A 144,179-nucleotide genomic window follows, 5' to 3' on the forward strand; every position below is an offset into this window, starting at 1 on the left:
TGCAGACCATCTGTAAATGGGGAATAAAAGATTCAATGTCTTCTGAATTTCAGTATCTCCTTTAAGAGATGTTGTAAACCTTTAGGAATTGTACTGAGAAGATCATCAGCTTGATGTACAGTATAAGAGTATAATTAAGAATTGCTTCACTAAATTTAATATACACAAATATTTCTTACCTTTCATGTTGCATATCCAGTTCACTTTACACATTATAGTACAATTATTTATAGTGCAGAATAAAGTACATGCTTCTATTTACTTATGTTATTGTTTGCAAATGCAGCTGAGTAATGGACAGAGTATTTAATAGTGTCCACGTCAAATATCCAAATGTATAACTATAAGCTTGAGGTAGGGTTATGGGAAAACAGTACTCAGACACGAAGCTCCCTAGCTTGAGGATTTACAGTACGAGCAAGCAGGATGAAGATACCCTGTGGAGTTCTCTAGGCAACTTCTGAAGAATGATAACTAGAGTGGGCTTTTTTATATAGGTCTACATGCTTATATGGATTAAAGAATGACATTTCCCTTCAGGGTAATTTCCACTGTGACCATGTAATCTGCCTGGTTACATACTGTAGGTACTGTATGTGTCTGCATTTGCCTGGTCAATCTGATCTAGTTGTTCCCAATTCTTCTAATTAAGCAGGAATTTAAATAACATCCAACTTAAATGTTTAACATCCATTTAATATACAATAGCATATCACCATATGACTACTAATTCCACCATTTTCTCATTTATTTCCAAGTCAGACTGGTGAGAAGCTACAGTATGAGTTCACATGTCCGTACTAAGTCCTTCACTGCATGGGTCTGCAAAATCCTCTTTCATGAGGTCCTCATGCTTAAATTCAAACTTATTAAATTGCTATGAGGGGCAAATACTCTTGGAGACTAATCCAGATACAATATCTACCATCAGATAGATATCTTTGCAGTTTTTGCTGCCATTTAACTTCTTTCACAAGCAATATTTCATGTGCTAAAAGATTTGAGCATCCGTTGGTATGATAACAAATATTCACTTTAAAATAAAATGTGCATATCTAATTTGTAATGCAACTAAATGGGACTACGACAGACCCTGCCCTGGCAGTTCCCAGAATCTGCCAACACAATACTCACAATAACAATAGAAAGTAAACTCCAAGTGTCTTTTTTACGGCTATGCAGACCATAAAATAGCAAATATCAAGTATTTTTTTTTAAATCAGGCATCCCCTTTAAATACCAAACCAAAAGCTTAATTGCACATAATGTGAAATTATAACCACATTACCAATTAACCAGTAATTACCAAATTCCCCTCCACTGTGTCTTTCTACAGGCATTACAGGCCATGAAGCTTTATAGCTGGCATGTCACAGGGATGTCATCGGATGAGGTTGAATAGTGTTACAAAGTACTCTGCATTGCTTATGTTAAGGTCATGATCACAAATACAAGTTGCTTGTTTAATGTTAAAAATAACATTAACAAAATCAAAAATAAAATAGTTTTGATTTTATAGTCCCAATACTGTTGGAATGGACTGTTGAGTGGTTTTCTCATACTGAGATAATGTTTAAATGTTGCTGAAATGCTCAATAATTTGCTCAATGCTCAATAATGTTTATATTATAGGCTCATCCACAAATAACATAAATAGTTCATCTCTTCAGTCATAATATGACTTCTTTGTAACATAATTATTAAAATTGTAGGATTCCTGTGAGGGAGGGAACTTGCGTATTATACAAATATTAATATTGTTACTGTATTTTGAGATCGCAGCTAAGAATTTCATATTTTTTTAAAGCCACCTAAGTTAGATGTATTTTCACACAATTTCTGATATCACAAGCAGAAAATATAGGAGCTACAAACTGTGCAGGTTGCAAAGATCAGTGTTTTGCACTTTTTATTTGTTTAACATGAGCAGTCAAATGGAACAAAAGCTAAATAGGAGCTTAAAGTATGTCAGAAGATACAGCTTATCTAGTTAATGTTAATTGCCCAAAAGCAAGGATAATGTTAATTGCTCATGTCTCTACTCCAGTGTAAATGGTATTTTACACATTCTATAAAATACATAATCCTGGTCTTGAATCTGCCTCAGTCTGTGCACAGTGTTTTGCATGTTGTCTCTGAATTTGCTTGGGCTTTCTCCCAGTCAAGATACTGTACATGCTTTCCATGTTAGCTGACATCCCTAAATGACCCCATGAATGTATGTGTACCATGATAAAATGTTTAATGTTTCTGTGCTTTCTTGGTTAACTGAAAATGCATAGATCAATTGCCCAGTGTTTTAGACATATCAACAAGACATATTAATTAATACACATTAAAAGTTTAAGTAAAATTGTGTTATTAATTTATTGTCTATTTTAATTATTTAAACACTAATCAATCATTTGTTTTGGTTGTGTTTTTCTTGACACTTTAACCTTTTACTTTCTTTGCATTTCTATTTCAAAATGTGTTTTTGCCCTGTTTGAATCTTGCTACAAAGTGTATTTAATTTTGTAATGATTGCTTTACATCTTGAGAGCTGTCACTAAGTAGCACATTGAGTCACAGTTTGATTATAATTACTTTGATGTTGCTCACCTGCTTACATGATAAATTCATGAAAAAGTCTATTTTCCTAGTTCTGTAACCTAATGAAGACAATTTTCAGTTGAAAAACAGTGTTATTCTTACCTCTGAATTTAGTGATATTGTGAAATTAACTTTGCAAATTTAAAAAATCAAAAGTAATCAAATCTCAATCCTGCCTACATATAAATAGCACTTTTTTTCCCAGATGGTGTTACCCAAATAAATTCTGAGCATGTTTTTGAATCACTTCTCTTCTCCATTTAAATAAGGTTTGACCAAACTACTGTTTTGTAAATATTAGTAAATAATAGTCTCTGTGCTTTGTCCATTAGTTTTTTAAATAGGTATCTGTGTCCTCTTTATGCTTTCTGCTCTCTTTCTCTGAGCCAGGAACAAAGAAGTCATGTGATCACACTGAGCATTTCTTTGAAGTGAGGAAACTATTATCTTTTATAGAATTGCTTGCTGGGCGAGCTGCTCTCAAGTCCTGATTTCTCATTCAATTTTAGTCAAATTTATTTTCGATGCAACACACATCTCTTTCTTATTAATTGCAATATGTAAATAACTGATTATGCAGTTGATCATTATTGTGAACCCGATGAAGAGTTATTACACAGAAATGTGTAATCATACTATTTTGTGTTTTATTTAAATAACGTGTGAGAAGTGAGACAAAAATGTATTTGGACTTCAATTTACAAATGAGAAGAAATTCACTCAATCATGTAAATATTTTATAATCTAGTAAAATTGCATGTGTATTGCTGATGCTTGTGTTATGATACTGTAAGACATTGTTATGAGTAATACATAACAGTGAATGTTTTTTTCTAATATTTAAAATATAAAAGTTTACATTTTATATAAATTATATCAAACTAACTCTGGAAATAGAACTAGGTTTATTTTAGTGTACTTTATTTATATACTGCACATTTATTGCAAATACAGTTAGAAAATACTTTTTTCTTTGGCGTTACTAGGAAGTTGATAGCTGCTGCATATGCATATGAATTAAATGCTACCATACTTTCAGAATTCATTTGTTATAACGTGTGATAAAATGGGGTGGATTACACATATAATAGATACATTTTAAAGTGCTTCATTATCTTTTAAATATTTTTTCAGGTGATTATTGGGGAGTGTGTATTTTCATCAAATGTTTAATTCAATATACATGTATAAAGTAATTATAACCCCTTGAAAATAAATAATTTTATCAATTATACATTCAAATTGCAATAATAACATTATATTTCCAATATTGGTAGAGTTGAATCTGAAACTACCTTATAATAAATATTTGGTTAAAATACTGCAAAGCTAAACATTTCTCTTATCCACAAGTAATAACCTCCTTTCATGTACAGTACGTCCCCACTGATTAGAGTTATTTCTTAAATAATTATCTGTAGTGTTGAGTCCAGAGAAATGAGAAATCAAAAATACATTATCAATGTAGCTGTTGAACTCAATGTTTAAAGTGATAAATCCAGTAAATAACATGAAAAATCCAAGCAAATGCCTCATATAGACAATTGTCATTAAAATCAAACTGAATAACGAATTACATCCATTTTTTCTGGGTAACTTTATGATTTTTCTTACTCCATTTGACAATTTAATTTTGTCTGAAGGAATAAAAAGGCATTAAAAAAAATTCTGAGTAGTAACATCAGATTAGAGAGTAATGACAATACATAAATCATCAATCTGGCAAAGCGTGCAATGATGAATACATAAATCCAGTTGGAATAACAGCCTTTAAAATGAGAAAAAAAGTCAAAAGGTCAACTTCAGAATTAGAATCTAAAATCAAAATCATTTCCTGCACCCTGAAATGATAAACTGTATATATATATTATTTTTATGGAATCAAAACAAAAACAGCATACTGGTACAAATTTGGCTGTGAGCAAATGAATTGAACACCACTCTGGTGTTCTGAACCGAGTCAGAGAGATCAACATGGCAAGTAAACAATTGAAATAAATGACGGCAAAATCTCAGAGAAAATCAGGTCCTGACTAGGGCTGCCAGATATCTTTTAAATCTATGTAAACATAAAAGTTTTGCATAATAAAGAGTGACAGAAGACAATAAAGAGCTCACTTTCCTGTTTCGGTCCTTCCCACATGCAAAACAATTTATGGGGAGGTATCCAGGGACATAACCTATTGAGTAGATCACTACAACATAAGTTACCATAAAGCGCACTTAACATAAAAGAAAATTGTTGGAGAACTTGAAGCGAACTAAAGTACTTGGAAGTATAAAGAAGGGGAGGCAAGTAAACAAAGGTGATTTCACAAGGGGCAACCACATCCAAGAATTCAATCCTTTGTGAATGTTTGGAATACTTTGTGAGAAAAGTTTGGATGAACCTGCTTGGTTAATGGGGTAGCCTCCTGGCCACAGGACAAGACTCGAACCCGGACCACGTTCAGACTGAGTAAACCAAGAGGCCAGCTATAAGATGTAGATACTGTAGGGCAGAGGAAGAATGCTTGAGACGAATGTGAAGGGAGACATTTGGGTTCCGTATACAGTATGTAGCTAGTATTGTAACGATGGTGGTTAGGTAGAGCCGTGTAAGATTGACTTGTTGCTGTTATCCTTCCCAATTATCAGGTAACAACTTCAAAGTAATCAATCCATGTCAATGAACAATTCATAGTATACAGGTATCCTTTGCATTTGTAAAGGGAAAAGAGATATCCCAAAAGAGGGGTCCTCAATAAGAACGTAACACATACTGTATATAAATTAATATGGATTTAGTATGCAGCATAATTACATAAAATATTCTTTCAATTATTCACCAAAAGATATGGATAAGGACTAAATTAAACCAAACAAACATCTTCCCATTACTTGAATGGGAGGGGGAGAGCAGATATACAGGTACTCTTTTCAGAATCTTTCAGTAATTTGTTAGAACTTTTTCCACTTTCCCACAAACCTTCAGTGGTTTTAGTGGAGGAAAAAATAGGATGGGAGTATTAGAAAGCCTCCAATCACAAGTGTTTTTTTATCTTGCTTATAATGGATAATAATAAGTGGTATTGTGTCTGTTTGTGTCAAATATGTAATAAACAATATTTTACAACAGACTTATATTGAGCAATTGTAGCCCTGCAGTTGGTCAACTAGGAAATTTTAACAATTATAAATTGTGAGAATTATTTCTGACCAGGTATTTGATGTCTGGTCAGTAACTCACCAATTGTTCCAAATGCCACACAAAGCCCCTAAAACTGAATGGTCCAGCAGAAAATTGGACATCTCATCCTCAACTTAGTCAGCCAGAGCAGGAGGGGTCCTGAGAAATCCAATGACAGTCTATCCTGCCACTGTATATGATAAAAAATATTTGTCCTTCCCTGTATCACAATAAAATATATTTAAAACAAAGGCACTGGTGTCAGACTCATAGACTGAGACCCAAGAAAACACTGCAGTGATTGTTGGACCTGATGCTATATTATTTCAGTTAATATTTGAATAAAAGTTGCAGAAGGCTGCACAGGCTCTCCACCCCCTGACTGAAAAGTCACCCCTGTGATTAAATTCTCCACCCTACTGATTAAAATCCACAACACTGAGGAGAATATTTTGTATGAGCTACAAACCCCATGCAAGGAAGAATTTCTGACTGATGCAGACAATCCAGGAACATTTTCCATAAGATGTTTTAGATAAACTGAAAATAGCCAGTTTTGCTCCAGTGCAGATTCTTTTAACCGAAGAAAATTGGAAATGTTGTTCTTTACAAAGTGCTGTCAAGTGTTAAGTAACATTTATACATGTTGGTAAATATAAAATCTCTTTTGTATAAACCTTTTTAACATAACACACACAATTTGGAGTGTCCTGGTCATCTAAGGCTCAACAGCCTATTAACCTGGAAAGACTTATGGGATTGGCCAGGTTGTGAGTGATCCAGATTGATGCAAACTGTAATGTTAGGCCTTGGAAAGTCCATGGTCTTTTCTGTGCTATTGGTCAGTATCTAGTAAATATTTTATTACGTTTCCAGAATGACACAGTAGTGCATCATATACAAGAGATTAATACTGCTCCCCAATGCCAAGATAGTTTGGAGTTCTTCAATAGGCTGTTCAAATGCAACTGCTCAAAAATAGTTTAAAGCAAATGAGAAAAAGGTTATGAAATGGTTGTCCAAACAATAGACCCAGTGCCTGCACAAACTAGTTACAATTGATTTTAAAAGAATTTCCATCTATGTGTCAAATATAGACTAACAGTGGCAAGCTGACTTAGTGGAAATGTTGAGATGATCAATTATTGACTTACCTGAAGGTGAATAGAAAAAGTTTTGTCTCAGTGATTAGACAAAAACTCTCCGAAGAGGAAAAGCACAAGACACCTGTTAGTAAAAACATAAGCTGAAAAGAAAAGAAAAAAAACAGAATATACAGTACTATGAAACAGCTTTAATATAAAACATGCACAAATAAGACTTCATATTATAAATAAGACCTCATTTATAATATCATGTTCAGTTTTAGTCACCATTATCAAGAAAGCTATTATTATGCATAGATTACAAAGAAGAGCAACAAGAATGATTAGAGTCTCAGTGGATTGCTATATGCAGACAAGCTAAGAGAGCTAAATCTCTATAGTCAAACAAAAGAGTTTGAGAAAAGATTTAATTAGATTAATTAACGTACTGTACAGTAAAAGCTTTGTTATCTGGGATCCACTGGGAATAGAATGTGCAGGTTAACCTCATATGGTGCTTAATGAAATATTATTCCACAATGGTCAGAAATGAATTATAGATGTGAAATAAGTATTTAACCTTATAAAACCTTAGAGTCAGAACTATCAGAAACTTTAGAAATAACCTTAAAATATTGTTCTGTACTCAATCACATTTTGTTTTGAAGCTGCTTGTGGAAATTCAGGAGCGCAGTATTGTAAAGTTATCATATTATAAAAAAAAGTCTTTACGCATTTGTACACTGTTCACTTTTCTGGACTTTACTGTTTACCTGAGAAACATACTTCATAATTTAATTTAAAATCATGTTTATAAATGAACACCACCAGAGTTTTGTAGTTAACTTAAAACTTTGGTTATATGCAAAAGTACAGTGTTTCTTTGTTACATTATCTGTTTGAAAACTCAAATTTCAGATCATATCATTTGTTACCATAGCAATTTCTTAATTAACACATGGAGATTTTCCTCATCTTTCAAGGTACTTTATAATGTTCAGTTATTAAACATACCACAGAGTTCTTTTTAATCCTCAGATTAATGCTTTGCTTGTAAAACCTGTATTTTGATCCATGTTTGCTTGATTGGATAAATGTTATTACTACTGGTCACCGTCTCATACACATTTCAACATCCTTTGTGCTTTTGATGCTGGTTAACATTGTCAACACAAATGCCTATATCTTTTACTAAAGTAGCTTTTTAAAGCTTGGTGCTCATTTTATTGGTATAATTGATATTTGTGCTACCTGCATGTAATAGTCTGCACTTCTCCACATTGAATGTTAACAGCCTGGTATATGTTCTGAACAAAATTCTGCAGTGTAACATGCAAAGCATCATTACCTTTGATCTGAATACGCTTTGAAATTTGCAAGAGAACTATATCAGAATGTTGATGTTTAACTTATTTAGAAAATGGAAAGATATGAGCTCATAGAGATAAATATACTAGTGGTTTTCATAGCTTGTTTCTGAAAGGAAACCTCAAACAGGACAAGCCTGCACATACTGAGATTAGTAACCTGCCATTTTATTTTGTCACATTCTTTCTAAATGTGGTGCACAAGGATGGGATTTAATTATTAGATTTCTCCCATTTACAATATTTTTACACTTTCAGGAGACTTGAAAGTGCTTCAATAAAACTCAGACCTTGACTATTTTCATTACCAATACCAATGAAATCAAAAGGGGCACGGGTGTAATGCACATTTATACAGTATGTGTGTGGTGCTTTTAAGCAGAACAGTGAACTGGACAGTTTTGACAAGCCTATCAGATAGAGGAAGCTTATTTCCTCATCTTTTGATGTGCTTGGTAAAATAGAAAACAAAGATGCAATATGATGTGTGATTATAAAGGCTAACCATGTAGCTTTGCTAAAAAAAAAAAAAAAAAAAAGAACAGCATTTTTTCCATCAGCTATGGCATCCAGCTATACTGCATGGTACCTCCAAATGAAACTAAAGGACCGCCAGGGACAATTACAGAAGGATCCCAGTGGTAAGTACAATTTTGGATAAGTACAGTATAGTTAAAACAGTAATGTAACATACTCTAAATGGCTCTATAGCAACCACTCAATGAGCTACGTAAAGTTTGACTCTAAAGTCTGCTTTTCAAATTGTAGGGAATTTGTATGGTTTCTGAAAATATTTCTGTAAATATAAAAACTAACTTATTTCAGTGCCTTTCCTGGTGCATTACCTCCAAGTGTTGAAAATCTGTTAAAATCAGGACAATATGCATACTAAAACAAGAAAAAAAATGCAAATTTAATTGTGAGTCTGTCATTTATTTATTTGTAGCAGAACAGAATTAGGTAGACTTTTTTTAGTGGGTGTCGGATTGATACTTTTGTTGTGTTTGGCAAACATCTTGTGCAAAAAACTATGAAGTCTTCAATGTTTAATAAATAATTGATTTATATCAGGTTGACATCTTGATGCCTCTAAGGAATTCTGTTAGTGAAATAAAAGTGTTCTTCAGGAGAGAAATTCATAAAACAATGGCAATATGTACAACTGGTTTAACATTTAAATTTAGCTCCCAGTTAATATGTTGCACTGGTTTTAACAAATCGCCTATTTTGTTCACTAAATATCTCTTTATCTGCATGCATTTAAATAGACACCCCAAACTGTAGACCTTTTGCTCAGGTTGTTAAAATGTGTGTTAAAGTATACAACATGAAAACAGATGCAAATTCGTTTTTTATTAGATGCAAAACACTCAATGCCTGAAATAATCCATAAAAGCTATTTTGCTATTAATGTTCTTCTTTTTAATTAAAAAGGTCTTAAATAGAATTAACTATTCTATTCACCATAGAATAGTCCATCCACCTAAGTATTGCTGCGACATGTCAAACACAAACTTATTCAGATTGTAAATACTGCTGAGGCCTTTTCTATTCTTAGGATTGACAAAATGTGTCCCTCAGACGCTCCACTTTCTGGTGTGTGGTCGGAGATACAGGAAGCAGCCTGGGGTGTAAATTTGAGCAATAGAGGCGGTTTCAAACCGTATTACTTCTCCCAGACTGAAACTTCAACTGTGGAGGAAACCACAGACTAGAAGACCTGTCATGCAAGGCAGAAACAATATGCATCACATTTGTTTTTACTTCCATTTGCAATCATTCTTTCAAATCCAGTTCATACTGAAAAATACGTCATGCAGTCAGCCTAAATAAAAGTGAATATAAAAATCAAACTCTAAAGCAGCAGCACCTCTTTAGGCAGTGGAAATGTCAGGTGAATGTCAGAGAGTAAGGGTGAGTAAAAATTCAGACTTTAGGAGAATTCTGATAAAAAAAGCATGAGTGATAATATACTGTACATGTCACACAGATTAGCAGGCCTCTTTATCATAAAAGCGCAGAGAATATTAACTAGCTTTTGCCAAAGGATATATTGCATTTCTAGAGATTAATGCGGACACCCACTTGTGTGTACTGGTGTTTGTTTTCTTTTCTCTGATCATACAGTATGTTCTTCATTGCCCCATATGCACTTGCAACAGTGTTTTTTGCTTTGGAGTGTACATACTGAATATTGAAATAACTGATATGTCAAAGGTGGTCATTTACAACCTTTTTATAAAACACTTATTTATACAGATGGATATTTTTAAATTAATGTATAAATGTAATATGCATGTTACTTTCTGCCTAAGATATTGCGATTGTAAAAAATGTCCTCTTTTGTGAATGTTACACAGTAAAGACATTAGCTCCACATTTTGTACATTACAAAAGCTAAAGATGAAGACGTGGGAAATAAATAATTCTCATTAATGGACATGCGTGTATGCAAATCCTAACAAACTTGTTTGTCAGCACACGGTTGATTTTCCTGACTTGGCTAAAAGATTTCTTGGTAAAAATAAAAATCTTAAGTTGGTAACATGAATCTCACAAACGTCTAATTGTCTGAAAAATTGACACTTCTTCATTTAAGTCACATTGCTGAGTGAAAGAACAGACCTCAGAAAATTTTTGCAGTTCAAGATATGAAAACTCAAGCTAGCTTCACTTCTTCTTTCCAAAAACTTCATTTATGTTACTAAATATCATAGCAAACCTGTGAAAATATCGGAGTGATTTATAGGGCTTGTGGGTTGATCTGGTGACTCTAGACTGTAAAGGCTGTGGAGTGAGGCACAGCCACAGCAGTCCCGGCCCTTGGGCTTCATAAGTGAGTCTCCGAGTCATTGGCTCTCGGCAACCCCAACATGGAGGAAACCAGAGTGAAAGGCAATGAAGCAGAAGGACTGTGGATCAAGGACAGGCCAGAATAAAAAGGCACCGGTACTGAATGCAAGACAAATAAAGGGGAATCTTCACATGAAAGATGACTATTTTGTCTTAAATTTTAAATACTTTATTGCTTCAAGACTGTATGCTGAAACATTTCCTTGCGAAGGTTTCCTTTTTTATATTTAGGTCCTTTTTTACCATAAGACCTTTACCACTTGCATCACTTTTCATAGTTTCTCATTTTATAGGATATAAACTCCTTTAAAATACAGTATGTGGTCAAACAATTGGGAAGTACTATAACTACAGGTAGCTGAACAGAATCATCCAGAGCAGTGGCTCTGTGGCTAAGGATTTGTGCCTGTGGCTGGAAGGTTCCCCGTTCAAATGTGGCTGGCAGAGGAGAATCGATGACTTGTTTGCCACCCTATATTCAAGTGGGATGTCTTGCCTACCAGACACTGTTCTTTTTCTTTACCATCGAAAATGAACAAGCCAACACTTGGTTTGGCAACACTTTCATAATGTAACAATGCTGCACAAGGAGAAAAAAAAAAGAAAACAAAGTTGAACCATTCACATATTTCACGCACAAGATTCATGTTAGAGGACAGTAGCATAAAGTAATGGAATACAAAGTGTGTGAAGCAGGAATGAGGAGTCAGAACTTGCCACCATTGTGTTAGTGCAGATATTTAACAAATTCAAAATGGGAAGGTGTGAAATTGTACAAATGTTAGAAATAATGCAGAACTTTCCATAGGGTTGTTGATGAACACCATACGGTAAATTGGAAAAATCTTCCTTCCATGCCTCTAGCATAATTGTTGTATTAGCATATATTCTGTGTCAAGCATTGTGTTGGATAAAGCTTGTATTTCAATTCACCATTTACTGCCATCTGCAGGAAACTAATTTCTAGCAGAGCCTGAATGGTGACCCTGACTGCATCCATAACATCTGTCAATGGAAAAAAAAAAAAATGACTTGCTCAAGATACAGTTTAGGAAGAAACTGTTTTAATTCCGTTTTTTCTGAGCAGGGCTGTAGGATAGAATGGCCAATGTTTCCCCACACTTATCTTTTGAATATAGTATGTATAGATGATAAATACTGACTATTTTAGGATGTTAGCTCTTTCTGGGCTGCAACTTTCATTTTTAAGGCAATTGCTCCACCTATTGTTTGTTTGATGTTCTGTCACTATCAAATGGAAAAAGTGTGAAAATATAAAATATTAAATAAAATGTATTAATAATGTTAATAATAGTCTGTATGATAGAATATTTTGAAATTTCCCACCATGGTTTTCTTAAGGTACATCAATTGCTATAATTAACATTGATCATATCTTGGTATTTTTGGTAAATAGAAGTTGTTTTGTTTTATATCTCTGGTAAATTGGCTCCCATCAAGACAATCTATTTGACAGAATAATAGGAGCTGTACCTTGTATTTTCTAGTTTGACTCAGTTTAAAACTTTCTAGTTTCATATTACCGCATTCTTTTTCAGTTTTACTAGTATGACCAAAAATAAAAGGACAGAAATTGGAGCTTAAATTATCCAAAAGGCAACATTCTTGGCAAGACAAAAATGAATTAAGCTACAGATTCATCTAATTGGAAAAATACATTTTATAAAAGATTTTAAAGACATTAAAGGGGTAATGGACAATTTAGAAAAAAAACATACATAGTGAGCACTTGTGACTGTTCGTCATTATATTACCACGCACCTAAGAAAATAAACAACTTAAGACAATTATGTAAACTTGATCTAAGCCTAATATTAACCACATTTACATTGTAATGTGGAATTTGATGAATGCTTAACATTAGAATAGTGAACACTTTAATATTAGATGTTGTAGCAAAAGTTGTATTACTTTCATTACCAAGGAAAATGACAAAATAATTATGCTACAAGAGAAAAGGAGAGCCAGTACATATTTTTCTGTCTAGTGGCAATTATTGTCCTTATATTGGGATCCAGAGGAAAACACTGAACTATATTATGATATCTGTGCATTACTCTGAACATCTTATTGTGTTCAGTGTATGAAATTAATAATGAGATGTCCTTGCTAAAAGGTTGGATAAAATAAGTAAAATATTAAGACAGTGCAATACATTGCTGTGTTTTTTTAAAACAGCCAAAGTGTTGTTTAAGATGAGATCTGAGGACAAACCACAAAACAGGCAGAACAGTACATGGCAAAATGTTTCAAAACAAAAGTTCAATATTGTGATCGGAGTAAGAATAGGAGGAGAAAGAACTTGTTGCTATGGAACCTGGACATTTGCCCAGTGTTTACTAGCTTGGGTTTCCCAGGCTTATACCCTTTTTCTTTTGCCTTCACCATAAATTAAGGAGTAAAGATTGTGTTCATCTCCAGGAAAGTGAATAAGAATCACACCATTTCCTGCACCCACTTTACTGAAGGCATTTGTTTCTTTCATGGTATTGAGCTTGATTGGCTCCATTACAGAGCTTTGAGCAACCAACTTGCATTGAGAGTAAAAACCCTATGGGGAATGTCAGATTCTTTTGGGTAATTTAAAGAAAGGAGACTTTTTTTGTGGGGGAACCATTCTTGAGTCACTCTATGACTCAGTTGTAAGATTGAGGGATTGTGAGAGAGATTATCAGTATCAGTGTGTTTAATCTCATAAACATATTCTGATTGCCCGACTGACAGAAGTAAGGAGTCCTCTGCCGCTACTTGTCCATTCTCCTGCAAAAATATCTTGTTGCTTTGCCAGGCAATACTTGAGAAAAGAATGTGTATGTGAAGTTGAAATCTATTAAATTTGATCAGTACATTTATAAAACAGACTTTGGTAATCTAACATCTATTTAAAAAAAAGCAATCAATAAATTTACAGAAATAAATGCACACAATTGTAATGTACACATATTGGGCTTGATGACACATGTACCGAACATTAAAATGACAGATTACATTTAGTAGTTAGCTTCATGGGTGTCATTTAATTACTTGCATTTTTAAAACGGCAGTAGTTCTCAAAGCGAATGAAACATGCTTTTTAATTAAAAGCATTTAAACTAAATGCTGTATCTACCAAGTACGCAGTATGTGCATCTCAGACTCAGAGCAAAGAAATCCCACAATCAATTGAAGTCCTAGAGTAGCTTTCTCTTACAAAACATGCTTTATTGCAGTATCGAGCTCATGTTGGGGTGCGTTTGTGCTAATGAAAATGGTTTCAATGTATCCATTATTTATGGTTCAGCAGCAGCTTTGAGCTTGTCCTTTTAGCCTCCACTGTTATGGTCACAGGGCCATACATCATGCTGCACACAATGTTTGCCATTTCCTCATCTCTAGCTCGTCTTGCTGGGCCAATCAGGCTAGGAGTCATGGGCCGGATGGAAGGATGTTTTCGTTTCTCATTCATTAAGGAATGAAGTAGAAATTAATGAAAGAACGTTGCTGTACATTCACAGAAAGTTTTATTTTTAAATAAAACAGCCATGTGGTCAAAGCCAGTGCCTTTGCTTTTTCCCCAAAAAACCAGTTGGATGAGATCCTTGGATCAATTAGTTACTAAATTCCATAAGAACTAGAAGAGCCAAATGTCCTCCTCTCATTTGCAAGCCTTTGTTTATTCTTACATTCACGTGTCATGAAATACATGAGTTTTAGCGCATTTAAGAACCAAAAACTATATTTCATTAGCTGTACATCTCATCTAGAGAGAAAATGGAAACTAATATTTTGCAGGTTTAGATATTCTAGTGTATAGGCTTACTTACTTCTAATGTAAATGAATTTGAATAAAAGAGGACCTGCAGTCCCAATTTCTCAGACCCATTATTAAATATCGGTAACAAAATAGATTGACGTTATAGAATATTTTTACAAATTTAGAATTAAGCACAAATTGGTGAACTTTGTGAAAGTACTGTAAGTCGCCCTGGTCTTGCCACAGGCAAGAGTGAGAGCTCCCACAAATTGTGACATGATGCACTCCCTTCCTGCTCACTAGTCACTGTAATGAGCAATGTAACTTTGAATCACAGAATATGGCAGTGCCCATACCTAGAAATTTAATTATTTTTTATGATGGAAAGTGGAGGTTTTACAAGTGTACAGTACATTTTACATTTGATGTGGTATGAAATGCATTTATCAATGCTAATTCTTTCTAATCCTGAAATATCATTGCAGTTCCCATTTAACTTGAAGGTCATGATTTTCATGGATTTCCAAGTCTGCAAGAATGTTTGAAATCTTTTTTACAGCAGTTATGAAACAGAGTCCTTATGTGTTAAACAGACTATTTGAATTGCAGGACTTACTGCAATATAGCTATTTTTTTAAGATATCAGGATTCATACTGTACATTCAATATTTGTTTAATTTTATGCAATACTGTATAAGGGGGTAGAGTCTCCACTTCCATTCAAAGAATTGTTGCCACAAAAGTGTTTTTTACCATTTTTATCACAGGGGTAAGCTGCGAGTCTAGCACTTTTACACCAACTACGAGGAGCGCTGCCACCTTCAGCCCTCTGGCTCACTCTTCCTCCAGAGAGACTCTGCTTTCTGGAGGAGGCCTCTCCACCCACAGCTCTACATCTTCAGAAGCCTCAAAAGAGCCGGAAAGCTACGCAGCTGCATTGAAAGAGTTAGCTACACTGACCAATGAGCCCCAAGGTACAACTTACATGTCTAAACAGTTTATATTTTTCCTACAAAGTTGTTTGCATCAACTAAAGCACCCAAATGCTCGGTCTTCATAAATTCAACAGATAGGATAAGAGATTTAAAACTGATCTATGCATCTAATCCCGCCTTTATAAGATTTAAAGGCTTGTACATCAGTGAAAATACTATACATTGTGAGTTAGATAGTTAGTGTAGGTCTACTTCTAAAAGGTAGGATATACATGAGAATGTGAGGGCTTCAATGCACTTAGATGTACAGTATTTGGGTATAACAATCCCTAAAGCAACAATACTCATGGTATTCTGGTACATCATACTTAAAGTATGTTACAGTATCTACTGCATTGGTTAGGACTTAGTATCCAAGGCAAACACTACTGCCGTATCCATGAGCAAGATATTCAGTTCTCCCAAAAACATTAAATGGTAATAACATTGTTGTAGAGAAACTACAAAAACAGAAAAACCCAATGTGTTTTATTTTTGTTTTTGTTTCAGAGATTACTTATGCTGGTGGCAAGACTGCTCCAGACACACTTAATCTCAACCCTCCCAGCAGAACTCTTCAGAGAACCCTTGGGAAACCCATGCATGCTGCCAGATTTACTCAGACATGTCCTGAAAATGATATCTGGAGGAAGGACAGATCTCAGGTATGGCCAGTTTGGCAGCAGTCTTTTTTATATTTAAATCTGGCAATGCACAAGTTGAGGTTCGCAAGATGCAACAGAAACCCAATTCCTTACCATTTAACTGTGCTGGACTTCATTGGCATTAGACTGCACAAAAAGCACTTATGAATAACAGAATTAAAAACAATGCTATCTTCATCTAAGGGAAACTTAGATTTTAAATTGCTTTGATTTAGCCAAGCTGGATAGTATATAAATATATAATTTAGTCAACATCTCCTAAAGATGTTCAGAAGAAGCCACCACTGCGTTTTTCTCATAGGTTAATAACTTATCTCTTCTGATCTTTGAGCAAGAGAGCTACAATACATGATATTCTTGCAGCAAGCAAACCACAACATAGTATGCAATCACAAATAGCAAAGAAACTGACCTGTGAAACAAGTTGACACATTGTAGGCGAAGACTTCCGTTTCTCAGATAGTAGTAGTACCATCACGAACGGTTCTTTCCGGGCCCTATGCAGACGACACGATCTGGAATGGTGAAGGAACATTGGGAGGAAAAAAAAAAAGTCATGCAGAAGGGAGTATGGAGAGAGGGGGCGTGTCCAAGGGGTGCAGATGTCCAGGGAGAGTGAATCCGGGGCGAACAATCCATGAGAAAATCCAAACGGGTAATCCAATACAGAAGGTAAAGTCCAAGGCCAGGGCTCCATCCAGGAAATAAAACCATGAACCGGGTCGGGGAATCAGGAACAGAAGGTTAAACTCATAACGGAGGCAGACCTCCCCCCCAGACTCTCACTAAGCAGAATTCAATGAGGAACGAGGAGTGACTGGCTTTTAAGGTGGAACGGAAATAAGAAACAGGTGCAGGTAATGTGGCAGAACAAGGAAGGGCTGGAGCACCCTTAAGAGGAGGAGTAGCGATCGTGACAAGTACCCTGCTGTGTTATTCTAACATTAGGCAAATTAACTCCACATATTGTAGCATCGTTTTTTTCTGTGCCAAAACCCAAACAAGATTCTGTGGTCTATGACACACTTTCACGACACACTTTATTGGTGTGTATCAATGTGTATGGTTCAAAAACAAAAACATACAGTATCTAGTGCAACCTATAGCAGATAGCTTTTTCCCTCCATGTCCTTTCAGGGATTTTGTATACTACAGTAAAGAACCATCATAATTAAAGCAGTTGCGATATCTATCAATCAGGTCATGTCCTTTATTGGTTTTCCACAGCCATACCTGACTAGGCATGTTAGAAATAATCTCCCTAATTCAAGTTCCTGCTGGGTGAAACATGGAACGTCCACCTCTTCTTCTCTTCCTGCTCACCTTTTTCCACGAAGCACAGAACAGGATGCAGGATTCTCTTCACTCGGGTGAGTGCTCTTGAGGATCAAGGATTTATCTAAACCATACATAATGAAACGTTCACTGTTTTTGAAACATATAAGCTGGGTGGTAATGTATGATTATATGATTGTTGAAATTGAGGGCAATATTGAAAATATTCCTCCTGTGAAAAGTGAAATGTTTTCCTTTTTTCTCATTAGAGTGTTTACAGTAGAGGTAACATGAAATGATGCATTCATGCTGCTTTCACTCATAATTCTTAAGGCTCACAAATACATAGCACAGTGGAAGAGTCACTTTGTGTAACACGAGTTAAGACACAGTGACCAACTCACCAAACTCGCCTAACTCAGGCAGGGCGTTTGTTGCAGTGTTTGAACTGTGCATCATACAATAGGTAATCATGGGCAAAACTGAAATGACTGCTTAGATCTGGAACGTTTTAAATGGTAAATTAATGTAGTTCAATGTAACTGCAATGAATTAGAAATTGGGGAAAATCATAATCATTTTAAATATCTCACTCTTTTGGGCTAAATTGAATTTTGGGCAACCTGAAGATAAGACTCTTTGTTAATATGTCGATAAAATACTTTTTTGATTACAGGATTTCATGAAAGAAGTGATATATTTTTCTTATTTTTGTTCATTTACCCTAAATTAAAAATAGAACTAAAGATCAATTAAACTGAAGATAGTCAAAACATGTGACAGGAAAATGCTTACTGTCTTCACTGTCTCTGATTATTTTAGGTGTTTCTGCATGTACTGTACTGTACAGTGTATCTGCTCTGTGCTGTGTGGTTAAATCAAAGCTCTCTGCTCCGATACCTAAAGTATCAGTATAATAGCTTTTGAAAAGATGTCTCAAAACTGTTTGCCAGGAAAATGTAAACATTTATATGTTCTGTACCTCAGGTTTCATTTTCATTTATTGTTAACTGTTTTCCATTGAATGTCAAAATCTCTAATTGCTGATTGACTTTATAGACTGATGTGAATAGGAGCTCAATACGATAATAGCTTTAAATTTATTTTTCATTTTAATTTTCTCTTAACCTTATGTTTTAAAGATATGTTGCATCTTTGTGTAACACTACTTAAGCTGGAAAAACATTTCTCTATGTTTTTCATTCTTTGCAGTTTTCACCTCTAGTTTATAATTGCTTTCAGGAAATAATTGTCTCTCAAGTGAAAATCTTTCAATCCCATTTTAAAAAATGACTAATGTATGGTCTTACAATCAGTTGTATTTACATCTTAGTAAAATACTGTATCGTACAATGACTCTGCAGGATACTGTATGTCATATTACAAATGGCAAATTCTGAGCATTTTAATTATTTTAAAATACATTCCTGCCAATCTCAATGACTCCAAACTTGTATGAAACAAAAATATTTTTAAAAAGTCATTGTGATGCATAATACATTCACCCCAAATCACAAAAGTAATTTGCAGATGAGACTAATGACTGAAGCTAAAATAAATGAGTAGAAGATGCACATACAGTACAAAGGAGTACAGTACATACAACAAAGACAAATACAAACTATTGAGCAGAGAGTTTTGTCAGCAATCACACAGGGATTAATTTCAAGGAGAAGGAAAGAAGAAAAAAACATACCATCTCATTGTGGTTGGTTCTTCATTTGGAGCTTTCTTTGAGTGTACAGAGAAAAACATAGTGTGTGTTTGTTCTAGTTTTCAGAGAACATTGTCTCAGAGTATACCAACAGGAAATGGTGCTAAGGGTTACTTCACTGGGTTTCATCCATATATCAGCAGAGACATGATCTGTCCCCTTCCATCTTATCCTTGTCTGTACCTGGACTCAACCCCTTCAACATCAGACTACTTCCCTGGTTTCACTCCACGGCTCTCTCTGCATCCTTATTTTTACAGGTTAGTGAAAGTGACATTTATGTTCTTTAAATAAAAGAAAAAAGAAAAACTTTTGTTATCAATAAGGTGGCAAGAGGGTAAGTTTCTCTGTTTCATGCTGTTGTTTAAGGGGAAACTGGTTAAATTAGGGTATCCATACATAATATAAATTCATACATCACACTTTATAGTTTAATATCTAATATTACCAGAAAGCTGATTGTCACGTTGACACCCGGGTGACTATGCTGGAAGTATAGAGTACATTGTGAGAATAAGAGCTGGTACAGTAGGTGATCAATCAGAGAGCCATGGAGACATTTAAGAGACCCAGAAGAAACAAATTCTCAGGAAGTCAAATACACACAGAAGGCATTCTGACTGGAATCTAGCAGCCTTAACACCCATTGTGCCACCCCTAGTTTATAACATGACTATTTATTCTTATTGATCAGCTTCACTGACATATAAAGGTGAAGAATGGGAAGAACATTCTTCTTGAATGTTGTAGAATTGTGATGTTCTTTGACTAGGACAGGCCAGACAATCATCTTCTCTCATCTGGAATCTGTTCAAACTTTAGAACTGTAACTGTAACCTGACGTTTGACTTGTTGGATAAAGTGTGTTCATTTTCTACCTAATAATATAAACATGTACAATCTATCTATTCCTCCAACATTATCTTATTGTATAACAGTCCTTAGAAATACAATTAACTAGGTGAAGAAGAGGGGACTGGCAACAGTGACAGAATATTTTTTCTCAATGTAAGTAGACTTAAAAAGTACCTTTAAAATACAGAACATTCTACAATAGCATGCTGTTGTAGATCACAATCTGCTGACTACAGGACATTTTCCTCAGGGTTAGTTTACAAGTGGAGGCAAAGGGAAATGAGACTTACCACATACTGTAAGTGACTGCTTAACACTGTATTTTTTTCACCTTTTGCCTGACTCTTTGTTATCCTTTTCCAAACTGTGTGTGGATGGCACATTGCTTTGAAGCAATGGATACTCATTTGTTGCATTTTTAATGGCTATCAGTATACAGTATATAGTCTGCAGTTGTTAAAGTAGACAAAAGAAGATCTTTTTCATGTAGACTAAATTAGATGTATTAAGACTTTTTCACACAGACTAACGTGGAGACATAATTTCTAAGCATCTCATATGTACCTTAGAGAACATGAGAATGAAAAGTATAAAGTATATACAGTGTATATGGAAGTACTACAGACAATTACAGGGTGATGCCAAACTAAAATGTAGTGTGCATGGGTGTATAGTATAAGTTAAAAACAAACCTCAAAAGATAAGACACTCCATGCCTTTTGTAAGACAAATCTTATAAACCGTTTTGAGATCGGAATCACATGCCAAGGTATCTGCGAGGTATTTGAGAAACCATAGCCTCGGTATTCATACTTTAAGATGTCTCTTTCATAGGAGCAGCAGAGAGAAAAAATCAAGCCACAGGTCCAGAGAAGATAAACATGAGAATCATTCTTGCTGTACAACCCTGACAAATGCAGGAGACAGTGAGCTGTCACTAAACAGAGAACAAAAAAGACTCAACGGACAGAAAGAACTAAAAGAGGAAAAGGACCTAGATGTTGCAAAGAATCAACTGCTGAGTCACAAGCTTTCTTTCAACAAAAGCAACAAATCTCCTAGAGTTAGCTATGGAGGACATAATTTTCAGAGACTATACCATGCAGAAGATCAACATCAAAGAGAATGCAAGTTTCATTCATCAATGGTGATAGGTAAGGTATTGTTCCCTATTCTATGTTTAAAAAAAGTGTTTTGGGGCTGTGCCAAAAACCTCTGAAGGTCACAAACTAGGCTGTACTCTTACTTTTGCCATAAACCGTTTAACCAATTATAGATACTTATATCCACTTACAGTGCATCTCTCTTAAAAGGGTTTAATTTTTTTTCAGACCCTATGAAATCTGTTTTGCCTGAGAGAACAACTCTCACAACAGAGGCTGAGAACACCATTGGTTTTGAATCTTCATCAACATCCTCCTCTTCATTACCATACAGAATTCATCCTCTATCTTCTCCTTGGCCCAGTGAACAAGATCTGAATTTGAATATCTTAAGACATCAACATAGCAATAAGGAAGTCATCCCAGACCACAATTTACTGGAAGCAAATGAAAACCCAGCCGTAACAATGTATATGAAAACTGGTGAAATCAGGTATGTTAAAAGGTATGAATACTAAAGTAAATTACACAGTTTATATTTAGAAATCACTTCTTAATGATGTTCTCTTTTCTTGAAATATCAGAGACATTAAATTTTGAGAACACTTGTGTGCTGACACTTTTTTGTTTATAGAAAGTATAGAAATAGGATTCTGATTTAAGAAATAAAATATTTCTCACAAATAATAAATGGGTATTAATTGTTCAATTCTATTTGATCTATTCTATCCAAAGAAATTTACAAAGACTAGAAGGTCAACGGTTTAACATAACTTGCTGCTGAATTCACGTAACACTGTAGCTTTCCTTCCCTTAGCACAATGGAATTTTTAAAGGCAAATGGTATCATGGAATAGAAGTAAATAAGAAAGCCTTGATTACGAAATGTTAGGAGAAAATGGTTCTGGCTTTGGAACAACAAGCTCAATTAAAACAAAACTTAATAGATGCCTTTTTCAATATGCATCAAAACAAGTTCCAGAATTATCTTCACCATTGTGAATATCAAGCAAGTGCTGGCCATTAATTATCAAACATCATAACATAATACAAACATTTTATTGAAGAATTGAGCTATAATGGAATTAAATTGTGTACATGCAAAAATAAGACAATATATTAATGCTTATTTACCATGAAGATTCAGAGATCAACTGGGTAATATTTATTTAAGTCTTACCCACCTTTTGTGGTGGCAGCACACTTATTCTCACCTCTCAGAAGACTTGGGTAACAACAGCTGTATCTACTACTAAACCAATGTGTATCTATTTCCTGCACAAACTAAATTCACTAACTATAGCTAGATCTCAGCAATCTTTGTTGATTTAATTTTTTCTGTTTCTTAATAGCCCACTTCACAAGGCAAAAGGAAACAATTCATTCAGTATCGGCACATCTTTCCTGGCGCCCTCAGAAAATTGCCCAAAAGAAACATTTACAGAGCCAATAGACTCCACATGGGTGTTTGATTTAGGCAGATCTAATGTGAAACGGGACAGGAATGAATTTGTGAGGCACCATCTGAAAGGCAGTGCTAATATCGCCAACTGTCCAACGACACACATCCCAGAATTTAACACATCAAAAAATAGATTAACTGCCTTGCAAAAGAATTATCATAACACCTATCTGGCACAAGACCATTGTGGATTTGTCTCCATGCCTGACTTGTTAAGTCATATCCCTTATTTTCTGGGACCAGGAAATAAAAGCACTAAGCAGAATGCAAGTGGAAACCACAGCAATCCAAGTGTCCACTGTTCTGAGATACATAGCCTGGATTCATCAGAAAAGACTGCAAAAACCAAAGTTAACATTGCACAGGGCCGAAAAGCCCCAGCGTCCAACAACACTGGTAGCAGAGGAAGCTCTACTAGCCACTGTGAGAAACACAGGAGCCCTCTGGAACAGAAAGCTCTTGACAGGGAAACGGACCACCTGAGAAAAAACACAGATGAGCCCAGGAAAAGAGGTATGCTTGGCTGTGGACACGAACCGTCACATGTCTTGGTAGTGGATTGCTGCATCACAGTGTTCAATCTGAACTATATAATTTAACATTTTGTAGGATCACGTAATCATATACTGTAGTTCAACTGCACTGTTCTTAAGTTTAATTGGTAGTCAGAAGTGATGCATAAATATACTTTATTGAAATAACTGTAGTAACAGTAAAATATAAAGGAATATAAATGAACTTATTTAGTATTTTACAGTATGAGTACTCTGAGCATACTGAAATCACAGCTTTCTACCCTCATTAAGATACCTTGAATCAGTGCAGGTTTACTCGATGATGCTTCATTTTACATTGGTTGTTTTATTAACATTTTATTTCAATCACCAGTTATTTTTTATGTCTCTTCCTATTCCGACTTGAAAATTCTAGCTGCGATGAAAACAATTATTAAAGAGGTTAAATCTCTCATTTTTTCTTCAATAGCAATGTGTTAACTGAGAGACAAAGAAACCATTTCCAAGCCATGTCTTAAGTAACAGAAGTTGACTTCAGTGAAGGCAAAATACAGTTTTGTTCCTTTTCAGGTATACCATCACACAGTGAGGTTTCTGCGGATGCGAAACAGGCAAATAAAGAATTATTGCTGAGAGATTTTAAACATCCTACTCTAAAAGCAGGCAGTCCACACTGGGTAAGAGGACCTGCCTTCTTTAATATCAGCCCCACTGGCCACATCACCGTCTGCAAAAATCTAAAAATAATAGTATACTGTAAATCATTTTTGAATGATGTATGTCCTTGCCCCCTTACAAAAACACCTAAGATAATGCACAAAGCTAGCCTGTACACAAGGACATAGTATTCCTACTTTTGAATAGTCCGCTGATAAAAAGCAAAAAATAGAAATTCTAAACACACACAATTCATTGTTCCTGTAAATGAGCATTCTCGTAGCCTTTCCCCAGTACATGACTTCTACTATCGTGTCGCAACAGGATAAATTCCTCAGTGGCACCAGACAGGGATAAAACCCCAGACCCTGGCAGTATCAGCACTTTTCACATTATAGCCATTTGGCCCCATAACCTGAGAACCCATACATGATTTTTTTCTAATGGCTTGAAATAACATGCACATTTAAAAAAAGGTTCTTAATTCAAAATCCTTAATGAAAACCTATACATAACCATCATTTTAGTTCCTCACGGAAACTACATGAATCATGACTATACAAAGTTTTAAAGGGTAAAAGACCAGAAACAGTTATCCATTCAGTGATTTGGCATACCAGTGAATGGAATGATATGGTCATACAAAGACTTCTTATTTCATAATCAATATCCTCACAGAATCAAGGGGGAAATGTTAGCTTGGGTGGTCCAGGATATAAGGGCAAAGGTTGATTCAACTGCATTAACAGAAACTAAACACCCAATGAGAAAATTCTTCAGCTGAGTTCAGCAGGTTTTAGTATCTTTTATAATTTCTAAAGACTGTAGATACTGAAAATGCCAAGGACAAGACATGGGTGGAGAGAGAAAGGTTTGTGTGTGCCTCAGGGTTTCACACTGCCAGGCCCCACAACCAGTGTTTTGGAGAACTGAATGGTGGCCAAACCTCAAAGAAAGAACAATTCCGAACAGTATTGGATATGAAGCACCATGTGTCTTCTGAAGCAGAAGGTAAATGCAAATTTGTGAAGTACAACATTACCAAAAAGTACTTAAGCAGTTTGCCAGCTTGTTTTATACAATGAGCATGAAATATATCTAGAAAAGTGTAACTCTAAATATTTAGGCATGTGTATAGAGAACATAAAGACAATGAAGCTCGATACAATTCTACACTGAAGAACCACAAGTGTATATTGCCCAATGCTGGGGTATTCCCAACTCAGAAAAGGGGAATTAATTTTTTTCCAAAGAACTGCTTATTAAGTAGGTTAAAATTCGACCAAAATGAAGAATGGCAAGATCAGCACAACTACTTATGAACTACAGTATGTGGGTTTTATGGACTGTGTAATACAGTATGCCAATTGCTTTGAAAGAAAAAAAAACAGTACAATATACGTATGAGTCTAAGCAAATACTACAAATGTAGAACCTTAACCTAAGTGCTCTTTTATATGTTTGAACCAAGAAGTGTGAATCTTATTAGAAACATAAACTTTTATTTTTTCGGATAATTCTCCCCAATGCATCGTAGTAAAAAAATGTTTTCTTAATAAATCTGAAGTTCAATTATTTTAAATCTCCTGAAAGCTTTACTTTAAATCATGGCCCTACTAATCTAGAGCTCACTTTTTTGTGAAAAGATTTTTTTGCCTCTTACAACTGGATGTATTTCAGACAGTGATGAGTCCAGATCTCTGTCACCGACTGAAATGGCAATTAAGAAAACAGATTTAGGTTCTTCCAGCTGCTCCAGAGAAAATCAGAGTAGCCACACGTTTTCTGAAGGTGAAATGGATTGGATACCCAAATGGCAAGGAATTGACCACGTATTTGAGACCTATCAAGAGTATACTGAAGGTGAATTAAGGACCACTGCATCATTTTGGATATTATTTTACTGAATAGCATTTAATTGCAATTACAATGTATGTAAAGAAGAATCAACTCAAGTAAAGGTCAGCAGTACTTGTGAAGTTTCTGTGTTCTGAATGTTCCATTATAATTAAGCACTCAATCTGGGACTACAGTGTTACTTTTCTTGCTTTATCTTATTTTACAATTAGCTTCTATCAAATAGGCTAGATGTCTTTTCTAACCTTTCTATTAATCTATCTTTAAAAAGTGTAGAAAGTTTATTTTCCTGACAGATAATTTCAAAAATCAATTTTACGGTTCTAAAGCATGTTCTGTATAAACTCGTGTTTAAATAGAAAAAGGTTTTGCCGCCACCAAACATGTTGTTGACACTTAACAGTTCATTGAATCATAAGACCCATGTTTTATACAGAAAGAAAGCTAGAGGAAAGTATTCTTCAAGAACAGCTGACAATGCTAAAAGCGAAAAACAAAGAGTTGAAATTTACAGCAGACAGTCTAAGAGGACATCTGCAGGTAAAAAGAACAATAATAATTTTGCATATTTCCTTCTATAAAATGGGTTACATATTGTTAAAGCTAAGATGGACATTCAGAATTCTGTTCCAAGTAAGTAATTACCAGGCTACATGCATCTGTATTATTAATCTATTTTCTAGGATTACAAATGAATTTTTTTTGCTGACATTTCTCATTCAAAACGTTATTTAAATATTTTTGATTAAATATTTTCACATTAGCCTAGCATTCACAATGTCCTACAGTGAAAATCTATAACTAAATACATCATTTAAGTGGTTAGTAAAATTATAAGGAGACTTGTTTGTCCTTAAACCAAATAATTAGTAATGTTACTGTATACAAGGTACTGTATAATACAACTTTTCGTGATAACTGCTCATAGTTGTTCTTTGTATTTTAGGAACTGGAGTCAAATAGACTGGAATTGGAAAAAGAACGGAAATGTCATCAAGCAGCCCTGCACTACCTTAACAAGTGCCTCACATTTAAAACTTAATTCACTTAATTGAAATTCACTATTAATCACTTAATTCACTTCAAATTAACAGATCACTTCCAATTTGGAGACCAATTTAGTGAATATTTTACAGAGAACAAATACAATTAATTGCTCTATCATTTTGACAAGAGTATACTAAAGGGCTCCTCACAAAATGCATACAAGAATATTTGATTTCCAAGAAAACATTAATTTAGAAATCATAATACTTGTAATCCAAGGGAATTCAACCCTCTAAAGTTTATTTTAAATGGGGTACCATCAGCAATTAGATGTGCACAAAATCACATCACAATTGCTGCTGCTTTTTGGGGGTGGAAGAAACAAAGTAATGGTATTGGATGGGACCATGAAAATTCTCAGGCTAGAGCTTTAGGTGACCAATGTTGGAAGCAATTTAAACTATACATCTGAAATATACACTTAGCACCAGGTTGCAGAAGCTGTTTCTGGGATTCAGTCTCTTTTCCTCCATAGAGGTTTGACTAGCAAACATATATGGCCTTTTGAACTTTGAGGAACCAAAACCATAGGTTTGCAGAATGACATCTCTGGAACAATCACAAGTTACTATATACATAAGTCCAAGACATAAATCCCCTGAATTTAATGCAATTTAGTCCATGAATGTGATCCTACTGTGCAGACCACGAAGACCAGAAGATGTCCTGAAATACATTTGATAAAATATAAAACTGTACTATTTTGTACCAACTTTTGTCATGGAATTAATATTGTGTTGTAATTAAGGCTTTATTACCACTGTCGTACAGTAATCCAGAATGTTTCCTTGCACTGAAGAATCTGTAGATTGTGCTGGTCACAGTTAACTTGTTATTCCCTTTGGCTAAGTAATAGAATTAAACTTTTGGGAATTCTTATGAAAATTCAGTTTTTATTTCTGTTTTACACTATATAACGCAGGGGCATGCTCAGTATGGAGGCAGAGCCCTGTATTAAGGGCGACAAGTTGCCTTAGCAACCACTGCTGACCTGGACAACAAAGGATGAGCACAGCTGTGGGGACCCTTTAAGACACACTGAGCACCTCCCCAGCTGGACGAGCAGACCCCCGCAAGGGGAGGACCATTCAACTGATAGTCCTGGAGTCCCGGAGGGGATTGTGTCATTTTATTATTTTTCTTTTCCCCGTCCCACCATGCATCTCCACCGGGGAAGGCTGACCTATTCCTCCAATGTCCCGCTGTGCATCCTACACAGGGACAGGCTGAGTTTCTCTTTTTGTTTTATCCTTGTGCTCCCTGCTCCCGTTAAATAGCGCAAGTCCAGTCTGGATACCGCTGTGCCAGGCGGCTTTTTTACCCCAGACTGGACCCTGTTAGGAAGGCTAAGTCCAGCCTGGATGCTGTGGTGCTCAGTGACACATTTTTCTTTTTTGTTTTTTTCCCTTTTTGTGTTTTTGTTTTGGTTTTTGCTAACCTCACACCAGTGCCTTAGCCCCCTCAGATGGGGTTTCGACTTTTACCGGTGCATGCCATGGCTCCTCCCACTCCTACATTGTTACAACTGTTATGTGCTATGGAAGGCCATCTGAGCACGTTTATTCAGAAACAGAGCCCCAGGGAATCAACAATAGTACTGCTGTGCACTACTGCATATATGCAGCTCCCATTCACAGGATTCATTATTATCTGCACAATCAAAAGAGTTTGAACAACTCCCGTTTAAAGGATTTGTCACTTACTCACCTAACTGTTGTTTTAAAAAGGACGATACACACAAGACCAAATGATGACGTCAACTATATTTCCTCTGGAATGTAAAGCATACAAATAGGAACACCCAAAGCTGCCATATACACTGTTGGTCACATTTTTAAATCATAAAAAGTAAACAAAACATATACTGATAAACTGCTTGACTTCATTGCAGGGCTACAGCACAATTTGTACACCTGATACATTAAAAAAAACCAATTACAACGCCATGCTTACTGTTCAGTACACGGTGCAGAAAGAATTGACATGATCACCTCACAAATTATTTCTGACCATTTTTGATTATCGCTGAGTTTCATGGCTCAGCTGGAACACCCTTAAAAATCAGCAAGCAAGTCAAACATTGGCTACTGTGATGATTCTTGAGAGATGTAAACATTTTTCTTTGAACTTAAAATGATAGCTCTTGACCTATATAATGGCACAAAGAACACACTACAAAGACCATTCAATGAAATACTTAAATAGCCCTTACATTACATACTGAGTTCAATTACAAATTCTTGGTCTTTATTTCCAAAACCTATCTGAGTGCAGGCCCAGAATATTTCTTGCAGTCCCAATACATACATTCTCTTCAAATGCCACAGTGTAAGCATGTTTTAGCAGTCATATCATGACTTTTCTGCTTGTCCTCTTTCATTCCCTTTTTCTCCATTTATTTTATTCTGCAGTACAGTACCTAGATTTGAAACATTTTAATCCTGTGCATCAAATAACACAACTCAACAAAGCAACAGGCAACAGGCAACACTGTAACAGACAATTTTTGCAACGTTAATATATGTTCTACAAAAAGGATGCTACCATTACAGAAGCAAACAACAATAAAGACAAAACAAAACTTTGAGCTGAATGTCACCTATGGACATTATCACATCTATCAGTGGGCTACCGTACTGTAACTCTAACTGCAACATATACTTTCTTTTTGTTAAAGTTCAATGTCCACCAATATTTTGTTTTCAAATATGGCAATAAGTAACATGATGCTGAATCCCAGAAGAATCCCAGCATTCTGTAAAAGGAAATAACCACAATGACTAAATCCATGATCCCCAGCATCATTGTGCAACATTTCAGGCACCTGCAAGAAAAAAAAAATTGGTTTGTTACAAATCTGGGACGCTCCGTTGTCAGCAGTTCAAGACACAATCTATGGAGAACACAGTCTCAGGGTTTGTATTGTAATGTGCCAGTACTGTGGACTCTCTCCTCAAAACCAATCTGTATATAATGTTTTGTGTAATCACGAATTAAAAGTTCTTTAGAAAATAACATCTGAGCTTTCAAATTGTTGACTATGGTTTTACTGGATTTTTTATATTGTTTATTTTTTTAATTTTAATTGTTGATTTTAAGATTTTAAAGGGGATTTAGACATATATTAACATTTCCTGCACACAATTACACTTGATCATAGAAAGTTGTGATCAGTTGATCAAAACTCGCTTGTCTTATAAAAGCAAAACTCTATAATTCCATACATGAGCAAATTTCTGAAGAAGTCAATTTAAAGTCTTGACCACAAGAGGTCAGAGTAAACTAGTACTTCAGATTTGAATCAGAATCTATTCTGTTACTCAGAACTCTGAAATAACTGGCACATGCAATTTCTTATCCTTCTGCGGTATGATGTCTTTTAAACCTTTAGGCTATGAAAACTTACTTTTTTGAAAAGGAAAAGAAATTCTGCATGAAGTTATAAAAAGGCATTGTAATTTTTAAAACTGCAAACAGATATTTTAAGTGTTCACAGCATAGCAAGACTATGTAAGTGTGATACTATTGCTCTTAAGGTACACTGAACCTTAACACTACATTCGGTACATTCGGAACAAGAGTTCCGAATAGAAGCTGTCGTGGACACTGTGAAGCTTTGAGCATCAACAATGGTGACACTTTTAAATTGCCAAAGGAATCTTAAATGGATTTTAAGATTACCAATACCTCCAATACCTTGGAGATGTAAGTAATTATTAGTTTTTGCTTAAAATCCCACTTTGTGTCTACAAGGATGCACATAAAGGAAGGGAAAATTCAGCAGCTGAAGTCTACCAAAATGTCATGTTTGAACTCATTTTTTAGCGAAGAAAGGAATATGGTCGCATACATTAGCCCTTTTAAAAATTAACATGAAAACACAATCTCTTTTCAGAGTGACCCACACCTGTTTCAGTATTTGTGCACACGTGTTTAAGAATTTCTTACCTTTCAAAAAGCAAAATCTAAATAACAAATAACTAAGTCAAAAAGTACCTTTCCTCAAGATCTACTTGGCAAAAACATACTTACCATATCCACAAGAGCCACATACATAAACAGCCCTGCAGTTAAGGCAAATATCCACATACAGATGTTTTCTGCATAATGTCCGATGAGAATCCCTGTGATCATGCCAAGGTAGGCCATCATGGCTGAAAGAACATTATACAGAATGGCCTGCTTCACTGTCATGCCTGCCTTCAGCAGCACTGCAAAGTCTCCTGCAAGTCACAAAGAGATGTGATGATCATTAAAACACAATCTATTCATTCCTTAAAGTTTGATCAAACATGGTGTAACAATATAAGGTTGTTACTTCAGAGAGAGTGATACAGACAAGTTTCAGCTTCTTTTGCTGAAGTAGATACAACCAATAAACTACCTAAGAGTAAAATAAACACCTGAACTCATGCCTTTTCTTAGGGTACTCAAAAGCATTTTCTAATTGAAACAGAAAAGCTATATAAAGCTTGCAAATGGTTTGGCCCCATGTGATCTCAATTGTACTACAGTACGTCTGTGCATTTGGTGTAAAATAAGGAGACTGTCCTCATAAAAAAACTGACCAAATCACTGCATTTTCAGAGTATAATTTAGTCCCCCCCAATCTTCATCAATATGTCTACATATAATGGACGTTTTTATTAGTCTAATGTGATGACAGTACTTCATGAGTAGCAAGGTTATTCAGAGCTATTACACATGAAGGATTCATAAAAGAAAAACTGAAAATTACATCTCATTTTTCATTTTCTTTTCACTGCCACAATCAATTTATCACGCAAGCCAGCTATGAAAACCCTATGTAAGCGTGCATCACCCATGCTGTCGAGTCAATTTCTTGAAAGTGGGTTTTGAAATGGAAGTTATCTGACGATGCCCTTACCTAACTCATGAGGCAATTCGTGACAGAAAACTGCTACTGATGTGCTAAGCCCACTGGAAAGCCCTTCAGTAAAAGCAGCCCCTGTGGGAAGAAGATGAACAGAAGATTTAGGGTCAGGGGTCAGTCATTTCAATCCCCATCCATTAGGCGTCGAAAAAGCTAATTTTCTTCGTTTGCAATCTCTCAAGTGAATTGTAATGAAATTCCAAAAGTAGATGGGGAACCTGGGATTGGAGTCATAATTCATTTTGCGTCATTAGGAAAACAAACATTTGCAATTTTACTCTAAAGTCAAATAATGTCACTGAATCTGTGGGGTATAATAAGTAGCTACTGAAAAATAGCATTTCAACATTTATGTTCTTATGTTTATTAAGGTACAAACAGGATACATTCAGCATTCTTCTGGGACAGAACTCAATCAAGGCTTTTTAGAAATTTTGCTCTTTCTCAGTTCCCAATACATACTGTACATTTACTGTACAAAGGATATACTTTCATCTTTCATGAAACAAAACAAGCCCAAAAACAGGTGGAAAAGAGAGATGGCTTTAATCATCTGCTTTTAAAAGTCTAGGATTAAAAGAAAGCCCCTGATAACACTGCACTGTTTTTCCAAGGCTAAGATAAGTTACAATTTGCATAGAAAACTACCTCAGGTAGACGCAACTGTTTTGGGTCAAGAAAGTTATTTTCTATGCAAATTTATATGCATTTGAATAGCTCTTCTCCATGTTGAATTAAGAGAATTTGGATTTATAAAGAGATTTCATAGCCCGCACATGATTTTTACTTTGTCACAAAGTAAAACAGATTAACTATGATCAGACCATCACTGAAGGCGCACAGACCACACCTTTTAGTAGTAAATAAACTAGGTGGGTCTTTGGCCAATAGCAAAAAACGGGGCAGTTCTTTATGGAAATGGTACTGAAAGAGAAGGGGAGAGCAAGCCAGAGAAAAAGTATTACCTATAGCTAGTCCATCGCTGAAATTGTGCAGGCCGTCCCCCATAATGACCATCCAGGCCAGCGTGGCGACGCTGGCCTCTTTGAAGTGCTGCCGGGAGTAGCTGTGGCTGTGGCTGTGGGGGTGGTGGTTCTGAGAGTGGTGGTGATGCAGGATGTGGTGGTAGTCATGGTGATGGTGGTGCATATTGTCGGCCTGCCCCACCGTGTCGTGGAAGTGCGAGTGGCACTTGTTCTCGCAGCCTTCGGCCATGTACTCGCTGTAGCCGTCCTGGGGCAGAGCCGGAGCCAGCATGACCTCCTCCTCTTCTGGGGTGCCCTGCCCGTCTGACTTGGCAGCGAACTGCGACTGCTCCGTGAACCCCTCTGCCCTGCTGGCCTCCATGTCTGGGCAAACAAAAAACAGGTTTCAGGAGAGCTCACCACTCATAGTAGGAGAAAAGGGAGGTGGGAGATTTGTCACAAGGTGTATTTTAAGTACATTTACAAGAATAAAGAGATCTTTATTTTTCTCAAAAAGAGAAATTTAATGGATGAGAATGCATTCAGCTCTAATCTGTGTGCTTTAAATATTTTTTTTTATCTACCAAATAACTAGAAGAAAAAATCTGTTGTAAACTTTAAAACTCAAATTTTCTACATATTGAAATAATATCCAATATTTTTAAGGTTATTTAGTTGTATATGAATGATTATTTCTTTAATTTATGGGACCTAAATTTAACCAGAAAAAGCGGCCTGCACCTCCGCCCACACACACTAGAGGGCACTTATGTCCTCTCAGCTCCGAATTTGCAATCTCTCTTATTTTCTACATACCAGAGAGTGAGAAAGGAGGCAGCAGGGGTGCTATCTCTGTATGTTCTCCCTGTATTCACGTGTATTTCCTCCAAGTGCTCCGTTTCAGCCCATAGTGGAAAAACATACTGGTGAGTTAATAGGCTCCTGGGAAAATTGGCACCAGTAGGTGCAACTGTGAATATGTATCTGTGTGACTGCCCTGCAATGGACTGGCCAGTATAGGCTCCAGCTGCCCTGCAATAATGTATGAATGGATATTAGAGAAAAGGAGACTCCCATGGATATTCAAATCCATTCAAGCACATCTGTTCTTTGAGTGTTTAAAAGAACAGCCTTAGAGAAGGATGCATGTTAGTTTTAAGACTCCAACAGACAGAAAAGTGTTGCTTAAAAAATTAAGCTTGGTAAACAGAAAGATTCCTTTTGCTCTTTGATCAGATGTTTGACCTAATAACAGAACAGGATAAAGAGACATTTCCCTTTATTCTGTAAAACAGTGTTGTGAAAAAAGTCTGATCTTTAAGCCACCTGATAGAAAATGACAAAATTCACAAGTCAGGATACTAGACCCAAAGACTAGCTTGTCACACCCTAAACTGGATAGCAGAAGCCTCCCACAATTCCAAGATTTTAACAACCAGAAAGCTGTCTAACAATTACAGCACCCTTGTTAGCATCACATTAGAAACAGATAGTAACAAAATCTAACTTAATTTAGCAAACCACAGCTTAGTCAGAAACAATCTAATTCTAGCACTGTATATGACCGGGCCTTTCTATCCTAGTGCTGGAAAACTAATGTGTCTGCAGTTCCCACACTGCTTTTAATGACCAAACTGGCATGTTAGCATCTTCACTGGATTAACTTAAATACTGCTTCCAGCTCTTCAGGTGCTGATGTTTTAAAAACACCAAGACAACCTACACACTGTCTCTCCAGAACCAGGATTGGACAACCCTAGTACAGTGCAAGTCTAATTATGACCTTTATATACAGTAATTCACACCTTACTTATCTGCTGTCTCACGTTGTATTTTATACGCTATCATTATGTTTTTGTACCCTACAACCAGCATGAGATAACGGTTCTTGGCAGTTTTAGGATGAAGTTACTGCACTACTGCAAAATAATCCTGACCTCCTACAAAGTCATCTCTTTCTTCACACTTATGAGGTTCTATTTTGTATAAGACTCTAATTACAATTTTAAATTTACATGAACAAAATACATTTAAATAACTATGCATCTGTAATGGCAATTTTAAGTATTACAGTAACTGGGGCAATATCTGGCCAACACAACAAAATAGTAGTTCTTATTTGAATTAGTGAGGTATATAGGTATAAAATCATAATGAATCATAATTCAGTGTTTTAAGAAATTCAAATTTGAAGAATAAGAACATTTTCAACACTTCATATTTGAATGTAATACACTTTCATTTCGTGAAAAAAACATTCTTTCAGGCTGAAGTTCTTTGTTTAATTTTTTAAATTTAATTCTTTCTGGGTACTTTTTAAATTACTAAAGCACGAAATAAGAGCTGAAACATTCAGAGTGTGTTCCAACACCTTCACATGACTTAATGTCCGGATTCTCTTCTTCTGTCGGAAGCTTGTCAGAATTTCCATTTTCTTCGTTCTGATCCAGTATCTTCTGATTCTGCTCAGACAATGCGAAATAAAACAAAATACATTATTAACTATTGACATTTCTACTGCCAAAAAACCAAGAAGACACAGCTTCTGTTTATTGCACTGCTATCACTACTGTCTCTTTATAGTAATTGTACAGTAATATACTGTAAATACACCATAGGGTCTCGACATTCGTGAGGATGCGCTGCAGAGAACTATTGCGAATAGCGAAATTCACATGACTAAGTCCTCTCCTATACAATCACATAATATACTACAATATACATTATGTATGGCTAAAAGACATAAGTAACACTCCCTTACAGTATATGATAATTAAAGCACTAATGCATCGGCTTTAAGTTAATTAAAATGACATAGCTCAACTAAAATAAACAGTAATCACAAACATATAGTAATCAGCTATAATAACATATATCCCCCCACCAGCAGACACCTCTACTTTTTGCCTTTACACGTCAGACCATGTTCCATGATTTGGATGCCCCACTGTAATGAAAAGGGCAATAAAATTACAGTGAGCCTATCACGTCATCTCCAGCCCCATTCCCCACGCTGCCCACATAGAACCAGGCTCCCCTTCACCACCACCAATGTGCAGCATCCACCTGGATGACGCGACGGCAGCCATAGTGCGCCAGAACGCCAGAACGCTCACCACACATCAGCTATCAGTGCAGAGTAATGTAGCCAATTCATAGAGGGGGAATATTAGGAGGCCATGATTGGTAAGGGCCAGTTGGAAATTTTGGCCAGGACACCGGGGTTACACCCCTACTCTTTTCGAGAAGCGCCCTGGGATTTTTAACGACCACAGAGAGTCAGGACCTCGGTTTTACGTCTCATCCGAAGGACGGCGCCTGTTTTTGCCATCAAAGACCCCATTGTCCAGACCCAATCGCAAATAAGAAAACTTACAAATGTCAAGACCCTATTGCATATTATAGCACATATATACAGTACATATATTATAGCATGTTCCAAACAAAATACTCTGAACTAATTAAATTAAACATTACAATTAAAGAGGTTTAGCACAAACATGTTTTTTAGATATTTTTTTCCTGGTCAGGACAGTTACCATAGAAGACCAGTGAGTCTTAACTATTGTAACCAACTTGTCTTTTGTCTTTTAGACAATGCTGAGCTGAGGGTGAAGTTCAGCCTACTGTAAATCATGTCAGCCTGTCAGAAACTTGTCTGAACTGTAACAGGTCACTAAAATATTATTAATATTAAAATATTTATTAAATTATTTATTAGCATTAGCCAGATTTAAATAATAACTATAAAGAGACTTTTTTTGTATTTTGATGTTATTTCTATACCCTCAAAGCTAAAACACCAAAAAATAACATTTTCTGAGCCATGAGGCGGCAGCATCCATTTGATAAATACCATCAAAAACACAAGAAAACTGCCTTACAATCTCTGACATGAGACACAATAACATTTTCATAAAGATTACATTCCTGCTTCCATTTCTGAATTCATTCATTCATTTTATATGAATCACCTGTTAGTCTGTGTGTTTCTTTTATAGCAACGACTGAAATGAAGAGACTAGAACTGAAAAAAACAAATCCAAGAATCAAAGATCAATGGGAGAGCTGTGTCTGAAGGAGTCAGAAACATTTAGAGACCTGAGGTTTACAGAAGATGGCCTGCTTGAACTTCTCACCTTCTGTTTCTTTTCCTTATACATCTTCCCCAGCGTGATGAAGTGCTCTATGAGGAACATGAAGTAGACTCCACCCAGGGCAGTCAACCCCTTCCACACCGAGTCCAGACCACCCTCTTTGTGGCCGTGGTCATGGTGATCATGGCTTTCATTGGGTAAGTGTTCTCCATGGTTGTGTGGATGAGACCCTTGAGACTGCAAGAGAGTACAGCTGGGATTCAGTGGTGATACTGCTACAAAACTCACTGCGTTGTGAGTTTGTCATTAGAGTTGTGGGATACACAACTAAACTGGATAAGCAATATATTGAAATAATACAATTTTAATTGTCATATGTTTAAGAATATTAACAAAATATACTGTGGAAAATCCCCAACAGCCAATACATTGCTTATCAGCGTAATTATCAACACACTTAAGATACAGAAACCGATTAGTCACGATCCTAAAACCATTTATTTGGTAAATTTTACTAAAGATTTTTGATAGTCTACCGTGCTATAGACTTCACAGTACATTTTACTTCTAATCTGCATGATAATATTTTTTACTTAAAAGCCATCTCTGCCAGCTGTAAATAAAGGGACTAACCCTGCTGTTTTTTCTAATCAGTTCTTCTTTGATCAAGTTTCCCTTGCAGGCAGAACTGAAAACATACCAACTCTACATAATTAAGAGATGTCTCCTCCTCAGGAACGTTGTTGAGAAAACAGCATAATCAAAATTGTCTTTTTACTTTAGTAAAGAAGAAAGTTGAAAGCTGTGGTTCTACTAAGGTCTTCAGATCTAAAGGATTATTCTAAACCTTTTGTGCTAGTGTTGTTAAGTCCAAAAGTATTACAAACAAGGAGTAAAAACCGGGCTGACAATAGAAAAATACACGAAAATGTGCTACATTTTTATACATGCCATATACAGTATGTGACATACTGCAGCCAGAGCACAATACCATGATATCACTTTCATGCTTTGCATCAGTTGAGTGTAGTTATGCAAAAATATGCAGAGTGCCTTACAAAATATTTGCTCCCTGTCAACACATTTTAATGAATTACATCTGTATATGCCAGCGACACACTTCAATATAGCACTTTTTATTCAAAACTGGAATTATCTGACTGAAAGCTGTTTTATATGAGGTAGGTTATATAGCACCATAATAGCAAGAAAAAAAACATACAAAGTGAAAATTAGTGTGTAAAAGTATACATCTCTCTAAGTCAGTGTTTGGAGAAAACATGTTTGGTAGCAATCAGAAGAAGTTCCATTTTTGTCTGTTCTGACCATAGAACCTTTTGCCACAGGTCACATCTCATACAATTAAAATTAGCCTTTTTTATCAAAAGCTCCTTTCATATTTGTGGTATTCCCCCACACGTGCCAGCTTTGAGTACAGACTAGGATATAAACATAAACTGAACTTTGCAAATCTTTCAACATCACTGTTGTCTTCACAGCAACAGTCCCCATAATAATTGCACTTGCAATGATAGTGAAAGTAATGTACACTATCCGATCCAGGCTGTGCCATACATTAAGGCACATGCAGATTCTTGTTTGCAAGCTAAAGTGAAAATTCAGATATGTATTCATGGCTGAGCAAAAGAAAGATGTGCATTCACTGAAAAGGACTGATAAACAAAAGCTAGTCGATTTTCAAGGACGATTGGCTTTCTAAAACTGCCAAGATTGACACAACTGATGTCCCAAGAAGAGAAGCTCCAAACCAGGATGACGTTTTTAAGCACTCCAGTAGAATTTAAGTTGGGTACAAATTTTGAACAGTGGCAAAGGGAAGTTTTCAACTGATAAACCGTGGGCAGAATTGAAATTTGACTACTTGTACACAGTTAAGACTTTAAGTAAACTTAGAATTATAGAATTAGCTTTAATTCTATGTTAAGAATACAAAAGCATAGAATTAGCTTTAACTGGTTACTCTCTGAAACCAAGTTAGACACACATAGAGAACACCGCAGTTAATGAAGGTGATCAGATTATGTCAATATGATGCTAAAAAACCTGTGCTCTAAAGAGCTTTGGGAAGATGTTCACTGGAGCTGTGTGAAATGGCATTTAGAAACAGGTGACAAAATTAAGAATAAGAATACAACATGTATTAGTCAGTTTGTCCTAAAGTTTTCAAGCATCTAGTTTAGGGGTTTCAAACTCATTTTACCAGTATCAGTCTTTAAAATCTCTAGGTTGACCGATAATGTCAATGAGGATGTTTACGAAAGAAAAAAAGTTCAAGATGTTCAATAAAAAAGTTTAAATCTGATGCACACTTCTTAGGGAAAAACACAGAACTTACTACAATCCCTTGTCTGCCAGAGTGTTATTTGTGCTTGCCAGACATTCAGAAAAGCCTCTTTTCTGTCATGTTGGAGTTGAGACCTTAAGAATTGCAGCAAGATGTAAACCAGACAGAAATGCTCTGTATTCTTTGTGTGTGGAAAAACTTGTTCACAGATGTAAGAACTGCCAAACATGGACAGGGTTTTTATGAATGTCTAGCTAAGGTTTCGAAAAAATGGTGGAAGTTGTCTGAAATATTCAGCGACATTCCTGGTTTTGCTGAATTGTGTCTTCAATGATGTGCAGCAAACGTACTGAAGCTCTCTTTGTGCTTTCTAAAACCTACAAACCACACATCAAACTCCCGCAACAGCTTGTCAAACTTGGCAGTATTCAGCACTGCTGAGCTGACTTTCAGAGTCAAGCTATTCCCAGGTGACATGCACACATAGAAATGAGTCAGATTACATGACAAATCAGACTTTTCCAGTTTTAGTTTGGTTCCAAAGGCTCTTACACTGTCATACACCTGGGGTCACCACCTGATTTGGACCTTTAGGTTTCAAGTTAAGCATGTTGAGCTTGTATGTTATAATAACCATCAAAATCAGCTCGGTGAAGCATTTCAGAACTTCACATTCTGGTAATTCTTCTAATTCTCCTCCATTACACACTATGTGTTTACACACAGGTGAGAGCTGGAGCATCACCGTATTACACCCTGTGCATTCACACACACAGCTGTGTGACTTTTACACACTGTGCGTTCACACAGACAGGTGTGTGGCTTTTACACGCTGTGCGTTCACACAGACAGGTGTGTGACTATTACACGCTGTGCGTTCATACAGACAGGTGTGTGACTATTACAAGCCGTGTGTTCATACAGTCAGTAGACAGTTCTCAGATCAAATAATCTCTTTGAAGCAGCAGGCCAGTTTATCCAATGAAGAATAGTAAGTCATAATAATCAGAGTAGATTGCCTCTAAAAAAAAGCATAAAGTTGTCTGTTTTTTCTGCCCCTCATGCAAATCTGATTTACAGGACATTCTAAATTGTTTGAAGATTTACTGCACAATACATGTTGGTGTACAATGCATTACAATGCAACTGATTGGTCAGCATTTGGTCAATTTTTCTTTTGTTGTACAAGTTTCACCATGTCTTTTGACCAATGATTACCAGAGTCCTGTTGGTGTTTAAACATGCTAACAATTTCTATGGCAAAACCTTTTGCTCCAGAAAGGTAGTAAGAATTTGCAAGCAAGTTAAGAAGTTCTTTAGAAGAATCTATAGTAGCAAGCTATACATTGTCTATGAATTCAGCACTCTCATCAAGTAGTCTGGCCCTTTAGGCTTCTTATGGATTGTGTGACTGTGAGATTGAAGATGCTCTCATCATCTGAGGGGTCTGAGTCTGCAAATGTACTGTAGTTGGAGTCAGAAAGATATTGCTGAAAAAGCCTCTTTTATATTGAAGAACCTAGATGAGTTGAAAGCCAAAAGGCTACGTCAATATTTAACAGCCTGTGCCTGCTGAACTTACATGTGGTATGAGGTGGAGAAAGGCATCTCCACTAAGAGTCCCCACTGCCAGAGCTACCAAGAAGCTCAGCAGGAACTTGAAAAACACCCGGTTCATCAATGGGATCAGAACAACTCCAAGCAGGGACAGCAGGCTGATAATGGTGATGGACACGAACCCTCCGATCCAGGCTGAAAGCACAACACCCAAATTACATTCGATTTAACACCACTCAAGGGTACAAGGTTTTTAATTATGTCACCTAATTAGTAATACTATTAACTCAATTATATTTTTTCAGTAACCTGCATATACCCAACAGAAAATCAATACCTATTCGTAAAAATGGACGTTTTCTACACTACAAAAGCATTTCGCGTTTCTTAGACCATAAAAATACTGCAATTTCACTGTTTTTTCAGTGTTATACTTACTGTATGTGAACAGTAGGTTTCTATTTAACAGAACACTTTGCATTTTCATTACATTCTTGATAATTATAAGTGTTTCAATAAATAAGGTAACAACTCTCACTGTGATGCAATTATTCATAAATGACTACTGCCATGACTCATAATAGGGCCATGGTCATTGCAAGGTTTTTTAGGCATGGGTCCCACCATCACATTTAACATATCAAATACAAAATAGCAGAAATCTATGCAAAACTCCTAGAACTACACTTAACCACTATTGAGAAATTGCCTGCTGGACAGGTGCTTCATTAAGTACCTAAATTATTTCCAATGTTACAGTGTGTCCAGTATTCAATATCATTCCGGGGGAGGGAATCAACGACAAATACACTCTAATGGGCCTAAGATACATCTTTTTCACCGGAAAAGCTATTTAACCTTCTTCACAACAGGAGTTTGCTGGGGTTTCTATCTTATGAATGCTGATTTAACCTCTCATGTACCCAAGTAATTTTTGTTACCTTGTTTACTAAAACCTGCTTACTCAAACATAAGCTAGCCTAAAAACAGTTCTTCATACACAGATGTTAGTATTACTGTAGGGAAACAACAAAAACAATGAAAATGTTTACAGTAAAGTAAATGATCCAAGAGAGATGAGTTGCATGAAAATGTGTTATAACAGAAATACCAGTGGTAACAAAAGCAAACAGCAAAGGGTAAGTGATTACGAGAATAATATTTAAAATGTTTTAAGAGGTTGATACACAAGTGCTTCATGCAGTGCTTGCCTGCTGCACAATGAACACTTAAGACAAAAAAACTGAAATCATACAAATAGCATAATGCAATTGTCAGACACAGAATTCAAAATACAAGTTCTACATTTTGGCTAGCAATAAAGATTTTATCATTATAAAGTTAAAATAATTTTAATTTGACCATTTTCTTTGGCGTCACTTTTGTGTCTCTTGGTGTAGTCCATTTCCATCAATGAATAACACCGAAACTTATAAAACCTAACCAGTGGAACACCACCTTTGTGAGAAAGTGCTTTTTGATTTATCTAAGGAAACTCTCAATGGATACATCAGGACACATTCTTACCTGCCTGAATGGAACTTCCTCTCTGGTGGCTTTCACTGCTTTCCTTATTATTATCATGCTCTGGAAAGGAAGAAAAATGCTTGTGACTGAAGAATTTATAAATGTTATAAAACCTGGCATACTTAATCTAGTTACTTTTCAGTATAACTGTTAAAGTTAAATACTTATGTGCATGAAAAAATATGTTTTATCTACTTTTAGTCACTCTACTGTTCAAACACATTCTGTACTGGTTCAATAGACCACACACAGTATCTGTTATCGACTGTATGGCTTGGAATTAATAGCCTAAAGCAACTGGACAATAAAATCAATGCAGCTATTCACAGCCCTACTTCATTATCTTTGATCTATTATTTTAAATGTTTGCAGGTTAAGCTCTGCTTCTGAACAACATGCAAAAGAAACCAATGGTTCACAATCACAAAAATAAACAGCAGACATACGCGTTTCCATGTGGTGATCTCCATGAGAAGCCTTTCTGTGAACAATGCAGGACTTGGTGTCAATCTGATTAAGGAGAGCAGGGCAGAGGTAACTGAAGTCTGTGACCGAGATGTTCATCTCCATGTTCATCCCATGAGAAGTCAGGATTCTGGTGGCATTTAAACACTGAAAGAGAAGGACCAAAATAACAAAACTAGACCTTGACCGGACAAGGACAAGTAAAGGTTTTGCTCACTGCACCCATCTTTGGAATGATAAAATTATCATCAAGATACATTTCTTGCTTGTCATGATGATTATGAAAAATAGAGCCAAGTGTCAAAATTACTTTTAAATAGTTTTTACATGAAAACATGCAGTAAACACAGCAAAGCCCACGTATTCATTAACTTGTTAATATTCTGCCGGTATGACAAATGTTGTCATTTCAGTATTTACATGAACACGTGCATGAACACTTATAGTACATAAATCAAAAAAGCTTTGTATTTGTAAGACTATGGTAAAGACAGTTTCTATGACCCTAAACATTGGAGATGCACTCCTACATAATGAATTGCATGCCATTTAGGACAGAGACTTAAATCCATCCTACCTCTTTTCCATGGTGATTGTGATCATGATCGTGATCGTGATCATGATCGTGATCGTGATCATCTTTCTGCTTGTCTTCTTCTGTAACAAGCAGATTGCTGATCTTCTTAGTGGTCCCAGAGGGGTCAGGCATGGTGGAGCTAGACCCTGTTGTCTTAGAAGAGTCCTCTTGTGGCAGTTGGTCATTTGTGCTTCTCCGGCTACGTACCTCTTGGGATTTCCTCAAAATGTTACTGGTGTACACTGGGGTCGTACTGATTTCATGAAGCACTTTCTTGGCATAAAGATTGTGGTGGCTGTCACCGTCTTCCTTCTTCTTGCTCATCGCCAGGTTGACCTTGGGAATCTCAGTGACCTTCTTGCTGGTGGGGATTTCCTGTTGGTGCGTGTGGTCATGGTGGTGTGGGTGATGATGGTGATGAGGGTGGTGGGAGTGTCCTTGATCCTGGCCCTTGCTGGATTTGTGTACAGTTTCCCTGTGCAGAACATCCACCCTCCTGATCCTGTCTAAGCCAATGCTCTCCAGGAGCTTCTTCAGTCCCTCCATAGAGATGGTTCCATTCTCCCCATAGCGCCTGAACAGGACCTCTAGGTGATGCTTCTGCATGTGTTCAGCCACTTGCATGTCAACATTGGGGAGAATCTGTTCCCTGGTCCTAAAATCCCCCGGACTGTTGCACTCAGGACTGCTTTTACCATGGCCATGCCCTTGGCATTGACCAGCAAACACTAGTAACAAAGCAACAGGTATCCAATAGTCTTGTTCCATCTCCTGAAAGACAGCACAGCTTACTATGTTTAGAGATATGGTTTCCAATGTTCTCTGAGCACTTTAGAACAATATAATGGTAGATTACACAGCAGATATCGTGACGTGCACAAAACCAGTTAATTCAGCACAAACACTAGTGGTTTCCAAGTATTTAGTCTTATGAAGAAAAAATAATGAAAAGAGTACATTATATGTACAATGATGTCAAAAAGAAAGTACACCCTCTTAGGCTTCTATAGTTTTACTTATTAAGACATATCTGACCCTCACCATGTCCCAACAGTAGATATTTCTATCCTTATGTGACAAATAACACATCAATTTTACTTTACTGTCATTATTTATAAAACAAAACAAAAAACAATCAGCCAACATTCAGAAAACTTGAAAAAGTAAGTGCACCCATACTTCTCCTATATACGTTAAGAAGGATTAGAATCAGGTGCTGCTAAACAAGTGCACATGATTATTTGATCATTGGGAAGTGCTTTCCTTCTGTATATAAAATGTAAAACTGTCAGTCTGGTCTAAGGCTAGACTAAGACAGGAGACTCCACAGCTGAAATGTGTTTTTTTTATTTATTTTCTTCTCTTTTCAGCATGGAATACACTTTTTGTTCCTTTGCAGCCTCTGCATACTGATGCACCTACAGTATGTACTTGAGACTATTCAGGGTAGTGGCAAAACATCATCATTGTCTAGGTGAAAAGATATCTGTGGTGGTCTCAGAGAGAGAATTGTTGCTTCTCATCAATCTGAGAAGGCTTATAAAGCCATTTCCAAACAATATGAAGTCTATCATTCTGCAGTAAGTATCTTCAATTGCCACAATACATTCTAATAAACACTTTCTTTGCAATATTTCCTGTTGGCATTCACTACTGAAATATACTTTTTAATACTGCTGTATAATAATGTGCTAACAATGGCCATCAATGCTTTGAGTTTTTAAGAAGTGCTAATATTTTTTTTTTAATTTTAAATCATGAGAACCATATTATGATTATTTTATTATTATGAGCAGTATGAAAATAATTACTCAAATCTGTTTGTATTATTGAGCAATATGGTATGCTATTTTGCAATAAAAGACCCTTATGGTGTGGTTTAAAACCAGATAGCCTGAGGTGTATATTTACATTAATTACAACTTTTTGGTTGTTCAAATAATTTTGATTACCTAGAAAACAGTATTTCAGTAGGTGTTTCAGGGTCTTTTGGAGTACCACCATTTATATTTATTTATTTATATCAGCTATTCATTTAGCTAATCTGCCCAAAATTTTATTAAACAGGGAGTTAGAAAATTACTATGATTTCTTTGTCATATTTTTTACTGCAAGAAGACTTACTGTCACTATTACCAAACTTGCCAGTGAATTAGTTTAAAGATGCCTACTGTAAGGCAAGGGCACAGACATCAGAGCTCATCTGTTGAACAGACATGCAGTGCACATTAAAGATAGAGTCCATAGTTATACTGAAATAATTGTTAATTCTACAACCACAAACATCCCGATAACGTGTAAACCTGTGTCTATGAAATCTATAGACATGGTGTCAAAGTTTCTGACCACATCTGGTCAGAAATAATATGAATAATATGTAAGCGCGTTCCCTAAAATACTGCATGTTTGCTTAGACAGTTTAATTGATGGTACAGTATAGTCGGCAACATGATTGTACAGGACAGTCTGTAACAAAATAATAATAACTAAATGTATACGTACATGTATTGCGTATATGAATCCACAAATCAAGAATGACGTGCATCTGAGAAAAATCTGTTTTGCGTTTACATAGTATACTCTAAAACGTGATTAGGTATTGTAACAAGCATTTATAATAATCGACACGTTGGTGCGAATCTTGTGTGAAGTCCAGAGCCAGCTTGTTTTTTTTTTTTTTTTTTGGTTTTTGCCTGCCGATTTCACAAAGGCTAAATGCGGTTATAAAAAAAGGGAAGAAGCGTTATGATCATCCCTATCGGTCACTTTTTTTCCTCCACATGGAATTCACATTTTTATCCCTGAACTCTGAACGTACATCACTTCATTATGTTCTCGCTAATATCTACTAGGATAATGCATTTGTGGTGTTTTCAATAAATTAAAAAATATCGCGCTTCAACATTAGGTCAAACTATTATTACCCAAGCTATAACAGAAACCGTAAAAGATCGAGAATGAGGCAGGCCATATTGAGAACAAAGGCCTGCGGTACACAGTGACATTAAAACAGCTGGAAAGACCCGTACAGTAAAACAAAACTGCTCCCATTCAGAGCTACCAACTACTACAACCAACCACACACAATGCGAATGAAGGCGCTCGTACAAACAGATTTTATGCACCCTGCCCTGGAAAGTTACCAGTGCCGTGTGCAGAGGACACCGAACAACGTCAACCTCCGGAAACAAAAGGCAGCAGACCGGACAGACAACAGCGCGGAGGTGATGTGCAACCTCATCTCGGAGGGGAGAAAAAAAAACCCCCGAAAGATACGTCTTTGAGCCCACATACGTACCTTTGTACTGTTGTATTACTTTCCTTAGAAGATAAAATGATTGATTCTTTTTAATTTCCAAAACACAGAAAGCACGTTTATTTTCCTGCCCAGGCACGCAATCTTGCCTAGCAATGCCTCACTCAGGAAGCCATGCTTCTCTACTGCAACTTTGGGTGGAGTCATGTGACGGCGCTTCATTCTCCACGTTTGCAAGGGGATTTAGTGACAAGTCCCTAGTTGGACTGTTATTAAAAACTCGGGGACAGGCGTGAAAACAAAAGCAATAGTAATAAAATGTCAGGAAATATAAACGTTTTAAGATTACTTTAGAAAAGGGCTTGCGTTGCAGAAAAAGCAGCTTCCAGTATTATTTGGTTCAAAACAGAATATCACATTACAAAATGGTACTATTAACATTTTGTTTTAACTTCTTGATGTGCATCCTCAAATTCTATATTTTAATTGTAGTTCCAACTTTAATGAAAAAGATAACTTATTGTTTAATATATAATATGGGGATCACAAATTAACTTAAGCTTGTATTGTATCCTAGTAAGGACTGGTGAAACTGTTCAAACACACGATTTGTGTTTGTTCCCACCGTGTCATGTGGACGTGGGAGTCAATTAGTTGCTATTCTGCATAATGTCTTTAATTTTTTATCCTGCCATGGAACTCTGCTCCAGACCTCACACAGCCTTGAATGGTAGTTTTGAAGACATTGTTTCCTTTTTTATAATTTTTATATGTATATTCCCATTTTTTTTTGCCCTTGGGTATACATTATCTTCCCAAACCACTATTTGAACTGTATTGGCAAAACTCATTCTCGTGTCTTCTTCCTGACAGAGTAGCAAAATATTAGCCTTGAATTATCTTTGGTGATTGATACCACACTTTAAACTGGGATGCCTTATGATTTTTATAGGTGTAACGAGATACTGACAATGATCTTCTGACAATTTTTCCTTATTGTCCTTTTTCCCTTACTGAGTGATTTGTTTCTGTGTTGTACTGTCTTTAATACACTGTGGCAATCAATGATGACTTGCAGGAGCTTCTGTAACCTGTAAGCTTCTGGAATTTTTTAACACTTCGAAATGTGAAGTCACAGAATGCACAATTGTATTTTTCAAGTCCAAACTATGGGAAAAAAGTGTGTGATTTTGCATGTATTTGATGTCAAACATTTGCTTCAGTTTTCTATATCAGAGTGTGGATTCAATTTGAAATGTGTTTTCATAGGAGCTTTTGCCCGTCAGTTATATCAACCCAGTGTGAAACCATCAAGCAATGCGTTTAGATCTTGCTTTGAGGGACATTTGACATTATGGTAAAATCTCTAGGTATTGGTTAGTAGAAATAATTCTAATTAGAGAAGACCTGCTGTCTTCTTTGCATTCAGGCTTCAGGTGGTTAAAGGGAACAATCATGATACAGTATCATGACGCCATGATTGTTTTTGATTTTTAAAGTAATGTGTCATTGTCTCTTTACAGAAGTTAAGAAGATCTTTGAGGACAAACTAATATAAAATTGTATTCTTTTAGAAAACACTAATTATCGAATTTCAAATCTATTTAGTATCTAAACTGAAGAGGGAGATATTTTAGAAGTAAAAATGAAACCCATTTTGATCTTGAGAAATATGATAATACAGTGTATTCTTTTCCATTTAATTGATCCTTATTCATATTTTAGGTGATTTTTGATTTAAAACAGTTTGACTTAAAACAGTTCACAAACTAATTGAGTAAATACCTTTATTAATAGTCTTGAAACATACATTCTAGTAGGTCAGATGTGAAATAATTAATACAAAGGCTAATTCTTGGGAAAAGGACTGTCAGTCAAGTTGGATTTGCTGCTTGATTAACTTCAAATCCACAGCTAAGAAACATCATTTATCATGGTCTTTCAGGCTAAACATAATTCAATTGTTTTGGGGCTTTGGAAAAGAAGCTTTAAGATAGAAAATACATTATGCAGTGATTTAAGCAACTATGGGACTATGTGTACATCAATTGTATTGCTAACAGGACTGATATTTTTATTTAACAATGATTCATTGCCCCTCCATGAAATGAGTGACCTTATCCATCAGTTTTACAACAGTCAACTAATGAAGGCCTTTTGAGATTGTTGTTTTGTTTTTCTTGTTTTTGTTGGACAAAGGCTCAAAAGACAGCTTATAACATTGGTTGAACTACAGGAAACAAAGTGGAAAAAATGCAGATTGTTCAATGTACACCCAACAGACAAGCACAGACATTCTTGGAGCAAAGGGATTTCAAAACTGTTTTGTTTTGTTGTTCTAATTGTAAAACAGAAGTTCAGCTCTTGTTCTTAAAATTCTTTGGAAGTGTTCAATGTCTGGAAACTTAGCCGTAGGACTATCTTTTATTGATTTACTGGCTAGATCAGAAAACAGAGCAGATGCTACACAGCTTTTATTTATTAATGATCACTCCTCTTTCTAATTATCCAGGCTTAATAATTGGACAGGTGTTCAGTCTCAAACATCATTTACACATTATGCCACTACAGATACCACAGACTGGGAGCTTAAACACAATCTTTTTTCTGGCACTTGACAATATTAACAATTTAATCATTGAATTGTTAATTCTCAAATTACCTTGTTAAATCAAAACTAAGGTGAATTCTAAAATTCCATACAAGAAACAGAAAGAAATTATACTACCCTTTAGGTAGTAAAAATTCATTTCTGACACCTCCTTAAAGTACCTGTCTGGCTAAAGAAACCAATCTTATATAGAAAAGATAGTTATTCAAAATAACTTATATTTAAAGTGACCAGGGTACATGAAAAATCAGGACAGTCCATTCAATTTAGCAAAAACTCAGGCACGTGTACTGTTTGACATCTTTTTGAGATTTCCAAGGAATGGCACAACAATCTAGTTTCTTATTTCTGTGATATACTGTGTCATTTCAAATATCATGTTATGCAAAGAGTATATACAGTAATTACATATCTTGCAGTATATTTGTTAGTGTTAATTTGTGTTTGAGCAGTCAATATATTATATCTAAGTATACTGTACATCTCTTACTGCTGTGAGATTTACCTGTAGATATAGCTTTTGCCATTAAATGTGTACAGCGTGAGATGGTGACAGATTTATCAAAAGTTCTCTGTTCGCAAATCACCGTTGGCCTGGCTTGATGAAAGCATCATACTGTACCAAGAGTAATCATAGACAAGGCAGAAAGTACAGAGCGTAGGGTGTAATTATACCACATATGTAATACTTTGTGCTATATATACTTCTGTGAACAAATAATGGTTACTTACAATGATTTGAAAAGGTATTCCCACCCATGCACAGGTTTCTCATTTTCCTGCTTTAAAGCTTGCAGTCGTTACTCTTTGAAGTAGCAATTAGTATGTTATATAGACAAACTACTCCACACATTCAAAGTAAAAGAAAAAAAGAAATAAGTAAATAGATGATTAATGTGGAAAAAAATGGAAAGTCATGACTACTGCACAGATGTATTCAAAACCTTTGCTGTAGCAAATCTAAATGAATTCCGGTGCATACAATTAGCTTAATGAGCCACACAGTTGAGTGGCATCTGACTGTGTGCTTTAATAGTTCTGCACATGAATACTAATATTCAGGAGCTTTCAAAACAACAGGTAAAAATTGACAGATCAGGAGAATTAAAAACCCCTTAATAGCTCCTTAAACATGGGGAAACATGTTAATTAAGTAGTGAAAAGCACCCAGACACTGTCTAGATCAGGCTGTCCCTCCAAACTGAGTAGATGGGCAAGGAAGAAACTAGTTAGGCCAATGGCAATTTTACAGAACTCAGTGGCTGAGATGGGAGAAAATGTTCCCATCATTCCACAAAGGTAGTTTGTACGGAACTGAAAAAAAAACATCTCAAATCCCACATAGGGTTTGCAACAAAGCTCCTAAGTGATACTCCAAATATGGGAAAATGATATGTGGTCAGACAAGAGAGAATGATAACTTTTTGGTTTAAATGCAAACTGTTACAAAAGTGTGACTTCTGTTACAAAATTTAACATAGCGCATCACTTAGTTTACATCCAATCACAAGGCTATACTGGAGTGGCTTAAGGAATTTCCTTACTGGAAGTGACATGAATCCTATTGAGAACCACTGGAAATACTGTACATGAAAAGTGCTGCTCATACTGTAAGTGATCTTCAAGCAACCCGAGAGAGCTTTAGTACATTTGCCAGAAGAACAGGCACTAAATCTGTGGTCAGAGCTTGTAGAAACTTACCCAAAAATACTTTTACAATAACTGTAATTGTTACCAAAGGTGCTTCCACCAAATAATGAGTTCAAGGGACACCACAGGAAGGGTGTGAATACTTTCCAAGGCACAGTATATGATTCAGGTAAGATTCATCCCCTTTTATGCCAAACTTTGCACACACTTTAAGGTTTTTCTTATTTTCATTTTCAATTATGTCTTTTCCAACAAAGCATGGATATTAAAATGTTAAACGATATAATGCTCAAGCTTACCTTTACTGTTCTTCATGGTTAAATATATATGAGGATTCTGTTCACAGCTTGGTTTTGATCTCTCTCTTTTAATTAATTATAACCTGAATTAATATTGCACCATGATCATTAAATTTACATTAAGATAGAAATCATCTCCTTTTGCATAACTGCACTAGCAGAGGAATGACCAATAAATTGCTACTGGCTCTGTCTCATTTTCTTTGTCTGACTTTTTAAACAAGTACAAGGACACCATAAATCAAAATATTATAATTCAATCAACATGGCTCTGAATACATAGCTTAATGTATTTACAAGTGGTAGAAATAAAAAAGAAATGCTAGTAAATTGCAAAACAGGAAAAAGAAACTCTTACTGTTCATGCCAATTTATTTTACAGGTTAGTTCTAGAATATTTATTTTAATTAAAATATGTTAGTTTTAAATGAGAATTACACAATTTCCCTTGATTATAGTAGTGGTGTAGTTCTCACAAACAGCACTACAAGTTCAGATTCCAGTGAAATAACATGTCTATGTTATGTGGTAAGACTCAAACCCTGATATCTCCTGGCCCTCAGTGAACTGAGCACTGCTGATGAGAAAAAACTTAGTAACAGTTTGCTGGTGACAAATTCTAGATCTGATGAGGCAATGGCTGGATTGTAGGGCCCAACCATGCACTTTAACCAAGCTGGTTAAGACATTCACCTGCCCTGAAAGTTAGAATCTTTCACAATACCTACAATAACCGGGCCTGTAGAGAGCAGAAAAACATCAATATTCAATTCATCAATTGAGACATTCAATGTGTAACACCCATGTACTGTACCTTTATAGAATATGTTGTGTATATATAAAATATTTAAAACTGAATAGAAACTACTGTAAAATTAATGCAGAGATTTTTTTCACATGGTTTCAAAACTAATGGTTGATTGATTCACACCAACAATGTTTCTGAAATATTTTGTAATAAAGTTCAAAATTATAAGTAAAATGTAGATGACAAAATAAACATAGAACTTTATCATAGTAATTCTTAAATCCTTTTTTAATATTTAACTTCTTTATTATTATCAGGTATTCCCACTGATACTACAGTCTCTTTTTACCAGTTATGCAAATACAGAGCTGTGCACAGCACTAGACATTGAAACATTTTAGCCAGTGACTTCAACAGTGTCTCTTCATCTATGTACAGAAACAAATTTTCATTTCTCACATGCCTTTTGTGTCTTACATTGATGCCCTTGGAAAGAACATTTTGTCTTATAACTTGGCTCTGCAAGATTCACCATTAAATATTCAATTTAGTTTACATTACAGTAAGCTACATTAATTCCTTTAAGACCTTTTATATAAAACCAATTTACTGTAAATATCTTGTCTATATATTGTGTGACTCTTAACCATGTTTTGTGCTTGATCCTGATGGTTTGAAGGTTTTAGCATGTTTTTTGTTTTTAATGTTTAGTGCTATATTTTTTTTAAGGTTCCACTTGGTGTCTTTAATCTTTTTAAATAATCTGAAGAACAGTGCATAATGCTAAAACTAAAACACCATTTATGTTTTCCCTCTTTTATAATGGCCCAACTCCGAACCTATTTAATTTAAACTGAGTAGTCTTTTAGAAAAACAAAAATGAAAAATACTTCATTTATTGAACAGAGTACAACATGAAAATAAGCATTTTGTCTGTTTATTTAGGGGACAAAATATTAAAACAGCAGTAGTAATTAAAATGATTGCTGTTTTTTTTCCCAACAGATTTATGTAGAGAAATGTGATATTACATATGATGAAAATAATGTGAAGGGAAAGCTCATTCTGAAATCTAATAACTAGTGTTATAATTACAGTTTGAGAGTCACAATATTATAAAATACATTGAACTAACTTAAGTCAAACTACTTTTTAATTATGTCTCTGAAATTACTCATATTATTGAATTTAACCCAGTAATAAAAATAAAATTGTGGGGAGATACATATGATAGAGTACATCAACAGGAGAATATGGAAATCAATCTAGGCTATGCCAAAGGCTGACTGTTGCCAGTAGTCTTTAGTGGATTTAACTTGGCAGAGTCAGCAGTGATTTGGATACAGCTCCCTACAAAATGCTATTAGCTTCCAAGCAGCAGCTCCTGAGATTTACTGGTTGGTACTAATATGATGTGGGATAACATTTTTTTAAATTTTCATGCAGCAAAATTTTATTTTTTTTAGGTAATCTCAAACCTATTAGGGAAAACAAATCTGCAGCTACAGTACCATTAATGTGTTTTAAAATTTCAAAAAGAAATCTTATCCAAAAATTCTTTTCAGTCATTTTTTCCAAGCAGATGCCCAAAGGAAAAAGGTGCGAACTTGTATCCAGATCCTTTGTAGAACTTGTTCTGAAACTCAACCCTAAAAAAAACACAGGAAAATGCTTTAAAATACCCATTTCTTATCAGCACAAAACAATTATAAAACAAATAATAGCATGCAAACAAAAGTCCTTTCTTTAAAAGTTTTAAATGAGTGGCAAAGTTACTTACTGTATTTTAATTACATCTGTCACTATAGTTGACTGTAAATTAACTGTAAAATATTATATTTTCTATATGATTCTGTGCATGAAGAAAAATATTTACATTTATTTGTCATTTATATATTATATATATTGTCAACATATATTGTTTTATTCTTTGTGTATTTTTACGTGAATATAAAGTAACTTATTTTAATTTAAATCTGGACATTTTTAGAATGTCAGAAGCTCATTTTATACTGTCATATTAAGTACAAAGTTTTAAAAAATAAAACAGCTTCCCATTCCCAAACCTTTGTTGATTGAAATGACTAGCTGGTTTCAAAGACAAGGTCTCTTGACTATGTTTTACACTTAAAAATAATTTAAAATGCATTCTCACCCTTTTAAAATGTCAATAATGATCATCTATTGAAGTAAGACTTATTTTTCCAATGTACTGTGGCTTATACTGCAGGAATGAAGCAGCTGACTGCATCATCTTACATGTAAAGTACATAATATACAGTAACTGCATCTATAGTAATGTAAGAAGATGAATCTATAAATCTCCGGGTTTCCCGTGAACTGCAACAAAAGGGATTGGATTTCCTAATGTCTTAATAGATATCAGTTGCATAGATGTGTACATCATACCATCAGCACACCAACACAGAATAGGACCTGTACATGTATATTAATCGTGAGGGGACCCATTCTTTAGGCAACTTAACAGTGTGTGATACAAGTGATTACTGTAAATAATAAATGTGCAAAATGTCCCAACTCCTGTAATGACTCACTCTTTTATTTTTCTTTTCAGTTTTAAAATTCCTTGCTTTTAAAGGAAATGTTAAATCATTTTTAGTTGTGAACTTACTCCCCCTAATAGGCTGCTGGTGAAAAGCATACCTACAGATACCTACAGTCTTGACGCATCCCTCAAACCTTTCAGTATTATCATTGATGCTTAAATTCCATTACAAACATCTCTACGGTAACTTTGGCCAGACAATCCAAAGTATTATAAAATTGTTTTGTTACAGAAGAAAGAATCTATCAATTTTATGGCAAGATTTAAACTCTAGACATGTGTCACGTTTATTTGAACCAATTACATCTTTATAAAGGCAGAGTATGTACTGTACTTAGTAACTCATAGATGACAATCCTAATAGTACTGTACCTGCAATTTAAAATGATAACTCCCGATGATGAAACTAATTTTAATTGTAAAATTAAAAACAACATGGTATTATACAGTACATGGTATTATAAGACATGCACAAAAAGTGAATATATTCTTCTTCTATATGTTCGGAATGTGTATATTGCTTGGAATTCCCAAATCAATTTCTTATAAAACACACACAAAATACAATGTTCACTGGAAAATTTTCTAAATATCAGAGTTTGGAACATCTGGACCACTGATATTATTGTTAAGAGGCCTGGGGTGAAACAAAACAAACCTATCTACCAGTCATAAGTGACAAGGACAGACCTCTTTCTTCTAATCCATAGAAAATGCAGGATAAAAATGTTATTTTTTCAGTGGCTCAATGCATTGATTTAATATGGGCCTGAATTTCAAGGTCTAGTATAGTGTAGCACCACAGGGGGTTTTCCTTGTTGTTATTAGATGCCTACCAGTGCAAACGAAGGGCATGCAGGAAAGCAGAAAGACCCTCCATGACCAGTAGGACAGCCACTGTGAGGACAGCAAAGACGGCAAAGATTGCAGCCACCACAAGGCAACCCAGTCGTGAACCTATTGTCAAGCCCACTTGCAGGACCATCTTCCACAGCACTTCAGAGAGCTCTGTGGATCATTGGAAGAACAATGCAGGTGATGCATAATTACCATTGACAAACTCTGACATTTGTTATATCTCACGAAGATATTAGCAAGAATAGTACAAAATCATATAATCTATAATAAAAATAATATACTGTATACTGTATAACACACCTGAATGTTGTAATGTCATAATCTGAACACTAAAGATGTAAATCTGCTGATTTTGTTCAGTAAATTCCAGGTTTGGAAATATAAAGTAAAAATGTTCTGCTTTAATCTTTGATGTTTTGTCAAATCTAAAATAAAAGGCTCATTACTTTTAAACTCACTTGAAGAATGAGTCATACAAACATACAGTACGTATATTCTTTTTTCATTATGCAAATACAATTTGACACATTTAGAAATCTGTGCATTTGTTTTTTTTTTCTTCTTTAATATTCCTGATACAGTACATACTGTTACTTAAAATGAAATTATCAAAAAAGAAAGGCTTTTAATCTTTAACATAATTTATACACCACTTTGGGAAATTACCATGCTCTTCATCCCAGATAAATAGAGTCAATTACAATCTTGAGAAAATCAAAAATGCCACTTTGCTACGAATTCATGAAGGCATATTTTTTCTGCAAAGAATAACAGAAGTACCCCAATGAAATAGAACATCAAAAACAAACCGTCACTAATGGCATTCAAAAGTTTTGTGATTATCTTTTGAAGAATATATTGTTTCTTTTTCCGATTTGCCATACACTCAGATCTTGAATCTAACTAGTATTAATGTGATACTTACCAGCATGAGCTAAACTCAGTGCCCACAGTCTCAAGTAGGAGGCAGTGTTAGAAATGCATCCAAGACAGTATTCAATTGTGTGTGTAGCCTGGTAAACAATTACATCTCCCATGCTTACCTGTAGAAGTAAGAATCCTTATTTATGCATCAAAAGACGCCCATACCAAAGAAATATTTGCAAGACAGCCCTTTTACAAATTTAACAGGAAGAAACAGGACTCCGTATGAGAATAAACTGGACTTTACATTAAAAATTTTAAAATATACTTGAAAAGTTCTAAGTGTTCTTCCCCAGCTCTTCATGGTCACTATGTGGAAGAACCTTTAAACAGAAAAAAAGAGGCACTTCTGTATGCTAAGGGTTGTGGAAGTACTCTATCAAACAAACCACTCAGCCATGTTGTTGAAGCCAACTTCTTTCTTTCTTTCTTTCAACTTCTTTCTTCCTTCAAGAAATGGCTGGATGAAATCCTCAGATATATTATTGACTAACTACTAATGATAGTTTGGCATTCAATATGTGTAAGACATCCAGAATTTTTGTACATTATCAGATGATCTTGTGTGCTCAATATCAACACAGTAAGATATACAGTACAGAATAGAATAAAGAACTCAGAATAACAATCTGAAATTAATACAAAGAGATCTATGTTATTAATCAATGGTGTGTTCTACACTGTATATACATTATGAAGCATTTTACATGAGATGAATGGTATGCTATTCTGTACATACATGTAAATGGTGAAGTCTTGGTTGGTCATGTAAATCTTCCTATACAAAGAGAAAGTTTATTGACTGAGGCTTATTTCACCTGTACAGTATTGTAATAAGGTCAGTCTCTAACACTGTTGTGTAATTAACAAAACCAAAAAATGCATCCCACGCTAAATATGGCCCAAATAAGAAGGTAATATAAAGCTGCACATTAAAAAGAATACTTCCAGAGTTTCTACCTTTTCCTCTTCATGGTTGTTGGTCTTGCAGAATGCATTCATCTCATCATCCTCCTGCTCAGGCTGAGAATTTGAGTACACAGAGTTGCTGCACAGGGACATCTTGTTTAGAGAGACCTTCTGTTAAAAAAATATTATATACAGTTTGTTTTGTATTACAGTATATACAAGTGTGTCGGAGCTAGCTTTTATATTCCATTTCTGCCTTGACATCTTGGTGGGATGGCATCTTCATCATCCTCCCATGCCAAGCAAGACCACTGACAGGGAGGCCTTGAGAGCAGATGGCTAGCTGTGGACTGCCACTGGTCCTATTACATCAACACCTGATAGTGTTGATAGGACCACAAGTTAAAATAAGCTTTTTGACAGATCTCATATATTAGCAATTGGTGAAGGGATCAGAGACAGCTAAAGGAGCAAGTTTCAGCATTTTGTTTTTAAGAAAATTTCACATTTATTTTTAAAATTTCTTACTCTCATAAAGGTATGTTTCATGACTGCTACCTTACATATGTAATACCGAATGGCAAATAGTGGAGAGACTGTTATTGTAGCATGTTGAGCCTTCTGGTCAAATGACAAATGTGTTTACTAATGTATATGTTAATATTCTGTATATTGGCATCTATTAAGTCGTATGATTTTATAACTATGTGTGAGTTGATATTTTTTTCTACTTTTGCCAACATGATGCATTTAATTTGATGGACTTACTGTAGAATACAGAGTATTTAACTTTCACTTAAAGTAGTTTCAAAAGATTAATGTTAGGTTTTTGTACTGGGCATTCTTTTTCTCTTCATAAGTGTCCTTATTGACTTACTCTATAACAGTGGAAATCAAAGTTAAAAAATAAAGTATGACTTAATTAATTTAGAAAGTAAATTTGGAATACTGCAGTTTACTCTAAACTAGTTTTGCTCACTTGTAAAACTTTTAACGGCTTTGGAAAAGAAGGACCTACAGTATGACTCATTCTTTCATTCAGCTGTAAGTCTTAACTTTTTACTGCATTTAAATTTCTTTCAATATTGCAAGTGTTCTCAGCCTCAGAAGATCTGAAACAAGGTCACATATACACTACACCAATAGCACCATGAGTCAGCAGGCACAGAGAGAATGAGAGAATTAAACTCAGAGAGAATGTATCATTACAATTCTTTAGAGTAGAGTTTAATATCTACAAATTAATCCTTTTTCAATATAACTCTACTTTTATAAAAATATGTGAAGCCCTAGGTTCTGTAAAATAATTCTGTTCTTGACAGTTAGTCAATGTTTGTTTTGTCAGACAATCCACCTTTTGGCTTGTATGAATACAACATTTTTTTCCCCAGATTGTGATATCCTGGTAAAAACTGTTCTGTGTTTCTCATTAACTGTTCCTTCTATACTGTATGTCTTGCAATACCAAGGTTTTCTGTGTAATATACTGTACATTATTCCTTGTTTGCATATCTTCATAACATACATTTCATTCTCATCCATTGCAAATTATCTTTATGCTCAAATTGCCTTTATGTCTTAAAAAATAAATTGTAATCCTTGTAACTAGAAGTTAATGAAAGGTTATGATTATTGATCTCAATGATTACCTACTAGTAAACCCTAGTAATTGAATGAGCTAGTGCTTGACATATTTATGCTATGTACAGTTATCCTATTATTTAAAAAAAATATGTAAAATTAATTAGGAATATTAGGATGCTCCCTATTTTAAAATTAAAATTAGATTGTGAAACTGCATATGTCTTGATTTTCCTAGTATATAAAGCATGGCTTCTGTCTTATACTGCAATTATTTAATCTACCTCAGTGACATTTTACAAGTAAAGGAAATGCTCTGTTGTGGGAGCTGTTCACCCACCTGCTGTTTTATGATTTTCTGTTCTCTGTAGAGGAGAAGAGGTTTGATGAGCAACATCCATGGGACCATCAGAAGAGCAGTGATGACCAAAAATGTCTGCACTCCTCTCTATATAAAGACATTCTGTTAGACAACACTTAGAGGAGAAACGACACAAACTCGCATGGTGAAACCAATGAATGACCGAGAGTGCAAGCTTAAATGCGGTCCTTTTCTAGACCCAACAATTAGTTTAATATTAATTCTAACTCATTGCCATATCACTGACTCTAAATATTAAACTCAATATCTTTCATAATCCCAATCCTAGCTAAAGATATGACATGTGCAAACATCAGCAGAAATAGTCAAATTGGAAAATAAAACAATATAAAAAAATTACTCATGCATGCAACAATAAAATCTCTCATTATAGTCCAGTGCACCAGATGGGGACCTTTGGGCTCCATATATAATCTTTTTTCTTAATGTATTTTATGTGTGGTTAATATAGTATTTTTCACTTTCATTTACATTTGAGAGCTAAGAAGGAAGAGGTACAATGACTGCTTTAAAAGACATCTTTAAACCAAACTAAAATGTTCATTCTTTTAAAATAATTTTAAAAAACTTTTGAAACTATATAAACTGTATATTGCAAGAGTGTAGTGGGGTGAAGACAAGATGGCAAATCTCTTCTTAACTACATTCCTCAGAAAGGTAAACCCTTACAGGGGGATGTCCTGCTGTCCAGTCACTTGACCAATTGAAGGAAGACAATTAGTTGGGTAAGACTAAAACTAAGAAGATGCATGCTACAGTAAGTATTCACAAAAGTATTCACACCCTGCCAATAATATGTTTTGCTGAATTGAAACTTCTCAGTATATGTGTCACGATCGTTACTCCTCCTCTTAAGGGCGCTCCAGCCCTTCCTTGTTCTGTCTCATTCCCCACACCTGTTCCTTATTCCAGCCCCTCTTTAATTCCACCTTTATAGCCAGAGGCAGGCGATTGCTCGGGGCTTCTCATTGATTTTCGTGTCGTGTGAGCCCGGGGTCTTGCCGCGTCTGGCTCCGTTATGGTTTAGTTTCCTGTACCTGTTTCCCTACCCCACTGGTCCCGACCCGGTTCTGCTTTTAACTACAGATGGATCCCCTGGTCTTGGACTAAACCTCCCGTCTTGGATTCCCCCTCTGGATTTACCATCCCTCTGGATTGTTCGCCCTGGATTCACTCCCCCGGACACTAGCACTGCATGGACACGCCCCCCTGTCTCCTGACCGACTCCTGCATGATATTTTTCCCTATTGTTTCTTCACCTTTTGGATCGTGTCGCCCGCATAGGGCCCGGAAAGAACTGTTCGTTACAATATGCTAATGAAAAGTGTTTGCATAACATGATGGGATGGTGATTGGGTGATTTGCCATGTATCCATATTCAGGAATATGGTTGATATGTATATAAAAAGTGAATCCTGATTCAGATTAAAAACTTGGTAAATATTTCAAAGTTATGGTTGGCTTCATAGTGGTATCCCTAGCTAGGTTCCTGCTGTAACGAACAGTTCTTTCTGGACCCTATGCGGATGACACAATCCGAAGAAGTGGGGAAACAATAGGGAAAAGTCATGCAGGAATACAGGACTGAAAACAGGGGGGGGCGTGTCCAAAGTGCGCAGGTGCACGGGGAACAGGAACAGGAACAGGAACAGAGGTTAAAACCTTAACGGGACCAGGCACTTTCAAGTACCCAGACTCGCACGGTGCGAAAACCAGATGCAGAGCCAGGATGAACGTCAGCGCCTGGCTTTTAAGGTGGGCTGGGAAAAGGGGTCAGGTGCACAGAATTAAGTCTGAAGTGAAAGGGCTGGATCACCCTTAAGGAGGAGGGACTATAATCGTGACACCTGCATGTTCACTTTTTCAGTTCTAAAGACAACCCAATCTAGGTTGTAGGTTGTAGTGTCTGGATGATATGATGCAGTTTAAGCTTCTCAATAATGGAGTTCATTACATTCAGTGATAAATAATCTTCTTTTGATCTTTGCCTCTACCACTTCATCCCTGATTTGTTTCAGCTGCTTCTTGCTCTTCATGGCCAATTTGTTGTATTGCTATGTGAATTGTAGCTTGAAATTCAATATCTATCTGACTGAACGTACAGTGACAGATTAATTTAGTTTGAAATCAAGTTAAGCCACTTTGATTTCACACAAGACAGAGGCCATTACTCTAATTGTGTAACCTTTCAATTTAGGATTTTGCACCAAAAACAGGATTGCTGTAACAAAGTGGTTTAATAATTACAGTAGGCTATTTCCTAGAATGTTCTAAATGTATTTTAAAAATAATTCTATTTACAAACCAGTATTTCTTATCTTAAATATAAATTCCTTAATTATAAAATTCTCATAATTACATAATCAGAGACAAAATTCATACATTTTATAAATAAGTACTTCTAGTAAGCGTTTTGTAATTTAAGTAATTTATGTAATTTAAGGCATCTACTGTATGGCCTAAAACCCTCCATTGGATAAGGTTATTCTAATTATTACAGGTGTTTATAGTGCAAAACTGTGAATTAAAAAAGGCACATATTATCTTTGGAAAAGTAGACAGAATTTGTTGTGGTTTACTGTATATTCACATGGTACCTGGCCATTGTAGAGCATATTGTCACTGGAATCACTGTAGGTGAAGAGCACCATGTTAATAAAGAGCAGGAGGATGCTGGGAGCTGTTTCTGGCTCCAGCACACTACACCACTTGAAGATGATCAAAAAGATTAGATATCCAAACAGAGAGAGCATAAAGACAACTTCAGGAATGAACTGCAGAAGAATGTTGCGGGTGTTTTTGAAATATCTGCAAAACAAAATACCAAATTCCATGAGTGCAAGAAAAAGTTGCATTCGACGGAGAGTTGTATTTTAATTATTTGAGTTTTGGTCTCTTTGAAAACAAATATAGTACTTGACTGATCCATCATGTTATATCTCCCTAGTCTTAAAATCATTATTTGATTGGAAATCCAATCAAATAAATTCAGCTGGTAATCCAGTGCTAAAAGTCAATAGGATTCCTTCTGTATTTTCACTTATAATTCAATATGTCAAGATCCCTTTGGTCACAAAAGGACATTTCAGAAAACATCATTTATACATATAACAGAACATATTTCATTTTAATATATTATAAGTGATCAAAGTCATGATGGATGCTAGCAGAATTTATTAAGTAAAACAAAACACTCAATGATTAGTATTCCTGGTTAATTTAGCTTTTGTACCTTTGTTGCTACAAATGTTTTTGATTTATTTATGGATGTGTTTTTACATTCATGGATGCAAGGCGCAGGATTCTAATTTAAACTGTTTTTTGTCTAAATATTTCTGAATTTCCTGTTTCTACATTATTTTGGTGACCTGCCTATTTTGGCATCATCTGCTTACTTGACAAGTTTGCTAGCTAAACTAGAATATAAATTATTGATATTTCTACAAAAGGTTTCTTTATATGTAAATGTGGTCAGAAGTAAAAAAAAAAAGATATTACTGTTCTTCAATGAGTGTGAAAAGAATGACTGGAAACATTACCACTTAAAAGAATCTCCTGTGCTGACAGGTTAATAGATCTCAAAACTATGTGTTCAAAATCCTCAAAGGCATTGACAAAGGCATTGACAAAGTCATCCCAATCGACTCCCACGGAATAGATAGTGAAATATGAATCAGACATAAATGGAGTGTATGGGGAAGTGCATTTAACACTGATAATAAGAGGTACTTTTTTGCACAAACAGTTGTGGATAGAGCTATCCACATTGTTAAAGTTGACACCCTGGTTGCTTTTATAGACAGACTGAGTGAAATCCTTGGATCAATGAGCTACTTGCAACAGAACAAGCTAGGCAGGAAGAATGGTCTCTTATTATTTGCAAACTTCCTAAATATTCTAAACAAAAAACAGTCGAAGGATGACATTTTGTACTTACACTATACCCACAAAAGAACAAGAGAAAAAATTCACTGGAAAGCTAATAACCTAGTGGAAGAAATCTCTTCACCAGCAGAGGAATAAAAGGACACTGAAACTGCAAAGTACAATCTGTCCTTTACCTAAGAGATCTCATTCTGTTTTAACAGTAAAGAACAAAAAGTATTACTTGCTCATCTGAAGGTTAATACCACTGACATCAGAAGATCTTTAAAGGGATTATGGACCATTAAAGTTAATGGGTTGAAGTTCTGTGAAATATTAAGGGCACACTTTGAATAAATTTCCATATTTGCAGCTTGCTAAGGGCTCCCTATTACATGAGTTACATACTAGAATAGGACTGATGATTGTTAACAACTCATCCACTGGGAGGATAATATCATAATTCATTAGAGATCCCAAGTAATACAAAAATCTAAGTTTTAACATTGATATGTCAAAAAGTTTAGTGAACTGATACATGTGTATTTTATCTTGCTGTATGCATTATTCAGTTTTGTAGAGAGATGCATTTACTTATTCTAAGAATGTTGTCCTTCTCCACCTTAAGCAAGGAATCATGGAATACTGCTGATACAGTCAGAAATTATTTTGCCTGAACGAACATTCTATTCCCACTCCAGTGATTCATGTGGGAAATGTTCAACAATCATGATGATAATCCTCCTAACAGAATCTACACTTTGTGCTTATAATAACTTTCAACACAGATCAAATGAGCTTTTTTCATTAGACTGAATCCATGTGTTAAGCATACAACTGAGTTCTCCTGACACCTGGAATGTATAACACTCATGACTAGAAGGTAAATCGTCTGGAAAGCCACAGAAGGAGGTTGTGTGTTCTTTTTTATGTAATAGTGAAATTCAATAGTACCTTAGCTGATGATGCATTACACTGTGTGTATTTCACCACTGAGATGATTGTTAAAGAGAGTTGAGTGAAAATGATGTACTTATTCATGTTGTAACTCACAAAACAAACAAATATTTAAATCTTGACTGATTAGATTAAGTTTATCCTTTCATTTCAGAGCTAGTACAATAGTGACCAATAATGTCATGAGTGACAGTTGCAGCTCTACCTCTGCCAGGTTTCGATATTGGTCAGTCATGGGCACAGAGCATTATCATCTCCCATCCTTAGACAATGGCAAGCACTGGTATACGATAAGACTGGGTTTCCTGTTGTGAGAGAATTCCCTATTGTCTAGGTTTCATTGGGGTCACATCGCATTCTGCAAAAGACTGAGTTTTTTTACACATTCATGACAAGTCCTTTCAGATTGAATGAACACACCCGTGAATAAATCAAAAACATGATTAGATGTTACCAAATAATTAATAATAATGAAATATCACACAAGGAATGTATGAACTAACTTTTAGACGTTTAACAAATTAATCACAATTAAGATCGTACTAGACTGGATAAAAAGAATACACACGTGTAATTCATCAGGCTGAGGGACACCCCAAAGAGCATGTGAATAACTCCCAAAATGACAGACATCTTCATTTTATATGAATTCAAGAAGGTCAATTTATTTGAAGCTATATTCCAAATCTGAAACAAATGAAAATGGGAACAGCAAGTACTTACATGATTCATGAATTTCTCAAGACCAATGACTGATGCTGTGCGGTAGCAGCCATCAATGCAGTTTCACTGGAAATCATTTTCCCAGACTCCTTCAAGTTTGCAGTGGTGAACGTAAGACTTCAAGTGTCTCAGATGCCCAATGACCATAGATCAAATCCGAACAAATGGTATCTTCCCTACCTATCTGTAATTCTGGTAATTCATTGTTAAAAAAGTTATAGTGTATCAAGATATTGTATTAGGAGCAAGGTCATGTTTGTGCAGCACATACTGGAATTATATTTTGTAGGAAAAGACCTGTGCCTAAGTAATAAACACACATGTCCTTTGCAACAAATATGATTTGCATTTTCCTTGAAAGATATTCCAATTATTTTTCTGTGAGAAATGACATTTATCATGAGCATGAGTCAAAAATTCGAGTATAGCAATTGCTTGTTAAAACAAATATTTTTGTCAAGCGATACAAAGTACACAAGCATTTGTACTGCTACCAGCCACTAAACTCAACATTACACTTACATTAGCTTATAATACAATAATGCACGCCTACATTATAGGCATATAGACAAATGGTTGTAGAACAAAACCTTCCAAAGGGTCAAGTTTTTGTTTTTATTGATTTGCAGTGTATACTACATGGAAGAAGTGAAAGCTGGTTGGGATGGTACTTGGCCTTTTTGCATTTAAAGAGAAAAAAATTACACAGTTCACCCAGTAAGGCTATTTACAGGTCAAGAGAAGAACTTCACTCCTGCAGCTTTAGCTGAAATTCAATCTTCAAAATGTTTTTTTTTTTCAGTTGACTGAGTGAGTCTAAACACTGAAATAGACCTTCAGGGATGTTATCTACTAGTATGAAAATACACATTACCATGAGATATTTTACCCAGAGGCATGTGTTAGTCTTTGGGATTAGAATATATTGACTTTGAAATGCTAGAAATATTCCGAAATATGATGAACTGTATGCTTATTTTCTTTCTTACATGTTTAACAAACCTACATATCTTGAAACCAAATGTCACAATCTCTTTTTTGTAAAGTCAGTATTAGAAATATTGAATCTGTATTGTAATCATAACAAGTATGATTGAAAACAGAAATACTGCTAGACAGAATGACAATGAATATCAATTTTGGCAATAGACAATTCCATATCATTTATAATGTGGTTTTACTGTGAATGAAGTTTATGGTGAATTTAGTTTTGTCCTTGACATTTTAAGGGATTAAAGATAGAGCTCATATACTGTGTTTTTACCAAACAGCATTATACAGGTGAAGTTGTTGACTAGATTTTTAATGTTACAGGGAATGTTAATTTGTTTGTAAGAGTCAGTAAATGGGGTGGCATGGTGGCACAGTGGTTAGTTTCCCTGCCAAGCAGGGCTGGGCCCTCAGTTCCATTCCAGATCTGTTGTCTGGGTGGATTTGTGTATGTTCTCCCTGTGTGGGTTTCCTTTGAGAGCTCTACCCACAGTCCCACAGTCCAAAGACATACTTCGATTTGCTTCAGGGGAAAATTGGCACAGTTTGAGTTGTGTTTGAGTCTGTGCATGCCTTATGATGGACTGGGGTCCAATCCATGGTGTACCTTGCCTTTCGCCCATTGCTTGCTGGGATAGGCTCCAGCTCATTCGTGACTCTGTATTGATTAATGTGGTTGGAAAACGGATGGATGGATTCAGTAAAAGAAAGCTGTTCTCTCTCATGATCAGGTAAAATATTTAAATATAATTTTTCACTCACAGGGTCAATTCCAAAGGGATAGGGACTTCCTGAAAAGACGCCAGGAGTAACTGGATCAAGCTGTAGTATCCCTGACCCATGTAATGTCTGGTTGCTGGAAAAAAAAAAAAACATGTATTCTATTGTACCCAAGAAATCTATGCATGGAAATATGAGTTGTCAACATGTCTATAATAAAACTACAGAGGACGCATGGGAGTAAAAAAAACCTTATAAATATTTTTACAGCAAACATGATTAAGTTCTGGTACAGTATATAACAAAATGGTTAATTTTATTAGTGTTTAAATCCTGACTTACTTTTCAGTAAGCTTTTAGTAAATTATACATTTCATTGATTAAAAAAAATATTAAAAATATGGAACATGCATATTATAAGTAAGCTGCAGAACTTATAAACATGCCCACAAGGTATCAATTACATTTAATACATATCCAATCAAGCCCATTATTGAAATTAACTTATGATTAATTTGTTCTTACCAATCAGTGCTTCATACAGTATGTTTTCTTTGCTATCATTAACAGAGTTTTGGGTTTACAATGGAGGTTCTACAAAAAGAATTACTCATTGACAATTTGGCTTCTTAGAAGCATAGATAAATATATTATTATATAAGGACATTAATATTTTGACTTAGAATGAACATCCTTATAACTTTGGGAGGATAAGACCAACAATTGTGATGAAGTATGGGTATCAACATTAATAAGCCCTTTGTCCAGTCATAATCATACAGGAGGTGGGTTGTCTTAAAATTTACAATGTGTCAGAACCATCGTTTCCTATAAGCCATCTGACTTTTAAAGATTTTCTGTAACATATACCTCCATGGTCCATTTGGATGAAACATTGGTTTAACTCTCCAGGAGGAGCCAAATATGTTGAAGGCTTTGGAGAAGCAGTCATTATAAATGAAGCCGGTGTATATTGAGAAAATGCCCATCAGTAGAATGATGTATCTCCCATTGAAAAGAATATCACTTATCTAGAGGAAAAATGTAAATTAGATTATCAAGATTATTTATTATTTGATAAAAGAGTAATTTAAAAAAGATGCTCAAAGAGTGCAGTATAATTAAATCAATTCCATGTATTGATCTCATATTCAGCTTATTTACCTTTATTTCTTAAGATGCTCAGATAACAACAATATTGTGGCAGGATGTTCATATTTTGCCACTTCACCCACTAACTAATGCTCCATTTTAAAGCTCACACAGGGTGAACAGAAGCACAATCTCTGGTACAGATGGTACTGTACTTGATTCAAGTCCATCTAATTTCTGAAGCATAAAACTTTCTAATTTTTAGTCAGAACTCTGTTGATCTGAGATGCATGCTGTTCAGCATCTGTGCAGTGGAGGATGAAAATACACATTACCTTTGTTGGCCAGATAGACACAGGGCACATCTAGCTAACCATACATAAGGGCATAACGAAGCCAACAACAAATCTGCTAATAACACAGAATTTCCATTTTAGTAGAACTGTAGAATGTCATCCTATACTGATGGTTTTCAATTTTTGGTCATAATTTGTCAAGTGACAATCTAAATAACAACCTCATTTTTAAACTTTTTGAATTGTTCTTCTTGTATCACCATCCAGGTCGCAAAGAGTGTCATGATTAGTCCATGACCGCAGTCTCCAAACATCACAGCAAACAGAAAAGGGAATGTGATTATTGTATATGGCGCTGAAAGACAAAAAATTAACAAAACAATTATCCAACTGATTTCAACGCCTCTTGCTGTACACACTGTCATATAAAAGGATGAAATAATTGTGGAGGGGTATTATGTGTTATGAGTATGGTTTGTTAGCATAGAAATACTTTCTATAAAAATGAAAAACAATTAAAAGTGAAAGTGAGAAAAGAACTAATAGAGTGCATATAATATAATAAATACATTGCATTTTCAGAAATGGGATTTCTGAAATGATTCATGCCATTAATGTACAGTAGGTGCTTGTCTGGCTGCTTCAAATTACTTTTGGGATCCTGGTCACATTCAGCTAATGAAATAGATGAGACACAAACAAGCAATAGCTTACTAAGGGTCTTAACCTGAAATCCTAATGAGAGTTTTTACTTCTTGAGCCATTAAAGAGGCTCAAATGATAATATATGTCATCATTTAATCGCAATATATATACACAACAATTACTGTATGTCCATAAAAAATAAGCTTCCCCTCTAACAGACAGAATTCCCTTTACAGCAGCACAGAAGTACATCATCATGTAGAAGTACTACAGTTTGGAACACATATTATTACTTTTATCAAGACAAACTATCAAGTAGATTTAAACTGATATGAATCACATGGTTTGTCATAACCATTTATGTTATGGCTCAAGGATGAGAATTGGTCATTTTAAAGCAGTTGGGCATTTGAATTAGCTAAAGTACATTTTAGTATTCTGAACATATCCAGGTTTACAGCTCTAGTACGTGTGCCAATTAAGACCCTAATAAAACCCCTTAAAACCAAAAGAAAGCATACAAGGTGGTAAAAACAGACAAGTCATTCCCATTAATTGTGAAACTGTGAGTAAAATAACATAACTGTTGCCAAGTGGTATAGCTTTCATTTCAAAGTCTTCTAGCTCAGTATGGTGAAAATGTTATGAATTGTATGTTGCCTGGATTACATTTTCATTTGATTTTACAGTTTGATCTCAGACATGCTAAGGTGAATATAGCAAACCCCTAGTTGCCTTGTCACCTGGGTTCATCTCTTGGTAATTGCCCACTCCATACGCATCAATGATGTTCTGGAAGCCTGAAGTGAAGGAGTTGGTCCTGTTAAAGGTGGGTGGGATTTGTTGAGTCTCTAGTCTGTTCAATACAGGACACAAACTGGAACCACTCTGCTCCTGGAAGGGTAAGCGTAGCGTTTTAGCAAGTCCACTTCCCATTGTTTAGGGCGAGATTTTAAAGTTCGATTCTGTCAGCTCAAAATGATGTCTCTAAAATTAATAAATTTAGAGTTGTCATAAATGGAGTAAATTGAACTTTGTTCGTCCACAGTACGCCATTATCAAGTCAGAAGAACGTAAACTAATGAAGGTCCTACGATAAACCTCTCTCAAAGTATTAGTACAGTTACATGTAAGTAAAATGTAACAACCAACTCCCAAGTCCACTCAACTGAACACTTAGTTCCATTTGGCTGTGTCTGTAGAATTGACACTGGCAGGTGAGCCAGCCTAGAAACTTGAGCTCCTTCAACCCAAACTTGACCTATTTATACAGACTTGATTGAAGAATGATGACATTCTGAGCATACACTCATCATGAATAGTCACGTTATATTTACTTTGGAAGTCACATGATTAAGCTTTGTCTTTGCACTATTTTTCTGTATCCTTGGAAGTTTCTTCAACTTCCTGTGTTTAACCGGTTTATTTATCTTATCTATTGTGCCTATTACACATATTGCAAACGACAGGGCATTCTGTGGTTCAGAATGTTAAACTGGGGATATTCTTTCTAAAAATATCTCATCCTGAGATAAATCCTACTTTCTTGAGGTCCTGACACAAACATTCGCTTGTTACTCTACTATCTTGATATTTAGAAAATCCTTTGAATACTCTTTTGGGAGACTGATGTGACTACATGACATTTTCAAGGATTAATCATACATTTTGATATACAAATCCATATTCCACTGAGATAACATTATGAAAGAAAATGAAAGGTTAAGCTTGTTTTTTTAAAACAATTTTTTGTTGTGAGGTATTGACAGCACTTTGAAGGATAATTAGAATCTCTACTCTCATAGATGAACAGAAATATTGTTCTCTTAAGGAGTTAAAAGACTACCTAGGAGTATTGTCATAATTTACAATGTGTCAAGTCTTAGGAAATGTTGAAGTTACAACAATATTTTTGTACATTCTTTCTCTACCAATGTTTAGAAACTTTTACAATAGGATATTTGCATTAATTCTTAACTGAACCCAGGTATCAGTGTTCCCTAGCACAGCCTTAAGGTATTATGAAACTTTCAGCATGTTGTGGCTCTAGGATCAGTCACAGCAATGGTCATTAGCCAGCTGAATTACAGGGAAATGATTTTGCTACCCTAACTGCTGCAAATCTCCATGCAGTGTTCAGGGAGCAAAAAGACATATGTAAGTGTGCCCAGTTGGGCTTTGCTGAGACCAATTAAAACAACCCTAAGGAAGGTTTCTTTCAGGTTAGCTCTATTATGCAGTCATGTGTGTACATTTGCAGTATAATCATCTGCTTTTAAAAGTACTCTGTTGAAATGCCCTGGACAAAAACAGCATTTCTCCAATTCTGCCATTTTGCTAAGAACGAAACATCACCAGCTAGGTTAGTTTTTTAATTAAGGGCATAGATTATTCTAGATTTAAATTTAGCCAATGTGACCTGACTGCACATTAGGGAGCCTGGAGGCTAAATGATGTAGAGATCATAATAATGAATCACTTCAGCTGCAGGTTCATGCTATCTGGTAAGAGAAGCTGCATTGATTTAATTTTTCAGACATCTTCCCAGGAAATAATTTTTCATTACCTGAAACCTTTGAAGCATTCTTCCAAACCACAGAGGCAATCCCAATAAAACATTGTTTTTTTTTCCTTTATGAGCACTATGAACAACTTAAGGGAGGGACTCTTGATTTGCCAATACAAAGAATCACCAAGACAGATGCAGACACATTTGTGAGGCAGGTATACATTCAGGGAACCAGAGAATATCCACACTTTCATATTTGAAAGTATAAAGTGACAAGTGTCTTTATATGGTATGTTCCACATGAAAAAAAGCCCCACCTCACTGAGGTTATACATTTCTTAACATATTATACCTATATTCAATCAATACATCTGGGCATCACTTACAAATCACCAGAGTAGACTGTACTTGCAGATCCTCAGTCATTCACCTACTCACTACTATACTGCTGTACACAGCTTTTGTATGGAAAACACAATGAACTGGCATTTTGGTCATTGTAATTCTTCTCAGCTCAATTTAACTTACAGTATATGAATAAAGTTTTTAATCTTTTAACACTTTTTTGGAACTTTCTCACAGAAGGCGAAGTGTGATATAGATACTGTATATACAGTATACTGAATTGTTTTTTTATAGTGTGACCAATGTAAATATATACAGTAACAGTATCATACTACCAAGACACTGGTACTGGGTAGTACGATATAATCAGGCTAGACGTGCTTGAAACTGAGCAGTGGTCAAGAAGAAACCTGGTTAGGGGTGCCTGTGTGAGGACAAGGGCAAGTTTGAAAGTGTAACAGAGTTTAGTGGGTGAGATGGGAGAAAATGTCCATGAGTCAACTACATCCTGGGCCTGGACCTGGACCTTTAAATGTTTTCAAACAATCAAAGTTCTCATAAAGCTAATTATTCTCCAGTACAAAATAATTCTAAAAGTAAGCCTGTGAACCACCTGATTCAAGATAGGTGATAGGTGATAGTGAGGTAAACTCTGACTACCTTTTTACAGGGAAGTGTATCTCTTTGTCTTTATTACACCCAAACATTACATTTGAAACTTATAACTAATGACTTAAAGTCTTTATAACTTTTACTGGCTAATATTATACTCTGAAGTAAGAAATGAAGTAAACTTTTCAATTAAGTCATTCCTTCAATAGAAAACAAACAATGTATAACTTTGCAAAGGGGACGATTTCAGTGAAGGAAAGAGAAACAGCAAAAAACAAAACAGTATCTGTTTTTTTAATTATTGTGCCAAAACATGAAAAAAAAGAAAGTTTTCAGTTTGAAAATGTTAAATTAAAAACAGGTCTGGTACAGGTCTGGGTACTGTATCCCAACATGATACATGCCCCTCTTTCCTTGTGAACAACAATTACATTTAAATCACTTACACATCCTTTGATTAATGCTGCGTTGACTTTGCTGAGGTCAGACGCTGGACACCAGATCTCAGCAATAATTAACTTCTGGGTGATGTCTAGGTTGCAGAGGTTCAGTGTGTAATAAATGGCCTTCATCTTTTTCACTTTGGTGTTCCATTCATGAAGGCTGGCTGCTGTGGAGGTTAAGATACTTTCCCGGTATTCATCAGTCTGCCTTAAGACCTTTGGGTAGAAGAGAAATCCCACTGTTTATTTGGAATCATCAATTCTGTGAAGAGCTGCAGCAGAGAATTACACACTCAGTGATTAGGGTGATCCAAGTTATGACCTGTGATTCCCAAAAAAGGTGTTAGCTGTCCTTTCTTTTATTAAATAAAAAAATTATAGCATTCTTACAGATCGTATCATTTTAGCGACTGTTTGTCTGGACAACCCCTTGTCAGCTTTGTAAACTGAGTTCATAGTGTTTCATTCTGTACAGTTTTTGAACATTTCTGGTCTCTCTAGAAGATTTTTTTAACTCTTTAGCAACATTTTCAATATACTTGTACTACTTTTTTACACACATCATTGCACTTGTTTCCATGAACTCTCTTGGCACTACTTACTTTTTAGCATTTCCCATTCTCATTTAAACATGAAATAAAGTCTGAAGCTATCTTATAGTATTACAATTGATATTTTTGGTTTTATTTTTTTATTTCCCATATTAATTTGATCCGATTGCTTTAATTTCTCTTAAGTGAGTTCAACTAAATTACAACGGCATGTGTAATTAATGCTTTGCAAAAGGACTGTGATCCCAGGAAAACAATAAAAGGACAAAAAACATGCTAAATATTCTGTAGGATATACTGTATATGATTATATACAGTATATATAAATGTAAGTTCGTGCTGAAGTTGATATTATTTAAAAATAAACACTGAGATTCTGACTCCAGATTTATTCTACATCTATCAGGTTAAAATTGCCAGTTGTCAGATTCTTCTTTTTTTAGTTTTTTGGAAGACTTTCGTGTATCCTTCACACTTCATTATTGACTGCCTTCTTCCTCAATCAATCTGCAGTATTTCCACCAAGCACACACAAGCCAGATCCCTGGACAGCTCTCACTGGCAAACAGCTGTCATATCAAGAATGTGGTCAGAACTGTTTCCCAGAGAAAAACACACATACAAATAATGAACACTACAACAAGCATTAAATGAACAATATCACCTTTACCGGTTTGCTGTTTTTTTTTTCAGTCAGTCTTGATAATCATAAAAAATCTCAAATATCCCAGACATCACTTTGCCCATGTTTCCGGGCGTGATTTCCAATAACTCCTTCCTCTCTAAAAAATGTTTGACTGGTGTTCCTTACAACCTTTCTTACTCACTGGCAGTTTGTCTCGCATTTCTCTATTACTGTACTTTCCCCAAGTCTTTCTGATGCTAATGCTTTTTGTTTCGCACGTGAACTCGCAAAATCCATTTTCCATTGTCTATTGCCCTCACCTCAAAAATAAGATATGTCTTCTAGTTAATTAATTAATGTATTGTTGTATCATCATTTCTTGGATATGCTAAACATGTAGTGCTGATATAACAGCCTGTCCTTTTCCTGTTCCTCATGTTGGTTTAGCTAGCATTTTCATTGTGATGTTATGGCACCTCCTTCTTTTCTTGCTGCTTAAACTCACCTGTCCGTTTCACTATTTTTTATTTCTCTTTTTACATTATGCAGCTCTTTCCCTTTTCTTCCTCTGTCTATCTCTTTATCTCCCCCTCACTCTTGCCTTGTTCTCTCTATCTATGAACCTCAGGGATAGAGACAACCAAATCAGCTTGAGCTGATTCAATAGTGAATTATTTTCTATAGTTCTTTTCACAATTAAATGAACTAAAAAATAAAAATGATGTTTAAGTGATTTATACATTTTATATCACTATACATACTGTAACACAAATCTACCAGGCCAAGAAAAAACATCTCTGTACATGAGGATCATTTGTTCATGTTAGAACTTGCTATATTCAGGTAATGTATGACATGGCTAGGAACCTCTTCATTTCACAAAAACATGGAAATCTTACTCCACCCCCAACCACAGGCCATATCCACGTGATAACTATAAGGTTCAAGCCATATCTTTGTCAAGTTCCAGTCTACACTTAATTGTGACAGACTAATTCACCATCAAGGGCAACCTGGTCAACCCATAAATCACAGCAAGGGAAGACCTGTCCTCCAGTAGGTTTCTCTCACTTACCATTGTGACTAATGATACAACCAAAGAAATTCATCAGGATGTTCAGCACAATAATCACATACAGTTCCCCTAAGACTTCTTAACTTTGACGTATAATTTATCTACTTTTCTTTCCCCTCTCCATGTGTTATTTTATTATCACTATTTTACATGACTTTGAGGATCTAAAACACCAAGCAGCCTCATAGTGCAATGGGCTGAAAAGCCTCTGATTGTCTGTGCTCTTTTTTATTGTATTTTGTCCTTGTACTGTGACTGAAAAAGTGGAAGAGAATCTGGCCCAAAATAATGAACGTTTTTCTCCATACTATACAAATAGCACGATACTCATTCCGGCTTTGGTTACCTGCCCCACAGTTTTACTGAGATCAAGTACACTGTTCCTTCTACACCACAAATTCTAGGACAGAAGCATTGAAACTGACAATAAGATGAGCTGTAGACCCTAGTAAATAAATTACTCTGAATTTAGCACATGAACACACTTTAAATTTTAACATATTCAATTAAACAGATCTGGAAGTGCAAGACATGCATGCTTTCTTTTATTTTAATAAATGATATCCTGTATACTTTTTTCTTTAGTCCAGAATGCATGATATGCCTGACTGCCAAAAGACAATACTGACCTACAGTACCTAAGAAAATGTTGGCTTTGGTAACAGCACTCATCTAGCTAAACAATCAAAAATACTGGGACTTTAGAATTAAGAACTAAGAAGAACCTCTGAAATTTTCCATCAAGAGTAATGCAAAGAGGCAGATCAGCTGGCAATTTTCCTTTTTGGAGCTTCTAGGAGCTATGATGCCAGTTTTAAACGTATTTTAGATGATTCATTAGATTTGTGATTACTGATACAGTCTTGATACAGTGAGGGAAACTGAAACACTCATGTGAGGAACAGCAACACAATTTGCAGACAAGCGCAATCCCAACTGTACTTCACAATTTTTAGCGATACTATAAAGAACTCAGCCAAATTCTGCCTGCCAATCCACTAAAGAGCTGAGATTCTTTAATGTCCCAGAGAAGTTTACATGCAAACATAAGAAGTTTACAAATGAAGAGAAGACATTTACATTTGTCTGATTTATCTTACGTGACTGGTTCCTAATAACTACTGTGATTTATTTTCATAAAGGATCCTACTGAGCCAAAGTCAATAACTTAAGCACTTTGCTCCAGATCACATGACTATTCGTATATTAAGCCCTAATTTAGTTGGCTCATTAGCTATCTGTTCTGAAAAAAGTTTAAGTCTAAGAATATGTCTTATGTCAGCTGTCACAGGTTTGCATTGGTTTGTATTCAGTCTTAGCTTATCCTTGTAATCTATCCCTGGATTTCCTGAGAGCATAGTCTTACCTGATGTGAAATGTTTGAGGAAGTACTGTATGTTATTAATGTATCAACTTACACAAGACAGAAGAAAGGTTATGCAGCGCTACAAATACTGCATTTATTATACTTCTTTGCAAATGACTTAAGCTTGGCTGGACCCCAGGTCAGATGGTGAATAAAACAAAATGTCTCTGCCATGCAGTTGCTTAAGTTGTGCTTTTGGGATATGGGTTAGCTGCAATTTTAGCCGTTATAATTATGGTTGACCTCCAACATATTTTAACTCTGTTTATATCAGCTTTAATTTATTTTTCTATTTTGCTGATTTTGCTGAAAAATAAAAAAATGTTGTCACTATGTTGTCATATTGTCATTATGTAATTTTGCCCTGCAGTGTTCCCAAATTTGTTTGAGCTTAACTTGCCACTCACCGTTTGTAAATCCTCAATGCGCAAGTCCACACTAGTCCTCATTTCCATTCTTGCATGTACAGTGTCCGGACATGGGTACAAACTGGCTTGGAAACTGCAGAGAACATGAGTATGCCCGAAACAGTTTCAATTAAATGGATGCAATCTTTTCAGATCTTTCCATAATAAAACAATGTGACATACCATGGTAAAATCAGAGCAAAACGAAGGAAAAAAGACTGAAAGCATAATAAAAGCCTTACTAGTAATTAAAGAACATACCGTACGGTACACATCATTATAATGCAAAGCAAAAGTATGGCATAAGCATGATAATATAAATAGCATTGCATGCAAAAATATTCATTTTCTATGGTTTTCTTTTATTGAGGAATGTACTAACAAATGTAATGTTTGAAATGGCAATTTAATTGATTTAGGAGATGTGATTCTTTCCAGCCCGCTGTGAATGGAAAAGAGTCTACAAGGAACTGAATATTCCTTCAGGGCAAGGTTTAGCCCAGTGATAGGGCTGTGTTACAGCAGTATTATAGTGTGGCTGTAAATTAGCTGTAATGTGCTATAAATGCTCTATCCAGTGATACAGGTTTCCCATTTCCAGTGCTGTTTGTCCAGCAGCTTTGGTGGATAAAAAATAAACCAAAAAAAGAAAAGAAAATTGTATAGGTAGCCTCTGAATATTAAGCTGCAAGTACTGTTTTCTAAACCTCACTTTAGTTTCAATCATAAATGTCATAGATTGAAAATATAAATGTGTGCTTATTTTTATTGCAGTTGAGCTTTCAAGGCGTGCAAAATGATAAATAAACAAGCGTGCAAAATGACCTTTAAAAAAACCCATAATTATTATTAGTACTCCTTATCTGTAAAGCAATTGCTGCTGGTACTATAAATCCTCTATATCTTTTTTGTAAAGGTGTGTCAAATTGGCAATCTTCAACTTTCTTTTTTTATTATTCCTTCTGCTCAATTAATACGTGCTTCTTACTTGTTTTGAAGTAAATTAAGTGTCCACATCATAAGAAATAGTATTTTGGACAGCTTTGTCAAAGTTAGCTCAGTTCCTGTAATAGCTGCTTTAAAAACTGATTTTGTGAAACAGTCACTCACCCCTCACATATTTTTCTCGTCTTGCCTTTGAACTGCTCTCCCTGTAAGAAAACTATGAAGATATCTTTCTTGACAAGCTCCTCCTGTTCAGAAGATTTAAGGAAAGAAGTTAGTTGTGTTTCTTGTACAAGCATTGCTCAGACTCTGTTGTGCATTGTAACCAAAGCATTTTAAAGGAGAAGTAACCTTTTTTATAGTGATTTATCCTGTGTATTGTGAGTTGTATTAGAAACACCCTCCTCCTGTTTAGAATATACTGTACAGTACATGCCTCCCTACTAACCCTAACATTCATTATACCAGATATACAGTATATTGGTTGATATAGCCTTCTACACCTTCTGGTATACAACACAGTATCTGTGATTTCCTGAAAAGCACTCATAATTACCAGTACATTATGATGATGATAATGATGACAATGATGATGACTATGATAATGATGATGTGACTCAATATAGAGCTGTTTCTCAAGTCTTCACATTCGTTTTTATACTGCCCTGCAAGTCTAGGTTCCAAAATCAATCAGAACATTCCCATTTTCTGCCTGCCACTGTAGCGTTTCTGTATCAGCTCTATTTCAATCGATAAAGTGTCTACCTTAAATTTGACACAGTGTTGTTTTCACACTATTGTGCTTTGTAGGATCAGGCAAGAGACTGTCATTTGATGTGAATCTGGCAGTGGCACACAGCATATAACATTTACTCTACCAAGAGAAGGTCATGATGCTTATATTACACACAGAGACCTTTTCAGCACTGTGCCATAAAACTGTACCAGTCTGCACACTCTACGCTAAAATGGAATAATTTAGCTTAAACACTCAACATTGTACATTTGTTGATTAAAAAATGTAATGTAATACAATCATTTAAACTCTGACACAACAAAATTGAATAGACCTTAATAAAGTTCCTATTTGTCATACAAAGTCTTACTATAAAAAATCAACAGCATCATGATCATTCCCTAGTATGGGCTGCAAACAATCGACCTAGCAGGCTGAATTTACTTTGTGTATGCTGTCAGCAGATGCTACAGCAGTAGCTTTTGGTACTCTGTGTTAGGCTTTGAACTTAGAGAATTACCCTCACATACAGTATATGACTATATTGTTCAAGAACAATACTGAGCAATGACTTGTAGGGAGTTAGACTGTATCTGAGCCACGTTGACTCATCCGTCCAGAGCTTGTCCTGGTTTCCATGGCATTAAGCAGAGAGCACATGACTCCACCCTCGTCCTGATAGGATTATCTGTTTGGTGTCCCTATTCATACAGGTAGGTGGAGTGGAGAAATCAGAGTACAGTACCTCATTCACTGTCTGCAACAAGGACTTGAACCCACAAGCCACCCGCTATCAATCCAGGACATATCCACTATGTTAGGCTGCCTCCCAGTGATACAGTATATACAGTAGATAAACAAAACATTTTTGCATGCTCAGCTGATAAATTCACACTTTCTGAAGGGCTCAAAAGGTTGACCATTTAGGGAGTGTCAAGCAATATGAAGAAAAAAACCTCAGACTGGATGTGCCCATTAAGTAACGTGACAAAATGTGTCTTTTTTAATGGAATACGTTATACAATAGACCTCACTTTCATTTCAGACAGGGAGCAGTTTGACCCTTTAACAATCATGGTCCTGAAGTACCATTAAAGCCGTCTGTAATGATTGTATTCTCATGTCTGACTCAGACAGCTCTAATCCCAAGGTGCATCTGAAGTACTCAAAACCCATGCCTCCATTAAGTGCCCATTGGATGATTTACGAGTCTTCCAGGAAGAGATAATTAAAGCAGAAGTCTGAATGCCTATTGACATGAAACGACTCTAAAAAGGCCAAATGTCTAAGTGGTATCGCCGCTGCAAACCAGGAGAAAGAAAGGCCTATGCACATACGTGGGTTAATCGCAGTCATGCATCAGTGTACTAAAAGCAGCATAATATGTACTGCTTTGTCCTCACTTTAGAATGCAATGCCATGATTCATTTCTATGAATTCATACTGCTTAACCTAAACATAGAAAGAAATAAAAAGCTAACATTTACATACAGATGAATGCATATGTATCCTGAAGTGTCTGCCAATGAATTGCAGTAAAATACCCATAAATACATCAATATATACATTAATGAATTAATATATAGAGCATTTATTTAAGTGAAAGGACAACAGACAGTGGGGAACCAGGAATGAGATTTTAAATGACTCTTTTCTTATTACTATAGAACACCACCAGGGGGCAGACATTTACAAGGCAATCAGTTTTATGCGTCATCATCTATTGTTATTGTGTTACCAAATACAGTAAGCAAAGAGTAATGCTTTTTGGGGTTTATCGTTATAAAAGACTATTTTAAGTATTTTCCTTTCCTTTAGGAGATTCCGAAGTAGGGAACACATCAATTTTAAATGGCCCATTCAAAGTTAAAAAACCATACAGGAAAAACAGTTCGGAAAAGATTCACTGTTTCTACTCCGATCTTTTTAACAACTGAAAGTACCTTATGAACACATAAAAGAAGAAACTTCAATAAAACAAACCCTATTTCAGAGTCCTTATTTACCTACTGTGCAGCCTAGAATAAACACCGAGAGGCACAAACTCCAGTCATGAAAGCAAGATAAACCTTCAATGTCAATACAAAGTAGGTGCTCAGAACAATAAATATTTATTTTACCACATTGTTGCTGATGCATTGATTCTTTTTATGTGATTAAAATAAATAAGGATGCTAGTCAGGCTGAGCACTCTATTAACATTTAAACCCTCGTTACTGTTTTGCACATACACATTTGTTTGCCTATTATTACATTTGTGTAATCCAATGAAACATCATGTCAATATTTTGAGAGTCAAAGTTGAATAACCAAAAGAAAATGCCAACAACAAGCCTCATGCAGCTATTTAAAAATTTAACTTCATTAGTATTCAAATAGGTCATGAAAGTTCACACATCTTCTAAGTGTGAATAACATGAGAGACTACGCAAGAGCTATTGTAACTTTCCTTTGTTCACTTTAGCACTGTTCCTTTATCACAAAACAAGCCATAATCTCTCCCCTAGTCTTAAGGTACTTCAAAGAACATCTCCTATTTGTCTTAGAATTAAACAATTATGCATTAAAATATCATGGGAATTATACACATTTAGATAACACTAACAACAAATATTTGAAAAGAAGGATGAAGCCAAGGTTTCTTACACCAACAAAGTCTTCAGATGGTGCTTGAATTTCTGCATGTCTCAAGACAAAATTTCCATGAAACATTCTCCATAAGACTTTTTCAAAGGCAGGGAATCGCTCTTGCTTGATAACACCAGCCACAAATCTACAGTAGGGTTTAAAGAAAAAGGATTGAATTAGCTGTGAAAACAGATGGATAGTGGACTTTGTGTATAATCTGATATTATTCCTGTTTGATGACCAAGTTATCATAAAGTCCTCGTTTCTTTGTTAATGTGCTTCATCCAATTTCTTTCAACATGAAAGGAGACTCCCTGAAGACAGATACTTGTGTAAGATTTAAGATTTTCTTTTAACACTGGAAGATGAAATTTCAGAAGGATAAACACAAGAGGAATACTGATAAGACATCTTTGAGACCAATAAGAGCAGCATGAAAATGTCAACAGATGGACAAGGCCTAACGTAATATGATATGTCAAGTTAATATTGAATGCAGTGACTGATGAGATGATTGTAGGATAGATTTATTGACCTGGATCATATAACTGCATCTTACTTTTTTTATACAACTGATCATCATTTTAAGTGTACTTTATACCTGGCCTGGCAAGAACATTAGTTGGTCTGAGCTCATGTCATAGGTGTAGATTTATTTTTTATCTGAACCCATTTAAAAAATAGCAGTACTAAAGCATTAACTGCTTGTGTGAGCACAATATATTTGGGCAAGCCAGCATTTCCTTGATGAAGGCCGATTCCAAAATATTGTCTATAATTCAAAACAAAATGGGACATCATGGGAGAGGCGTGAATACTTCTTTAAGGCACTATGTAAACAATTAGGTGGTTGAGTCCCATTCTTTTTGAGTTGCTGACACTGCATATGACTTCTGGGATTCTGATAAGTTCCGAAACAGGTGATTTTAGTTGTCAGGATCCCTATTTGTGAACCTCCTACCAAATTAATTCAGAGGGTCCATATCAGTCTCTATGTTTATTTAAATATATTTAAGATCTGTTTTCCCAAATTCAAGACTTTCTTCTTCAAACTGACTTCAAAAACTTCAAAACTCTTCAAAAAAAGAGTTCAAAAACTCTTCAAATGTTCATATTAGTTTCTTAAAAGAAGCTAATCCTTAGACAACATGACTGTGTAGCTTGTTCCAAATCAAAACAGTTTTCTAGAATCCAGTGGCTTGGTCCACACTGAGAAGACTAAGAAGAAATCCAGGCAGATTTCTCAGCTGAACTCTGTCTTTCTTTTTATCCAATTCATTAAGCGGCAAGAGAATTTGAATTTAATTGATAATAGACAGTATCAAACAAGTTGTTGCAGTAGTGGCTGATATATTAAATCAAGCATTTTAAACTGGGGATACCAATGAAAAAAGGAAAAAGGACACCTCCATGGAACCAAGATAAATAATGAGGCAATTAAGTGAATCATTTCTGAGACCTGGGCATTGCTTTAATGTATCACAGTGCTGTGAATGTTAATGAGTCTGCTTCTAAGAGGACAGTTTTACAGAATGAAAGAAAGTCATCTTATAAAGTCTTTAATTTCCATTGTAATTACATGATTACAGAATATAACTGGAAGAAAACGTTAATCAGAATTTAACAGATTTCCTCCTGTTTGCTCAAACCTTGCAGTCCTGTTTTTTTTTCCAATGGTAAAATCGTTTAAAAAAGAAAACTTCCAAAAAAACTTTTTTCTTTGTCACTGATATCCCTGGATGTTAGTCAGAATTTTAAAAAAGACTGCAAGCCCAATTACGAATTCTGTCTGACATTAAGAGTGATAAGTTAACTCTTGCACCATTTGCAGTTCTGAAGTGAACACAATGGTTTATAATAATAATAATAATAATTGCTTACACTTATATAGCGCTTTTCTGGACACTCCACTCAAAGCGCTTTACAGGTAATGGGGTCTCCCCTCCACCACCACCAATGTGCAGCATCCACCTGGATGATGCGACGGCAGCCATAGTGCGCCAGAACGCTCACCACACATCAGCTATTAGTGGGGAGGAGAGCAGAGAGTAATGAAGCCAATTCATAGATGGGGATTATTAGGAGGCCATGATTGGTTAAGGCCAATGGGAAATTTGGCCAGGATGCCGGGGTTACACCCCTACTCTTTTCGAGAAACGCCCTGGGATTTTTAATGACCACAGAGAGTCAGGACCTCGGTTTTACGTCTCATCCGAAGGACGGCACCTGTTTACAGTATAGTGTCCCCATCACTATACTGGGGCATTAGGACCCACGTGGACCACGTGGTTTACATCTAAATTGACTGACACCATATAATTACCACTTCAAACGTCACCACAAACCTATAAAATGTCACTTAAGAGCACTTAATGTCAAAAGTAAAAGCAGGGTGGCAACTTTCAGACCTATCCTGTAAAAGTCATTTTTTACAAGAAAATCACAATTAGGTAATCATAACTGAAACATGATGTGTGTTAAAATGCCTCGAACATAATGTGATAATTTAAGCCCAGCCCAAAAAAAGAGATCATCAAAACATTAACAATATTGCATGTCCAAACATATAGTATATACAGTATGAATACTGCATGTGCAATACATTCAGCTTATTCTTACTCTGTGTTTTCCAATTTTGTTAAATGCTGCAGAAGGACAAACTTAAAGATACATTTCAAACACTAATATTTCCTGTGAGCAACGCAAGTGTTTAGAATCTTCTAAACAAATTTCAAAAATAAAAAATAGAGCAGTATGTTTAAAATATTTCAACAGAGCTTAGAAAAGCAGTGTTACATTTGACCATAGCAAAAGTGATTTTTTTTTTAAAAGAAGTACAGTAATCATCTTGCACTGCTGTCAAAATGATGTTTAAACAACATTTATTGTTCCGAATCATTCATTAAATATGGCATTCTCAAAGGTTTAAGAATTGATCTTGACCTGTGAAATGTTTCTGGAACTTGTCTCAGTCGGTACATTGCAACATTTACCCCAGTCTTAGGGGCCCTCCAGTGCTGATACTGCTTGCCCTTCTGCTGCAACGCCTTGAAGAAAAGGTTAACGATTCTGAATCTTCTGATGGGAGCTCAGAGCAGGAGAGCTGAGATTCTGCCTGTACACAGAAGAAAGATAATAAAATTACTTTCACAAATAAATCTTTCTGAGTGTTTACTTGAACCTTTTATATAGGGCTAATGGTAAAACAAATCACGTGCAGACCAGGGATACTATTGATATTGTTGAACACTGGAAAAATCTGGAAAAACGTATTTTACATATAAACGTATAAAGCATCACTTTGCAAAGTAGTTCGGGTGGGTAGCTGCTAGGAAGTAATAAGGTTTATTCCATGCTGAAAAAAAGAAGAAAGAAAACACAATGTTCTGTCCGTGGAGCCTTGACACACCTGAAGAAGGCTCCATGGTCGAAACGTTGTGTTTATTTTCTTCTTTTTTTCAGCATGGAATAAACCTTATTACTTGTTCCTTTGCAGCCTATGCATGCTGATGCAGCTACCCACCCGAACACTTTGCAAAGTGATGCATGGAATAAACCTATTACTTATCACTTTACAAATGTATACAATCTATGAGCTGATTCTCAGCAATCCAAAAAGGGATTTAAACGTACACTACCTTTCTGTACATTGCTGTATGTGTCAGGTGTAAAGGTGATGCTCAAAGATTCATTAGTGCATCCTGATGTGAAGCTCACATACTGTAGTCAGAATCTGTACAAGCCACTACATAGGGATATACTATGTTGAATCTGTAAGCTTTTCCAAGGCCAAGAAAATGACTTGTCCGGTGTTATCGGATAGTAGCTGCAGTGACTTTGGGTTAGTCATGTTTAGGTAATGTTTCAACTCATGCTAGTTTTAGGTATGCTATCAAAAATACTACGAACATCAGTTCAAATTCTTAAATACATGAAATGTCTTTAAAAAATGTATCAAAGTTTTCCAAAGAATTTGTGTAATTCTGAATTTACAGCAGCTGAAGAAATTTAAGGCAGCAAAATTAATGTTTTATTTTTGTAATTTAGTATAACTAGATATAAACACACATAGTCAATTATAGCTTATTTTGAATGTGATAAATGTTTAGTATGTAATTCCATAATAAATCGTGATTTGTTCAAATAATAACAAAAATGCAAATCTCCATTACAGACTTGTGTTCTCGTTTTCAAATGTAGCCAGAGGATTTACTAATAAATTAAACCTTAAAGTCAATTTATGTTGTTTTTGAAAGTTTACATTTTTATTTTTAAAACTTCTTGATTAATTAATTTAGACCACAATGTTTAGTTTGATATCTGTAGCTATTGTTACATCAACTTTCAAGCAAATGATATTCAAGGCTTCAAAAAGATTCGGAGATGTGAATTTACTTCATCTTGGAGTGATATACAGTAGCCTGTGGTTTGATAACATAACCCATTTGGATCCATCATGCATGATCAACAAGCATAACCTTTTTCTTTCTTTTTTAACATTTGTTGTCAGTACATGAATGTTTGCGCTATTAAATCTTTAATATCCTGAAATCAAGAAGCAAAACAACAAGACCTTGGTTTAAAAACAGACAAAAATGTCTAAATTCACTCCAAACATACCTTCATGACAAAATGCATCCACACCCATTGTTTCTGAATAATGTTTAGCCTTGACTAAGTAATTGTATGCCCCTTTCTTACATAAATCGCACAAGAATATGCATTAGAAGGATGACAGTGTGATAAGTATAAAGTAGTTATGATCTACGTTTGCTTCAAAATGCCAAAACCTCAATGCCAAGTGCTTAAATTGTGATTCCTTTATGCAAGATATTCAGATAGCAGTGCTTTAGAAGAGAAGGCTAAAGTGCTTTAAGAAAAATAATGGATGGTTTGACTCAGTAGGTACCGTACAGTATAATGAAAATGAGATTTTTTATTTTGGTTCTTTTACAACATGAATGACAATTGAAATTGGTGATTAATTTCAGGTCATAATGCATATATTTATTTTATTAGGCTCTTTTTATTGCAGTATAAAAATGAGGTCCATTAACTCAGAGAGGAAAAAATGCTCAAATCTCCTAGCTCTTATTATAAGAACAATATTTGAAGAAGATATTTTATATATCTACTAAAATAATTATCCATTACAAACAATTAATTTTGGAATGACGATACATTCCCTGGCGGCTGCCTTAGTGGTGGGAATGACATATATTATTCCGAGTTTTTGATTAACATCAAAAGTGGAAATCAGAAGTCATCCACTGCACTTGAAAAATATACAATTCAGGCCATGTAACAGTTTGCTTATTTTTAAAGTTACTTTTTTAAGCTTTAGATTTTGTTTTATTTCTGGAAATGTATGAATAAACAACAATACAATATAAAACAATAAACAGTAACAAAGAGAAGTTGATGAATTTTGGAAATTAGGGAAGTAGCTGACAATACATTTAAAGTTAAATAATTTGTGGTGTCTATAACTATTTGCATTTCATCTTTGTTGAGAAATAGTACTGATTATGAATTCTGTCGGTTGCAATCATAGGCATTTCAGTTAAAACTCAAATATATGCTCCTATGTTACACATGGAAAGAAAGGGTGCAAATTGTCATTCAGATTTTACACAGTATAAACAAACAAAAAATTCCATTAAACTTTCCAAACATGATAGTCCCTCCTGTGTCCTCTGACCTTTGCCATTATTAACTTCAGTGAAACCAGTGATAGTGTAGTCTACAATTCTCTATCCTACCACATACAGTACTAGTGAAGGATTCTATGAAATACTATGGTACATATGTTATAGAGATGTATTCATGTTGTAGTATGTATGACTTTATTTATTTATGTTGTAACCTGTATAATTTTTTTTAATATTTTTGACTGTTTTTGTTCCTGTTTAATTTAACATTACCTGTTTCTCAAAGGCTTTTATTTTCTACGAGGTACAGAAGTAAACTGTTCAACTGTGTGTTTTTTTTTAAATCTGATTAGGAGGCAGATATGCAGCATACTTTGGATGGGATAATCCATACAAAGTATGAGAGTAAAGAGAAGTACAACATGTCAGAAAGACATGTTCAAAAATAGTATACAGTGTTGATACTACAGGCTATTTAATACAGTAGGTCTCCTTAAAATGGTTGACAGTACTGTTGAACGGAATATTAGGAAAACAACAAATATGTGACTGTACTTAATTATAAGCTGGTCAGACAAGTAAGATTTTTGACCAAGATATTTATGTACTCTGCCTAGCAAGTGACATTCTTCAGTGTGCTTAACTGTAACTGGGAAATTTTTCAAAATTCTATTCTTGGTGTTTTAATATGGGAAAAATTCCTTGTTGCATAAACCAACAAATAAAAAAAGCCAATGCATTTAACCTGGTATTTCTGGAACAAATGTTCCTTGGAGTAAAGCCACAGTGGAACATTTGTTAGTGAAGTCAGGGCTACACTGAGCAAGCCTGAGTGACTTGTCACACTGTATATCAGGTGAAATTATTCAGTGCTTCAAAATATCATTTTGCATTCATTTCCAACACCACTTTTGCTAGCAGTTTCACACTATGATCATCCAGAATTTGGATGGAACCTTTGTAACGTGTGTTATCCTTGGATCCCAACAAGAATGTGCAGAAAGTAAACAGTTTTTTTTTTTTTTTACTGGAAGTGATATTCATATGAATTCTGCAACCACTGATTTTTTTTTTTAATTCAAACATTGTGAAGTCTAAATGTTTGTTGTTGTTTTTTTACATATTTGATCACCTCTGAAAGAACTAAGGGTAATATTGGTTTCATAAAATTTCATACCAAGGATACACTTACAGTATTTGTAGATATAGAAAAGCAACAGGGATACTCTGTGTAGTATTAAATTAATTAAAAGTGTGGTATTATTCATTAAAATTAACTTGATGTAGTTTAATATCTATTAATTGTGTTCCTGATACCTTCCTGTCAAGCAGTATCTGTGAATCAGTCCAATTTTAATTTAGAAATTACTTTTTATGCAACTATCACAAGACATGGTACAATAGATATTCTAATGAAGATAAAATAACATTATCAAATATGGAATACTGAATAACCATCTACCCATTCCCTAACCACTTAATCCACTTCAAAGTTGCAAAGGACAACAGGTGCAAGGCAGGACACACCTTGGATAAGATGCCAGATCATCACGGTAACCTTAAAATCAATTATTTCTATACAATACAATGTCATGTCACATCATTTATCAAAACACTTTATACCATACAGTGTCGCGGGAAGCCGGAGCCTACCCATCAAGCACCGAGCACAAGGCAGGGTACACCCTGGACAGGCGCCAGTCCATCACAATACAATGTGAATCATAAAATTTACCACTTCTGAAAAGTCAGACAAAAACCAGCCGTTAAGCAATGTTTTAAATATTGTCACTGACTTAAAAACTGCACAAATGGTTGAATACACAGAGAAGGTTCTGTCTCCCATAGTTTACAAAACTCAGTTTTGGAATTGCTAAGACCAACATCTTCTGAACAAAGAGCAATTAAATGACTGTCAGTAGATAACAAATACTCACAAAATGTATAGTTTTACAGGTCAGTAAAAAAAATATTAAGAATAATGGTTAAACGGTGCTAACAGGTGTTGATTTAATTAAAAGAAGTAATTGTTAAAAAAAGGTGAACTACAAGTTTTTGGAGTTATAAAGCCACAGCACACATACTGTTACATTTGTTCTCCTAATAATGTTTTTTTTTACCAAAATATTCCTGTTGTTTCTTAAGCACGCATGTGCATCTAATAAGTGGTGTCATGGCATATTAGTTATAACCACTGGCAAACCTGTTGAATGATAATTACGGCAAATAACACATAGAGCTTTTAGAGTTAATTGGAAAATTTAATGAGACTGCAGTTTGGCTGAAGGGGGTCTCCTTTAGGAAAAGCTTGTTTTCAATAAAGCATGCGAACATGCATTCTAATTCTAGTGGGAACCCACTAGAAAAGCTAAGAATAAAAATAGAATCCTGTTCATGTTTGCCTTCTTTGATGTCTTTATACCAGATCATTTTCAGGCATACAGTAACATGTTAAAAATGAGAGGAGCCCCTTAGATTCAAATTTGCGCCATAGAATTCAGGTCGTTTTTCTGGAAGACCATTTGCAATTCGAACCCACTGGGCTTTTCACTTTGTATCACACAACCTGTTGTTTTTAGTTCAGCAAGTCTAAATATAAATCTTTGGAAACTATTTGGGAAATGGAGTTAATATGGGTGGCGCAGAGGCTCAGTGGGTCGGTGGGGCGCTGGGTAAAAGGAGTCTGTATGTTCTCCCCATGTTTGAGTGTGTTTTCTCCTGGTCATTTGGGTTCATTCCACAATCTGAAAATAAGTCACTGGAAGGTTCATTGGCTTCAGAGAATATTGGCCCTAGGCATGTCTGTGTTGGTATCAGTTTGTCAGCCCTGTAATGGAATGGTGTCCAGTCCAGGGTGTACCCTGCCTTGCATCCATTGCTTGCCTGATCAGGCTCCTTCTTTCTTGTAGTGGAAAAAGAGGAAATGGATGGATGGAGTCAATATGATATACTATATACAACAAAAATAAATATACAGTATAGTTCATACTGTGTATGCACATGTTAAGTCTATAGTATAAACTGATTATAGAGATATTGTTTTGGATTCTAAACTAGAATATATCATTAAATTGATGCAGCAAAATTGATGGGATATTGAAAAAAGACAAATAGGCCCTACTGTATAATATATTTTGGCAAGCTCTATAAAATCTATTGCCTTCCTGAAATTGCAACATCCTTGTGTTTGCCTTCTGGGTAATACATATAACTTTGCTGCAAGTGTGTAGTAAAACAAATTAGCTATGTCACTCTAGCACAGCGTAGAATTAACACACCTGCTGGAACATAGCCCAGTATTTCTCTGGGGGCTGCTGCCACACTTTTTTGCAACTCTGACAAGGCAGAGATTTCTTTGAATTAATTTCACACTTTGTTTGTATTTTAACTAATTCATTATGTCATTCTTACTTTTTTATGTTTATCGCGTGATGGTTTCAAAACAATACTTAACTGTAATTGGATCCTGACTATTATTTGTCATCGTTCATTGTTATAACTTTCATGGGCATGTTCACACAGATGTGTATTTAGAGCTGAGAGCAGGGAGAACTGTTTTATGCAAAGCAATTTCGCTGGAAAACTTCACAAAATAGGTAGATGTGATTCTGTGTCCAATAAGCAACTTCCAACCAAAACTGCACAATAGTTCAGATGACCTCTTAATTTTCTTGGTTTCACCTTTTTGTTAATTCCAGAAATACTTCTATTTTGATATCTATTTTCAAACATGAATAATACCATAAGCCAAGCTGTCCCAAGAATAATAATAAAAACAAAATTACTCAAATCAATTGTAGCTCTGAAAAAGCTTTGAAAAAACTATACTTCAAAGGAGTATACTGGAGAAGAGAAGGTGCATAAAAGTAAAAATACATCCCAGATTACTGTATTTTTCTTTTACATTTATGTTCTGTTTAAACAAAGATGTCATGTAGTCCATATTTTTTACCACAAGCAGCAGCTAAGGAACACATTAATTAGACCTTGCTCAGGTGAATCTGTCCAGGTGGACAGAAAAAATGCAAATAATACACAAGACCAATGTCATAAGTCACACTTTTAGTTTTGCATAAGTCCAACACACTTTCAAAGTTGGGTATTCACTTGTTACGAGGTGTGTTGTTGATACCTGTTTGTAGTAGGTGGACAGCATTGTCTCAGCACTACAAACCAGAAAGAATTACAGTCACATTTTTCTTTAATAGCAAAGCTAATTTCAACTGGTCTGATGGACTGCAAAATTACCGATGCACTGTATGTAGTTATACATAACATTTCTTTCTCTGAGAATGTTTGGAAGCTCATTTTAAAAATAAAAGAAATTTGATCATTCTGTATCTAATCATACAATTATGTATACACACCTTGTGCTCATTCAGAGTACAGAGCGACATTGCTGGTTTGAAACACAGCTACCTTTATCGATAACGGCAATTTTTTAAACAAATACATAAATATTTTCAAGCACTTCAGCAGTGATGGTATCAACAACAGTATACCTTGAATGACTGACAACACATGAGTTTGCTGTGTTGTCAGCATGTAACCATGTAACTTACCACAATAAGTGACAACCCCCCTGTTGGTATTGAGAGATTTACAGTGTGAAAAATGGCAAATGATCTCAAAGTGAATGTTTTGGAGGGAAGTGTTGTGTTCATATAGCTCATATGCTGTGGGTGTAAGTACTGATGTCATGTCGATAACTAAAAATTCCAAACTGAGCATGAATACAGACAAAATAATTGCTAATTTCATTTTTATATAACAAAGCAAAATGTTCTCTCAAAATGTAACAAATCTACTGTATGCATGTTTATCTGATGCCAGTCACGAAGAGTTTTTTTGGATTCTCATTAAAGCATTGTTCTAGCTCGAAAGACATGGGTAGAATGGTTGAGCATAAAACCGAAGGCATGTACTCACTGTATGGCAATGATTAATAATATAGTTGTACAACCTTGGTCATTTTTTTATTGTAATGTGACATACCTCTTCAAAAAAATCTTCAGTCATCTGAAGCAAATATTTCATCTCCATCATTTCTGTGAAGTTCTGTTTCAGGGCTTCATGATTCGAGTTGATCTCTTTTAACTCTTGTTCCAGTTTTTGAAAAGTAGCCTGCAAAGAAAAATGAGGTCAATGGAAGATTTAGTGTTGCTTTATTCAGAGGAGACAGATAGGCCATAAGTTGACTAGTCCTGAGATTCCTACAGAATTATATCACTGAAAAGCCACAATGGGGAGAAGTAAGCATACAAACTGATACAAGGCTGAAAATCTGTTAATAAGAAAATCTCTTTTATGTACTGTATGTAAGTGGGATCTGCATGGACAGTCAAATCAGAGGACAGAAGCTGATAAACAACCTTTCTCAATTGGATTGCTTGAAACGGATAGAATAAAGGCGTTGATAATAACTTGCTTTTAGATTCACTGGTCACATAAATGAGAAGTTATTGATGAGGTACATTGAGTACTGCACTGAGTCTCCACAAGAAAACAAATAGTTGGTGTACTCTTTTCTTGAAGGCTGTCTGGCTGGGCTTTCACTGAAATGAAGCTGAAATTAATAAATGTGTTAAAAGATGGGGCGTATTTAGTGATGACATTTACTTTTAAATTAAAAAAAATCCATTTGTTTTCTAAATGTTTTATTCAATACAAAGTAAAAGAGGATGGCCTGGCAAGCAATAGACGCAAGGCAGGATACACCCTGGAAGGGACACCAGTTTATCGCTGGGCACACACAAACACGCATACACTCACAGCAGGGCCAATTTTCCCAGAAACCAGTTAACCCCACAGTCCAAAGACATACCCCATGCAAATAGTACCCCACATCTGGAAATGTCCCAGCATTGCAAACAGCAAGTGAGTTTAATTTTACATGAAGTTATTTAGGTTAATTCTTAAGATTAGATATTTGATTATGCCAAATGTTTTATGACATCCAACCTGCAGCACAACTCTTGGATTCAACTCCAGGCCAGCCCATCTTGTAAGTGGAGCCTCTATGAGTTCTCATCATCTCTATGAGTTTTCTCTGGGTGCCTACAGTATCACCTTTCAAAGGCATGCTTGCTAGGTTAATTATTGTCTCTACATTTTTTCTGGGTGTGTGTGTGTCCCATGATTGACTGGCATCTTATCCTGGGCCTTGTGCCATATGTTGACAGGATATGCCCCAGTTTGCTGCTGCCCTTAAAAGGAAGAAGTATCTTTCATGCAATTGATTAATGCAATTTTATTCTTCTGTAAGACATTACATAGTAATGTATCATAGTATTAAATACATGCTGCAGAGTTCATGTCTGAAAAAAATAAATACTTTTTTCATAGATAAATACAATTGAATCTTGATTTTTGCAGTAAGAAAATCACAAAATAGTGGATAGTTGATATTTTAGCTGTATTTTAGGATTTTTTTATATATTTCAATTCAGGAGAATCAATCTTCATGTGACTTACAATTTTTATCACAAGAGAATCAGCTGGTTTTATGTTCTTAGATTTTTTTTACTAATGGTCAAACACTATTACTATGGGCTCATAATTTCACTCTATTACCAGTGTGTAAAATTTGAATGCGTATAGGTTTACATGTCAGGGAGAAATAAAAAGTGTATTTTATTGGCACTTTTTTCACAAATATGTGATATTTGTTAAATGAAATAATGAAGAATTAAAATTGAATAGTTAATAAAGTATCTACATCCTGCTGATTGGTTTAGGACTGTTTAGAAACAGTTGACAACTGGGACATACAATTGATAACTCCATCTGTCCATGGATATCCCCAAGTTTGCTCCCATGAGATCAACGTCTTTCGACAATTGGGCAATAAAGAATGCCCTTTGTGCCTATTTTGTAAAAAAGGCATCAAACATTTAATAATTTAAAATTAATATTATAATAATATTAGCTGCATTTGTTTCGAAATGTAAATGTACTGTACAACATTGCCATCTTCCATGTATCTGTAGGCAGTTAAAAAAAAAAACGTGAATCCAATGTCTGTCTGCAGGGAGAATGTGTACAGCATACTGTAAGCTTTTAAAGGTGTCCCACTACATCGCTTTCAGTGCTGCCAGGGAAAAAGAACCAGACTTCCACAAGCTCTCAGTGACGAAAGAAGCCTCCGAGGCCCACAAGAGCAGAGCTAATTAACAGGACAACGTCAATTTGTGTCAAATTTAATTGGAAGAGTTGTGCTGAATTTAATTGGCAGATGTTTCAACTTCTAACCTTTCCCCTGATCCTCAGCAGGAAAGCGTGGTTTTGTTTCTTTTTTCTCTTAATTCCCCATATTAACCTAAAAGCAGCAATTCTTCTGGGAAGGTTTACTGTACATACAGTAGATCAAATGCACATCCTTATACAGTACATTACTCTATATAGCTCATATATATTAATTTCCTTTTCTTATAGCTAAATCTGTGTACAATTCATTACCAAATAAACCATTAAATATTAGAAATTATTACTTTTTAGTTCAAAATTATTTCACAAAGCTAACACTAGGCCAGTTTTCTGCTTCATGTTGAGCTGATTGAAGTGGATCTAAGCCTTGCACCTGGAGGAGTTTAACTGAAATATTTGCTTCATAAGAGCTTTTTTAAAGACTTTGTAAAAGCTTTAGTTACAAGTAGTAATCACCATCGCAGATTATAGGTTTCTGGGTTTCATAACTGCACTTATTTAGATCTATGGAATTTAGAAGGTATTTCAGGGCCACTGATTAGTGCACTTATATTACAGGGCTCAGTCTGCATGGGATGTTAAGTCTGTAGGTTACATGTCTGACCTCAGACAACACTGGAACTTATTTATATAAAAAGAGTCACTCAGAAAATCAAGATAAAAAGCCTTGCCCAAGAATCCAACAGTGAAGTCCACAGTGTGGGCTTGAACTTGTAATACATTCAGAGCTTCAACAAGCAACTCTATTTTGCACCCAAATGTGCATAGAACTTCATTAATGTTAAAAATTGCACATGTTCTATATGAAAAAAAATAATGTCTTTGAAGCTGCCTTCATAGCAGCTGCAGCCTCAGGATGTAAAATTGGAATTCCAAGATAACTGAAGATTGATGTTAGTTAATTGTTCTCTTGTTAGATACACTGAATTAGTTTGATTAAAAGACACTGTTACCGTTAAATTGCTTTTTTATTTGGCTTCAATAATGGTTGCATTTTTTTCTTTCAGGGGAAAACTAATACCCACCTGTCCAGACAACAGGTACTGCATAATAATGACTCCATTATGAAGAAACTATTTGTGATAGAAGTCTGCAAAGACTATTTTGCATGCAACATTTTGAAACCTTTGTTTTTATTTCTCTTTTGCATATAGCTTTTGTTTAGGTTTAGGTTTTGCCTTCTCTGGACTTTTATGGTTGAATGAGGTTAAACTGAAGCCACCTTATCCCCACACTCAGAAATCACACTCCTCCTTCAATATACAATACCTATGTATACACCCAGGACTTCTGCATGCTCTGCAGCTTTGTCAACAAGCTTATTTAAAGGTCAAATGGAGATAGAGCTATATGCACCACACATAGATCAAATTATTTTGTAAGTACTGTAAAAAGCTAACATTGTCTCAGTGTATGTTTCTATTACCTATCTAATAAATGCCCCAATAAGACTCTCTACATTTGAAGTATCGGAATATTTTGCAGACATATTTGTCCTCAAGGATTGCCATACATAACACCTTCCCTACCCTTTGAACTGCATAGCCTCTTTTTTACATTTTCGAAAAACTGCAAATTAGACATTACCCAGTGATTCTTGTGTTACTGTTGCATATAATATGTGAAAACATATGAAAATATATGAAAAAATTCTAGTATGGATGTGCATTGAAGAAAATGCATTTTCTGTTTTTCTGTGTGAAAATCAAGAGAGTGTTATAAGTTCAGTGATAATTCAGGATACAACCCATATCCTTCAGTATTACAAAAGAAAACAACAGCAAAGAGAAAATTGGTCACAAGCTGATGGAGTTTTTCTCTCTACTGTGCTTCAGTCACTATCCCATATGTGTAATGAAACGACCCATCCACCTAAATATTTGATTGAAATGTCTAATGACATAGTTCCACTGAGTTGAAGTTAATTCTAGCTGACCTGTAAAGGCAAAAGTCTTCAAAATAGCATGCATATGTACAAATTGGCAGGCAATTCATGCTCTTTATAAATATGGAAATGTAACATTTGCAGGTGGCTGGGCAGGGGCACTCTGGACACTAAGTATGTGGGTTATGTTGGTAATGAAAAAATGGTTTTACACTCAGCATGTGTGTTGGACTTTTAAAAGTTTTGAGTAGGTTTGAGTCACAAGTCTTCTAACTTTCTTTTCTTTTTATTCTTAAGAGGAACAAAGATGCCTACCTCTCCCTTTTTTGACATGTTCAAGATATCCTGCCTGCAACTGCAGTTTAGTCCCATGAAAATTCAACGTTATGAAAGAATCAGCAGTTTCAGCCCCTCCAAGCTAAATATGTTTTCCAAATCAGAGAGACTCCTTATATCTTTGTCGTGTCAGGATATTTAGACAGTTTCCAGTGGATGAGAGTTGACTATCCAGCTAATCTGTCACAGACATTATTTATGTAATTTGTAAAAAATATTCTGAATTTGCCTGACCAAGGATGTTATTTTTCATTTTAACCAGCTTTTTGTAGACTGTGATTATGCACAGACAAGTACATGCACTGAGAAGAACTAATAGTCGAAAAGCCTTTTTTTTAGACCTCAAACAATGTTGTTTACCTTTGTTAAGCATTGCATTTGTAGGCAAAAGGTGAAAATAGTAGACAAACAGGATTCAGAATAGCCTCTGATGGCTGCCTGAAGAAATCAATACTAACCCCAAGCTCAAGAACATCCCTGGGACACGGTGCTTTTACATTCTCGCAGCTTTCTGAAATTGTGATGTTGGTTTTTAAGATCTCTTTCTCAAGGAATCCTGAAGGAAACAAAAAAACAAGTGTCTCAAACCTGTCAATAATGCGCTTTATCTTACATTTTGAAGAAAAAAAGAATAAGCTTGGCTTGTGAACTGCAAAATGGTAACTCAATATCTCTTGTGGAATGTGCTTGGCCTCTCAATAGCATAACCAGAGACCCTGAACTCTTAATATGATTGCCAATCATAAACCTCTAACAGACCTCTAAAAAACAAACCTTTCTACTCTTCTTTTGTAGATCACCCTTGCCAACAAAAAGTTTAAAATCATGACAATATAGTTTAAAAGCTGTGAAGATCAGGTTATATTTATTTTACTACTTAATGGCTGATAAAGATTACACTTAGTGGTCTACAGCTTAGTGTGCCAGTGCTAATTCTTATTGAAAATGGTCTGTTCTGGACATGCATGGATGTCCAGGACAGGCCATGCTTCAGTCATGAGGTGGTGTTTTCTGGGACATCTGCAGCTCCTTTCTTTCTCCAAACTTTACCTTTCCATCACTTTGATAAAGGTTATTCTAGGTCTGATCTACAGACCTAATATATAGAACAGACGTAATGTTTTGCAACCATTTTGTACTGTACCTCCAAGCACATTCTGTAGAATGGTGGAAATAGTCAGAGTCGGGGCATTCATGGTGACTGTAGAATGGGATCACTGGCTCACATTTATAAAAAAGTAATCCCTTTTCCATTTAGACAGTGCTATGCATTTCGGGATGTGGCAGCAAATCACCTGCACACCGACACATTCAATGTAATGAAAATGACAACAACATTGACCACTGCAGTAAAGCCGTGTGTACACCTGTTTATTGTTTCACAATATTTAAGACAAACAATATCTGAAAGAATCTAATCCCTGACATTTGGATTGCAGAGGCATTATAAATGAATTATGTTTTTCCTGGTTCAGATCAATACATTTCCAATACTTTTTTTCCAGTTTGATACTGTTAAAAACACGAGACTGCAAAAAAAAAAAAGATGTACAGTAGCATATTTTCACAGGATTCTACAGCAACCAGTTGTGAGGCATGTTGGGTGGGCCTGTCTGGAAATTAAAACCTTATATGAAGCAGTATCTGTGCTAGGTGGCAAATAGGGTGGAGCACAGGGCAATGAAAGTGAATAGAGACCCTCCAGTGAACCATGTGTGGCTGACTGCTGATTACAGGAAGACAATGGCTGGGAGTGTCCACAGAGGAGTCACAGACAGAGCAACCCATTCCTCAATGGAAGCTGAAGAGGCATAACACATCTGGACAGTCTCTTCTTCTCAGTTTGAATGCTTTTATTGTAATATTTATCTGCTTGTAACAGAAGGGTTTGGATATTTAAATCCTAAATATTTCTGCCCAGGAGAATACCAAGTATTTTTTTTCCCTTTTCAACTGGAAACATAAATGTTCAATTTAGTTTTTCTTTGTTAAAACCAGCTATTGATTTTCTCTAAACAGCCTTGTTTAAAAAACAAATGGGATGAAGACTCAGCTTTCACAAAAAAACTTTTTAAAGAGTTTTAAGAATTAACTGGATTCAGACAATGTTTTTAGCTGCATAAATATAAAAATGGGAGATAGTGGGAGCAAGGTTTAAAATAGAAGACCTCATTATAATTTAATTTTGGAAGATCAGTCAAACTGTAAAGATCTTAAAACATTTTTCTAATAACTCTATACACATATTACCACAGCAAAAACATTATTGTCTTCATTGTTAAAACTTTACGTACTGTATATTCATACATAAATATTTTTACATACAGTATGTAGTATCAAAAACAGTTACTCTGGTATTGCGAAAAAATCCCTAGCTTTAATCTTTCATATTGAACTTAAATTGAAAATAATATTTATTTAATATTAGTATTAGCATGAGTTTGAAAGTAAAACTCCCATATCCATGCAATAAATACTGTAGGCACCTACAGTACATTACTCTTCAAAATCTCCAGGTACTGCTGATTCCAGTTACAACTCTACCCAAACCAGTCATATTAATATTTAAAAAAAAATAATTTAAGTTAAGTAGACTAATAAATGTTTGATATTGTTCTTTTTTTAAAAATAGAACAAATCATAAAATATGATTAAAGAACATTGTATGGTGCTTTACTACTGCCTGTTGAATTTCAATCAGCTATGATTCAGAATTATAACTGATCAGCAAAGCAAGTAATGAGCCACTTTGAATTTACAATCTATGCATAAAGTTAGAATAGATTAATCCATTCCAACTTTTGTGCATAGATTGTAAATTATGTCCATCATAAATCTGACCAAAATTAAAAGACATTGATGAGAGAATGCAACTGTGAATTAGTCGCAGAAACACACTCTACTGTATCGTACTTTGATATAAATAATGTCACCATCCACTCCTTTGCAAAACAACCTATTGTACTTAAAAACTAAATCAAATCTCATGTTGCCACCCATTAAATAAAGACAAAACAATAAAATGGTAAAATGGTACCCTTCTCCGTGTAAATAAATATCACACTTACTTACTAACATGCTTGTTGTGTTTTTGTATTTGTTGTTTGCTCTCAGGTTTGCTATCAGTCCATACGTTTTGCAGAATTCTTCTCTTTTTGAGGTGACTGTCCTGTGAAATGTTTAATACTAGCAGCCAATAAACTGCATCAGACAATGTCACAATCAACATGTGTGTTACTTTTCTAAGTAGTGTACAGTATCTGGGTACAATATCTGGTCACAGCTTGGATGTACAGTACTAAGTCAGTTCTCACTTATTCTTTCTGTTCATATTTAACTCAAGCTACTAAACCTCCTCAGTTACATAAACTATAACATGTGCATCATCCTTCAGGGTTTACTGATTCTTATCTTGTTGGCTTCGCTTCATTCAAAACATTTGTGTACCACCATGTTCACCTGGACACCAGTTGCATCAATTGTTTGGCAAAATAAGGCTCCTGCTCTAATAATGACCGCCATCTTCTGAAGATCTTCAATTCTTCATGGGTACCACACTTTCCATAGGTTTAGTGTGTTGCTTTAAAGCCTGCAGTCACGACACTTTGAAACAGCAAGTACTACCTGTTATATGCACAATGCAATCCATACTGTACATCCAAGCCGCAAAGAACACAATGACATAAGTAAATACAGTAGATAAGCAGTATGAAAGAAAAATGGAAAAGCCATGATTGCTTTTGTAGTATTCAGAACCTGTGCTGTGGCAACCCTAAATTAGTTCAGGTGCGCAAAATTAAGAAGCAGCACAATTAGCTGAGTGAACTCTATAAGGACCCGTGGTAAGCAAGCACAAAAGTCAACCATGAAGGCTAAGGAATTTCAGACCAACTCAAGGAAAAATCTGTAGAAGGTCAGAAACCAAGAAAAGGATACAAATACAGTATTTTAAGCTGTAATGTATTTGCACATCTAAGCTGAAGGAAGATGACTGCTTTTCTAATTGATTTCATTGGTGGGATCTAGATCTTATATAACAGAGATAACAGAACACTTCAGCTGGAAACATAACGTCAAAAACATTCAGTTAAATTGACGGTGGGGGAGGTTATTATTTGAACATGTGCAACCATTTAGGAAAGATATTCATTTTTATTTTCAAAGATTTACTTTGTTCATATCACAGTTATGGCTTCCTTTTAGGATCCATGCATTCTAATGAGGATGTTGTAACAGGGTGTGAGACACTCCTTACTTGAGCCCCTGTGGCCCATACAATAATACAATATTAAAATCTAATATAAATACCGTATAAGTACATCTATATACAAGTTAAATGAAGAAACTGAAAGAGTTTATCCAGCAGAATGAGTTTTATAACAACATTTGATCTGACTCAATTTTGTAATATAATTCCTAGACACTGCAATTTACAAAACTAGGCAGATAAAAGTCTCCGAATAAAAGTTGAACTGTAGATAAGAGCAAATTACCATTCGTCCTAAACTTCCCTTTGGACCCAAAATCCAGCACTGAGTGTAAAAAATATTTGGGAATGCTAACCCTAACCCTAGCTGCGGCTTCAACAGAGCAAACCTGCCATCTGTCTCTGAAGCCCTCCAGTCATCAGATTTCAAAATGTGCTGAAAAATTTAAAGTATAAGTCAAAAAGAATCAAAAATAATCGACACAAGCACATTGAAATTGTCTTCAATTATGCATCCCATTTAGGGAAATTTTCAATCAGCTGAAAAATGCAGTGAAAATGGTATTTAAATGATAGGGCATTTCAGACCCGTACAGGGTTTGGGTTACAAAAACAATTATATGTTGACTCCAGTTATACTGTACATCTAGTTGCACATTAAAAGGTAAAATTAAGAGAGTTTATCCAGTAGAACAGGTTTTCATCTGACTCAGTTTTGAAAAACAATTGCCAAACACTGCAGTTTACAATATAAGTGGCCAAAAGTCTCCAAACAAAAAAGTTGCGGATAGGGGCAAATTACCACTCGTCCTAAACTTCCCTTGGGAGCCAAAATCCAGCACTGAGCATAACAAATGTCTATCTAGTGTGAGTATGTTAACCATAACCCTAGCTGTGGTTTCAACAGAGCAATCTTGCCATCTGTCTCTCCACTCATCAGATTTAAAAATGATCCTCAGACCAAAAAGGATGAGTCTAAAACAATAAAAAACATTGAAAAATGGTGTTGGAAATTGACGGTACTCAATAATGTGTGTCCAGCTGAAAAGTGCTATAAAAAGGGCTTTGAAATGAGTGGGCATTTCAGGCCACTGTAGGGTTTGGCTTACAAGAACCACTAAATGTTGACTCCAGTAATATACATCTATTTGCAAGTTAAATGATGAAACTAAGAGAGTTTAAGCTGAATGAGTTTTATAACAACTTTTGATCTGACTCAGTTTTGTAATATAATTCCCAGACACTGCAATTTTACAAAACAGACAGCTAAAAGTCTCAGAATAAAAGTTGTAGATAGGAGCAAATTTCCACTCATTCTTAACTTCCCCTGGGACCCAAAATCCAGCACTGAGCATAAAAAATGTCTAACTAATATTAACCCTAACCCTAGCTGGGGTTTCAACAAAGCAATCCTGCCATCTGTCTCTGAAGTCCACTCATCAGATTTGAAAATGATCCTCAAACCAAAAAGTATGAGTCTAAAACAGTAAATACCATTTAAAAAAACTGATGGAAATTGAGGATCTTCAATAATATGTGTCTTATGCTGTAAAAAGGCTTTTGAAATAAGTGGGCATTTCAGGCCAGTGTAGGGTTTGGGTTACAAGAACCATTAAATGTTGTCTCCAGTTATACTGTACATATTGAGAGCTTTTAGAATTACAACAAATACTACAGGTTCCCATATTTATTAGCTGCAATTTTAATGTGTCTCAGTATATAATGCAAATCCTTTAGGTCAGTTCTGTCAGATCATATGTGTCAAAGACAGGCCATAAAAAGCAGAAAAAAGCTTACGTAGTATCCTTTCCATCTCTTCACATTTTTTTACTTCATTCACAAACCTCTTCTGGAAGGCTACAGTCCCAGGGTTCAGCTAGATGAAACGAATATATAAGTATGGTCAATAATGAGCACTCCAAACACCACAGTTCACATAGACATAACAGAATTTAATATCTTGTAGTTTGCTTATTGCAAAGTTTTTTCATTATGTTTTAAAATCCAAGTCTTGACAGTTATAATAATGTTAGAAAATATAATCAGATTTCAGTATTGCGTGGTAGCAGCATTTGTGTGAAGTAATCAGGACATAAACAAGCAAAACTGGGTAGTGAAATGAGTATTTTTAATATATATTTCACAGTATTTTGCTTTTCTGTCAGAAGTACAGAAGATGGGCTTTTGATTTGATAACAGCAATGATTCTGTATGACAGAAAATCTTTCACAACTGAAAATCATACTTACATCTTTGAACTGCACCAGGCCCAGATCCCCCAGCTCATTTATGCAATAGTGTGCTGATTCTGTTTGGAAGAAAAGCTGAACTAAACACATCTCTTCACTTCGAAAGAAAGAGCCCATCTTGGATCCTGTAATGATGAAAATAAAGAGAGTGGACGATAAGTTTTCACAACCCTCCTTCCTTGCTTGCAGCTTTCCAAACCACCAAATGTTTCAGATTAAAATTTATAAAGGTTTTCATACCAGGTGACAGCAGACTGCTGTTCGAAATGTACTTGAAACAAAGAGGTACTGATTGAATGTCAGAGAATACAAACCAAACAAAGAGATAGAACAGCTGGATCCCCCTGAACAGCAGATTATGGAGTTGATAATTGCATTTTTGTTTTGTGAGACACATTAGCAGAACTCGTTTCAGGGCATATCAGACAGAAGATCGATAGAGTGTTTGCGACACACAAATCAATATCTCTTTTGCGGTCGTGTTTCTGCTCCCCACTCACAGGACAGTTCAAATGGGGTACTGATTTTGTGCTAGATTCATTGGCATACTCATGGAATGAGATTGATAGGGGAGGACGGGAGCAGATGTAAGTGACAATCCTCTGTGGTAAATCTTTAACAAAACCTGAGTAATGTATATTTTTCAAAAACACTCAAAAAATCTACAGCCTTCAAAATTGTGAATTTGAATTGTTTTTAGTAATTTTAATAATTCCTTCCCTTATTCCAAAGCCACTTGTCCTTATCCGGACTTCTCAGTTTTTGGTCTATTGAAATCCACTACAGTATTTTTGGCCATCCACGATCCTTGTTGGTATCTGCCCTACCAGCTTTTAGTTTCTTAGCCTTTGCAGTAATATTTCATTATTGCTTTTACAGATGCATTTTTTTCATTTCTTCTACACTTTTCATTTCTTCTACACTTTTGCACACCTATTTGGTTACTATGTTTTTTATAGCACTTGTACAGTATGAATTTATTTTCCTAATGCCATGTAGTGGAATCCTCAAAATAGTGAGTTCACTGAGTTTTTGATTGAACAAATAATTTGCTTAATTAGGTCATATACAGTATTAAGAATAAAAACCTGCAGATTTTAGTTTGAATGTGAAATATTGTAAGTGGCCGAACTTGAGTTTTCCATCTGTAATGTAACTTTTTTGAAAAAGGTAGCTGTGAATTTGATATCTTTTTCCACTAGTTTAAATTTCTGGTCAGCTGTTTTTCTTTGTTGTAATAACAAGTAGACAAGTAATATTCCTTTGATTAGTAGAAAAGATGCGGGATTATAAAATGAAGCACAACCAGCTTGCACTAGATTTCTTCAAAAAACATAGCTGCCTGATATTAATTACAAAAATAGTGAGGGCCCTGTTTAATATTGTAAAAAGTGGATTTAAGTTGTGATGTATGTTATAAATCATGTTTACAGTTTCACAGTTATATTTTTTATATATCTTGCAGCTCAAGAAAGAGATCCTTATATATCTGTAACATTGAGACAGACAATCCAAGGAAAAGTAGTGTCAATGGTTAGGTTCTCAAAATAAACTGACATTGGGACAGGAAACACAGACAACTATGCCTTTCAACTTTTTGTAATGCACCAAAAAAAGCATTTAGGTAAGGAAATCCAGAAAGACTGAGATATTTTTATAAATATATAAAAATGTATTAAATTGATCAATGTCGGTGCTTAACCTGATTTTGAAATAACATCTCTGGACCAAACACTTTCTATCCAGCCTAACACTTCCCTATACAGTTCGGAATCTTCTGATTCAATTTAGTTGAAAAGTGTATTAAAAATTCCAACTATGTAACATACTGTATACAGTATGATGCTATTTTATATTCATCTCAAATGTGTGCAATCCTGCAAAATAGCATTTGATATACGGGCAGCAGATGTTTTTTTTTAATTACATGCTTTGTTACCAAAATGATGACAGCAAGACGAAAAAGAAAAGGGAATGGTGAGTGCTGAGCCATTATCACAGAATGGTTGATTTGTCAGGAGAGCATCATGGTGTTCAGGGAGTACAATCCAAATGTCCGTTTTACATTAAACATCCTAATTATTACAGTAACTTAGCAACTGAGGAAAGGGCAATTAAATCTGAGAAACCTGCTACAACTTACAAATATTTTGTCAACTAGCTGTAGTTAAAGAAGCAACTGCAAAAAGTTATGTTCTGATGTTAAAGAATGCTAAAGAAGGTTTTTAGTGAAGGAGTAAAAAAAATCTTTGAAAGGATGCATGGTCGATGTTTCTGGCATGGTGTGCTCTGAAAAATTATGTAAATATTATTGATTGAAGAAGTCTTAACTTCTGAGTTAAAGAAAGAACAAAGCTTTATTGACCTTCCCATGTCAGCAAGGACATCAAGAGCACAGGATATGATTTTTGTGAGAGTAACAACTACAAAATTACAGAGATTCCTTACAATAAATTCAATAAAAGGCACAGCAAATGAATCAGTAAAGTACAAGAGACTACCTTGCATTTCTGCAGCCCAGCGCTATATTATACATCAGGTGGCTGTGAGGAAAAAACGATCTGGTTGGTTATCCTGTTGTTTGCACAGCAAAGAAAGCAGTGAACTGCATAAGACTAAAGGGACTGTTTCTTGAAGACTTCTTGAAGACACTTATGTTGAACAACAGGGTGCAATTTATCATACAATTGTTCTTTGGCCTAACTTAGGAAATGAGTTTCAGTGAGCATGGGAGCAAATTAAAGACATTTTCACTAATCTGTACTGTAGATGCTAAGAAAAGTGTGAAGCTTTAAAGCTTCACACTTTTCATGAACAAACACTTTGATTTGAGAATAAAATTAGGTGAAGTTAATTTTATTCTCAAATCAAAGTGTTTGTTCATTCTCCAACACTCAAATACTTGGAAGCAGACCGGCAAACACACAGTTATCTGTAAATAGGTGGCACTGAAAATTTTCTTGTCTCTTCACTTTGAGAAGATCAAAAAGACACTGAAGCTAGTGTCATGCCTAATGTCAATCGACTACAGGAAAGTCGCACTGGAATTATAACTGGAGCTCTTTGATTTCCAGCATAACTCCACTTTGAAGGAATAAATTAGTTCAGAAAAAAAAGATGGGTTTTATGCCTCCTTGAATGACATTGCTAAGGTCTTATCAATACCTAACATGTTTTGCTCTATCCCTATCCACCGCAAGCAAATTGCATAGATTTCAAGCTGCAATACAATGGAACTATAAACTATGAAAAGCATTTCATCCCTGAAATTTAGGACAATGTAAATGCACTCATGGCAGAAAATATACAAATGAAAACCAAGTGGCTTAGAAATACGGTCTATTACATTCAGAAATACAAGTTCTTCATGATTCATTATACAGACATACTAGGGGAGAAATACAGATGTGAACCTGAAGTTTCTTTCTCTCATTTGCTTTTCTGCCTTTTCATTCTGGAATATACAGTAGGTCCCAATGTGAGATCTCAAAGGGTTTAACTTTACATTACTTAAATGTAACGACCAGTTGTTTCCGGACGACATAATCCGAAGAAGTGGGGAAACACTGGGGAAACGTCATGCAGGAATACAGGGCTGAAGACAGGGGGGCGTGTCCAAGGTGCGCTGGTGCACGGGGGAGGTGTGGCCGAGGCGAACAATCCAAAAGAGTAATCCTTAGAGAGTATCCAAACAAATGGGTAAGTCCAAAACCAGGAGATCCATCAAAACACGGAATTAAAACCAGACGCTGGGTCGGAACCGGCGGACAGGGAACGGGAACGGGAACGGGAACCGAGATTAAAACCTTAACGGGACCAGGCGCTTCCAGGTCCCGGACTCGCACGATACGGAAATCAGATGCAGAGCCCCGATGAGCGTCAGCGCCTGGCTTTTAAGGTGGACTGGGAATAGGAATCAGGTGCACAGAATAAAGTCTTAAGTGAAAGGGCTGGAGCACCCTTAAGGAGGGGGGGGGACTATAATCGTGACATTAAATTGATGTCCCCAATACCATCACCCTGACTGCCAATCTGCAGTTTATAGAAGCAACCTACCATTATTAAATTAAAGTTACCATTTATATAAAGCCTTAAGATACATAGTTTGATGTTTATACTTTCCTGTTTATCTTCTTACTTTTCATATGGTCCTTGAGTACAAATACTGATACTTTTTCCAAAAAAGTGTAGACTATTAACATTAGTCATGTACATTAACATTAAGTGGCTAAACTATATTTTATTTAATTCTTTCTTTTTAGCTCCAAAAATAATTTGGTATCCCCATCCCAAAGATTATACAAGACTCAACAAAGGCTCTATTTACAGTAAGTACAAATATTTAAATATGACTAATATTAAAATATGTCATTAGAATAATTTTATTGTCTGTCTTCACATATTTCAGCCTTAGATTCATAGGTTATTATTACATTTATATTTCTGATCTACCATTTGAAAATTATGTTGTAAAATTAAATGTAGAATATGAAAGTTATTTAGTACTATTAGATATCTGAAATTACAAACAGCATTGCCAGGCATAATAAATTCTCAAATTAAGTGGCTTTCTATAAATCCAAATGTTTTGGTCATAAACTACAGAAACTCTATTTTTTTAAAATACTATTTCCAAGAATTAAAGGAGAATTTATATGGCTTATTGGTGGGAAGTTAAGTATTGTAATGAGGCTGAACTTCACCATGAGGTTACACAGGGAATAAAACAGGTTTATTACAGGCTAACAAGAAAAAGAAAAAAAAATACATAATGTTTCATGCTTACACACCTAAAGAAATATCCACAGCCAACACATTTTGTTTTTTCTAATTCAATACTTTCAGCCTGACAGCCTTTTGCTCCTTTATTGTTTTACCATGCTATACATAGTTTAGTTCTTTCCACTTTTTCCAGTTTGACTGAAAACACACTACAGCACTGGGATATAAGCTCCACCATAAAGTTTATTAATGCTTCAGGTGTCAACAGCCAAAATGTGTTTTTTTCTTTTCACTTTTCAGAGTGGAATTAAGCTTTACTTGCCCTTATGCATTCATTTAGTCTACTGCGTTACCTAGTTGAATCAGTGTCTTTTCATAGTAGAAACCATTATTACTTTTTTCTTAAAGGCTGACTATTATACAGCATCACGGACTTAAACTTAACCCACCTACCAAATGGCTCTAATAAAGGGGAAATAAGTCCCTTGAAGACAGAATAACAAGCTGCTAGTCTTGGTACAGGGTGAGTAGTAAAAACAAAAATCACATTTCATGTTTATGTGTGCCCAAGGCTCGAGAGTGCCCTCCACTGTTTTTTTCATGTTTATCGCTTAGAATGAATACTGATAATCATTACTATATATTTACTTCATTAGCCATTTTATCTCTATACAGTCATTGAGATTTGTGTAGGTAGTTAAACTACGAGCCTGTGCAGTGACAATTCACAGGGTGAATCTTTTCTTCACGGGGAGCCACACAGCAGACATCAAAGCCTGCTAGGTGAACAAATCAGGCCGCCGATGCTGGGAAACTTGAATGCTCTGGAAAGAATGGGAATGGTGTTGCCCTACAGTAATTTATATTCTGAGAGCTCCATCCCACCCACATAATTTCTGCAGCAACCTCAGAGCCTGGCTGGCATCAGGCTACTTACTGTTAGTAGCTTGATAGATCCCAGGTTTGAACATTTATTTCACTGCTCTCAGAAATCGAGCTGCATGGCCCTAAAGAATGTCAAACCTTCTACTACAAAAGATTAGTTTGTTTGCATGGGGGATAATCACTGATATGGAATCAATTTAGTTCATCTCAAAAAAGAGGAAAGTATCCAATAGTAATTCACTGACCTTTCAGCTAAATACCTGCATTCACAAAGTAAAATAAGAAAAAACAAAGATCTAACCCCTTTGTTGTTCACTTTCACACGGGCCAGTCCTTCATTTCAAATTGATATTTTTTCTTCATGTTCTGATTTTTGGAATCTGAGGAAAAACTTTATATAGCCTTTTAGTAACCCTTAGAAGTTCAAATATGAGTTTACATAAAACTCAAAATAGGACATGAGGAAATGGGCTTATTAATAAAATGGAAATTAATCAAATATATCCTTCAATTTTTATAGCTGCTCAACATATAGTATAAGTATCACATTTTATCTGGGAATGTTTCACAGTGTATATGTATAATATTCACAGGGATTTCTACAATCATTGTAATTAAGCTATTATTTCCATTTTGAACCAGTAAGCAAAAAAAACTGAGGATGTATATTTTGTTCTATTAAAAGAGTCTAATCTGAGAACACTGTCAAACATTTACAAATAAACATTAGAAGTGGATTTAAGAAAAATAAATTACATTCCTTTTCCAGTTATTGCTTTACGAAAGAATACATTTTCTACAAACTTTTTTTTTCTTAAAGTAGTTTTTCTATAAACTTTTTTTTTCTTTAGTTAATCCATGCAACAACAGTCAGATCTCATTCAAGGCTGTGTATTCCTTTCATTACAAATTTCTAATATTCCTCACTGTTTTACCAGATTGACTGAATTCTCTGCATTGTGAGGGCATGATTAAGGAAAGAAAATAAAAATATTGAGGATAAAACAGAGCTTTTCTTTATTTAGTAATAATAATAGTTTTTCCTTGAGTGAAAACCCTTTGTGTTTTGTTCTCTTCTAGTCATTGTAATCACAGGCACACAATGCTCCTTTGGAAGCTGTGGCCTTCAACTACCTGAATGAGTGAGTTTGCATAAATGAATAAAATTGACTATTTTTCATCCACATAATAAATCACATTCTCTCCTTTTTACACATACAGACTCACACATATAAATATATATACATATTTATATCCTGAGCCTGGGTTAAAATAACAATTATTATAATTTTATAGAGTACAATGTTCCCAGAGTCAAAATATCACTTGTCAAAAACTGTGGCATAACCACACAGTTTAGATAGACACCTTCAATCACTGGATAAGCCAGAATGGTTTTGTTTCTATTCTGTCCTTCTCACTCATTTTCTAGGAGCTCAATGGGGTTGATTTAAAGTTGCAGTGAAAACCAAGATGTATTGTCATACATAGAATTTTCCCGTGTTGGAGTTTCAGTTTTATGATGATGAAAAAAAGCAACAAATATAGGAGCAATGTATATCATCTACACAATCTTTTAGATCCCATTAGATCATTTAATTCTCTGCTTGTTGCAAAAATGTGATATACAGTAAGTCTTTTAGTCTCTTCAAGGCTTTGTTGCCTTTGGTTCCCATAACAACTGCATAAGAACAGAACCACATTTAAGTTCTTTGGGCTATGTGTGGGCAGATTGGAATCAGTACATCAATTCCTCTGCTCTACATCTTAAAATATCCTACAAGTCAACACTGACTTTATTTCTGGTTTAGCAGAAATAAAAGATATTTAAACAAATTAGGAGAATTTTCAAACCCAAATGTACTAGATATAAATATCATAAATAAATGTCAGATATAAATACAATATATATAAAACTCTATATAGCTTTTTTCTCCTTATATTACTATCCTTACATGTTTTGGACGTTTACAGTGATATGCGATCAAACAAAGCTTAATCTTATATTGTATATCAGATGTGATCTCAGAAAACAAAGTTTGCTTATCAACATAAATGTATATTTACACAAAATGTATATTAACACACACTAACAATACACATACACATGAGAATACAGTATATACAGGTGTCTCGAAAATGTATTCCATTGATTAAGAGTAATAAAAAGTTGCCTTTAGCAGGTGTACATGGTTTTCAACAAAGCAAAATATGTCTGAATTTATTAGCATTACTGCTATCAAACAAATGTACACATTCTGAATACACAATGTCACTGAAACTTGACATGGGTCAGAATTTCATATTAATTCATGATGAAGAAACAGAAAAATAGTGAAGTACCTTCAAAATGTTGAATGGGACTGTGTTTTTTATTGGATGGGACACTCAAACATAAAGCTCATCTAAAAAGGAAAGCCACATCCTCTGTAATGCATGAAGATTAATATCTTTGGCTTGGAGATTGTTTTACATAAGGCTCAAGCTTGACTCTACCCAGGACTTCTTGTCCTGTCAAGATCGCCACAACAGCTACTTGAAAAATCATCCAGGAAGTCACAAAAAACTCCAAATGACAAGTAAGTATCAACAGGTATCTCTCACTGCAGCTAATGTCAGTGTTCAGTATCAGAAAAATACTGTTTTGGAAAAGTTTTCATGGAAAAATAGCCATACAGAAACTATTGCTCTCTAAATAGTACATTGCTGCCCATCTCAAGTTCACAAATAAACATCTGGGTAACCCACAAGACTACTCAAAGAATGTTCTCTGCCAAATGAGTCAAAAGCTGAACTTTCTGGCCACAGTGAGAAATGTTTTATGTGGTAAAAACCAAACTGCCTTCCAGCAGAAGAACCTCATCCCTATTGTCAAGTATGGTGTGAGAGTATCATGGTTTGGGGCAGCTTTTCTGGAACCATGAATTCAGCATAATATCGGCAAGTACTGGAAAAGAATTCCACGTCATCTGTTTGTCAAGCTGAAAGCTGAAAGTGGGTCATTCAGAAAGACAATGATATTAAACATACAAGCAGATCTGCAACAGAATGGCAGAAGAAGAAATGTTGAGGTTTGAATTAATTATGTCAAAGACTAGACATTTGCTGTCGTCCCTCCCAAAGTTTCATTAACCAGTAGTGTTTTATGGCAGTTCAGGTAAGGAAATGACAGACTGAACAAAAATATTTTTCACATAAATATATCAAAACTACGTATAGTATATGATATGGCTTATACAGTGATTTTCCAAAACTCTACAAGATGTCTCTCTTCGATCAGGTTTACCATTCATCGAAACCAACCTAAGCTTTTAAGAACTCTTAAAACTTTTACATTTAAGCTCAAAGAAATTATATGTGAGCTGAAATTGTAAATCATAGCTGAAAGCAATTGAGTTATAGATTAAGGGAGCTTTAAAAAGATTGAGAAACTAAATAGCCAATTGCTTTAATAGGTTTCAGTGCACAGTGCCACTATATTATAATTAAAAGTCATTAATACTTCAAGAGGCCTATAACCAAGGTTTTATAAAACCTGAATAACTAAAGACAAGTGGTAATTCTTTCTGATTAAAACTTTCGTAGTTTGTTTACCTTCCTAGACAAAAGAACAGCATCACTGAATGACTTGGGGTACCAGACTCTGACTGCTTTCATCCCTTAAAATACATTTATCTCTCTCATATCATAGCTTTTAGCCTTAGCTGAATAATGGTGTTTGTTCCTAGTACGTACAGAGAATGCACAGAAATAGTATTCAAATACACTAAACAGATCTTCATTCTGTTGCATAAATAGCAAATACTTATTAGAAGACATAATGAGTCCTTGTATTTTAAATCTCATAACTTCATAACACCTGTTGAATAAAAAGCAAGATTCAAAATCAGCTTCAATCGTGCAATTAAAAATAACCCTGAAGTGTCACTATGTCCATCAGAACTTTCACTTAATATACATAAATTGGTTTTACTCATGTTTTAAGTAAAACAATTGGTAAAAAAATTGCAGATGCTATATTATTTTGCTATATCGTTTATACGGGAAGATATAACATTTTCTTAGAAGTATTTTGAAGTACTGTCTTTCCATCTGTCCTTACCATTAAAGATTCCCATATGCTTTCCATATGTATGTTTTTTGTCTGAAAGTCAAAACGCCTGTTTCCATATGTGCACTGAGCAGCATTTTAGACCCTGTTTAGTAACCCATGGTAATTGATATGGTTTCAGACATTTTGACATATTCATTAAGGGTATTTAGCTAATCATTTACAGAACACACATTAAATATTATATATGACGACGGTGCTTTTCTCATTCGGATCGCATTACATTATAAAAAGAAAATTGGCGGAGTGAAAAAGAAAAATCACTTCAAAGCAGAAAGAAAAAAACACTCCAAAAATGTATGGGAACCCTAAGAAAAAATGTAGTGACTTTGACAAGAAAACAAAAACAACAGCTATGGAAATGATTTCCAGACTTGGGAGTGGTTAATTTAATTAACTCACAAAAGTTAAAACATACATAGCATGGAGCCTGCTGTTGTATTTCCAAAGTTTGCAACATATTGATTGCACATAGCTTAAGAAGCTGAATGAGGATGAACAAAATTAAGAAAATTGTGATTTTATCCTCAACCTGATCCTAATCACAAACCAGTAAACAGCTTTATTAACCTTCCAACACATATAACCATTGGATAAAAGTCAGTAGGATGCAGAGTTTAGTATTACAGATTTTGGACTGGACGCTTGTGAGTTCAGGCCTCACTAGGGGACTGCCGTTGTACACATAGGCAAAGTAATTCAGTCTGACTGTCCCAGTGAAAGCACCCCCATACAAATGGGTGTTTACAAATGGGTCATTGTAAATAAGAATCTGTCCTTAATTGATTTATCTCGTTTAAAATAAATAATGCATGAGTAATATAAATAAAAAATCTCCTCTGCTTGACATTAAAACGTTCTGTGCGAAAATAAAAATGTGTCCGAAAACAAAACAAAAACTAAAAGCTTCAGACAAAAACCAGTGGATGGTTGACTCTGGGATATCATTCAGCCATTTCTTGAAACATGCCAGGTCTTCTTCTGCAATATTATTTCTTCCACATGCTCCGCATCCTCTGTGTAGAAAACAGCCTCCTGTTTTCTGTCCTCAATAAGCATCCTCTTGATAGTTACTTGTGTCTGTGGGTTCCTGTTTCACTAGAAACTGTATAAAGTACAGCAAGTGACTGTATTTGATTTTTATATTCATTTTTAGCTGTGAGTCTGCCCAATTTTATTATTAACTCATAATTGATACTTAAAACAATTGAGCTTACAAATAATAAAGTTACATGTACTGATTCATGTACTGCTTTTTAATGTATATTTGTTTGGTTTTTATACAAAGGGCATATATGTGGTCCCACAGGTTACTGTATGCTTAAACTCTGTACAGACTAAAATCAAAAGAAATCACAGAAAAGAGATATAAGTTCATACAGTTGCAGAATAAAGAATCTGAATGAATACAAAGAAAGTGCTTATTAAACTGCACTTATTAAAATAACTGAATTATTTTAACTCTCCTTCATCCTTGTAACAGAAGTGAAAATGTCCTTGTGAATTCCATAATTCCAGAATAAATATATATATATATTTTTAAACACATTTGTTCTGTAGGAGAACAAATGAGGAGAACACTCAGGCCTGGGATTTGCAGCCTGACCTGCAGCCTTAGCAATGGGTAGTGACCAGAGGAACTGGATCTGGAAACTCTAGCAGTGGCCCGGAGGCATGTTGAGACAGTCCCCTTGGAAACCCTGTAGGCTTACACCAAGTATTTCAATCTGATGTGGGCCGCTACAGAAAGAGAGACGAGGAGAAGGCAAACATGAGAGTGTTTTGGTACTGTGGGTTGAAAACTGTTTTCTGTATGCGCTGGATCAGTCTGATGGCAAGTATTCCTGCTAAAAGGAAGTTGTAGTAGTCCAGTTGCGTGATGAGAAATACCTCGATGAGGAGCTGAATTGAGTCGTGGTCCTGGACGTTGTACTGGAGGGATCTGTTGGAGTCAATAACAGATGAGATGAACGTGAGATTGTCATCAATTACATGTAATTTAATCTAACACACAGAAAATTGCTAGCAGCCATAAAAGTGCAATTTTCAAAAACATTGTTTTATTTAAAACTGAAGAGGGGTGAATGAATTATGATTGCATTATCACCTAATGGGTAGTATATACAGTAGATGTGTGGTGGTAGTATATACAGTAGATGTGTGGTGGGATGCATAACAATAAAAACCTACAGTACTTTAACCTAAAAACTATGATCATAGTGCTTGTTTAGCTTTCAGTCTTTTTTTATTGTTTTTGGCCCTCTATGAATCAATTGAAAGAAGCGATCTGATAAGGTACCAGCACATTCAATTCATCTAGAATACTTCAATGCAATATGTAGCTCATTACTTGTAGCAAATACATTTTTCCACTTTCATCAGCACAATCTCATTTCTAGAATATAACAAGGGAAACACAAGCGTGAAGCATGTTATAAGCCAGCTGTTACTGGGATTCCCTAAGTGGTGGATCACAATTGGCAAAGTACCGGGGGGGTTGGGTGAGCTTGAGTCAACCAGGAAATCCACAGCTTTCTGTGGAACAGCAAACTGAATCATCTTTATTGTCATCCACAACTATATCATTTCTTCACGCAATGCTAAATTTGCTGTATGGATCATAGGGCGTTCTGAGGAACTCTGTGTGCCCTGGTATCTCTACTGTAAGTACTGTATTCACCCAAGCCTTTCGTTCCAATTACTAATGTTTTAATGAAAATTAAAATGTTTTTCTCCCCTTGTACTTTCTGTAATATAAAAGTCACCCATTATTCAATCACTCTCATCAATGCCGTTGTTATCCAACTTCTGGAACAAAGCATTTCTAAAAGAAAATGCTCAGATTTCCTTTGTAGTCCACATACTGTAAGATATGTACAGTATGTAGGGCAGATACTGTAGTTCAAAATTACAGAACACTCTGCATGACAATGGACTGTAAATAAGAAATTACATAATTAACACCAGATATTCTGTAGAATCTACAGTATATGTCCTAAAAAAAATAATATAAAAGATACTTTCAGATATCATTTGATTATCCAGCATACAGATCTAATGTTGCCTTTCAAAGTTCTATTAAAATCATTTTGTTGACGGAAAAATCTGCCCACACTGACTAAGAATCACAACTGCTTGTGCTGATCATGATTGACAGGAATGAATTGCCAAGTAAGACTCCCTGAACTGAACAGTACTGGTATAGGCTGCAGACAGTGCTCTCGACTTGTATGTCTTTCACAACAATAGCTTGCCATCAATTCAAAGATGACACTGGCTTTTGGTCACAAATGTTGCAACCAATATTCAGACATTCTTTGGAAAAAAATATTTAGATAGAAGTTAAATATAGAAAATGTTTTAGATCAAATCTTCCTGTAAACACATACATTTCATATTGTTAAACATGATTGTATTGAAGAAACTAAGAGAAGATAATGTATTTAATTAAATAATTTTATTATTATGCAGTAACCTACAAAGAGCAATGTTTAGAAGCATAGGGTGCATTGCTAGTGTTCTTTCGGGATAAACAGTACATTGTTAACTTTCTGAAGTGAACTTTGAAAAACACAAACGTGCAAATTCTACACAGTAGTACTGACAGGCACATAATGTTTGGCTAGCAATTGTCAGTGCAATTGTCCAAAAGCTAGTGTCATCAAACTATTCTCAACCAATTGTTTTCGCAAGTGGCTTTTGGGAAGAAAATGACATTGTGAACAATTGCTCTCAAGAAATGAATGTGATACCCTCTATAAGAGCTCAGGAAAAGGGCAATGAGTCAGATTAGTGTGTTATAACCCTAATCTCACTCACTTCTGTCTATCTACCAGATAACATAACGAATTAGTTTTAAAAGCATTTAATGTTATACTATAGTATGAAATGTTATTGTAAAGTTAAGTTCTGTGGCAGGTGTTTTTTCCAGTGTATCACCACACATTATACCTCGGATAGATGATTTCCACCAAATGAGCAGCTCAGAAACCTACCAGCAAATCCTTTATGTACTTAGTTTTCTATATTTTCTATCCAAGCATGAGTTTTGTCTGCTCTGTGGAGAAAGATAAGTCCATTGCCTCTGTCTAATGTTCAGAACAATTCTGCATGTAATAGAGAAGAAGCCATTACACTAAAAGACACAAAATGAGCTCTGACATTAAAATAATAATAAAGGAAAGCATAACAGCAGGAGGTAAAAACAGATAAAACTGAGACAGAGGATCTTGTCTCAGCATGATGTCTCGTGATGCTGTTTGCCTTCATAGCGCTATGTTAGCTTATCACAATAACATTTTTATTTAAAAGATGTTAACTGTTTTAGCTTACTCTTTTTGTGTTTCAATATTCAATATATATAAGTGCTTCATTCACCCCTCTGTACTAAAGAATTCATTATGACCTTGTGGGAAGGTTGCCCCTCTTACTAATAATCTTACTTGTATTATATTTTTGAGGTTACATGGTTTATAAATCTAAATGTGTTGTACTGTATATTGTAGCTTTTTTAATGCAAAGCCATTTATTTTTAACTAAAATTATGTAAGATCATGTTTGTATAGGTTAATTAACTTTGCGAGGCAATCTGTATTAGAACTGTTAATTGTCATAGAATAAAGTTAACTAAGCTGAAAATCGATTTTAACCGATCTAATTACACCAATAAATAAGTACGTAGAAAGCTATTTAACATGAACTCTCCATGACATCAGAAGGCACAACCATCAAAATAGCTGGGTAATTCTAGGTCTAAGATAATGAACCAAAATTGTTATTTTTCATATTCATAGAATGAAGCCATCAACTCAGTAAGTGCATTTTTCATCTATAAAATGATAAAAAAATTGCTGTCACTCAAGCCGTAGGATTGAGTGACAACAATTGTTAAATAATTTTATGTTTTTTTTAGCTACGGTTAACATTATCTCCAAAATGCTAATGATAATTAAAAAAAAATAACACAACTACAAAAACATGCACCCCATTAAAGAAAATTAATTTAGTCAATTCCCGATGTACCTTAATATGCCGCCCCCTTTTATTTTTCTTCATTTTTTTGTGAAACAATGCCTCTCATTTAAATACCTAAATTGGATGTTATATTCTTAAATTTTATCCTATAACATCACTGTAATGTTTTATTTTGCTTAGTTCATGTTTCTCCTTAAGTCCCTAATTCCTGAAGTGTAGGTGTATTTCTTACAAAATTCCTTTAGTTCATTGCACAGCTTTAACAATAAAATTAGTCTTTTTTATCCCTTTGTAAATCTGGACACTTTAAAAAGTTTCAATGCCAATTTCAAAGTTTGAAGATTAAAACTGAGAATACTAGTGACCGGTAGAAAGGGGCACTAATTAAAGCAGGAAAAGATGAAAGGGAAGGAACTGTCTCTTCAGAACCAGAGCCAGCTCCAGAGAGAAGTGACGTTTACTTTGAAGCAGCTGTGCTGGGAAAGGAATTTTGTTTAAAATCTTTAACTAAGAATGTAGAGATACAGGAGAACCCTTCCTTCTTACAGGAACCATTGTTCCATTCCATCCTCTTACAGTAAGGAATAGAGTACAGCTTGTGAACATTAGAACACTGGAACAGAAGACTTTACAGTATATAAATGTCTTTGAACCTTCACTGGCAATACCTGTATGTTGTTAAGTCAAGGGGGAAGTCAATGACTTGTATTTTCAGAGAACTTCAGATTTCCCTTACAGAATGCTCTCTGCTGCCCACTTTATTTATCTGAAGTAACCACAGGGTGAACATTAACGGTGTTCGGTAATTAACGGAACATCCCTCAGACATGTGAATAAGATAAATTACTGTACTTTAGTCTTATTTTCTAACAGTCATTTCGTATTTAAGGCTGGGTTGTCTGTGTGTTTTGTTTGTTTGTTTTAACAAGGTATGGTTGGAAATCAAAACTTGTTCAACACAAAGAAAATGAAGCGTCACACCTCATGTTGTGGGAGAGCATATTTCCTTGTTTTTGTGTTTTGCACCTTGAAGCAGAAGAGCAACATTCTTGAGGTCTGCTTAATGAAATCTGAATGAAATATCTTTGGATTGCTCCTGTTACTAAAAAGTAAATGTCATCACTTTTTGATTTGTCTATTCATAAATGCTGTCAATGTTTAATTTCTAATGATGTACAGTAGTATTGTGAAAATGCATTTGCTTACAGTGGTGTTTTCTACAGTACATTTGGGGCATAAATGGGTTATATTCAATGTCACAGACACTTTTATGCGATTGCTAATTTTCCTTACCAATATACAGGAGCATTCAAGCCAGTTGAACACTGCCACAGCTGGAGCTTGGCACCAATCGATGGACAGTACAGCCTGAACTGGAACACATCAGGGGATAGTGCTCTTTAATAGCTTTTATAGATGAAAGAAAGCCTCCTATTGTGTTTTAATAATAAATAAAGTTACAGAGACATCAATTTACAAACCAAATGAGTAAAACTTAATTATGCTGTGTGCTTAATTGCTAGAAAATCAAATGAGTTTCATGAAGAGGAGAATTGATTTAATACTATGGGAAACGCTACAAAAGCAAGCTATTTTGCAAGTCAGAAAGGTGGAAAAAATGACCATAATTTACATATCTAAACCAAAAGAAGTTTCCACTGAGCAGGCAGGTCAGGCATTCCCTTCAATATACATTAAAATGCATTTTATGTTCATTGTGCAAGAAAAGAACAAATAAACAAGGGAAAATATTTTCTCACCCAGGATCACTATCACCTGTGATTTACAGTTACCTTGTTGTCAAAATGCAATTTACACCTAAAGGGACAGCAGAAAGTGGATTGAAGTTGATAGCATGAAAACTAACTTCTTCTATTGGGTATTTTTAAATACTGCTTATTGCTGCAATGGAACATAGGCAGGTACATCCCACAAGCACGGTTAAAGGAAAATCAGTAGTATGTCTCTGTTGCTCAACTGGGTTTTAAGTATGACAATGGCAAATTTCTTTCCTTAATGTTCTAGTTAGCCCCCTGATCAAAGACATGCCTATAATCAAGGCTACCTGTTTTCATAAAAACAAGTTTAAAGTTTTAATAATCAATTGTGTTGCTTATAATTGCTGGTGCTCAAAGAATGGAGAAATATGTTACGCTATCCAAGTGGGAACATTTACTTTAATAAGCTCCTTCTTTATTGAGAAAATATAAAAAATATTGTTTCATGTGGAATTCTTGTCACGAAAATGTTTCTGACTTAATGGTAACTGTTAATAATCGAAGCATGACATCTGCAACGGAAATATAAATTATGCTAACTGTAATTAGAGGTCAGACCAGTTGTTATGCTAACCTTGCCACTGTCATGGGGTGGATATACAGAAGCTCCCATGATTATGTATGTGGGCCAAGTCAATTGTGAATTCAGTTAGCCGCCCATATATATTGTTACAGTCATACCCCTCTATAACGTTGTGGGATTGGGAGGAGCTGCAACGAGCACCAGTAAAAAGTCTTACTGAGGGATGGAAGCACCAGTGTGAGGTTAGAGAGAACCGAAAATAACCAAAAAAAGGGATAAACAAGAACAAAAAGGTAAAAAGAAATATGCGCCACTGTGCACCATGACATCCAAAAACTGGATTTACCCTATTAAACGGGTTCCAGTCTGAAAGAGCAGGGAGCACAAAGCCAAAACAAAGTAAAACTTGACGTATGAAGAAGGTTAGCCTACCATGGTAGAGATGCATGCTGGGACAGTCAAAAAAAAAAAGAAGAAGAAAAAAGTGACAAAAGCGCATTGCTGCCACAAAGGAAAAAAAAACCCTCACCTTATCTCATAATTACCAGATAGCGAATTATCTAATAATTACGAGAAAATTAGGTCATAATTTCGAGAGAGTAATTCTCGCATACTTTATAGGGACATGAGATAGCACAATTGTCATATAATGCCTGTATCGCTATGTGCGGACTTACAGATTTAAGCAGTGGAACTGATTGCATGTATAACTGTTCAGAACGGAGCATTCTTTTTTTGATCTCTAAATCACCCAAAACTGGTCTTCATGCTTATAATGATTCTGTTCATATTTGCTAAAAATTGCAAGATTTCATTATGAGTAAACCCTGGTCAAAAGTAAATCCATACAAATTCTGCAGCGCTGGACATTGATTCAATCATTAATCCGAAAGTGCTAGCCAATAATTCGTTATCTCATAATTACGAGATACTTTTCTCGTAATTACGAGATAAGAGGGAGATTTTTTTTCCCTAAGTGGCAGAAGTGCGCTTCTGTAGAAAGTAGCTCTTTAAAAGGATTCTTATCTCAATAAAAGTTATCATGGACCGGAGAGAGCTGTCAGACAACAGTATTGATTTCTAACTGCAAGTATAAAAAATGATTCAGATCACTACTATCTGTCTAGCTACTGTAGTTTTAAAACTAGTGGGCAGTCTGCCTTACCCACCAAGTCACACACAAGGAAGGGCCAAATCTTATACTGTATGTATGCTCACAAAAAAACTACTATTTTTTTCTGGATAACAATTCCAAAAATCAGCTTTTAAAATTTTTGTCATGGTTGGTTATACTTCAGTGTTGAGTCTTAAAAAGTCTCAGGGTTTGACTTTGTCAATGCCCTTAAGTATTTTGAATACACATGATTTATTATTTGAATCAAATCAGGTCCCCTTCTAATGATCTCTGACGAAGACTAAAAAGATTCAGTTTTCAACATGTCAGAGTAGGGCAGGTAGAGAATGCATTTAGTTACCCCTATGATTCCAGGGCTCCAACATCCACTCTATAACTGTGTGACCAAAATTGCACAAAATATTCCGGATCAGGTCAAATGGTTATTGGTTATTGTAGGGTCCAACTGTGTATAAAATAGAAAAATATATGTAAATATATCTAAAATATTTTAAATAGTAGTACTTTAGGTTTCTTGTAAGTGACTGTGCCTGTGCTGCACTTCAAGAAGACGTTTAAGGTATATGGCTTTTTAAGTATCTTTGTTATTGTGATTCTGATTGACGCTATAGATAGGCTTACTCTCTTGTAAAATACCAGGCTTCAAATTTAAAGGGCTTTATAATATTTAGCTATTTAAAATGTGTTCATCATCATTTAAAACTAATTACTCAGCTGAGATGCTTTAAGGCTGCATCTCAAATAATTTGCAGATTAAAGGATTTAAGAAAACGCAAATGTTCGATCTTCCCAGTCTTCCCTTTCCATCTGTGCTATTCTACGTGACTGTGCCATTGTGACAATTGACATGATTCAAAGCAGCTCTGACTGCAGGATTAATACAAGAAAAATGTATGTAACCTTTATAACCTTCAGTCAGATAAGAAAAATGTGCAGGTGTCAGTGGGGGCGTAAGCAAACAAAATGAAGCAGGCCTCAAACTCAAAGACAGTTAAAGAAACCCCACAACGATGATTTTGTTTTAAAATGTACTGGATTTAAAACATTTAACTTGAGACTTGACCATCCAATGCTTATCAAGCTGCTGCATATAGTTTTTGTTCCGTAAATTGTAAATCAAACTTTCAGTGTTAGACAACAAGTCTACTGTTACGACCACCAGCCAGCGGAGATCAACCCATAAGCGAACTAATGAGCACCAGCAGCGGGTTCATAATAACAAGTGCCGCCGCACGTGTTAATTCACCTGCGCACGCTCTACCGTGCGGCACGCTGCGCTATTTATACCATCCTAACACGCTGCCCGCTGTTCGGTAGTGAGTCTACTTGTTGAGAGCTCTACCTGGCGGTTTTCCCTACCTTGTATATTCCAGATTCTGGACTCCCCTTTTGCCTTTTCGACTTTGGACCTCGCCTCCCGTCTCGGATTGTTTGCCTCTCGTGTACTCCAACCTACCTTACTCCTTTTGACCTGCCTTGTCAACAACCCACTCCTGCGTCTGCACAGGATCCACATATCTCTCCATCAGGGATTCCTTACATCTACAACATTTTCCAATAATAAGCTTTCTGGAATAAACTGTATTATTTTTAAATTATGTATTACAGAAAAATATGCAATTTACCCGTAAGACGTGGGTTAAACTTCAGACTGAAGGAACACTGATTTCTATATAATATTCTGAATATCTGTTAACTTTGCTTGTACTGTAAACCATTTCAGGAACAAAAAGTTCAATAAACATTATAAAACTTATATAGAACTTTGTGTTTAAAATGGTCTCCAACATCTAGATTCCACTCCATGTGTTATATTGAGGTAGCATTTTACCTCTTCTCCTAAGAGTGGTTGTGCACTTATATATTATATTTTCAAATAATAATTTCTGTAAGCAAATTGCAGAGTTTGACTATTTAAGGATGATTTCATTCAATCCATGTTGTCAAGAGAGATAGAAATATTTTTTTTATTAAATGCATATTGTTACCATTTAAGGTCCTTGTTTCTGTTGAATCACAGTAGGTCAAGTGAAAATTTTACCACCTACAGTACTTCTGGTCCTCACTAAGTAATCTTGCACTGCCATGGGATTGCTGTTTGCATTATGAACAATAAATGTACAAATTTACTTTGCACATTTAAACATAAATGTACTTTTCCTATCTCTAAAAGAGACGATAGTTTCTAGGTTAAAAATCCCATCGTGTGGACCTATGGAGCCCTCAACAATAACAGGGGCAATTAGGACAATTAGTATAATATTAAATCTTGACAGAGCATGAATGTAAGATATTTTCAGGAGGTGGACCTGTAGCTACAATTAGATCCTGCTCATAAACCATATTAATATTCTGGCTAACCATGAAAGCTTATCTGATGACACAAATGTACCCTACTATCTTCTGCTAATTAACAATGTAAAGGATTTCATTCTTGCTGCTCAACAGACAGATTTTTCCACTTCTTCTGCTTAGTGGTTGATTTTTGAACCATAATTGGACTCTGCATGTTCTTTTCTGATAATTAGCAGTTGAGGAGAGAACTAAACAATGAAACAACTTAAAATGTTTTCTTTCAACAACAGGGTTGGGGTACATAAGTTTAAACAAAATTAAGCTCCTCATTTTGTTTTTCAAAAAAGGCAGTAGTAGTAGTCAATTAATTCAGTCTAAAAATGGTGCCTACTCCAATTTATAATCTTGTTTCTCACATAAATATATTGTGAAAAGCAAATTAGTGTTTAAGAATTTACATTCTATTAAAGGCTTATTAGGCAGTGGAGATTTACAAAACCAATTGAACTAGAACAATACCACCTTCATAACAAAATTAACTATCTGAAATTAGCCTCCAGCAAAACAAAACATATTAATAATGTGAAGGTAATGAAAATATCTGTACCTGTCTGATTTCTAATTGGAAATAGATTACATGTAGAGATTCAACCTTTCCTGGTCAGTGAACCCGATTAGGAATGAGTATGCTATTTGAGCCACAGTCTTATTAGTGAAAGCAGCAGCTTTTGTGCATTTTCAATCATCCATTTTCAGTCTACTTGTTCTTCTGAGATTTAAATTTCCCTGTAATTAAAATTGAAATATTTAATGCAGATATCGTCTGAGTTAGCCTAAGTCTGTTTGGACTGAAGCTTAAAGTTAATCATAAATCATGAAATATTAATAGTTTTTCATAATGTGTTCATCGTATTTGTTCTAACTTGCATATGCAACAGCTAATCATCTTTCATTTGGCAAATGTTAATATGTTCTTAACATTTTTCATTTGTGTTTCTTTTTTATCTTGAAATGTATACTGTATGACTGAAGATTTTATTACAGATTAAATATTAGTTTCAGGGAAACTTCAAAACATTGGAGATTAGAGAAAATTAATTTCCTGTATTTGCATGCCTCTCACTAATACTTTTTTTTCCTTCAATAATATTAATTTTGGCTGTGTTTGTGATGCATAAGAAGAGTCCTTTGTTGACCTTATGTCCTTTTACACTGTTGACACCTACACAAAAAGACTTATGAAACGTTTCTAGACTGATCTTGCCCCTTAACACTAGACCACCTTCCATGAACAGAATACCATGACTCATCAGCACTTAAACTCAATCTAATTTTTAATTATCCACCCACAACTGCAAACTGTCTATTCATGTTGCAAGAATACCACACCACACTGTAAATGCTAACAAAAGCATAAAATGAGAAAAATAGTGGCCGAGAATGTAGTAGGATAACTACATTATTATTATTTATGTTATTATGAAACAAAGAAATACAATGAGAATATTTCACAAAAATCAAAGCTTGAATAATATCTATGCTGGTCTTGTTTTAAGTGCTTGTTATGACTCAGCATTCATACTGGCAGACTTGATCTTTCACAAAGTTTTCTATTTCATTTATTTCCCTTTTAAAATGTACTGAAAAAAGTAAAATGCATTTATGAAAGCTCAATTATTATTAAACCAAAGTGAAAAACAAATGAAGAGCCACAGCCAAGCAGCTCAAGTGAGATGAAGGAATTATGGAAAATAAATTGATTTTAGGATTGATGTGACATGAGGAACTACTTAACAGTGGTGTATAGAAATGTTTATACATTTATGTTACAAGGAACATCTTTCAGGTTTATGGTGTATTTGAGGGGATGTAGTCACTCTGAAATACGAGAATGAATATTAAATTACTTACCATTTCACAATGCTCAGGGGGCAGAACCATCTCAAGAAATTTTACCTTGTTTTAAAATATTTGTCTCATTGTGTGGAATGATGAATATCTAAAATGTATAGTAAGAGATTGTTTTCTCATTAGAAATCATAATTACAATTTTTTCACAATTTTATGGTAAATTGTTGTACACCTAGTGATATTTGGTTATTTTCAATGACTCAGATTTAAAGATTTTTCTTTGCTTGCTTTCTTTGCAAAACCTTCTTTAATCTTACAGAAGAAATGCTCACTAATGAATTTGCATTTACGTAGAACCTTCCATTATAACTCGAAGCAAGTTTCTTAGATGGTGTAATCCATGCTTCTGATAAACAGAGGGCAACACACTCTGCTGTCAGTCAACCCCCTCATGAAAGTCTACCAGTGTCAGTTATGAGAAGGAGCAGATGTATGACACATGGAGGTAGTCACATGATTTTGAGCCTGCCTCCTGTCCAGCTTTTCAAATGTTGGCACTTCACGATCGGTTTAGGAGTGTCTCAACAGTCAGAGCCCTCAGAACAAGCCTCTGCAAGCCTCATCTGTGTTGCATCTGTGTATGCTTGAGACACCCTCAATTTATTGTTATTAACAGTCTATAGATATGTTTAATATAATTGTAAATAAGTTCACTTTGTTTGTGTTTATGACCTTATAACTGATCTCCCCTTAACTGCTTCCCTTCTATTTTTTTTATTTTCTACTGTAACTCAACAGATATATTTTCACTCTAAGAGTGAGAATGTGTTTCATTTTAAGTTAGCTTAACTGAACATCTACACCCACATATAGAAACAATGTGGACAAAATGAATAACAGATGGGGGGTATTGCTATTTTTTTGTTCTCAGACTCCTGTTTTATTGATTAATTTATTATAATAATTGCTTACACTTACATAGCTTTGACACTCCACTCAAAGCGCTTTACAGGTACAGGTAACTCCCCTCCACCATCACCAATGTACAGCCTCACCTGGATGATGCGACGGCAGAACGCTCACCACACACCAGCTCTCAGTGGGGAGGAGAGCAGAGCAATGAAGCCAGTTCAGAGATGGGGATTATTAGGAGGCCATAATAGGTAAGGGCCAATGGGATATTTGGACAGTACGCCGGGGCTACACACCTGCTCTTTTCGAGAAACGCCCTGGGATTTTTAATGACCACAGAGAGTCAGGACCTCGGTTTTAGGTCTCATCCGAAAGATGGTGTCTTTTTTTTACAGTATAGTGTCCCCATCACTATACTGGGGTATTAGGACCCACATAGACCACAGGGTGAGCGCCCCCTGCTGGCCCCACTAACACCTCTTCACCTGCTGAGCTCATAAGTGGGTTGCCAATTATGAGTTGCAGGGTGATATGGCTGCTGGTATGGCTGATATGGCTATTGATGTCCTGATTTCATGAGCAAAGAACCATCACGGATCTATCAACAAATATGTTATAGACGTTGATCAATTTGGTAAGGTGATTTTTCAGAAAATACTTTCTTTTTAGACTTTTAGAATTTTGTAGTAAACTTTGACTTTCTGGATGAAGGATCAGTTATCAAAAAATACTGCTCATTGAGACTATGTTACTGTATGTTAAAACTGAAACCAAGTAGTCTGTATATACTGCAGTAATAAACTGGAAATATTAAAATAACTACATTGCACAGTATAAAAGTGTTGCTTTCACACTACTAAACTAGGCATGAAAAGTTTCCCTTCCATGGACCTGCCTGGACAATATCAAAGAATTTCTAAGGAACTTCTATAAAATTAACTGTTTAATTCATTAGTGTAGCACAATAAAAGACCATATAAGATATGTACAACTTAGTACAACGTTTTTAACATTGAAACTAATTGCAAGGAAAACACAGCCATAGACAAAAATAAATATTATGATAATTATGACATGTCTGACAGCATGGTTTGTAGGGAAGCACATTTTTCATTTTCACCAGAAAGTATGTACCGTATGCTAAACAACTACTCCCAATGGAGTTAAGGGATTTTTTAACTGTTACTGAAGCATTGCCCTTTTAGATCTTGTCTGTTTTCACTAAAATATATCCTGACTGTTGTATTCATGAGATCTGTGCTTGAGAACCACAATGTTCTCAACACACCTTTGTTGTTCAGCTATCTTCTGATGAGAGATTCTTTAAACAAGTTAAAAGTTATTTTATTCAAGAACTGAGTGACCTAGTTAAGCCTTCCAACATCTCTAAAGCGCGAAAACAACATGAAAGCTCATAAATTATTATTCTTTCTTTTCTAACCACTGGGCAATTACTCAGTCCGTGTGCACAGATAAAGGAGTGCAAATGTGAGCTCTAAATCCTGGATAATATGAAAGATGAAACTTAAATTAATGCTGAAAAACATTCAATAAAATTAATTCTATACATTTTTATATTGTAATTTTACAACTAGTTGGCACAAGAAACCCAAAATCTTCCACTGGAACCACTCAAAAAAACTCATCATCTTAATTTAATGTGGATTCTTGTCACCCCTTATCTGTACTCTCTGTTTTTGCCCACTAAGAAGTCCATTAAACTGAATGCCTACTGCCTACAATCTAAGAATTATTTTTAATGAGGACATTTATCAAAAAAAATCTAAATATACAGTAAAATGTACTTTCTTTGAGTCTTTTATTGTTGTTCTTGATTCAAAGAACTCTAACAAGGTACAGTAAATAAACAAAGCGACCCTTTTCTAAATCAATGTTGACTATTTATAGCCCATTATTGTTAATGGTCGAGAAAGATTATCTTCTGCTTACTTAAGTACAACTGATACAATACCATCAGACCACTGATATTTATTCATCTTTAGTACCCTTCAACACCTGTAACACATCTGCCTTTTCTATGCTAGTACTATTTAAAGTGTTTTCTTTCTCCTTATATTATTTTTTTGTTTAAGCATCTAGGATAGTGCTTTCTATCCTATGGTTTAAGAATGGTTTTTATATGCTTTAGACAAAATATCTGTAAAATATAGCCATTCTAACTAACTTTTCTTCTTTTCAGTTGTCTCATGACTTCATAGTCTGCTTTTCTGAAATTATTAAGCTTTCTTTTGGACTGTAGTTGTGTAGTTTCAAATTACATTTCACCGCATACTGTACAGTATTACGATCACAGTTCCCTACTTTTTCTCTCACCATATTTTTTCTTACTGTCTTGATTATTTAAAATAATTGGCACTCTCAAAAGATGAGTAGGAAAGTCTGAGTGTCATTCTTTCTTAAGTTATTTTTTCACAGTCTATGGGGGAAATTGATAACATCTTCTTCCATTACACACACACTCCTGTTCTCACTAAATACGACTGTATTATTAATTGATATCTGAATGTGGTGGTCCTTGGCCTCATCCTGGCACTATATATTTGACACACATAGATTCAGAAAGATGTACTATTATACCTCTATTATACAGTCAACTCACAACGTACATGGTTGGCTCTTGAAAACAAAAAATATTCAAAAAATGCTTCATTGGCTTAACAAAATTGTCAAGCATACCTATGAGAACTAGTTAATAAGTCTATATGATTGTCTTATTTATTGTTTTTATCCTTAATGTTTAAATTGCTGTAAGAGGTTAGTACGAGGGTTTTATAAGGGTTGTAGAGTAAAATTTGATGCGAATTTGGCTTTACGTGCTACTCAAAATCCCTAACCTCTGCATGAGTTGTGAGATGACCGTAATTCCAAAATAATTTTTAAGAATATATACAAAAACAAGTAGGTAAAATGATCAAAAGTCTTAGTCTTTTGCATTGTTAAGCATATAAAACAAAAAAGTGAGCCTGTATGAGGTTCAGCGAGAGGAGGTTTGGTTTCTAGTAGTTTATTGATCCAGCCATAACTTGAAAGAAGGCAGGGTATCAACTTCAATAACTTGGCTGAGAACCTCATTCCCTAAACACTACTTTATATTGCTGAAGAGGTAAAGAAACATCGAAAACCTTCTGAATTCCAGAATTACTCATTTGATCTTAGAACTGTGCTATTCTTCTCTTTACACTCAATATTCCCCTTTTTCATCCAAAACCACAAATTTTAGAAATTTCTACTTAAAGTTTACCTATTTTCTTTAAAGATGACAGTTTATTCTCAAATATCTATATTTTGTAAAGAAGATTTTAATGCCTAAGAAAATAATATAAGTGTCACACCCTCCACATCTAGAGGGCGCTCCTGCTCTGTCCTGTTCCTAGTTTCCCTGTGCTTTACTTGTTCTTCCAGTGTGTCTTGTTGTCTGGGGCTTTATATTTCAGATCTCTCTATCCTCCCCCTTCGGCATTGGGATCGGTTGTCGAGAGGCTCGCCTCACCAGGTCGCCCCACGTCTGCAACCTGAGGGCTAATGTCTCGTTCCAACTCTGCCCAATACCTTGGGCCCAGACCGAACCACAGTGTTTGCTCAGTTCCTGCCGCTATGCATAGGGCCCTCCTGTCTCGCCAGTCTCTCTCCAAGGCTAGCCACCGGCTTCCGTGACAGAATGCCAAGCCTGCACTGGACCCCACGAGTGGTCTGCTGGCCACCCTGGCTTCTATTCCTTGTCTCCCTTTTCTTCTTTCTTGTCTTTTGTTTTCCAGTTTGTGGTCCTGGTCTCTCTTGTCTCAATCTGGCTTCTGGTTCCCTGGCCTTTCCAGCTTCTGGTTCCAAGGCCTACCCGGCTTCTGGTTCCCTGTCTTCCTGGTATTGTTTGTGTTGTTTTTACCCCTGTTCGGTCAGGGTTTATTTTTTTGTGTAATTTTTATGTGTTTTGTCCTCCTGGGCTCCCATGCCTGCTGTCTCCCTGTCCCAGGCTCCAACTCCCACCGTCTCTGTGTCCTGGGCTCTCACGCCCTCTGGTCTCTGTGGTCTGGGCTTCCATGCCCCCTGGTCTCTCTATTTTCTGTGAGTCATTTTATGTGTTGTTTGTTCCCCTGTTCTGTCAGGGTTTATTTTTTGTTGTGCCTGCTTTTTTACATGTTTTGTCTGTTTTTTTTCTCGCTCCCCTTTCCTCTACTCAATAAACGTTTTTACCCTGGTGGAAGGGGTAGCTTTCAGCTGTGGACTCCCGGAGGTTTCCTTTCAGTTAAATGAGGTTTTTCCTCCCCCCAGTGCTGTGCAGCTCATTTATTTTTGGTGCGTCAGGAGCCACCCTCTACATCTAGAGGGCGCTCCTGCTCTGTCCTGTTCCTAGCTTCCGTGTGCTTTACTTGTTCTTCTGGTGTGTCTTGTTGTCTGGGGCTTTATATTTCCGGGTCTGGCATTGGCATTGGGATTGGTTGTCGAGAGGCTCGCCTCACCAGGTCTCCCTACGTCCACTATATCAGGGCTTATGTCTCATTCCTGACTCCGCCCGATACCTTGAGCCTGGACCTAACCCCCATGGTTTGCTCCGTTCATGCCGCTATGCATAGGCTCCTCCCATCTCGCCAGTCTCTCTCCATGGCTAGCCCCTGACTTCTGTGACAATAAGTAAATTTTACTGACGAAACTGATGGATTAAAATCACATTCCATATTGACTGCTCACATATAGTTTAAACTGGATTGTTATGATAGTGGTTTTGAGGATTATGTTCTATCTGAATAAAACATAAACTTTGTGAAAGACAACCTTTGATTCCTCTGACCCTAGTTAAGCTGTTATTTTTTATTAACAATATAGCTATGAAAATAGCAGAGAACACCAGTGAAGACCTTTTCATAAATCGTTCATACAGATATTGTAACTCCTGCCTGTGTATGTGATGTGTACAGCAGTGCGCAGTGCATACTTAAATAAATGGCTAAGTCATCTTGTAAGATAGCAAAACTAAATCTGTATTTTTTGTCCGAAATAAGTTGGATGAGCTGAAGACAAAAGCTCATGGAAGATTCCTGGGAAGATCTTCATCCAGCAGTGGATCAATAAATGTTGAAAATGATTATGATTTTTCATGTGAATGCTAGGTGCTGGATAGAAGGGCTTCTACTGCCTAATGAGTCTGTTAGAGGGGTGGAACTCCCAGGTGTTTTGAAAATTTAGATTTCCGAAGCCACGACACCACTCTTTTAGTATAGCACATTTGACCTGTGTTTGAGCATATGAATTGGTTGTTTGGCAGAGCGCCCGTGTATAATGTATTTAATAGTTCCTCCACTAAGCCTGACCCATTTTCTCCAACTGTGCCTATAACAGCACATTCTATTTTCAAAACACAAGTTAATATTTGAAATTATTAGTGTCAAACATATTTATACATTCACACTATTTTCCTAACTTTTAGACAATTACACAATATATACCTCTGTTAATAATCTTATCACATTTTTGTAAAAGTTCTATGTAACTGAACAAATCATATTAGTAATACCACTAAATATTATTTATAATACTGTTATTTTTGCATTTCAGTAACAATTTAAGGTATTAAGATTTGTTTTGATGAATCCCTAGGTATAATCAAAAATGCTAACCTTTCTTTATTAATAAATTATTAATTTATATCCATATGCTGTATCAATTAATCAATGAAAGTATTTCACAATTCAGTGCTAACCACATATTCATCAAGGTTCTTTCATATATTAGCAACAGGCTTAGAAGAGAACACCAGAAGGGAACTAATAATTAATGACAATTACAATACTCATGAACATAAGCATAAAAAGTAATCATTGGTTTTATAAAATTATCACCATGCTCATGTCACTTTCAACAATACAACAATAGAATAACTGCTAGAAATATATTTTATTTTAACTGGTCTATATTACATAATCACATTTTTTTTTATTTGAAATCCATTATCTGGAGAGGTATCATTTATTTTGCTATCATCTGATCAAAACTAAGCAAGGTTTATTAAGCGAGAGACCCTACTCTTTGAATAGCATTCTTCCATTCTGGGTTTGGTAGGGCCCTTTCAAGAAGATTTGACTGTTAACCAAAATTTGTATGTGTTATTTTGAATTGATTAAAAATGCTAGTAGAGCTGATGTTTAGATGAATAGAAAGGAATTGGAATAAGAAAATTTGAAATAACTCAAGAATTGGAACCTGCTTTCTTCAGAGAATTGTCTTCAGTGTAGAAGGACACTTGACTGAATTTTGTGTCCTCTACAACTTATTGCCTAGAAAGGTGGGTGAAGTCCTCTGAATCTAGCCAGTACCTCTGATTTCTCCTACAGGCTGAAGGCAAGCACTGTCATTGAGATTGTCATGACGATATATGAAAATAAATGTTTCAGCTTTTGTGTTACCTCAAAGAAATGAAACAGCTCTGTTCCAGCTTATAAATGACATGCTTTCCATCTTTTTTTTCGCAAATATTTCAGCACTGGGCAGTTTCATCCATCACAGCAAGAATGCCTCCCTGGTAATTTGTCAGATATAAGCATCAACCGAGTAATTGCTTGTGCTGGGTGGCATGGCTTTAATATTTTATGAAGACAGTCAAGATGAAAGGGTGACTTCTTTTTGTATGAAAGGGAAGAATGTGCATGAAAACAGTATGGTGTGTTCAATGATACAGGGGTGGTGAGCCTGATATCATTGTTTGGCAAAATAAAAGCACTTCTTATTACTTATAGCAACATACATTTTGCATTTGCCAATATCAGATAACATGGACTAATAGATAAGATGCCTTTCAGGTTATTGAGCATGTTATTTAGCATGTTTGTTTTTTCAATGGCTAATTGATTCAAAGATCTTCTTGAAAGAACCAAGAGTAGGCAGCTTGTTCCTTAGCGTTCCAGGTGCCTCCTGTTCTAGGTTTTCATTGCATTTGACAGAATAACAGAATTAATACTAGTTTTTACAAAAAGATTTGTCTTCTTATGTGAAAGTAAAGGCTTCCACGTATAAACATGGCACCTAATCATGCTACATGAAAAACTTGCAAAACATATACAACCAAGGAGTTTATTAGGAGACAAAATGCAGAGAAAAGCTTAGACCGGCCATGTCAATCTCCAGATTTGAATGGGTTTGAGCATGCATTTTAGATGCTGAATTCAGAACCCCCCCAAGAACAGACAAGAACTCTAATGCGGTGCAGGTTTAGCAAGCTCGTTGGGCTGCAGACATCATGCATATATTACTGTTACCTCTAAGGCATATGCAAATAAAGAATGCGTTTCAATATGTACAGTATATGGCCACTTGAATTCACTGAGTTTAATGCAAAGTTTTGTTTTTGCATACATCATTTTCAGTATAATAAAATATATGTTTGGAATTAATCAAAAATAAAAAGTATTTATTATACTTGTCATTCATATTTATCTCATGATCACAAATACATTTTTCTTGATTGTAAAGCAGAATTAATAGTTTTGACTTTATTGTCCCAATTGTTTTGGCGGGCACTTTATAATAGGATTCACAGCATGCTCTGTTTCTGTTTCAGGCCAGACTAGAAACAGGACTGCAGTAGCAATCCTTTGCCACTTGAGGTCACAAAAAATCCTTTTAACCATCGTAAATAGGCTCACTGGGTTAATCAAATAATTATTAGATTATTTATGAAGGATTAGTGTCCACATTCCTTTTTGTTTTGTTTGTTTTCTAGAAAAAAGGGTTTGTACAGTGGTAGTGGGGCTGGAAGCAGTCCTGAAACAGAACTTTAGAAAAAAGAAAAACACTTTTCTAGAGCCTTTTTTTAAAAAACCTGCTTAAACTCTGCAATAAAGCTTTCTATACCTTACTATTGTTGCCGTCATGATTTCGATAGTAAGTCTAGTTGATGAAACTGCAGATATCCAAGACTGGTTATGGATTAGACCAATAGCTGGCCATGATGGCCTCCTCCAGGTCTGTGTCAATGTGCTCCAGGTGCTGGACAAGGAGCCAGGTGTTTTCCTCCAGTGAATGCAATACACAAACCATCACCAGCCCCCAGTGAATACAACTTTCCTTATAGAGTTGTTATCCTGTAATATTGTAGCCAGATTTTGTTTAGGCAAGCAAGAGAGGGTCTAGTAAGAAAAGGGAAGAGACTCCCATACTTGCTGGCACACTTACCTATGGACCAGAAATTCCAATTCAATATCCCATTATAGTGACAGGGTATGAGGTTCTATCTTTTACATTCGATTTTAAACTAAGGCCCTACTACATGGTCATTAAATATCCCATGGCTCAATTCCTATGAGTACAGATGTTATGTATAGATATTGTCCTAGTTAAATTCCTTTTTGGCCTTGTAATTTATGGCCTCCCTAATTTCCTCCCTTAATTCAGTTGGAGAAGTAATTTCTTACCTGATTTTTTGTTTAGTGAGGCAGCTGGTGCCTAATGGCTGCTTAGCATTACCCACATGAATACCACACTTCATTGTTGAAATGAACTATTATTATCGTTATTGCTAGATTAAAAAGGGCCCTGGAAAAGATGTACTAGTAAACTGTCCAACATCCTCAATGGGGGAAACAGTCACATTAAATTTTCCATTATTCTTTTGAATATGTGGCCAAAAGGTATAACCATGCACTGCCAGAGCCTTTGCCTGATGGAGAAACTGGGCCTCACTGGGCTATTTATTGCAGCAGAACACGGAGAACAGCAATGCCAGACAACGTGCAGCATTCCCTGCATACACCCAATATGCCCACCAGCATTCTGCCAGCCATGCTAATGCTATACTTGTCATTTTAATCTGGAGCACACCTTATTTCCTCAAGTTCTCAGCAAACGCAAAGTCCATATAGGGAGGAAGAAATTATAGTTTTTTGGAAGTGTTCAAAAGACAGCAGGCAGATGTTAAATGACATTAGGAGTTTGTATCAAGGAAACAAAAATGGATATCCATGGCTCCTAGCCCACTTGGCTCGAAGATGACATCCTAGCAAGCAGCACAAGATGGTCAGAGCTCCAGAGGGAGGTAAGCCAAGAGGAAACACAAAAGAAAACAAAAAGGGAGGGGGATGGTAGAGGAATAGAGGGATGTAAAACAGCGCATTTAAATAGCTGAAGAGAGGCATCTTCTTGCATCTTGCTTGCAAATGTTAGGAATGATCCTTGGCTCTGGACAGCACTTTATTTGCGAGACTGTAATCACAGATTTTATTTTTTATTCAAACATTTTTCCTGAAAGTTGATTTTAGATGTACAAAATTAAATTAGCAGTGCATGGCCTCTTCTATCTTAAACTGTCCTCACTGCCATAATGAGCATTTCTGCATGCTTTTCTAACTAACTGCTCTCTCATATACAGTATACTATACACATAACTTAAAATAATGGATTTTGGACTTGTAAAAGAACATGATTTAGGTTTTTCTGACATTACTTCTGACATAGCCTTGTTTGTGCTTGAATTTATATTTTTTCAGTTTTCTTTGAGCTAAGTTCTTTTGATGTTTGAATGAAGGAGCAGAATAGTGTCTGTCTGTGGCGCGGATTAGGGATAATGCAGTGCAGACTTGCAGTCTGGGCTTAGTGCTAATGGGTTTTACGTAAGCACTATGGGCTAAAATGCTCCCCCCCTCCAAAACCATCACCAGCTCCCCACCCAAGGTTGAAAGTCATCAGCAGAGGGTTTGGAAAGGAGTTTAAACAGGCAGTGTTGCAATAGAAAAAAGCTTTAAAAATGTTTTTAAAAATATTTCAGTAAAAAATTAAAAGATATTTCCATGTGCAGGGAAAAGAGAGGGTTTAATAAAACAGAAAAAAAGGAAAAAAAGTTATTTTCCTTTTCATGATTTTGTTCATTTTAGAGGATTCCCTGAGTTTAGCAATAAATATTGTGGACAGCTTATTGCTGTAATGAATTTCCCTCAGAAAAGTTTATTAATGTGATTCATGCTCTTTCATTTGTTCAGAGCACTGTATATAGTTCAAGTAAACATAAGTGCCATGCATAGCTTGGCACTATGCATGGCACTTATGCATAGTTTCACACTAAAATGTTCATATTAGCAGCTGTTAACTGAGATATGAGCCTTAGCTCTACCACACAAATAAAAATCCATATATAGTTACTTCTTATTAGTAAAACTGGATTGGCACCATTTCAATTGCTTTCCCTGAATGTAACCTCTTTCTTAATTAACATTTTTGAAACATTACCTAATATAACATTTTTTGCATGAACAATTTCAAAACGTCAGTGCATGCGACGATTGACTTACTGTAGGCAACAAAATGCAGCTCAGACCTGCTTTTTTTGTTTATCATCTCATGTCTGAAAAGTAGGTACCTGAATGTTTTCGAAACTTTTTGCATAGCAGTAAAAACTGTATATCCATTTCAATAACTGTTAAAGCCAGTATAGGCATGTGATTATAATGGACAAGTTCCATTTGAGTTAAGTTAAAGGACATTTTTTTTTCTTTCTCAAACTGCCTCTTAAATGTACAGAAGTCATGACATTATTTAAAAAAAAAATACTTCAGATTTTAAGCTGAAAGTGCATTATTTCACCATACATTCGATTCAAATGAATCACACATTATAAGTTATAATCAAATATACTACAGGGAGATTCAATTGAGGTTTAAATTCTAGAGAGCCCAAAATCTTGAAATACTGAGAGCAGACAGCTTCTAAAAATGAAAGCTTGTGATTATTTTGCAATTCATTTTAATTATGCACATGGGTTAAAGAGAAAATTTTAATTTTTCTTGATTAAACCGCTTAGCAGTAAGCACATAGATAATTAGAATAAGTCTAATTTGTGAATACACCAACTGAGTGCTGTCTCAGGATGCACTTTCTGTGTATAGCAGCTACAGACTATAATCATCAGTATAAATCCAAATAACACCTGCAAAATTATTGTTTTGCAGTAAGCCGATGTTATGCGCCTATAAAATTTATATATTTACCATTTACTTTACATGGAAATTAATGTGCCAGAAAGGTTTTGAAGTGCAGATTACAAAAATCCATTAAACAGTTCAAAGCTTTTGGCATTTTTTATTTGACCTGGTGAAAATTTTATCTATCAGTAGTCTCAGAGAGCTTATAGTTAAACCTGCAGGATGCTTTTATTATTATATTTATGCATTCGGTTTGTAATTGTAAAATGTTTCCTCATGCTGAAGGTGGTACAATTCTATGGAAAGTAATGATTTTCTGTATCTCAAATTTAACAGAGTTTAATTTTATTTCTACTAGTGAAATTTGTATGCTCCCTTGTGTATTGTAAAATGAGTTAAAGCACAGTTGACATTGCCTTACCCAAAATGTAAAAAAAGTGCTTTTCCAATGATTTGCCATTTTGATGGATAGCTGTATAATTTTAACAAATTGCAACCATTAGGCGAACCATTAGAACCTTGTTAAAGGTTAGCTGACCAAGGAGCAAATTAATCAAGGAGCAGAAAAAAAGGAAGAATTACAAAACATTGACATGCATTTGAAAATGCCGTTGCTGTTTTATATACCAAAACAAAATTATGCAATATTGATGCACTAATATCACACTGGGATTTACAAAACAGGCTGGCTTACTCATACCACAGAAAAATAAGTCTAGAGAATAAATCAAAGGATTGAATGTGAACATGTGGTCCACACGTTCAAATAAATGAAAAAATAAGACTTCTTGAGACCTCTGAATTTTGATTCTTTTGACGCAAAAACTTTATTCTTTCTCTTTGTTTCAGTAAAAGGTGTATAGAAAAGAGTCAAAGAAAATGTGGTTAATCTGTCAAAAATGCTCCACAACAAGGAAGAAAAGTTAAAGATTTTCATCCTGAATCTAATCAAAATTACTTTCAGTAGAATGTACCCTATTTTCCAAAATAAAATACATTTGGGTGCCAGAGAACATCAGTATTTGATGCATGTACTGTATAAATGAATGAGATTTATTACAGTGATCATTTTAAGCAAACAAATCACCTGGGCTTGATTGACCTACTTATTAGAAAATAACAAATATGGTAAAAATACATTTCTGATGCATAGGTAGATGAATGAATAGATGAGTTCAATTTCAATCAAAGTAGATACTACTAGGAATTAAAAATTCCTTAGGAAAGAATAGTGCTAGAAACCGTAGGAGCAGAATGTCTTAGGCATATGGTCTTGCTTTCTTACATTGTCACCAGAAGGGAAAAAAAAAATACTAAAGCTAGCAGTTTAATTGCTTTCTGCATACATTTGGGCTATTTGAAAGAAATTCTTTTACGGGAGTCAAGAGATTTAGAGAATTAAATATTAAAAAAATATAAACACACATGCCCCCATATCAATTTGTTAGGTCCTGTATAACACAGTCTCCTATAGCTGCAAAAGGAAAGTTACACTTTATTGAAAGTGCAAAAACTATCATTAAGTTTTAGCAAAAATGAAACTAATTAATTTTAATTAAATAATCTATAATCTCAAGCCATATAAATATCCTTAGAAAACAAATTAGTTCATAATACAGTACCTCACTGACAGCTCCAGCATAAAGGCAAAATTATGTAACAAGGGAACATGTCAAGAAGTGTATATCTTATGCATTCAATGAATGACATTTAATGATTGCAGTGCTATTTTTATTACTACATTAATAGAATTCGCTTTTAATGAATGCAATTTACTTACATTGATCAGAGACATAATTACTACTTTTAAGAATGGGTTAATCTTTTTAAAATAAAGACACACATCTTTAGAATTGTTGAAGAACTGACTTTTATTTTCATCAGAGAATTATTTCTCTTCCCATGGACCCACATCTGAAATCCTGACAAATCTTTAAGTAGCACTGTACTGCATAAATAGAGAAACATGTCCCTCCTTGAATTGTAGATTAAGGTTTAGTTGATAAATTACTAACTCACTAACTGAAATATCACATTGCTTGTTTTTAAATTACTGCATTAATGTTTTTATTACCTTACTAGCATAAATGAAATGATCTGCAAGCACTCTGGAGAATCATTCTCAAGAGTCACTTTCCTGTCTACGGGTTAGAAAGCAGAATGTGTGTTGCTTGCAAATCAATAAATTACTGTATCCATAACAACCTTAGATTACATTTCATGGAAACATTGAAGTTTAAACAATTTCTGACCACAAGATAAGAAAGGCCTTTTATCTCATGTCATGAGGTATTATAGAGAATTGCAATGATCAGTGTATTCCCAGAAAATCTTATTTGAGCAATGAACAGCAGCAAAAAAAAAAAACAAATCAAAAGTTCATTTGAATTCAACTTCATTTGAATACTTGAATATTCTTCACAATGACAGAGGCTTGGGTATGGATTGCTGAAACACTGAACTGGCTCAAGAACAGTTTCAGTATAAACAGCAGGTATGACCCAATAACATAAACACATTATGTAAGACAATTATGTAGTGTATATGTACAGTATATTGTGTGATATTTTTCTTTTTATCTGAAAAATGCATAGATAATGCATAGATACAAGTGCATTGCATTTGAACAGATAACACTTTGTAAGTACTGCAATTATTAGATGTAGTACTGCAATTATTAATCTATGTTTAGATTAGTTTAAAATATTTTCAACAACATGATCATTATATGGGGCAATCAGTGAAATGCAGATTTGTCCACTTAAAGGATGTCTCTATTTTCTATATTATCTAAGTGGATGGATTGTGGATGTGCATGGATGTTGCAAAGCAATTGTAGAAACAAGGAATTTCTTTGTTTTAAAACTTAAAAAGCCTTAGGAAACCCGAATTAATGTGCAGTGATGAAAAAAAAACTGAACATCAGAATATTTTATGCTATTTATTCATTTTCTAGAGAACGTATTTAGTAAAACAGGTACAAGCGATAGGGGCTTTTTGATTTCCCAAGATATCTGAACATTCTTTACAGATGAGTTATAGAACTGGACACACAACATGAAGCTCCCAGTGAACCATTCATCCATTTCAAATGGGTAAATCCTTAGATAACAGATGTCATTAAGGGTTACTCAGTTGTGAGAATCCAGGGCTCTAGTCCAAAGTTCCTATCCCGCTCTTTTCATTTGGTACGTATGTTCAGTCTGACATGTCAATTTAATTCTGTTCAAACACATCGGTTACAGAATTAAATTATAATACACTCTTTCTGCCTGTCTAAAACCATATTCGTTTCTTACGATTCAAGAAATGCTCAAAGTTTCCCAGAAGTACAGTACCATTCATGGATAACTTCCAGATTACAATTCAATCAAAATATTGGAACATAGACAAAAACGCATTAACCAAACTTTGCTAATAAGTAAGATGACTGTTTAGTAATAAATCAGTATTCTTTTTCTTGGATTCTTACAAATCTTATACAGTATACTGACAAAATAATAACACAATAGGCTACAGATGTGGCATTTCTCAAAATACCTATAAAAACATTCATGAAGCAGAGAGCAGTGGAACACTAGTTTGACACCCTGCTCAGCAGCAACAACTAAAAGTAATGTACTGTATGCTGTATGCATTCTTCATGGAGGGAATAAGCCATCTGTGTCAAAACTATCTGTAGTTCAGCAACTTTCAAGCCATAACATGATAATGTAATATGGCTCTAACTTACATGTGCATTAAACTAAAAAACTGTATCTACAGTTGAAATGTAATTTACTAGGTAAATTATGTTGGAGCATGCAGGTTTATCAAATGTCTAGTTATAGATCTGGATCAATTATTTTTAGAGCCACTGTCACTTCAGCCCAAGAGATTTCATTAACTCTATGCTTCTTGATTTCCTTGTGGTCAGTGTATATCAGCTTACACAGAGTTGCTTCTCTCCCTTTCACCAGACCATCTAACACTCCCTTTCACCCCACAATCACAATGACAAGAAAACATTGCTTCTCCTAATGTCTTTCTGGCTCACTGCTTTTCTTTCATGTGAAGAACTTTATTACTAGATTTGCTGGAGTAACCAAAGAAGTTTGGGGAGCTTGCCAAAGAAATTCCTGTAAATCTTATTTTGACATTTCCCTTGTTTAGTCCACAGAAACACTGCTGCTCAAAATATTCCATCCCTCTAGACATACCCTCCAGCTGTTTGATGGTGGTACCAAGTTTTATCATGGTGAACCTTTCAACGTTGTGTTCGTTTTTTAACCAAAAAACAGTTTCTTTGAAATAGTGCCAAAATAGTAGAGTTATTAAATTTCTCTCAATGTGTTGCTTGTGGCATACTGTATGTTCAATCTATGCATTTCTTTGTTTCTACTGCTGCTGTTCATATTTGCCAAATCAACTTTGTTTCCTGGGAACAGTGGCATCTGACAAAATTTCTCTGAGTAACACTAACATAATTCTTAGAGTCATTTCCTTCCATTCATCATTGGGGATTCTTTGCAGAAGATATTTCAGAATGAAGGGACAGTTAGCATGACAAATAGTTTGCATACAGGAAGATAACCGCAGAGATTATGAACATGGTGAGAAAAATGTTGCTTAACTATTTTTTGGCTGTTTGGCAATAATGTCACAATATTACAAAATACAAAGTTAAAGTTTTAGTGTAAATTAATGTTTTCTTAATTTATTTTTAAATTAAGAAAAGGTCAAACAAATCTAGGAGAAACTGGTTAGGTACCAGAAAATAAAATAATCTGATATGTTGCCCAGGACACCTGCTACTGAAAGTAAATTAACAGAAATCAAGCAAACAAAAAGCAAATATTACACATATTTGTATTAATTACAACCAAATTTACACTTGATAATATATTTTACTATGAAATGTATTATTGTTAATAATTATAATAATGATCATGATGATGATGCTGCATGTATAACATTATAGCTATGTATACCTTTCACCAGAATAGAAAATACTCTTGTAAAAAGAAAGTTAATTTTTTTCTTGCCATGTTATCACTCTGCAAGTTCACTGTAAAGTGGTAAGATCAAATTGGTTAAAACAAAAGTTTTAAGACATTGAAAGGAATATAGCTTTTTGCATCCACACTACTTAGTGTATCCAATTCTGAACCATGGATGTGAGGCTGAAATACGCTGTAGCAAGAAATCATCTCTATGGACAGAGAGGATTTGATGTAATGGTCTGTTGCACATAACTATACTACTGTGTCAATGCAATAAAAGTGAGAAGATTAACCACATTTAAACCACATTTATTTTTTTTAGTTGCTGGATAAATACATTTGAAAACCTGGAATGTGTGATGTTCAAGTATGACGTGATCCTCAAGCTACAGACTTTTGGACACAGGACTGCATGTCTCAAAACTTATTAAACATACTTACTGTATAAAAGGGTACCTTAATTAAAGAGAGTCATATACTGAAGAAATTAATCTTACTACCCTGGTGATCTGAGCCAGAACAATGTTACAGTGATACTCCATGTGCTTTATTTGTGGTTGTTACAAAGCATCTTTCAGGACCCTATGCAGACAGCACAATCTGGAAGGGAGTGAACAGACACGGGGAAGAGACGAGGAGCTGGGCTGGTAGACGAACAGGGCGGCGTGGTGAAGGTGCTTGGTTTTCGTGGGGGGCGTGGTACAGGCAAACAGTCCAAAGGGAGTCTGAAGGGAAATCCAGTAGAGGCAAACGTCCAGAGCTGGGTGATCCAATCCAAGACAGACAAGATAAAGTTAAAAGCTGGAGGGGGATCCAGCAAGGGGTTGAAGACAGACAAGACAGAGTTAAAAACCGGAGCGAGATCCTGTGAAGGGTCAGGGAGAAAAAGGGAGAACGGGACCAGGCGCTCCAAGTCCCGGACTCGGCTGGTTTGGGACGCTGATAGGAGGCCTATGCCCTTGAGCCGAGGACTTAGGGTGACTCCTGGCGTACGTGTTCCATGGCAGATCCCGGATCAGAGTGAACATCTGGCTTTTGTAGGGAGGCTGGAACAGGAAGCAGGTGCACAAAATCAGCTAAACTGTGAACGACCTGGAGCGCCCTTAAGGGGGAGGGATTACGTGACAGTAGTATTAACCTGATTTTCTATAAAAGTGTTTAACTCTGCTTTCAGAGTGCTCAAAGGAATGTTGACTTGTGTTCCATCCAGACCCTCACTTTTTAAATCACATAATTGTTAAGTTTTTAGAAATGCTTTAATGTGTTTCTAAGCTTGTATTACACAGCGACTGTACCTTGAACCACATATACCTTTTAAATCTGCAGTCTTCCAGCCTTACTTTTTCACATTTCCTACTCACTAATATGAAGAAATGGTGAAGCAGGCTGCAGTGTATATAACAAGCTGTTTGTTAGCGTCGTACAGTTTCACGTGCAGTTGACCATTTCTAAAAATATACCGCTTCCAGGAGGATGTACTGTGGTCATGTCAGTATTTTCCAGTTCACCATGCTATGAGAAAAATTAATTGAGTCCTGAGCTAGAGACCAAACAATTTATAATTTGTCTGTGCTTATTCTCTGGCCTTGAATTTATTAATTGAAGCCTCATAAGACAAGAAACTGCAAAGCCAAGGCAAAATCAAGTAATGAGTCAGAAAATGGTTAAAATAGTGTATCTACCTGGGCTTTGAAAACATCTTACAAATTCACATGCACATATCCATTTGCACCAAGTAATACTGTCTAAATGTAATCCAGCGTCTGAAGTTTTTTTTTGTGGGGGAGCTGTTTACAGTACCAAAATATGTTACCAAAAATGTATTTCAGCATTCTATAAATCCTTAGCAATGACCAGCGGGATGCCGTCAGCAGGTCCTGACAGGCAACCAGAGGATTTAATGAGGTTAAACTTCACTCCTGGTCTGGTCTGATGCAGGGATTAGAACTACACACTAGGGGGTTGGGTCGGATTTGAAGGGGGATTGTTAATACAGATGGTAAAGCAATATGGAAACATAACCCGGACCACCACAAAGCATGCAATGACTGAGAACAGAATTCTAACGAGCTCACTCTTTGGTCTAAGTCCAATGTTTGGTTCATCTATCATGGGTCAAATCACAATAATAACCCAGGGAGATGTGCGGTAGTAGCACTAAGAATCACTCAGTGTATATAACTAAGAAAGTTTACAAACAAGATGTGGCCATCTTGCCTGTTTGGTAGCCAACTGTTAATTGATGAATTGTTGTTGTTGGCTTTCACAAATTGCGGGATACATTGTTTCAGCCTCCCACAGTCCTTTGAATGAAGAAGTGCCTCCCCTTTTCTGTTATTGAGGCCCTTTGTAGTATTTTAGATTTGACTGGTTTCGTTTTGTTCGTATTTTTATTTATTACTGAAGAAGTCTACTGGGATGACTTTTCAATGCCTCTAAACGTTTTGAATACTTGGATCAGGTTAGCTTCACAGTCTTCTCTGTTCAAGACTAAAATGGTTAATCTCTTTTAGCCTGTCAGTATAGAATATTGCTTTAAACCCATGAATGTACCTAGTGACTGTTATCTGAAATGAATCCAGACCAGCAATATTTTTCTTGTATTTTGATGAACAAACTTTTGCACAATATTCTAAATTTAGTCTTAGTAGATAGTAGTAGTTTAATATGTCATTCTTTGACTTACACTCTACACTTACACCTATACAGTATATCAGAACATTTTCTTTTTACTTTGTATTGGCTCTCCACATTATCAAGAATATGTAAATTATGTCAATATAAACATCTACACTATAAATATTTTTCTTCAGTAGACTTCTCCAGTTCAGTGTTTCCCATTTTATATGTAAAGTTTATGTTCTTGCTGTAATATTCTGTACTTGTCTACACTAATCACCACCTGCTGGGTGTT

At 35.3% G+C, this 144,179-nt stretch overlaps 3 protein-coding genes across 9 annotated transcripts; 1 reads left to right on the top strand and 2 right to left on the bottom strand.

The window, feature by feature from the left end:
• The first annotated feature begins 8,414 nt into the window (after positions 1–8,414).
• On the top strand, positions 8,415–27,829 carry LOC107078310 (uncharacterized). 6 transcript variants are annotated; one of them, XM_069190943.1, is made up of 13 exons: positions 8,415–8,854; positions 15,588–15,794; positions 16,305–16,459; positions 17,687–17,829; positions 19,508–19,708; positions 21,138–21,457; positions 21,635–21,911; positions 22,759–23,381; positions 23,954–24,060; positions 24,862–25,051; positions 25,721–25,903; positions 26,334–26,437; positions 26,844–27,829. In XM_069190943.1, the coding sequence occupies exons 1-13, from the start codon at positions 8,776–8,778 to the stop codon at positions 26,937–26,939; spliced, it is 2,685 nt and encodes an 894-aa protein (XP_069047044.1). In that variant the 5' UTR covers positions 8,415–8,775; the 3' UTR covers positions 26,940–27,829. The 6 variants fall into 6 exon arrangements, with proteins under 6 accessions (XP_069047044.1, XP_015210387.2, XP_069047041.1 ...); XM_015354901.2 differs by having other exon boundaries at positions 26,334–26,936; XM_069190940.1 differs by having other exon boundaries at positions 21,635–21,899; positions 26,334–26,936.
• An 860-nt stretch (positions 27,830–28,689) lies between these two features.
• slc39a6 (solute carrier family 39 member 6) lies at positions 28,690–46,789 on the bottom strand. Of its 2 annotated transcripts, none has more exons than XM_015354905.2 (11): positions 46,630–46,789; positions 43,332–44,102; positions 42,736–42,901; positions 42,290–42,349; positions 40,788–40,957; positions 36,943–37,137; positions 35,175–35,265; positions 32,804–33,187; positions 31,833–31,913; positions 30,977–31,167; positions 28,690–29,768 (listed from the first exon to the last, which is right to left on the bottom strand). In XM_015354905.2, exons 2-11 carry the CDS (start codon positions 44,097–44,099, stop codon positions 29,616–29,618), a joined length of 2,259 nt encoding a protein of 752 aa, XP_015210391.2. In that variant the 5' UTR covers positions 44,100–44,102; positions 46,630–46,789; the 3' UTR covers positions 28,690–29,615. The 2 variants fall into 2 exon arrangements, with proteins under 2 accessions (XP_015210391.2, XP_015210392.2); XM_015354906.2 differs by lacking the exon at positions 46,630–46,789 and adding an exon at positions 45,834–46,543.
• A 5,414-nt stretch (positions 46,790–52,203) lies between these two features.
• LOC102685667 (V-type proton ATPase 116 kDa subunit a 1) lies at positions 52,204–102,490 on the bottom strand. Its single transcript, XM_015354634.2, has 21 exons — positions 102,419–102,490; positions 102,179–102,303; positions 101,727–101,805; positions 96,181–96,278; positions 91,291–91,419; positions 83,638–83,759; positions 80,663–80,789; positions 77,446–77,528; positions 76,336–76,429; positions 72,315–72,527; positions 69,146–69,296; positions 67,979–68,112; positions 67,240–67,400; positions 66,412–66,505; positions 64,505–64,623; positions 61,713–61,923; positions 59,074–59,181; positions 57,204–57,323; positions 56,245–56,362; positions 55,298–55,469; positions 52,204–53,544 (listed from the first exon to the last, which is right to left on the bottom strand). Exons 2-21 carry the CDS (start codon positions 102,293–102,295, stop codon positions 53,457–53,459), a joined length of 2,538 nt encoding a protein of 845 aa, XP_015210120.2. The 5' UTR covers positions 102,296–102,303; positions 102,419–102,490; the 3' UTR covers positions 52,204–53,456.
• Positions 102,491–144,179: the final 41,689 nt, after the last annotated feature.

This window comes from Lepisosteus oculatus, chromosome 6 (genome assembly GCF_040954835.1).
Source record: "Lepisosteus oculatus isolate fLepOcu1 chromosome 6, fLepOcu1.hap2, whole genome shotgun sequence".
NCBI lineage: Eukaryota > Metazoa > Chordata > Actinopteri > Semionotiformes > Lepisosteidae > Lepisosteus > Lepisosteus oculatus.

Bases quoted from the DNA above. Each gene is read 5' to 3' on its own strand.
- LOC107078310 (XM_015354901.2), top strand. From the start codon at position 8,776: ATGGCATCCAGCTATACTGCATGGTACCTCCAAATGAAACTAAAGGAC. The intron at 23,382-23,953 runs GTATGCTTGGCT...GTTCCTTTTCAG, and splicing joins AGATGAGCCCAGGAAAAGAG to GTATACCATCACACAGTGAG. The intron at 24,061-24,861 runs GTAAGAGGACCT...TAATTTCTAAAG, and splicing joins AAGCAGGCAGTCCACACTGG to ACTGTAGATACTGAAAATGC.
- LOC102685667 (XM_015354634.2), bottom strand. From the start codon at position 102,295: ATGGGCTCTTTCTTTCGAAGTGAAGAGATGTGTTTAGTTCAGCTTTTC. The intron at 91,420-96,180 runs GTTAGTATTGAT...TTTTCTTTGCAG, and splicing joins GGGATGTTCTTGAGCTTGGG to GCTACTTTTCAAAAACTGGA. The intron at 80,790-83,637 runs GTAAATGTTGCA...ACCCTACTGTAG, and splicing joins GGAGGGCCCCTAAGACTGGG to ATTTGTGGCTGGTGTTATCA.
- slc39a6 (XM_015354905.2), bottom strand. From the start codon at position 44,099: ATGGAACAAGACTATTGGATACCTGTTGCTTTGTTACTAGTGTTTGCT. The intron at 37,138-40,787 runs GTAAGTTCAGCA...ACTCTCTTGCAG, and splicing joins TTCTCCACCTCATACCACAT to TCTCAAGGGTCTCATCCACA. The intron at 29,769-30,976 runs GTAAGTATGTTT...TTTTTCTTGCAG, and splicing joins ATGTGGCTCTTGTGGATATG to GTGCCTGAAATGTTGCACAA.